The sequence below is a fragment of the Scatophagus argus genome, chromosome 14 (assembly GCF_020382885.2).
Source record: "Scatophagus argus isolate fScaArg1 chromosome 14, fScaArg1.pri, whole genome shotgun sequence".
In the NCBI taxonomy this organism is placed as follows: domain Eukaryota; kingdom Metazoa; phylum Chordata; class Actinopteri; family Scatophagidae; genus Scatophagus; species Scatophagus argus.
This window is the reverse complement of record NC_058506.1, coordinates 15,281,321-15,415,469: the sequence shown is the minus strand read 5'-3', so window position 1 is coordinate 15,415,469 and position 134,149 is coordinate 15,281,321. Positions and strand designations below refer to the sequence as shown.

Sequence of the window (134,149 nt, the reverse complement as noted above, 5' to 3'; positions counted from 1 at the left end):
TTATTTACATACAGTTTGGATTATAATAAAGACCGTTTATTGGATCCAAATATAATCTACAAAGCATGACTATAAACTGAGTGGGTAATTTGGCATTTACAATCATAAACTTGTGGTGACAACTCAAAATAAAAGTACAGACGGAGACATTAAAAGTTACTAATAGAACTCCATGATGAGGTATGAAATCCGCACAGACAGAGCCCTTTTCAAGAAATTGCAGCTTTAAGTATAATGTACTTAAATGTGAGGATTTCTTTTTCTTTTTACAAATAGGCATGGGGCAAAACTAAATGCACATATGTACGAGCTATATCTCTACAGAGACAGTTTATTTAACATGGTCAGGTTGCCTTAACTGTTTAGCCTCTTGAATCATAGATTTTTACTGCAACAATACAAACGCATACAGTACAAGCAGAAAATAGCTTTACATAATTAAATTGTTGCTATTGTATCTTCAACTTCAAACGAGTATCTTTCCTCATTTATATAAGTGCAGGGCAATACTACTAAAGTTTGGAAAAGTCAGGTCTGCCAACTCTGCAGTGACTTTGTCAGGTAGCCGACATCTCATCTATCAGTCGTCTCTATTCTATCAAAACTTTCTTTCAGCCTCGAGCTCTGCCAGCTACTACAACAGGCGAGTGCAACTTTAATTTCACGCCTTAAGGACAGATACTGGAGACTGACTTCAACAGACAGGCTATAATTGTATATTTTGTAGTATTCCTGTCCTCCTGAATGAGAGATGTTGCAAGAAAGATTAGAGGGGCTGCAGAAGAAGCAAAGAGGCAGCTACAAGTCTTAGCCCCCATGCCGTGGTTCACCCACCTTCTAGCAGTGGCGGCTCATCATCGAAGCTGCTACTATACATGGATTGTGATGAAGATGGAGTGTAGGTCTGTGTGGGCTGGAAGATTTGTCCTGTGTATGGCTGCTGGGGCTGCATCATCCCGGGGGAAGAGTAGCCCATGGGCTGGGAGTAATCATACTGACCGTATTGCCTAGTAAATACAAAATGATAAAGCTCAACAGCATGCTTTAAATGAAGGGAAGTTAAATAATTTCTCAAACTGCCTATTTCTTCACTTACTTGTTGTAGGGGTTGTCAGTATTGCTGTAGCCATAGCCACCCTGGCTTTGGTCATCTACACTGTAGCTGGACTGGTAAAAGTCTGTGTTGAAATTGTCAAACCCTGACATCTCTAACTCTGTTAGAAACACAGGGGCACAACTTATCAGCCAGAAAGATTATTTTGGTGTACAGTAGTAGTCAGTTTTAAAAAGCACAAATTTAAAACGTACATAAGGGCTGTTATATGATATTGAAAACAGTGCAGCAGGCAATCAAGGGGTGAAATCGGGTTAGACGTTGTTAGTCATTCACAAAATATATTTCATGTTACATTTCGAAAACTTATAGGCCATGGTCAAGATGACATTTTGACTAGCGTTGACTAACATTACGTTACCTTTTATATTTAAAAACTAGCTAAGTTAACGTTGACTGAACGCCGAAGAGAGCGGTAGTATTTACTGCACTAATTCGCTACCATTTGTTAGGATAACGGTAAGGTTACCTCCGTGTGATTTCAATACAGCCGCAGGCTAAAGCAGCTAGCTAACGTAGCTTCACAAACAAAAGCCAAGATTAAATTTATATGTCATTAGTTTATAATGCGTCTATCACTACTTACTAACTGTAAGTCATCTTTCAAATGACTGGGCACGACACAGCCACCCAAGAGGAAAAGCTAACCAATTCTTCAAAATTGAGCAGAAGCTAACGCTAACAGTTAATAGTCTTTGGGTGGCTACCGTGCAGTTAACTCTGCAGCTAGTTGGTTTGCTGATGCTAGCTATAACAGCTGTGGAGAGCAGGCATGTAATGCTTCCGTACATACTGCTTCAATATTCCATTTATCTGTTCTTACATATTTTGTTAATAGCATCACAAATGCTAAAACTTACCTGTGTTGTTTGACAAATCTACCCAAAGTCTTGCCAACTCGGTTGCTACGTGTCAGGAGAAAGGTAAATCTTCCGGGATGGTACGTAGCTGACGGGAAGCCGTTAGGGACACTTGCAAAATTGGCCTTTACAGAAAATATGCCGCCCTCTACAGACGACTGGTGGTATTACATCTAAGTTTACGCTAGAACCTAAAAGCTGGGCTAGTGAACGAACGCAAAAAAGGGTAAAAATCATGAATTGTATTTGTAGTACAGTTTCTGGTCGAAATAAATGAAGTGCGAAATGTTTCTGTAATGTCCTGATGCAGAGATCTGAGAAACATCATGAAATCATAAATACTATCATTTTAAAGTTCAAAAGACTCGAAGTTCTTTGACATTCCAGCGCTATGGATTAAACTTATAAAACTTAACAGTTTTATAGTAATGCATATATAATGGAATTAGTACCAATGTAGTACCAATGAAGAACTAAAAGGTCACTTACTACTTTGTAAAGACATATCATAAATCCTTATTAGAAAAATTCAGAAAGAGATATGATTTGATATCTAAAAATTACTGACTTTCTCCCCCACAACAGGTATGCATGAAACCCTAATGGATTCTGACCCAAAGTTGAGTGAGAAAACCAGGGTCTAATTCTGATAAATAGAGACATAAGTTAGAAAATGAATTAAGCACTGTTTCTTTCATTAGAAAGCAGAGATGCAGATCATCCACTACAAGCAAATCTTGCAGGTATTTGCATACTCCTCCATGACGGCAGATAATGTAGAGTAACGGGCTGATGACCTCAAAAACAAAGCAAAACAAAACAAAACACCTCTGTCATACAGAGCAACAGAAAGTTTGTATTTTAACCTTAGATTAACTGGTGCAGCAGTGTGAAAAGGAACTAAATTATGTAGACTTGGCACTGCTCCCAGCCTGGAGTTACAGAATTCTTAAGAGAATGACAAATGGGAAAAATAATGCAAAGGGAAAAGGCACTGAGGAAAACATTGTCATTATTCAGAGGAGACTTATTCAGCCTGTTCTGTCTTTGACAGAGAAACTCTGATTGAGTTGTGGGTCTCCAGGCGAAAATACATAGAGAAACCTTTGGGCCAGTTCTGCACAGAGCAGTTGCCTCGGCAAGGTTGCACGAGTTAGGAGGAAAATTTCCTGCCAGGAAACTATGTGACCATCTGTCACATTTTGTTTCCTGGTGAAGGCAACGTTGGTAACTAGATTCCAGAATTCACGTTAAATCATTAGCATAGTTTCAAGACAGTTCCTATCACAGTTGTCTTTTTACTCAGACAGACATATGCAACTATCAAATCTCAAGTGAAAAACAGGGTGGATGAGGAAAAAATAAAAGAAAGAAAGGAAAGAAAAACCCCAATAAACAAAAAAAGTCATTAACAAACCCGTCAGCTGTGCAGACCCGCCCGACATGGATCATTTCTCTGCCTCATGAGGAGCAAAATCAATTTGATGTAGGCCTACGCAACATGAATTCCTACAGCGCACACTCATGACTAATCATAAGCAAAAATCGGTTGTCTCCCCCTGCATTGTCTCACATCTTTCTTCAGACTTTTAATCATTTCTAAACTTGGAGAACATGTCTTTCTTCTTAATCCACTTAATGAAAGAAAACTGAAAAGTGCTAGAGAGGGTAATTGAATTTAGAGCAGTGTATCGCCACATAGTTTCATAATTGCCCTCTTTTCTAAAGTCTCACCTGTAATCCTGCTGTCACTGCATGGGTGGATGAGTGGATTAAAACTACTGAATTTCTTTGACTGCAGCAGCTCCTTCTCTCCAACCACCTACTGTACCTTTAATTAAGATCTCTCTCTCCACCTCTTCTGCATTAAGGACATAGGAGAAAGCAAGGTTTCAAGCTCTTATGTTCTTCTTGTCTACGAATATGCAGATGGGACAGAACTTCTCTCCATTGGCACATAACATACTGAACATGTGAATGAGCACAAAACAGAGATGCATCTCCATTTTTAGCAGGAACTGATGCACACACTTCCTTCAAAAGATTAAACAAATGTCTTTAATTCATCTAATTCAATTTCCAGCCACCCTGTTGGTAAGGCTGCTGCACAGATCATAAATTAAGCAGGCATCTGGTGTTTGCAGGCTCCTCTCTCCAAGGCATCTTTCTTCACTCTGTGAGCGAGCTACATGAGCACTAAAATAACAATCAGCAGCTGAAGAGTTTGTGGAGTTTGTTTGTTCTAAAATGAGATTTCCACCCACTTGATATTTAGCAGCTTTAGACAAAATGATAGTCAACATGAAAATACATTTTTCTCTGCAGTATAGTGATGATTCTTGTAATACCAAAGCATTTAATTAGACAGGACATGAATATGATATTAGGGTACAATTACTCTTATGTAAATACACTTGGGACTGAAATTTTGCAACATTTGTTCTTCAAAATGCTGGTTTTGTTTCTTTATTATTATTATGATTCTGAGAATTCCACACGGGAATGGAGGCATTAGTTAACAGAGACAAAAAGTGTGTGCAAATATATGATAACGTGCATAAAATAAATGACAAAATATTTTTGACTGAGACGTTCATGTTTAATTTCTTTGTCTATCAAAAATGCACACATGCACCTTTAAATAAGTGTGATTTAACTGAAACCTTTGGTACTGAAATAGTAGGTGAGTCCTGATACAGGACCGTGCTTTATGACAGAGTGCACTGGGGAGTTTTGCCATCCTTGTCTTATCTGCCTCTGGTTGGCATCAGGGACAGTACCAGTCAACCCACGAGTGTTCTACCTGTCAAAACAGATTTCGAGGATTTCGAGGCTTCGAAAATAAATCTCAAATTATAAACAGTAGCATGGCCTTGGCTCTTCTTCCATCCCACCCTTACAGTCAATCTGCCAAGTTTCATTTCCCAGCTCCCTTAACTTCTGTTACAGTACTGGTTCGATTCGCTGCAAGATATGTCAAGATGGACATAAATTAGTTTTGGCCTAGAGGGCTAATGCTGCAGTATTTTGTTACTGCAGATCAAATGAACAAAAAAAAGTCAATATTTTTTTCCACGTGACGGCATCTTGATGTTTATGGCATTTCCAGAATGCAGAATCTTACACTTAAAATCCTCGTTCAAGCTCATAAGTTGTTGATGCAAGGACCAATTGGTATTGATTTCAACACCAAGGCTGATGACCAGATCGATTCTTTTAGATAGAGAAGTGCTAATAAGCAACAATTTATGGGATTATAAATCTATTCCTTTAAATTAGCAGTTTTCACAAGGTTTCAGTATTCTCATAATGATGGAAAAGAATCTGAAATCCATAACAGTACTGTTTTACTATTAATGATAATAGGAACATCAGTATCACATTTTTGTGCACATGTATGATGTTCAATTCAACAGTCAACTGGGACAAATCAGGCACTGCGGATAAAACACCAGTATTGCTATTCACTTTGAGTGTGGGCAGTATAGGCTGTGATGATGCAGGCCGCAAGGCTTTCTGAAAACAAAAATGCATTGGCCCTGCAGTGGAAATAGTTAAAATGGACTCGGTGTTTGAAGGAGCACAACCAGAGTGTATTCAGTGGAAGAATAAACATTTCTCTTAATGATGGATTTCTCTCTGACTGAATGTTGAACAGAAGCCCTTGTTCTGACCAAGTGGGACTAACACAAAATCTGAAGTTTAACATTTTTGTTTTAGGTACCTGGAAGATTTTCTGCTTATAAACACAGCTGTGCAGGTAGTATTTTAGGCTGATTTCACACCATTGAGGAACAAGAAAATAAACCCACAAATGCAAAAACCTTGAAGAACGAAAAAAATGTGATTATCACATATTTTGAGGCAGTCTGTTCTTTAACTGTGGATATAGAAGATTATGAATTTACAAGACATTTCTGCTGTTCACAGGTGTGGTTCAATCTGCAAATGAAGCTGCAAACATGAAAAAGAGTTGTAATTCCTTTTGACTCTGAGGGTGATGCGTCACTGGAACTTTTCCTTTCCTGATGAAATCACTGATGGCAGGAGTGAACAGAGACCCACTGCACACTCAGTCATACATCTTCTACTCACTATCTGTCGCATTCACTTTCTCATACTGAGAGAAATCATTTATTTTCACTTTCTGTGTGCAGAAAATGTCATACAATTCTTGATTGGTTTTACTCCATCTTTCTTCACACTGCATTATATCTGCATTATATGTACACGATATGGACAAAGGTATTGGGCCATCTGACCATCACACCAACAGGAACTTTAATGACATCGTATTCTAAATACACAGACAGCTTTGCAGCTACAACAGCTTCCACTTTTCTGTGATAGTCAGTGAAGTTCTTCCACACCAAACTCATCCAGATATGTCTTTATGGACTTCGCTTTGTGCACTGGGACACAGTCATGTTGGAATAGAAAAGGGCCTTCACCAAACTGTTGTCACAAAGTCAGAAGCACAGCATTGTCCAAAAAGTCTGAAGCATTAAGATTTCCCTTCAAGTAAGGGGCCGAGTCCAACACCTGAAAAACAACCCCCTAAAGAGATTTGTCTGGATACTTTTGTCTATGTAATGTATTAGAGCTGTAGAGCATAGAAGGATCAAAAGCTTCTGATCTGGGAATCTAGTGCATATAAATCCGATGAGTATATATTAGATGAGGAGACAAATTACTAAATTAAGTTTTCCTGCTATTCAGCAGCACATTTGCAGAATTAATCATAATATACTTCATAACATCCTTTAAAATAGTCACAGAAAATTGCTGATAGCATTAGCTGAACAGTAAAATTGGATACTAGACCTTTAAAGGGTTTTACAGTCCTAAGGACTTTTGGAGATTTGGCCCCCATCAAGAGATTTGTCACACGTTGAGGACCTGTAGAAACCACCCTTTAATCCCAAGAGAGGGAGTAAAGCACGGAAAATACTGGAGTGACGGAGAGAGAGCGTGAGAGAGATGTGGAGCAGTAACTAACACACACACACACACACACACTCCTACATGCTCGCAGAGACAGAAACACACACCGCAGGAGAGCTGACTATGGCAGTAAACTAGCACAGCTATCTAGCCCTCCACAGTGTTCCCACATGGCCTTGACGCTGGCAGAGGGAGAGCGGGTGCTTAGCAACATCTCATCTGCATGGTTTGCCAAATCAACAGGGTCAAGATCCCTTTAGGGCTCAGAGAACTAGACTGCGCCGTGCACCACTGAGGAGTGGCCTCAGAGATGGAGAGAAAGGCGCGGATATGAGCCCGATTCTTAGCCTCAGCCTGTGTCAGGGCCAATTTAATTCAAACTGATACTTGTGTTCAAAAAAATGGTTTTAAACAAAGTGAAACGTAACTGAAGCAGCCTGAATTGTAGATTTTTCAAAATTGAAAATAAGACAGGAGGACACAATAAGAGGCCAAAGACTGGTTAACCAAATGTTCCAGATTGCTTAAATTCACAAATGCAGACTGAATGGGAGACAGTGGAAATGAGTCATCATCATCATCATCATCATCATATATGCACAATCAAACATACTTTGTCATCCTCCCAGCTGATATGATGGTCTACTGAAAAACTTGCAGCACCTGGAGAATGTCATTTCCAGTGAAACACAAGCAAAACAACATGATTACATGACAAGATTTCCTTTAAACGCAACTAATGAAGCAGCAAATGCAAGACTAAAGTGTTATCACATCGTGAAACGAAACCTAACGCACAACATTAAACACTGAAACATATACACTATTATTCTTAAATATGTAACATGTTATTGAACTGCTAGAGTGTCATTATTCAGTCAGAATGTATGACTCGATCAGGATCTGACTGAATGGTTACTCGGCACATGCTCATCACGGCTCATCTGTGTCTGATGCAATCCAAATACAAAGATGAGTCAGTATACACTTACAAACTGACTCAATGGATTTTTTTTTCCCCTGTGGAGCTGTCAGTTCCTCCACCCCCTCCTATCCTTTCACTACACCCACAACTTGATCTTGGCCAACTGCTTGAGTGAGTCCCACATGGTGCAAATTGAATCAAACTCCAGCCACTGTAACACACACACACACATACTCTCTCTCTCTCTCTCTCACACACACACACACAAAACCTCCTGGTGTAACACTGCAACTGGGCTACAGGTGGAACAGAACATAAAGAGGGACATCTGGCTGTAATCACTTCTCAGACACACTAAATATAAAGATTTATTTTAATGGTTAATCAATTCTGTTTTCTTTCCAAAAGCCACAATTATCTCTTTGTTTAAACACACAAGCTGCGGAGAGGAAGAGTTTATCTTAAAAACTTATTCATCTGTTATTGTAGGCATTTCCTGTTAACTGATAAATTAATCCCTTGGAAGCCAAATCTCAGGGCCATAAAGGCAAAAATCATTTCACACAATCACATTCCTGTTATGCCTACCAATAACCATAAATACCAATAAATAACAACAAATACCAATAACAGCCGCAGTTAGTTTTTTAACACCACAGGTGCAAATTTTAACTGTGAACCCAGACATACATTCTGGCTGTCTTGAAAGTGAAAGAAAAGATTATGTTTTCACTTGTTTCTTCCTCATCTTGACTTAAGCATCATGTGCCCACTCAAGACTGACATCACAACTGTGTGCCTGAACAATAAAAAGCATCTTGTAAAGGGACTTTCACTGGTAATTTTCCTCTGCTTTATCAGTTGTGCCTGTGGTGGAGTGGAGAGCTGAAGGTACTCTGTGTCTGACCCAGTGCATGCTGGGACACCACCCATGCATGACAAGAGAAAAAGGTTTAGAAAATTGGTGGATGAATGAATTTTTAGTTCTTTTTTTTCTGGCCTCTAGATTGTTTACAAAGGAAAGTAATGCTAGTACATCACCCTTGTTAAGAACTGCAGGAAAATGTAAACATGTTCTAATAAGTGGATAAGCTCCACAAATTAGAGGTAAAATATAAACACAGCTGCTTGCCTCCAAAATAAATGGATCCATATTTCCCTTCTCTGTTTAGATTTGGCTCCAAGGATACAGCCTCTTTCTTGATGCCTACACCAGTACACAGTACAATACACACACACACACACACACACACACACACAGAATCAGTGTCCTGCAGAGTCAGTGTTAGTGAGTGGGATGACAGCTCTGCTGCTGTGTTGCTGGCCAGAAGACAAGCTGAGACGTTCAACTTCCCGGCTCTCTGTGGTGTCTTGCAGGGCTGTACTTATCCTGGCTCCGGGAGTCGCTCGTCTGTCCCTCACCACCCTTTTTTCCTCCTGCTGCCAAAGCCCTTAATGTTTAGTGGGCTTCCTGTTAAATAGCCTTGTCACCAGGGGAAAGCTGCCTCGGCCTGCGCAGAGAGTGGATGAGGGGTGGAGCAGCATAGCTACTCGACGCAGGAAGGAACTCGTATTTTTCACCTGCTGTAACTTTTTCATTAATTTTTATTTTATTTTTATTAATTTAATTTTATTGCTCAGTAGCCTAACGAATATTGCACTGTAACATTTACAGGAAATATGCCCCTGGTTTGTCAGTCTGTTGGCATTTAGTCCTCGTTTTGAGTCACTGAGTAAATTACTTTCTAGCCGAAACTGTTTATTAATCATATTATTGATACCATCACTTCAGATGTGATGATTACAGTGAAGAGACTCCTGTAACACATCTGAATGAAAGTGGCAAGAGGCTCTATGCTTGATCAGCTAAAAATATCTTGTTTTCATACCAGATCTGGGGCATTTGAACTTGTTGCTGAGTCCCATAAGGACTTCATCAAGTTAATGTTTGAAGATCAATATTGCAGAGACATGAAATTTCCTAATGATTATGAGTGCATTGGCAGTCTTCTTTAATAAGCTAAAAAAAAAAAAACCTTGCTGAGTGGCATTAGAAAACACACTTGAGACTGATGACTCATTGTATTGCGGCCGGAGGTGTTGCAGTGTATCTGCTCAGCAGGACCTTAGGAGTTCAGTTCGGTCACCATGGCTGCTAATATGATCTCATGAGACATGACCATCAACAAGCTATTTCTGTAGCTAATCATGCAAAACCTAAATAAATAACTAAATGATCCCAAAAACACATTTAGTTTGTCCGTGTCCACAAATGAACTCATCTTCCTTGAAAATACATCTGCTTCACAAAACACTGACTTACTGTGAGTTTTTGTAGCACATGGATGTTCAACATTAATGAACATATGCATTTATGTTTTCATTGTTTATGTTATTGTAGTTTTACTCATTTTGCTGCTTTCACACACATTCACATTCACAGAAGCTGCCCGGGCTCCACTGCAGTGGGAGGAGTTAAGGGCCTCGCTCAAGTGTAACTGCTGTTCTCCCCTGTAGATATTCTGCACCAACAACCTTCCAGCTTCAAGCCTCAAGCTTCATTAATCTGGGAAATATCAATTTTTTTTTCATACTTACCTTTTCCCTTGACTGTGTTCGGTCACACACCACACACATAAAAAGTGGAGCTAAAAAACTAAAAGAGTTTTGAGCAAGTCAACAGTTTGGCTTATTCTAAAGTAATAAAGTACAAGTGGCTGAAATGCACAACAAAGGGATGGTGTTCACTGTAATACACACTGCAGCACTAAGTACACTAGAGCAAAAGCAAAACTGCTATTGCATGCGTTTGGTTTGATTTTTTAGATAAATATGAACTCCAGGGCTGAATGAGTATGAATAAACGACACACCGATATAACTGATGACTGCTGCATGTTGTCATGGTTCTCATTATAGCCTGGTACTTTCTCTCTCTCTCTCTCTCTCTTTGCCCTGCTTCTCAAAGCTCTTATGTAAACCAGACACACACACATACACACACACACACACACACATAACCCTTCCAGCTTGCCTTCAGAGCTTCTAATCACACAGTGACTCACTGTACTTGATGGCTCCCAATTGGCAGCACTGATGCATTTAAAACAAATAGGCATAATGCCATCAGCAGTGTGTTTCCATGTCACCTGTAATCACTCTGGCCAAATACTGTACTCCACCTGACAAACACAACTTATTCTGCCTTAAATCACTTGTTTTCTGACTGGCTTTGTGTTGCATGATTTCTCTTATCTCCAACAAAACTCTTTCCTGTCTGCTTTTATTTCTTAAGAGAAATCAAAACAGAGACTGAGAATTTCTGCCACTTTTGCAAATTATAAATAGCTGACCAAAAACTCAAACTCATTGATAAACACTCTCCAAATTGACTGAATTTATGCATTGAATGTCTGGCTGCTGTACTTGCAGATTTCCCATCTAAGGTCTGGCATCATTCAGTGTGGCTGTAATGAGAGATGGAAGCGGAACTCGTATGCTGTTTATTTCAACCATCTGTGACTGGCCTGAAAATTCCCTTTAATAGTTTTCCCTGCACTGCACAGGAAGATCATTGTGGGAGCCGTGTGTCCTAGAGGTTGGAGAAGAGACTTGTGATCAGAGGGTCGCTGGTTTGATTCCCCCACCGGACGAGCAGAAAGAATTTGGGTGTGGTGGAGTGATTAATGCGACAAATGCTTCCCTCCCCTCCATAAGCCCTTGAGCAAGGCACTTAACCCCCAATTTGCTCCCCGGGCGCTTGATGCTGCCCACTGCTCCTGTGTGTGTTTCACTGCATGTAATTTGCTGGGTGTTGCATGTGTGTTGAACTAAGGATGGGTCAAATGCAGAAGACAAATTCAGTGTGAGTATGTATAAACATATAAACTAGAATAAAGTGATTCTTAAGGCAGTGAAGTGCTCACGATGTTTCCTGAAGGCTAAGAAGTGGATTTCTTTTGCAAGTGAAAAATTACAAATCTCTCTAACATTTTTCTTGCTCAGAAAGAAGAAAAAAAAACAAATGTTAAATTATGAATGTTGCTGAATGTACTTGTGAAGTAAATCTTTCCTCATGTATTTTGAATTGATTAATTTAAAACGGAAACGAGTCATCAAAGATATAAAACAGCAAAGAAGAGCCTATATGTCAAAACATTTTTGATGTAAAAATATATCTTCCCTTTTAGCTGTGGGATAAACTTTCACCGAAGTCAGAAAGCTGAACTTCCAAAACGTAGCTTCTCTGTTGAATAATCGCTAACTAAATGTGTTTCAGCCTATGTTGATATATTTTGAAATGCACACAGAGAACAAGTCACGGAGGAATGTGTTGTCTGCTCTGGTGAAGGGTCCTGCTGTGTGTTTTGCAAGCTTTCATGCCATTAAACCAAGTGTTCCATGAAAACTCAAATAAATAAAATGAATTGTGTCAGCCCAAACTGCTTTAACTCCTTACAGGCGGTCAATCATCTGGTCTTTAAATAGCAGCGCAGCAGCGAGTGGTGTAGTGCCATGTATTTATGATGAAGTTACCATCGTGGCCTACTTCTGGGTGACTGCTCAGGTCAAGGTCTTTCTCTGTCTGTTATTCACTTTTTCTTTCTTAGATCGCTCGCTTTCTTTCATCACTCCTCTTCTGTAGTGTCGGCTCTGGCTGAATGGAACGCAGGACTTCAAGTGAACAGTCGGGGATAATTTAGAGCTAAAACATCTCAAATTGCACTGACATTTTAATTTGAGGAATCCTGTCGTAATGGCGTACTGATTTCCTGTTTGTGTGCAAGACAAGTAACTTTGAAATAAAGCTTCAAAGCTGAAAATGTCTAAAAAAGCAAATGAAAATGTCTGCCTGCCTTTTTATATGTCTTTGAAACACCACATCACAGACAACGGCATTAATAGCCCTGTTTAATAAGCACTGTGTTTGTCGAGTTGAGATTTTTTTTGATATATCCAGTGTGGCCATATACATACTTAAAATTAATATTTCAGTAAGTACAATGTGGTGGACTACGGGAAAGAAGAGTTGCCTATAATTTGGGCTTCATACAGGCAGGTCTAGAGGCAACACAGGGGTTGAGGTTTACGCTCTGATTTAAAACTACAAGCGATGTTCAATATTGCTGAAGTGCCTTTGAGCAAGAACAACAAATTCCTACCGATCCCTGTGCCTCTAAAATGTGACAGCCTCTGTGGCTCTGTCTCTCCAACTCTAATTTTAAAATTTAAAGAGAGACACAGTGGAATCATGTCCTCAGAGGTAAAGCACATGGAGTGAGGAAATGCCAAAAAAAAAAAAAGCAGTTTTGCTCGAGGCAAGGTTGGTTAAAAGTGGACGGATGAAAGCCAAAGAAAAATAAAAGCAGCATACAGGCGGAAGGCTGTAACAAGAATGCTACTCAGTATGATCCAGATTTTGGAATTTATAGCAGACTGTGTATTTTATCCTTTTTCCCCCCACAATATTTTTAAGAAATACCAGTCCTGATTTTGGTCGTGTGGCATTTGCAAACCAACTGTCTTGTCTTTTTATCAACCACAAGCTGAATTCTTTTGCACATGGTATCCTGTACCCAACAAGTCACGATCATTTGGTCACTTTTGACTGATCACCTCAATGAATGTTGTTATTTTTTCTTGTGGGTGTGCTGCACAATACAACAAGAAAGAAAGTCTAGAAAAATTAAACCCCAACCCAAAAATACTTTTTAATTGATCCTTGTTCCATCTGAAATGTAAATGTAACCACCAACAGTAACATTTGCTGCACATACACGCACGCACGTGTGTTCATACACACCAACTGACAAGTAAATTAGGCAAACAAAGCCCAAACACTTTACTGTATGAGCATCTGAACACAGTTTTAAAATAAGAACAAGAATAAGAAGTCTGGGCATGTCACACTATCAACAGGGGGAGGCGCTGTTGCTCATTTAACAAGCGCAACAACACCAGCAAAAAAAAAAAAAAGCCTCAATAATGTAACAGCTCACTGGCAGTTAGAGCCATTCATCTGGGACTTGGAGATAACATTGTCGTTAAGAGATTTTAATTTGTAAAAGGGCTCCGATATGAAAATTTACAAACATGTTCCAGTCAAAATGTAAAACTGGGAATAATCCACAGTTTTGGGAGCACGCAAACCGCAGCACATCCTGTGTTTTTGTATTCAAATTAAATGTCATGCAAATTGATTCAAGCTGGGGGTCAAATCGCAGCAATGTGAGCGTTTAGCTTATTATAATGATGGCACAAAGATGAATGATTCCAGCTGCCCGACTTCCACGTGTGCGCACTGAATCTGCTGTGAAAACTTTTAATTTTTAAACAGGAGCATGCAGCTCTTTAACCTTTGACAGCACCAAATTTCCACATTTGCATGAAGTGGTGAGTGACTCCATACATCGCATACATTCATAACAGTGTGTGATGTAAAGGCCTATATGAACATTTCCTGACAAAAGGCTGCTTATTCCTTCGCTCTTCTTCTTTTTCTTTCTTGCAGCCTGGGATCGCCCCATAAGCTTTTAGTAGCCTGGGTGTGTGTGTGTGTGTGTGTGTGTGTGTGTGTGTGTGTGTGTGTATAAGACAGAGGAGCCGCCATGAAGACACCACCCTGCTCTGAAGGGGAGGGGAGGCGGTACGAGAGTGTGGGAGGGAGGGTGAGGAGAAGAGGGGGTGAGCTGCTCGTTTCAGCACCGCGGACAGCTCCCGGTAAGAGCAGCCAGCAGCGGCAGCAGCAGCGGGTCGGTCCTCGCCGCTGCTCTGAAATAAATAAATAATAATAAAAATAAAAACAGAGAGAGCTATTTAAGATGAAATTTCTTTTTGCACTTCTGGAAGCAAATAAGATATGTTTTTTTTTTCGAGGAAGTGATTTAGTTTTATTCAGTCCGGAGCGGTCGACAGATTTGTAGTGACAGGCTACAGACAAAACCATTACGGGACTCCCGAGGTTTGCGTGTGCAATCTCTGCGAAGTTTCTCACCACTGAGAAGGCATTGAGCCTCCTCCTCCTCCTCCTCCTCCTCTTCCCGCTGGTCAGCACAGCCCAGAAAATCTGCTGGTGTTGAGGGGAAGAGGAAACTAAAGTGACAAGATCGCATCAGCACCTCCTTCTGCTCGGACTGCATCCTGAAAAGAAGTTGTTGGACTTTTTTTTTCGCCCCAGTTCTGCTGCGTAATTTTCTGGCTGTGCGCAGAAGGATTTTAATCTGTTGGATAATACCCCTCGTAGCAAAAAAAAAAAAAAAAGCCAACCAAGACAAGTTTTTTTAAAAATCTTTTTATCATTTGGTGCTATAGGCTTCTTCTTGCAGCCTCGAACCACCCCCCACCCCCACCCTTCACCATGTAATATTCTTACATTATCCACTGATGCAAGCCTTTCATGCGCCCGGATACATTTCTCCTCTCTTGCAGCGCCGACTCCTTTCTCCTTTCAATTTAACATTCACAGAGGGACGCCCTCGGACTGCCACCCCCCACCATCACCACCATCACCACCACCACTACCACCCCACCCGTCCGACAACTGCTAAAAAGACTGGTAGGTGACAATAGTCATGGATCGGTGAAAAACGCTTATTCAGACGGTTCTCAGATGAAGTTGGAGGCCCTGTGTCAGCACAGAATAATCGATCATATAGTTTGCCAACTTTTGACTCTGATCCATCGTTGTAGATTTTTTTTTTCCTTTCCTTTCTTTTCTGAGACTCGCTGTAGAAAGAGGTGTGTGTAGCCCGTGTTGTAGCTGTTCATGACGGAAACAATGGCGCTGAGTGGAAACTGTAGGACTAACCCCAAAGAGCAAGCTTCAGTTCAGAACAGTTTCCCAGATGTTGTCGAGTTAAACGTGGGTGGGCAGGTTTATTACACCCGTCACTCAACTTTGGTGAGCACCCCGAGTTCGTTACTCGGTAAGCTTTTCTCTTCCAAAAAAGACGCATCTAATGACTTGGCGAGAGACCCCAAAGGCCGATACTTCATCGACAGGGACGGGTTTTTATTCCGCTATGTGTTGGACTACCTCCGAGACAAGCAAGTCGTCCTCCCAGACCACTTCCCCGAGAAAGGGAGGCTCAGGAAAGAGGCGGAGTACTTCCAGCTGCCCGACTTAGTGAAGCTCCTGACCCCTGACGATCTCAAGCACAGCCCTGACGACTTCTTTCACAGCGACTATGAAGACGGTTCCCAGGGCAGCGACCACCGTCAGTGTCCGCCGCCCTCCCTGGTCCCCGCGGACAGGAAGAGCGGCTTCATCACGGTGGGGTACCGGGGGTCGTGCACCATGGGCCGGGAGAGTCAGACAGATGCCAAGTTCAGGAGGGTACCTCGGATACTGATATGCGGACGGGTAGCCCTCGCCAAAGAAGTTTTTGGGGAGACCCTGAACGAGAGCCGGGATCCAGACCGAACCCCGGATCGGTACACCTCTCGGTTTTACCTCAAGTTCAAGCACCTGGAGAGGGCTTTTGACATGCTGTCGGAGTGTGGTTTCCAAATGGTGGCCTGCAATTCGTCGGTTACAGCCTCGTTTGTCAACCAGCACACAGAGGACAAGATCTGGTCCAGCTACACAGAATACGTCTTCTACCGTAAGTGACACAATCAGTTTTTTGTCACATGCGCGCTCGTACACACACACACACACACACACACACACACACACACACACACACACACACACACACACACAGTCATCGCTAGGAGGCGCACTTAGTTTGCGCGTCTGGTATGCCAGAGACACGTCATTATTGGGCCTTTGGGCTCTCCAAAAGGACCACCACTCGTTTGAATGATACATTGAACACTCGGTGATCAGAGTTGCTTCCAACTGTTTCTACATACTACACTTCCTGAAATGTTGTCACTTTTTACTTTAAATGACTTTTACAAACAGCATAGTACATTTCCATGCAACTATAAAGGTTCCCTGCATGCGTTCTCTAATCCTAGAGACCTTTAACCTGCATCAACCTTGGTTAAAATGCAAAGACAGAGTCAAACCTATGAGCTCTGTCAGCATCTGAACTTTTGTCTGAGCCCTGTGGAACAAAACCAATTAGAGTTCACTCCATGTAATTAGGGTTAAGCCAAGGTGTTGTTATCTCTCCCTGGAAGCGATGAAACCTTAGCAGCAAAACACACAACTGACAGGCGAGTTCCTCTTTTAATCTCAGCATGTTCACTTCCATTACAACAGGTTGCAGCACTCAGCACAGTCTTGCAGGCTAGTTGATATGTCACAAGATTTAACCAGATTATTCTAATTTCACTCCCGTCTGAGCCACAGCAATCGTCAGAGAAATGATTTGTCATTGCTTTGCCATTTCTCATCTTGGTTCAATTTTCTACTCCACCTCCTCTTCTGCTTTCATCCACCCCACCCTTTAAACCTCTTCCATTTCCTTTTGGCTTTCTTATTGCTTTCCTTCCGGTTTCTCCATCTTTGCTGGTCTGTGCCTGCTGGGAATCTGTCAGGAGTGGTAGCGAAGAAGAGATCATCAAGGCTTTTGGAAGATTTTATGGAGCCAAAAAATAATCCATATTCTCTGATCTGACAGTGGGTAATTTATGACAAACTCCTTCATAGCTGCCACAATGAAGCTGTCATAAAAGAGTATAAGTGATACATGAATGTGCTTGACTTCTCAGTACATGTACTTGAGTGTTATAAGACAAAGCATTCCCTGGGATAACCCCTGAATGAGTAGCAGTGGCCATTTTTTAAATGAAAGAAAATAAAACTTAAAACAGATGTCTAAAAATGAAACTTTCCTTTTTTGAATCTGTAACGATGCCCAGATTAGTACTGTCTGACCACACAGGACAACGAAGAAGTGTCAGACATATTATTATGGCAGAATAAACAGAATAAACTCTACTTTCATTGTGATTTCTAATCTATCTGACACTTGCAAACTGTGCAGATGTAATGTAATAAATCATACTGCTTTTGCCTCTCCAAAAAAATGTCCTTTTGCCCACAGAAACCCTTTGAATTTTTCTTTTTTTTTGCAGCAAACAGGTCATGGCTTTATGAATATTTGCAAATATCACTGGCACCCATGTTGTTCATGAACATAGTTCCCATAGTTACTGCAGTAACACATTTTAACACAGGTGGAAATCTGTTAGTCGTTTTCTATGTAAAAATATTAAATTGAGTCTTCTTACAGAAGTCTAAAATACTGAACAATGTACTGACTATTGCTGCAAATAAAACTGGAGAAACCTCTGACATTACTGAGATCAGTGTGTCAAGACAGCCAGGTTAATATTCACACAATAACATGGAGCAAAAGTCTCAGAGGCAAAGTGAAAAATGTGTGCATTTGCCCTTAAAAAGATTATATTTCAACAGAGGTATGACTTATCTCTCGGGTAACAATTCAAGTTTTTTCAGTGTTCAGTACTGAGTGGGTGTGGGTTTAACTGATATTTGAATTCTGTGTGTAGACTTTATATGCAACATACTTTGTGGTCCTGAGCCATATTTTCCTAATTTGCAAATACAGAACAGACAATTTTGGTACTTTTGTCAATTGTAATGAAGCGCTGGACACTGAACATTTTTCAGTTGCTGCTGACTTTGCCTCCTCAGTTCAATGCCCAACCTTCCAGATGTTTGGCAAGTAAAAACAATTATAAGCTCATATGCAAACATCCTTAAAAGGCTAAATCTGTAGTTTGGGGTTGTATTTTGTGACATTATAATATAATCAGTAAAGTTCTTTAAATCCCAAAATTCTCTTTTAGTCATCTCGTTCCAAGATTTCATTGTGACGACTAGGATTGGGTGGGGGTGGGGGGTGGGTGGCAGGTTCACTGGTTAGAAACCACTGAGCTGTGCATCTGCTGCCACTTTAGGGAAAAACCACCACCTGCCCCACAAATGTCATGGTTACAGAACCCCCCCCACTACACACACACACACACACACACAAAAGTGCTAGGCTGCTTCCAGGCTAAATGAGCTCTGCATTACTGGCCTGCATGAAGCAACTACAATGACTGGATGGCTCTTGGCTCTCCTAACCCCCAGAAGTAGCACTAATAAGCCGAATCAAGTGGTGGTGGGGGCTGCTGACACATACACATACACACACATGCACACACACACACCTTGTTTAGGCAATTTCTTGCAGTCTGTCTGTGGGTTGCCTCTGCAGGCCTCTCCTTGCTTACTGACAAACAACAACTGCTTCCTGGCTTTGTTGACAAATGTTCAGCTTGTTAGAGGGTGTACACTCAAAGGCAAGGGCACAAACGGTGGCAGATGTGTTGGGTCTATGTGTCAACACACACAGTCACATAAAAGGCCTACATGCAGCCGTGCAAACAAATACACACTCACACAGAGGCATAATCACTGAGGCAGCCACACAGGTAGGCATGCATACACACACAGAATCAGGCAGGGAGTTTGCTAAACGCTACAGTCACCCAGTGGATTAAATGTAGTCACTGACAGTCGCTTGTTTATCTGCCTGTCACATTTTTGGCACGCTCATTTTTCCCCTCTCCCCATCCTCCGTCTCCTCCTTTCATGTCTTCTCATTTGGCTCTAGTCAGTCACGCCCGGCTTTTCTCTCTCGACTTAGTTTCCGCCCTGTCTCTTTCCACCTTCATTTTGCTCTGTGCGCACCACAGGGGCAAGGAGCAGCGCGTCGGCACCAGTTGCCTTTACATGCCTCACTGCAACGTCACGCCTCCTGTCTCGCTTCCTATTCATATCTCTGTCTGTCTATCTCCATGATTGTTTATTTGCCTTCATCTTCTGACTCTTTCTGTTTGTGCCTCTTCTCATTATACATGTGCCAAGCAGGTGGAGAAAGCTGAAGCATGAAAGAAGAGAAAAACACTACTGTTCTTCCTCCTATTATTGGTTGGAGGAGGTCTGGACTACTGGCGACGCTATTACTTTGGCTACAACAAGTACTATTACTAGTTATTCTAGGGCTTTCACTATTGTATACTGCTCGATACAGCTGTAAGCAGTAGCACTTTGATAATCCAAGTACTTCTGTATTTAATACTGCTACAACGACTAGACTGATACAAGCGCTGCTACAGCACCAATAATGTTACTGCTACTACAACCTCTAGTTGTACTACTACTTTATATTTTTGTTGTAGTTTATAACACACCTTAAAAATACTTTTCAGAAAAGTACAGAAAACAAAGCCACTTAACAGCAACAACAAATGCAATAAAATCAAGGTAAAGAGTATAAAAACAAGGCCAGAACCAAAGTTGGATAAAGAAATTATTTTCCTGTGCACATTTTAGGAAGGCTTCATATAATGACAATTTGAGAAGATGGCACATATGTAGACTTTTTACCTGACCTTATTTTCAGCAGCCTCTTTCTGTTGCTGTATCTCCTTGTTAAATATGTGCCAGTGAGTCTGTCTGTTCCAAAGTCTTGAGCAACGGTAGCAACTCACTGTGCCCCTCACAATGTATTTGGATCTTATTGAAATCTTGACAAGCTAAATGCAGCATATTGCTGAGAATAAGACAGTATAATTTTGTGTACTTATGGCTGTTCATGTTCTGGGCATGTTTTAGACAATAGTGGGTTTCTAATATCATGTTGATAGTTTTGAGAAAGTCTTTTCCTGTTTCAACTTGACAGTGCTTCATTGTATAAAGAGAAGTCCAAGGAGAATATTTTCCTAGCTTACTGTAAACTAGCCTGCACAGGACCCTGACCTTAAGCTCTTTGACCATCTTTCGGATTGATTGGAAAGTCAGCTGTGAGTTAGGCCATGCTCACAGTTGACTGTCGGGCTATTTTGGCATCACATTAATGTTGATTATTACGAAATGAGATGTGTAGCGACCACTTATTGGTGTAATGTATATTGGTCAACATGCTTCTGGCCACAGCAGCATTTTTGGACACATCTGAAGCAAACAGTAGCAGCAAACCGAAGTAATTATTTTCTCCTCAAAAGGTAGCATTAATCAATCTTGGGTAAAGTGCTTTGCTTAAGGGAACTGCAACAGTAGTTCACCTTCATTTACCAATTTGACTGACATAACTTAGCCAACTTCCACTTGCAAGCTTCGTGTTTTTCTTGCCTGATCCTCCTTTATCTCTTTCAGTCGTCATTCTTCTTGTTATGTATTGCCCTAGCTTCTACACTACTCAGATTGTACCTATCAATCTATTTTATGCACATGACTATTCAAATTCTGGATGGTTTCTGAAACCCCAGAAGGCCAATGTATTTACCAATTTGTTGCTTGGCTGGAGTGACTGATAATTAATCATCGCTGTTGACAGTTGGTTCAGTGGTATTCACCACAGGGCCTGCAACAGAAACGCTGAACAACACAACATCCTCCGCATGGCAAAAAAGGAAACATGTATAAAGTCTGGTGAGAGGACAGCAAAAATCATATTTTGTGGCTCAGGATGTATTCCTGCCAGCAATATTTCCAACTCAACTCAACATGCCAGAGTGAAGTGCTTGTCATTACAAATGGCCATTTTCCTATGACCGTGTGTGCTAGTGTGTGACATGCTGTGCCATTAGCTTGTTACACACAGATGAGTAAATCCTGGTGTGGCAAATGTGTTTTGGCAGGTGGGAAGGAAAAGGATATGGTAATGGTTATGGTGTTAACTATGACCCATGTTGCACTACCTGAGGCATTGAGTTGCTGACTAAACACGCCTGGACTACACCAATCACACACACACACACACACACACAGGCATCCATTTATGGACACATACACTCATCACTGCATTACGCTCATCCTACAAGCTTCCACCAGTCAAATCAGTGACGACATTAGCAGCAACGGTCCCATGCTGCAGGCCTGTAGGAAGTGATTAGCCGAGGAGCAGACAGGCCGTGACAGCTCTGAGGAGAGTCTTGATAGGGACAGCTGCTACCCTGGCCTCAGCTCCACAGGGGAGTCCACCACCACCACACACCTCAACTCTGCATTATTCAGACTGAGACAAAGGGGAAGGAAGCAGGTGGAGAACACTGTTTGATGTATGACAGGAGAGAAAAACATTCCAGTCTTCTTCTTAATACTTTTTATTACAAGTTTGACTAGGACTGTTACTACTGTTGTTATACTGCTGGATGCAGCCATAACCAGAGGTACTTTGTTAAGTGATGCTATATATAATACTACTACAACCTCTAGATTGGTGCAAGTACTGTAACTGCACCATGAACATACCTACTGCTACTACAACTTATCGATATTTTTGTTGCAGTTTCAAAATACTCTTTAAAAAAAGACTTTGTAGAAGGGTGCAAAGTGAAGGCACAATCAACAGCAAGTGCAATAAAATCTACGTTCTGGCCAGAACCAGAAATGCAAATTCATTTTCATACGCACATTGAAGGATTCACAAAAATGACAATTAGAGAAGATGGCACGTATTTAGAGTTTTAAGTGTATGCTGACCTTGCAAGCAGCTTGATGGTTTGCTAATGAAGGTGCCGAGCTCCCAGCTACAGTTTTGTAGTCCATGTAGTCGTCTCAAGAAAAGAATTTCCATACAGTATACTCTTACAAATATATTGCTTCTTGTTGCTGCCTTTCATAGTCAAATATTGTTTTGGAAAATTAACACTGCAAGATAAAACTGGCATGTGCCCGCCTGCTCTTCCAGCATGAAGAAAAGGCAGCTGCTGCATTTTGTGCAAGCTGTAGGCGAGGAAGAGACTTTTGACCAAGTCAAGAATACAAAGAGTTGTAAAGAAATGAAAGCACAGATGACCCTTTCCCTTCCTCACTGAATTGCTAAGAAAACTGCAGCTAAAAAAAAACCAAAACAACAACAACAAAATTTTAATAACGGGATCGTTGAATCCTGTTTGTCAAAAACGGCCACGCAATTTAAAGCTGCTATGCACAGTGGAAAGGGAGAGGGTGAAAAGAGACTTGATCTGAAAGCAATGTTAGGTGCAAGTGATTGAAAGTTGAATGTAGTTGAACTGAATGTAACGAACTCCATTTTCACTTTTGAAATCGAGTTTACTCACCTTCTCAAAATGAGAGAAAATAATTGACAGTATATGTTGAAGCAAGTGAGTAGATGATGATGATGATGATGAGTCTTTTCAAGGAAATAAATATAGAGCCTCTCAGTCCAGAAACAGTGCATTTGTTGGCATTTATTTTTCTGGCTTTCTGATCGATTTTGCACAGGGGCTTGCAGTGAGAGTCATATGTGGTTTTGCCTGAAAGTAAGGAGAGGACAGTATAGACAAAATGGTGGATAAAAAGGCAAGTAGGTCATATTGAAAGAAGATAGACTTTATAATTTGTTTAGCTTCCCCTTGACCATCTCCCCTGGAAGCTGGGTGTAGTTACGTAGCATACATTCCCATAATCCCACGCCTCTGGTGGATATGGGAAACTACATAGCTGTGGGGAGAAAGAGAGAAAGAGAAGAGAGTGAACACCGGAGCGTCATCAACAAGCTTCCTTAAGCCCTCTGTGGCTCCCTCCTCTTTTCTCCGTCTATCAGCCCATTTTCTCCTCCTCTGTGACTCTTGACACTCTATTCTCTCTGCGGTGGTAGGCACAGTTGATATAATGCTGATGCTCTTCCCCTGTCGTGTTGGAATAAGTGCTCTGCGGTGCGACGAGGTGTGGAGCGTTGCCATAATGACAGAAACTGCAGCTGGAGAGCCTCTTCACCCGCTCAACCCACCGGCTGGCTGCTGCAATGCATCAACGCTTTAATAGCCCCGCTATGTGCAAGTCCCGATTGGCTGGAAACACAATGAAAAGGATGCCCAGAATTCCTATCACATCAGTAATTGCATTGCCTAATCATACCAGCGGCTGCTTCCACTATGAGATTGCACGTTACCATTCAGATTAATGGTTGCCGTCAAACTTTTTCAAAACAAAGGTCTGATGCTAAGGATGACCTGCAGCCTGTTTGAAAAAATTGCATTTGCATATTCAATGTGAATATTGTGATATTTATTCTGTTACATTTGTCTGGCAACATTACTTACTTTTCATACCATTTTTGTCTGGTGAAAACCATATTCAATATATAGACAGAAGTATTGGGACACCCAACCATGACTCCAGTAGGACTTTGGCGATATTGCATTCTAATTTCATTGGTGGCGAAGAGTTGGTCCCCCCTTTGTAGCTGTGCCAGCTCAGGCACTGGTGTTGGATGGGGGGGGGGGGCTGCCTTGAAGTCTCTGTTCTGGTTTGTCCTGATGGTGTTTGATGAGGTTGGGGGTTTGTGTGGGCCAGTCAAGTTCATCTGCATTAAACTTATCTGGCCATGTCTTTGTGGACTTGTGCACACTAGGTGCACTGGGGCACAGTAGTGGAGGGGCGCCTTCCCCAGACTGTTCCTGTGGGGTTGGAAGCATAGCATTGTCCAAAATGTCTTGGTATGCTGAAGCATTAAGATGTCCCTTCACTGGAAGTGAGGGGCCCAAACCAACCCCTGAAAAACATCATACCACACCTGAATTCAATAAAAAGGATGTATGTCCCAATATTCATACATCTCCAAATTAATTTAGTCTGAATTTGAATTTGGCTGGGAAACCGAAGGATATTTTTTATGTGCTGAGAAAATGCTTCCGTTCTTAAGTCACAGAAACTACAGTATTTAAAACTTAGCTGGAGAATGTGTTGTCACAAAAGCCACAACATCCAAAAATGTATAATAATAAAACTCAGTCAGGAGACATGTTACTGCAGAAAGAGCAATGATACTTGCATATTCAGCTTAGCTAATCTTTTTATCTATAATTATAAAAATAATATTTTCAGAGTGTACTTTAACTGATATATTTGGATGCTTCTTCATCACTGTGTCAGTGTGGCGTCAGAGCCAACAAGACAACATAGTCATACATTTGAGTATTTTTTTATGCGGGCAATGTCTTTGCTTCACTAGTGTGTGTTTTTTCTTTTCTTTTCCCCTTCAGATCAGTCCCTTATTTAACTCTACTGGCCCCAAATTCATTCATCTTATTCCTCTCCAGATAGTCTGACTGTGCCAGACTATCTGGAGACAATGACTGATGAAACAGTTGGTCAATATTTGGACTATTAGTGCTTAAACTTTGTGATGAAACTTTGTAGTGTGATCATGTTTTAGATCATTCCTTATTTCTCTGTGCCTCATTAGAATCGCACACTGTCACTCACGCAGCAGTGGTCCACAGCTTGATCGAGCATATGGTCATATTGCTGTAATTTCATTCCACTGTGCTTTATGGCCTCCTAGGGCAGAGTGTCAGTGGCATTTCATTTGTAAGTGGCAATGAAGTCTTTATGTCCATTAAGAAAGCCAGAGGCACTAAACTCCGGAGGAAATTAACTCAAGAGGAAATGACTATTTTCTCTCATTTGTGGTAAAGGGGAGAGGTTAGTTTGCTTAAAATGTTGTTGTTTTCATTATTGACATAGGAAAGAATACAAATAAAAGTCATACAAGGACATTTTGTGTGATTTTAAACGCTTTTTAAAACTTATTTTTTAACATTTTTGCCTATATCTTGCCAACACAGAGGAAAAAAACAATGGAGACACTGTGGGGAGGATTTGTCAGATATCTCAGGCTGTTGCAGCTGAATTGCATACACCTGAACCGACTGAGACCTCAGATTGATTATAAGTCATTACAGGTTTACTTCCAGAGAACAGTTTCCAGGCACTCATTCTGCATATATTTTTGATAATCTTAAAGAGACAGAACACCATGTTAAAATAGTGTATAATAGTCTTTAGCATGATATCAGACGGTACCTCAAGTTATGCCGCTGCAGAGGATTATTCCAAACTATGCAATGCTGTGTCTCATTAGTAATCCCTCTGTGTCATTTCAGAATACTCAGCTGCTTGCTAGAGCATACTGTCATCACCATTTTATTCCTAAGTGGCTGTGAAGCTCCCTGTCCATTAAAACACACACACTCATATACTGTTGGCAAAAGGCATAAGCATGCCATGCAGGCACACAAATGCACCCCCTTGCCCCACACAACCCACCCACACTTGAAGGTGAACTTAAACAAATGGCTCACCGATGAAAAAGGACTCTCATTACATTGATGATTACGGATCAGCCTCTGCTCACATAAAGACACCTGTTGTGTCTGTAGATATCTGCAACATCTCTCACTGTTGTATAGTTTCCCTTATATCTGTTATATAATGTAAAGCAGGGGGAGGAGGGAATGTGAGAGCACACGGTTCATTTTAAGTCGGTGGAGAAAATGTATTATGTTGAATTCTTCTGGTTTTGTGGCAAAGTGATCCACACCAAGCGTTCAGAATATGAGAAACACCATGCTATTACTCAGCTACACCTCGAGCCACTTTAATCTGTTTCTTTTGCTTTCATCTGTAGCTCCCTTTTAAGACTGAAGGGGATTTACTGGGCAAATATTTCAGAGAGAGATCAGAGTTCTCACCTGAGCCCATGCATTTAGCCTCCCCCTAGAAAGCGCAGACACTGTTTGTAGCCTATTTTATAACATGACACCTAAGAGAGTCTTCACTACATCGATCATGGGTACAACTTAGACACTACACCGCTTTAAAAGAAAGGATCAGAAGTGATGCAACAAACTATTTCATGTGTTCTTCCTGTCGGTCAAAACCTGGTGCTGCGTGTCATACCCAGAAAGCAAATGGAGATCCAGGTGTGCCGCATGAGCAATGCGTTTTGGAACTTCTTCCACACACTTTAAATTAGACAGATTGAATTTTTTTCTTCACATTTGAAGAGTAGTTTGAATTCACTTGAAAGGCAATGCAAAGAATGGATGCTTTGCAATGATATACAAGCTATGCCAACACTCACAGGGAGTTATATGACTATAACTTGAATAGTTATAAAAGAAACTATTGTCATCATTCATGCCTGGAAACATTGCATAACAGCCTTTCACACCCTGACAATATAAAACAAAGGCATTGCAAAGTTACTATTTTTAATCCACACTGAATAGATCCATGTAAAAGAAGGGCTTGCACGCATTAAGAGTAAAAAACAGGAGAATGTTACATTGGTTAAGATACAAGTTCTGATTATTAAAGAAGAGGGAAGAAACATCAGCATCCGATCGGTCGCTCTCACCTGGCTTTGCTTCATCAAACATCCAGTGGATTTAAAGAGTTTAATGACTCTGGTACATCCCACTTCCCTTCAGTTGCATCCATATTTCACTTGCATCTTAGTCCCTCCCACTGAGAATGCATTGAGAGAAGAAACAAGGCAATATGTTTTACGGGAAATGAGATGTTTGTTTCTGATGAGGGCGGCAGATGATCACAGCTGGATCAGCTGTGAACAGCTGCAGGGGCTTTTGTTGGAGTTCGTGTCTGTACACATGTGAACCAAGGCACACAGTTATCACTACAGAGCCGCAGCGTTTTCTCTGTGGCCTGTTACCTGTTTAACAAGCACCTGCACATGAACAACAAGCTGAATTCTTGAACACAGTACTGTATTCTGCTCATAGGCACAGGAAATTTGGATTTACTGGATTTACTGATATCCTGATTGTCAATTCTTAATCGGCATCTTTTGAATGCTGAAAATTATTTAAAAGGCTAAATGTTTTGGGGAAAATGTAAGCTTTCAAACATCATGCTTAGGAATTATAAGCTTCATGTGACTGAATGAAAATTATGTGAAAAGTGTTTTTTTGCTGACAGGCAGGACCTCCCACTCTCTCAGACTTTAATTGTAACCAAAGTAAAAGTTAATAAGGGAAATGACAGATCTGGAAAAGAAAAATCTTTCTCATAAATGAAGAAAGTTGTTTGTGGTCTTTTTGTTTTTCATACTTGCAGTGAACAGATTTTCAACTCAATGGTCAATCAGGAAACAAATATAATATAAAACAATTTAAATTGTTATCAGATTTCACTGTGGTATGAGACTCCAGTGATGCTGTAACCGATCAGATCAGTCCGATCAACTGGAGTGCCTGATCAATGACTGGTATCCAATTAGGGGGCCTGTCGGTCTGTTAAAGACTTTTGTGAAGGCTGCTCTCATGTATCCTCCCTCACGGCTCCTCAGAGATCCCTCCTCGCTCTTAGATCCTCGGAGCAGAATAAGAGCCTCGGGATGGTGTGCAAGATGGTCAACCAAAACAACTTCCGGTTCAAGAGGGATCAAGGAGCGGTGAAATATGAGATATGGGAACTGAAATGTACTCTCTGTGTTTTCAGTCTGATAGTGATGATGATTTATAGAAAAGCAAAGTGTCTGCTATCTTCCCTCTTCCGCACTTGTGTTTACTATTCATGGTGCAATAAATTATTGAGTGTTGTTCACAGAGGATTGTGCAGTCTGTGTCAGCCACACAGAGGGCTCGACTGTTTGTTTGCAAAAGTAATGGGTTGCTACCTGGGGTCCTATGTACACAATACCTGTATAATGGTCTCCTAACCAAACAAGGCAGTATTAACTGTGTGTAGATAATGATGTGCTGCTTGTGAACCTGTGTGATTGCGGTCTGCAGACAGGAACACTTTTTGGTAAATTGGTTTTGCTGGACAACAGTGAACGCATCAGGCCGTGAGCACTCGACAGTACATATACACAAATGCACATTATGCAGATAAGATCAGACAGCACAGCCTAGAGACACGCTGTTTACCACAAGATTGACCTGGCTGAGGCTTTGGAGGGATCAGCAAGCAGTGCATGTTTCTCTACAGCAACACAGCCAATGTGCCAACACAAACCCAACAGTTTCCCAGTCTTCAGACTTATGTTTGTGTCTGCATACACGCTCCGGCCACTCCGTACAAAAGCAAAGCCGATATCAGATCCGTGGAGCGTGGTATGCCTCATTTGTACATGAACATGCTCATGTGTTGGGATGAGAAACAAGCAAATGGAGCAAGACGATTATCAACATCCATCACCTCAGAAACCCATTTAGCCAATTAAAGCCATTACAGGCTGACATTTAGGCACGACGATCCCCTTTAATCATTAACGTTCTCCCTTTCACACACACATACACACACACACACACACACATATATACAATTGAGCGCGCACATGCACACACACACACACACTACCCTTCAAGCTGTTAAAACGGTGGTATCAGAGCAATAATGTAGTTGTCACATAATGTCCTCGTTAAAGAGCAAATCTCATTCATCTTGATTAAGAGTTTGTGTGCGTTGCATGTGTATGGTGTGTGAGGTGGAATAGAGGACACTGGCCCTTTCAGATCTCACTTTCCTGTTTTCACACAACACCCAATAACAAATATCACTTTTCCCTCCTCCCGCAGACTTCACTCACCCTTTGGAGGAGCACTTCTCTCCTCTTCCTCTCTACTTCCCTAAGCTTCTCTTTTATGCATGTCCTTCCAGTTTATATTTCTCCCATGCATGCACTAAGGAGCATATAAATGTACTTTTTCAGAGAAAAAGGAGAGTGAAGGTCTGGAGAGATGTGTCAGATTGTGCAATCAAACAAACCAAAAACAGGTTCAAAAGCAGACAAAGTCAAAGAAAAATCTGCATATTGAGTTTGTCAACCAATGAGCCAAAGCTAAAGATTCCAAATAATTATTCAGGGCATGTTTGTTGAAGAGAGTTTGCTTTGGAGCTCAAAGTGTTTTCAAAGTTTTTTTTTTGGCTCATCTGTTAATACCTTAACTCCTCAAGGGTATTAGAGGGCTTTGCCTTGTTTATTTTTTTGATTTCCAGCTTGTTTTACTGATCAGGTGGTTCACATTCTCGCTGTAACACTCACAGCATCACAATCCTTGTGGTGTTTGATACACCAAATGGGCCTTCTGGGTAGGCGTTAATAAAGAGTCCGACATACAACATGTAATATATTAAATCACACCAAATGGCACGCTATCTTTTATGACAGAGAACACATTTAAAAGAGGAGAAAGGAGATGAGAAAATGGTGATGAAAAGAAAAATAGAGGATGGGAGCAAGGAGAGCAGAGGAGACGAGAGCGTTTCACTCACACACACATGCACAGTATCTAGTATGAGCCACAGCTTAATCTCTAGTGATGATATCAGTGCCTGCTGGCGTTGCAAAGTTATCAGTTCTTACCATTTTAAAAGCTATGGGTAGTGGTAGACAGCTGAGTGTGAGCAAATCCATCGTGGAGATCAGGTTTGCACAAATACAAATAGCTGCCTAGATTTGACATAAAAATATGTTTTTGGACTGAAATCTACAAGTGGGCGTTCAGTATGTATGCCACAAGCATATTTTATTTTATTTTTTTAGATTTTTTGTTTATCTTCACGGGTCTCACCTTCCTATTCCGCATCTGATGCTGCTTTGGGCATTTGATTCTGTGCCAGTTGTGCAGATCAGATGTTTTTTGGTTCTCTCTTGAGCATTTAAAGCATCAAGGTGTTGTGCCGAGAGCTCAGCCTTCTGTCTTCCGTAAACAGTCTCTGGCTAGTGTTTTGCTGATTTCAAACATCTCTCCTGGAGTGCACAGAGTGGTGTAGCTGCCAGTGTTGAGGCTGCTGGCAGAGGTTTTTGATTGCCTTTGCTTTTGCTGCTCTAACTGCTCTAAGCTTCTGTTTCACTCTATAGCCCTTTCTCCTATTAACCCTCCTCCACCCTTTTCATTCTTCCCTGTATGTCCCCATCTAACAGCTGGAGTGCAGTGTTTGGTCAGTGTTGATTTCACTGCTCCAGGCCTTTGTCTCATTTTGTCTGTCCCTCTCTCTGTATCTGCCTCTTCTCTGTTGTTTTTTTTCTTCCTGGCTGTGATTTTGCTCTCATTTTCTGTTATGCTTTCAATGTTTTCAAAGCTTTGTCTTGATTTTCTTGTTTCTCTTTATTTGGTTGGTGTCTGTATTGCTTTTTTCCTCTCCAAGTCCTCCAGGACTAAAATCAACAGCAGCCAAAACAACAGTTCTGCTGGTTCTTTTCATTTTGTTGCATTTTATTATGGCTTCATTTGTTTCTTGACTAGAACCTCATATCTTCTCCAGTGTTCACTACTGCCACTTAGAGAGAGAGAAAAAGACTCAAAGCCAATAAGAGCAATGGAAATAGAATTACCCTCAGAGCAGGAGAGGCACTCCTTGGCCGTTTGCTTCTCCTATATTAAGCCTATAACATAAATACTTGGCCTAACTGACCATACATTGCCGGGTCTCCACAAGAGCGTAAAATAAACCTCTAAAGGTCAGCACAAGAAGGATGAGTGGGAGTGCGAGTCATTTGTAAGTGAGAGTGGGTGCCTTGTTAGGTGTATTCTGTACTCAATTAGGAGGCACCACTGCTCAAGTGTGAAAAGAGAAAAGTTTAGGGGAAAAAAAGGTCACATTTTGAACAATTTTTCTCAGGTCCCTGTGAGGCTGTTAAAGTTTATCTTATTGTATTTTAGCTTATTTGCACCCTAAGGAACTTTCCACTGCAAGGAGACTGCATCAGCTTTGGTTTATGCTTCATTAATCTGTTGTTTTGGCAGAGAGATATCTGACCTTATAATCGAGTGACCCCAGTGTGATCTCTGAGCCTCCTTCATGTCATAGCTGCCCTGCATACCTGAAAACACAGGAGATAAGTAATTATATATATATATATATATATATATATATATATATATATATATATATATATATATATATATATATATATATATATATATATGTATATATATATATATATATAAAAATCAAGAGGTTGTGTGCCTCTACCACATCCTCCAGTGAAGTTCTTTGTACAGAAAGCAATTCATCACTGGCCATTTAACCCTGTAAGGAAATGACCTCTGCCTGGCTTTGACCTTCAGCCTTTTACATGGCAAAGGTAATGATGACATAAGACATTGTGGGTCTCTGGTGCCTTTCCTCTCCACATGCAAGCAGCAATGCACATTTACTCTCTCTCTCTCTGTCTATACAGCACAACAATGCCTCTCATGCATTACAATTGATCCATCCTTGCAATTATTCACTGCAGCTGAAGCAAACCATGCGTATAGTGCAGATGCCCTTTTCCCCACCCACAACCTCTTCCAGGGGGGATCATGAGGAGTTTCCTGGCCAGATGCGATACATAATCCCTCCAGCATGTTCTGGGTCTGCCCTGGGGTCTCCTATCAGTTGGACGTTGCCAGGATATCTCCACGGGGAGGCGTCTTACTGGCATAGCAATCAGATGCTGAACCCTTTTAACTAGCACCTTTCAATTCAAAGGAGTAGCAGCTCTACTCTGAGCTCCTTTCAGATATTCCAGTTTCACACCCTGTTCTGAAGGGTAAGCACTGTCAGATAGTGATGTGAAGTAAACTGAATTATACTTATGTGTCACAGTCTGCAGTAGTCCCACTATACGTGCCTTCGATGAAGGAACTGATTTATACATGTGACTGTTGGATTTCATCCACTGATAGCACTGCAACATTCAAAGGATATTTTGTTCAACATCAAGATTCCCAAGGTGACGAGTAACGATTTTTGCCTTCTCCTTAAAGGGGAAGTGTAAATGTAAATGATACAAAACAAACAAACTTGTTCAAAGTTGTTTTTGTGGCTACAGAATGAGGTGTGGAAAATCTGATAAGTTGCCTCAAGTGACTGAGGAGGCAAACTCAGTTGGGGCTGATGACTACAAGCTTGAAAATCAAAATCTGAGGGGTGGGAAGTTAGAAAGAGGAAAGCTTCCCAGACCCCTGTAGACCACTACTCATCTCCGCCTGAGGCTGGCTTGAGGCTACATTAGCCACTACTGGCATAACATGCTCGAAACGCAGTCTGACTGCCGGGTGGTTGAATTGCACTGTGGGTAATGTCAGTGAAAAAATATATAAATATGAAAAAAACAAACAAACAAACCCCATAATGCCAGTTAACATAATGGTTATGCTGCACTGATTTTCATCCTCCATCTGTTTATACTGTTCACCGCAGGTCAGATAACGTTATAGGAGTGCAATGAGAAATCAATGTATTCGAGTACTCCTTTAATGCACCAAAATTTGATTTAGTTTTGACTGTTGGATCTTCAACTCATTCTTTTATTCACTAAAAGAACCTTTTTTTTATTCCTAGTGAAGATGTGGATTTTTATTGGCCTTCTTTGATTGTCTCTAGATTTTGTCCCGTTATTACTCCTTTGATTTCTTTTTAAAGTCTACGATTTTAGATCGTTTCACTTTGTGTCACTGCTTCATCCATATTGTCTCTGTGGCAGTGATTTATTTCTGTCTTCCGTAAAAATAGGTAGAAATGTCTCCTAATGTAACCTTCACTCTCATGATGAAATTGTCAGCTTGTGTATTTGCGTGCATCCGTCTATAGCAAACACTAAATAACTGACCAGAGATAGTGTCAGTCATGTTTCAGGGCGGCCTGTTTGTATTTGCTGTTTACGTTTCTGTTTGCATCTGTGCTTGCTTGCAATCATATGTGTTCATCTGAGTCAGACACTGGATGACCACAGGAGGAGTCAAAGTGACATCCAGATACAGAAATCAAAACATTTTACACTGCTATCCAAACATGCAGGAAATGAGGCAGGACATTTGGGAACAGATTGCTTTAGTGGACACACACACACACACCCTGATGCTTACGGTAAGACAGGAATCCATTATCAATATAAAGTAGCCCAGTGAGATTGTGAGTGATGTGGTAAGAGCGGGTGGGGTGCTAATGTGAATGGATGCCTCTCATAATGCATGCAGCTAGCAGCCAACTGAAGTGATGATTCTGTGCATTCACGCTGAGCGGAGGACTTCCTGTGATAAACTTGGTTACGGTGTGATGAATGCGAGTCACTTCAACTTCATTTTGGGGAAGCAAGGTACTGAAAGCCTGTATGCCAAGATATATTGACTTTATTTTAAAATTTAGTTCAGAACAACTTTGAAACTGAGAGGCTGGATAAAGGCTCTCATTTTACTTAAATGGTCACACAGTTTATCTAATAATATCTTTTAATAATATCTTTCATTGGTTCCTCAGTTTGGGCTGACTTCTTTATTTTTATGTGTTTATTTATCGTTTTAAAATTTGTTAAGTTAACAAGGCAAACAATGGGATTCAGTCATACGGGAGTGTTTTTTTTTTTTTTTCTAAATTCAACAGAACGTGTACAAGATCTTGTGTGTTTCAGCATGTTTACAAAAAAATGAAAAAAATATAATCAATCATTCTCTTCCGCTTCTTATTTTTTTTCCCAATTCATGCAAACATCTGTCCAAGCCAAGCTATAAATTTGCAGAGTGGCCAAGGTCCCATCGGGCCCTGTCTTTCTGTTCGCTGATTGTAGACTTCGTGTCCCCTCCCCCGCATTGTTGTTGTTGTTGTTGCTGTGGCCACACATATATCATTTTACTGGCTGGATATTTTTTTGATCTCTTCTTCTCATGGAATTGTCAGATATGCAATAGATGTGTATACAAAATAGACCATGTAGAAAAAAGAAAAAGAATTTGTTTAACCTGTGTGAGTGTCACTGTGTGCACTGATCTTAGCAGTTATCTTGGCTAGAATGTTATAACTGATAGAACCACTGGCTGCATCTACAAAAATTGGATCTAAGTTCCAACAAATCACAGTAATACTCTCCTGAAAGTGGAAAAAGTTTTGTTCAAACTACTCCCAACACTCCCTCTCATCCATCTCCTCCATGATCTATAACTCAGAGACATGGGGCATTTTAACAGAGTGTCCTTGATGAGGCCCGGTGCAAATTACCCAAAGTGCCATCTTTGTCATCGCTTACTATTTGACAGCAGGAGAGAGAGGGCTGCTCCTGACGTGAACTGAACCAAACACCCGCCACTTCTGTCAGGGGTCGGCAGCCAACACAGACGATTGTGGAGGAGAGATTGAGGAGAGAGAGTGAACCTGCCTCGTAGGCCTGTACACGTATGAGGTGTGGCCATTTAGTGACAGCTTCACCTGAGCCGATACAGAGCTATGAATTCTACACATGGGTATGTCCAGACAAAGCAGATAGGTAATAAGTGTCATGATATGGATACATACAAACCAAACAATCCAAGTGATGAGCAACAGCAAGTAATGGTACAACAAAACCTCACAGCAGCAGACCACTGGTTACTCACACATATCAAGCTGCAATGTAGTGTTGATAAGCAGCAAATGATTATCAGTACAAGACATTTGGCATAAAGTGGGAATGAGTGCAACCCACAGAACTGATGCAGTCATGTTAAATGGAATAGTAAGGGATATTTACTAAAGTCCACAGCTGTTGAGTTCAAGTACATTAACATAAATCAAACAATGGCAACAACAGCAGGGAAATATGTACAAAAACTAGGCCAGGCCAGGCCAAACCAAGACCTAACCAGGCCTCAACTCAAGGCCTCTAAGACTCAAACATTAATATTTATATTTCAACACCATGCAGCAGTATTAAAGCAGTACAACGCACCGAACAACAAGTGACAACAAAGTTCAGCCACTTAAAGAAATGATTGTAACCACACATACCAATGCAAATGTAGCAGTAGCAGCAGCAGCAGCAGCAGCATAAGAGCATATCAGCCAGCAAACAGCATGTTCATAGCTTCATAGAGCACAATCTGACCTAACAGAGAAATCAACTCAAGACAAGGACATCAGCAAAAACAAAAAGCAAGCACTTACCTGAACGAGGTAAAGCAGTGATGTCCTGCATCTGGAACCTTTCCGATAGGGTCTCTGTGGTCCCAAACAAATGGGAAATCTTCAAGCTTAGAGAGTGTGTTTGAGGCCTACACCTAATATGACCAGCAGATAAGCAACAGGGTTGTTAAATCTAGCCAGTGTGCAGCACAAACATCTAACAAGCCACCCCACAGCAACAGTACTGTTGTGTGTAGCATTTGTCAAAACTATAGACGACACATTTCAGTAGCAGCAAAGGAGCCTTCAGTGGGCAGGGCATCGGTTTAAAAAGCCCACCTTGAAACAAAGGGTGTGTTTGATACATGCACCTGCATGAAGAGTATGCTGTGTTATCTTAGCTAACAGTTGAGTTGCCTGAACTAGCTTGCCTGCTAAGCCAATTTGCTGGTTTCACCTCATTTGTGTTTAACCTTGTTATTCTTTTGTTACCTTAAAATTGTGGGTTGTCTACACCTATATTAGAAAATTATGGTCTAGCCATTTAACTAACTTTAATGACCCTGCCATTTGTTTTTTTTAGCCATGCCAGCAGAACATGGCTCTGTAGGTATGGTGCTTTGGTTTAAACTTAAATATCTCAACAGCTATTTGATGCATTGACATGAGATATCTGTACAAAAAGTACAGATATCTAATATGCCCAGAGAATCCTATAGCACCTGAGATTTTGTGTGAAAGGGCTCAACAACCAGGCATAGTGGATGGATATTTTTTCCCTTTGGTGACCCCTTAACTTTTCATTAGTGAGTGTGGGAAATGTTTTTCAAATACTTTGTTAAATGCCTGGAGGAGGTTGGAGGGCTGTCTTGATCACACAACGTAAACACCCATGGCCAGACAGAACATTTCAATTACACCATCATCATCCCAAACCAGAAAGCCATGAATATTTCCCACACAAATGTATCAGCAGAGGGCCGGAGTGCAAGGCAAAAAAGCAGAAAAAACATTGCAAGTGATATTTGTTAATGTATTGATATCAAATTATCATCCTTTGCCAAGAAACTTCTCTCATCACCCTACTAAAAGCCTGCTGTCAGTCAGCTGATATTTCCAACACATACACCAAAATTCTGCTTGGTCATTTAAGAGCCATCATGGAGAGGCAACATCTCTCCTCTTTCACAAAAGTATTACTTATATTTGATATATTTGATAGACTGAACTGTGACAAAAGGCAATATGGCTCATGTACAACCACTGTGACAAGTGACAATAACATGATAATCATGAAAAATCATGCTAAAACATAACAAAAAAGTATTCTAGCTCAAAAACAAATGAGTCATAAAGTCAGTGAACATTCTCAGTGATGTCAGTTACTCAACAATATTGACCTGCAAATTTAGTTATATTGCACAAGAAACAAGAAAGGTTGTATGTTACTGACTAAATGAGATAATTGAGCAGCTGAGAGTGAACATGTATATATCACGGTTCCACATTCCAAGTATAAAGGAAGAAATTGCAGGTCTAAGAATTAGGGAGCTGAGAAGGTCAGTTCGTAGTCTGCAGTGACAAGCTGAATGGTTATGCATTGGTAACCTGTAAATTAAGGTTTAAATCTCAAACATAAAACCTCGATTGAGTTAGACATTGGCATTATGAAAGAGAAATGGTTTGTGGCTACAGTTTGTTGCCTGTTATGTGGCTATGAAGATAAATCTGCACCACTGAGAGCAGTGAGCTGTGGATTCTGGTCCCGAAAATCCACTGCTGCATGCTGGTCATATGACCCACTGAAGAGACCATCAAAAAGCTGTAAAACCCTCCTCTTTTAAGGTAAAATCAAATGGACACTGTTTTTCAGTTGAATGAAGATAACAATTGAGTTCAGAAATCATTCCTAATTATGGCAAAAAATAATCAGTGTGCTTATGTTCTTTGCACATCAGGCCCACAGAATGAGCATAATTTGACAGAATTTTTGTCCTTTTTTGTATATGTGCAACATCTGAGCAAAAACATGCAGACAGACACACTTTTGTACAGGCTGAATTTGAATATGTGGCCTTACAATTATGAAACATCTGTGTAGGCATGTGAACCAATAGAGCCAAAAGAAACTTGTCAGTATAGAACCTCTCAAGGAGACGCGACCTTGAGGTTTACCTCAAAATGAATTTGCTTTCAGGGTCGGGGCCTTTGAAGTTGTGATTGTTCTGGCTAGGATATACTGGGTATCTTTTGTACATTTTGATACCAGTGTTGATGGCTCCAGGAAACGTCTGGTCCCAAATGGAATTCTCTACTGAATTCATTTTAAGTGTGTATCAGCGTGCTGTGGAGACCTCTCACTCCATAGCATACAGTGAAAGAGATACATAGTATGGATATTTCACTCAGATATTGCAGTCCCCAGCTCGGGGCCCAGAATCAAAGTGAACAGAAAGGAGATTGCCTGGTGTGTAATAAGCACACTGTGAGAACTGTATGAAAGATTTAAATTTTTTGCATATTCTTAATCTCCTGAATGTTAATTGCTTTTACATATATGCGCCATTAAAGGGGAAACATGTAACATATGACCAAAATTTGAAAATAGCTCCAAAAATATGGACCACCATGCACCATGTCAGCTTATTGCAAAATACATCTTCTGAAATAAAACTATGTGAGTATCTATGTGAGTATCAGCAGCCATTCTATAACTGCCAACCTAATTGTATCAGATCCTTCATTATTTATTTGAATAGGAAAGCCTGTTCTGCTTTCATTAAGCCAGTGAACCGTTTTGACCTGCGGTTTTGTATAATCGATTGCAACGTGCTCTGCAAGGAAAGAGAGACGGATATTGGATTGGGAGTGGATTTGATTGGATAGTCCTGTAGAAGTACGGCAATAATTTGTCCTAAAACATGCAGCTGTAATCAGCAATTGGTTAAAGTAAAATGAATAGTTATTATGCCCTGCTCTCATATATTTCAGTTTTTTTGGACATATTTCTTTGCACAGATTTTTAATTAAGTAGGCCATTAAATTCACTGCTTGTCTCATGAATTAAAGAGTTGGCCCCTCAGTGAACTTAATATACTGTATACTACTGCTTCTGTCATTCTATCTGAAAGCTGAAATAACTGTATGTGTCCCCATCTGTATTTGGTGATTGTACAATATCTGTTGAAGTTTGGTTCAACTTATGAATTTCATGTGCAAATAATTACACAAACGACCACCAACAATGGACAAACTTATTTGCACATGATTGAGACATTTTGTTTAATTACCTGACCTTGTTACACAGAGAGCTGTCTTAAGACATGAGACTGTTACCAATACTTGATGAAGGGTAGTTAGACAGAACATGAGGCTGTCTCAAAGGGCACCCTAACCATGCTGTCACCCTGTCGCAGTGATTTAAGGGAAAAAGTGAAAATGCCTCACACCATCTCAAGCTGTGTCAGAGGCACATTCTGTCAGGCCTTGCATGGAATTCACATGTTTGTGTCTCTTTTCCATTTCTTATTCTGCATTTCACTTTGACCTTGTTGCATGGTGTTTATCGCAGCTCAATGCAAATATCTGACTGAGGAGCTCACTTTAAGCGCAAACCCTTAACTTTCCTTTCCTTTCCTTTCCTTCCCTTTCCTTTTCTATGTATCTTTTACAAAATCATGGAAGGCTATAGCAGATTACCATGCATAGTCAGATTGAAAAAGATGACAGACTTTAGGCTGTCAGACCTGTTACATAAGTCAATGATCATACAAGTATCGATTTGACATTATTCAATTTTGAGCACTCAAAAGGGATGTAATCATTGCAATCTCATCACAGAGATGCAGTTAGGGGCTAATTTTGCCTGGGCAAAGGCTAATATAACTTTTCCCAGAATTGGCTCCTGCTTTTGCGAAAGAGATCTAGTGTTCTGCTCTTTGAGTGGGGACTGTACAGACAAAAATAGTCAGGAGATGGGAAGATGTGCAACACTACAAACCAAACCTCAAAACAGTATATTAACTCTGCACTTCCCCTGAGCGCTACAGAGCTTTTAAATGTCTTTCTGCTAATTGATTACGTTTAACGGCTCACAACTTTAGTGTTTTGATTCACCATTTAGGCTCTCATTGCTGCTGTCTCTCAGCAGACATTAGCAGATCATCAGCAGAAAAGCTCAGATAAACCCGCTGTAAGCTACCTGCTCAGCATTAAACACCAAACTGTTAGCGACTTGTTGGTGAATGCAGTGCAACATTTAGCAGCTAACAAGCTGGATTATTTCCTTAAGGGAAATAAAACTGAGCTAAAAGGACAACGAATATTGGAACATTCATCAGATGGACAAAAGCTCCTCTCCAAATGAATGCTAATGTCACTCTGTGTCTGCTGAAACCGGCGACGTGTTACTGGACGATTAATTCTACCTGCACAAACTAAAATTCACCTATACATGTGTGCACACACAAACAAGCACTGAGTTCAAAACACAATATGAGAGCTCTGAAGATGAATTTGAATCAACAACTGAAATGAGTTAATATAATTGACCATGTAGCTAATTTGTAATAATTTTTCTGACAATACCACCAAAATATAACTGCTACAGAGACTTGGCATTACGCACAACAGAGAACTCTGGGTGGAAGCAATTTTACTATCACATGGTATTAATTAATTAGAGACTGCTCTCATCAAGAAGAAGAGAGAAACACACAAAGACAGAAAGAAAAAAATTATTTTAAGCAAAATGTCACTGATAGCCTTTGTGACTGGAGGGTGAATCCTCTGTCTATAACAGAAAAGAGTGAGCAAAGTTATTGTGCCTTTATAATTTGCAGCCTTCATTTATTCAGGAAATTTATCTTAATTTTCCCCTCTGAGCATGCACTTTAACGCAATACACTTAATATTCAAATCATCACCTCAGGGAGTTTTACAGAAAAACAGCTCATTTCTGAATAGTTTCACTGGAACAATGTGCCTTGCTCAAAGGCACTTTGAGTGTAACCACCCATCTAATCTTTAGGCTACACCTCTAGGTAAAATAAACAATAAATGAACAGAACTGAGTGAGTGTTATTATGATCAAGGAAAAAATTAAGCGGAACAATGACATACTGAAAAAAAAAGACCAAATCAACTATATTAAATCAAATAAGTCACTGTGTTTCTTATGCTGTACCTTGATATGTCGACCTACATAAATAAAACTTTTAAGTCCAGGACCAGTCACCCCGAATTCCCTCAGACAACAGTAAAGCACTTTCAGTTCTTACTTGTAAAATTATGAAACTTCAAAGACTTGGACTTGAAAGCCATTTGAAAGCTTTGGGGCTTAATTTGATATACTGGATGTATTGGAATTTGTTTGCTTCACCCTTAATGCACAAAGGGAACTTTTGTAATTCAATGTTTGCCATATTGATAAATGAGCTCATACAGCCAATCCTCACTGTGCTTTGCAAGAACTGAGCCGTGTTCTGAAAAAACTACATCTATAAAACAGTGGAGCTCCCTGTACTGACCGCAGCTAATATTTATGGAGGTTTCTGTTCTGTTCTGCAAATCAGGCGGCGTTAGCTAAGTGATCATTTGAAGCATAACTGATAATAAAGTATTACAATAAAATAAGAAAATGGATTATGTAAGTAGATTCAAGCACTTTATGTGTATTTGGTTAAAATGCCAGCTTTATGTTGCTTTTACCTCTTTTAAAACTACTTTTGTCAGATAAATTTAGTTTAAAGTAAAATATAAACCTTCTGAAATGTTACAATGTAGATGTTGAAAGCCTTACACAGAAAACTAGCAGTATCTCAAAATTTATTTTTAGGATCTTAACAAATGAATGAAATTATACTTGTGGTTTTTAATGGAGTGAAGAAGATGATGGCAAAGTTGGGCTCCCGGAGTCTCATCTGGATTTCCAAAGCTACTGGTGAAAATTATTTCAATTGTTGGAGCCTTTTTCTTTACGTGTACCATAGGTTTTTAATGTGTTTCATGCCACAAAATCAAAACCAAAAATCGTATTAGATGAGTTTTGAAGCAAATAAATAGAAAAAAGTCCCCTCAGAAGTCCCTTTAATGCTCTTAATGCTCTTTGTGGATCATAGCTCACTGTGATGGCAACTGATTTCAACCTTTTTTAGGCCACAGTTATAGTTTCTGGGTTAGGTTTGTATGGTGAATTGCCAAGCTGAGTTACCAGGGTGGGCTGCAAGAGCCCAGAGTCCCATTTTTATCGACAGGGAAGCAGATTATGCAGAGCATTATTCAGTGACAGCTCTCTGGGATGCTTTCTCCAGGCAGAAATCCAGTACGGCAAAAGGAACAGGATGATGACATATAACACTAAGCTGACCCCAACAAGAGGGGAGTGCCTCCTTCCCCAGAGGGACAAGCACCTTAAGTTGTTGCTTGCGCAGGATGAAGACATAATAAACTTAGACATATGCAACCCGGCAAAACATTAAAGTTTAAGTTACGACTGGCTCATTCAGCAGGACAGATCTGAAGGCTGCTTTAATTTACTGGAACGGAACAAAAAATAACGACCAGTCAAGCGGAGAGGAGGCATAGAGAGAGTGATCCTTACTATATTCCTTCTTTATTTATTTCTGAGTCATCGTAGAAAACAATGAGGCACAAAACTCCCATAAAGAGCACAATGCTTCATAGCTTGATTAGATGAATGAATACAATACAGATGGCCATTGTTAATAATAACCCACTAGTGGGAGTGCAGACGTTTCCGGTGCTATTTTCGTAGTCCATGATATTTCCTGAAAGATTATGTTGTTGTTTGGATGGTGATATATTCATCATTGTGTTGGCTTTGTACTCCAGACCATTTGATTCGAAATGAGAATATACAGTACAGTCCAAATTCCAACCAAATGTGCTTGTTTAGATAAAGACTGAAATTTCTTTCGCTTTTGTTGGAGGTTCTGATGCTTTAACTTTTGTGCTTCAAGTTATTGAACTGTATAACTATTTTTCCTTCTTTTCGATTCCTGCGAGATTCCTTTGTTTTCAAGCGCACATTGAGGACATCTGCGATATGACTTTTGGTAGCAATTTGCTGCATGATGTTAAAATGATTTGGAAAAACATTAGAATAATGCAAATAATGTTAAAATCCACCTCTTTTTTAAAATCCTAAAATATTGTCATACTGTACGCAAGAAAATATTCAAACTATACGCATGGAACTTTATTTCTTAAAAATGTTGCCACCTTTTGAGGAATGAGTTTTTATTGCAACTCTGATGGGAGTCTGTAGGAAAGTGGGTTATGTCATCAATTACATCACATCATTTTGTTTACCAGTGTGAAAGCGCAACATTTGTGCATACACAAAACCCCATTTGAAATCATTTCATAGTTTGGAAGTGGGGCACAGCTCCTTTAACTCTCCGTCTCTCGCAGCTGTGCTGAAATATTTAAACGCTGTCTTTCTCTGCAGTGTCTAAACATTCAAACTCGATCTTCCTCTGTGTGTCACAACGTGTGTGAGGGGAAATGTGTGAGCATACATACACATATATATATATATTATGAGGCATTTACATTTAGTCATTCATTCAGCGTCGAGCATAATGTTAACTAATATCTCAGATGATCAGCACAATTATATCATGGATTTCACCAGATTTATTATTACAGAATAAAAATAATTTTGCTTTTATAGCCAGAGTCTGTGCTGCTTCCCACTCACCCACACACCATTAGGCAAGTTTGCCTTCGCTCTTCAAACGTTGCTTCCCCGGTTTGGGGCCTTTGGAAGAAGTCGAATTTTTTTTTTTCCCCTCTGAGTCTCATGCACATCAAAGCAGTCAGGTTACACAAAGACAGAAGAAGAAAAAGAGAGACAGAGAGGAAGAGAGAGAATGTGCTGCAGATCTCATCATTTGGATGTATTTCTGTTTCCACATTCACTCATGCTGAGGGACGGTACACCGCCTCTTCATTCCACACCATCCACTCCTCCACTGTTAGACACACACACAAAGTAGCACAGTAGCATAAAAGAATGTCACTTCATCACTGGAATGAAAAGCGGCATATAGCTGAGAGAAAACATGTCTAAGTATCTTCATTGATGTGGGGCTTAGTTGATGCTAACAAGAATCAACAGAGCTGCAAACTCACTTGTGGTTATTTGTCATTTGTTTTTATCCTTACGCTAACTTCTCTCTTTTTGCTGCCCATCTAGTCATTTCCCTCTCTCCTCCTGTCCACTGCCACTTGAAACTTCTGTACCAGTTTTCTCCTCATGTCTGTTTGTTTCGGTTCTTCTCTAACCCAGTGGTGCCACCCCTTTTCCAGCTTTGCACTACCCCGTCATCCTCCCTGTCTGTCTTTCTTTGCCTGTCTTTCCCACCGCGTCTGTCTCCTCATTATCCTTTTCCTCCTCCATCACCCGTGATGCTCAAGTTCAGGCCGCTGCACCAATTTGCCCTGACAGTGAATTGTGTCGAAAATAATTCCCGTTGTTGAGCAGCCCATCCTGGGCTGGGGTTCAGACAGATAGGACATGATGGGCAGGGCCGTCAGCCTAGAGAGTGTGCTGCTAGAGAAGACAGAGCCAGTGCAGGACAAAGCAAAAATAATAACACCACTTGCTACTGGTACAGTACATAAAGAAGTGTACAAAAAAATCAACTAACTCTGTTTACTGTACAGCCAGCTTTGAAACAACATATCTCCTTATTAAAAATAACTACAGACTGCAGAATGAATTGATGTCTGCTTTGTGTTCATTGCTATTACTTACAATGAGGTTTTTTTTCACAGGAATGCATACTGTACAGGACTCCTCTTTGTAATATTAATAAAAACTGAACAATGAATAAATTGAATTCAGTGTCATTGTAGTTTTCCTGCACATTTAAGAACTGCAGCACAAGCAGCATCTTATCTCTTTTTCAAAGCATTATAAATGCGTTAAACTAATTTATATAATCCATTAATCTCGCCAGCAGCGTTCTCATCACAGAACATACCCTCACACAACTACAAAAGTCACAGGCTTACAGGCATGTACACACACGAACATACACAACATTGGTTTGCAAGGTAAATACCTTACAGTCCCACATATATTCTTCCAAATTCACATATTTGCACACACACAAATGCTCAAGGCTGTGGTGTTCTTAGCCACCATGTTGTCTGGTTGAGACAGATCCAACTGTACTTGGGTGTTGGATGCTGATGTGTCTGGTCGTACTGTAGCCAAAACGGCTTCGGGGGCCAAAGTCTAATTCCTGCACATTCAATAGCAATCTGATTAGAGCTCTAAATGGCTTTTCCGCTCAACCTCTTTCACAGTTACACCCTATCTCAGTCCCTTTCACCGTCTCTCTTTTTCCCTCAGCTGCCGTCTATCTTTATAATTACTGTTCGCCTTTCTATCTCTCTCCCTTTCTTTCCTTCGCCTTCTCACTCTCTTACTACTACTATATGGTGTCTAATACTGCTGCGCATCTCACTTCCTTTTCTCCTGCAAATCTTTCAATTTCTTGCCCATGTCGCTTCATCTCGTTCACTTTGTCTTTCTCTCTCACTCCATCTCTTGCTTTCTTTTGGCAGTTTTCTCTCCAGTCTCTTTCATCGTTTTTTTTCTCACCACCACAGCCAACTCTTTCTCTGGGTTTTTCTTATCCATATCAGTCAGAGTGGAGACTCTAGTTCTCCATTCTTTTTCACACTCACCCCATTAGCCCATTAGAAGCTGCAGCAAGATGTACATTATTCTGGTGTCAGGGGACAGCCTATCACTTTCACTATAGCCAGAGAGCCAAAGAGAATGGCGTGTGCTCAAGGCAAGGGTTACGGCACGCCTTGTTAGGTGTGTCTCAAGCCTGAACGATTAGCAATTACACTGTCTGGCTAAACTTCTTGGGACTTGATGGAGTCAGCACTCCTGCCCAATCAGATATCAGAATGAAGCTGTCGCCCCCCACATTCCCCCACCCTCCCAAGAGTGACTAAGCATTTGTTGGTGGGTGTTCCTGTGTTTTAAAGTTAAAGTGTAGGCCAACATCCAAGATTGGATAATACAGCCTGTTTTCAACAAAATGCGTGGTTCTTTGTCTGCACAAATGTAGAACTTGGCCTTGCCTTACATTACTGTGAATAAACTGTATCCTATAAATATTGCATCGGAATAATCCAATGAGCTTCAGTGTGACTAAAGTCACAGCTCAGCTTCCCAGAGTTATACATAGCTGGCATGGAAACATTGTTAAAGTTTGAACCAGATTTCATTAGAAATACCTTCTTCCTCTTTCTCTTTCTCTTGCTGTCACTCTTCCACTCTCAGTGTTCTCAGTGCTGCTCCATTTTCCCCCAACTCAGTAGAAGACACGTGAAGCTTTTAGGCTTCACGCTAGAGGTGAAGTGACAAGTGTTTTGCAAATCTACTTTAAACAGGTGAGAAGTGGGTGAGACCAATTTGCAATTAGAGTGTGAAATTTTTGAAGGTTGTGTTTTTTAGTTGAATAAAATGTGCTAAATGATGTGATTAGTGTTTAGAGTTTTGCAAAATGTGATTTTGAATTTGTATTTGAGTGAAACGACGTCTTCGGCTTAGAGTTTAGCAGCCTTGAATTTGGTTTGTGAGACATGAGCCTTGAGTTTTCAGAATTGTGTGCATAGTTCTAGTTATTGTGTGTATACAAGGCAGGAAACTGCAATCTAATTGCCGTTCGTACTGGTGTGAAGTGAATCACACAAAGGTGAGGTGAGAAGCATGTGCAGTGTTTTTATCTGCCTGTTGGCAGAATCGAATCTGCATTATCTTCCTTTATGTGCCTCCTGTATGCACTGCACAGCACTCATTTCAGGATTATGATGTGTGAACAATTTCTTGTTCGTCTAGAAATACGCAGAGAGCAATAAGAGGAGTTGTACAATGCAACTTAAAAAAGATCTTTGGCTGAGGCATTAAGCATAAACGTGTAAAAGGGATGTTTGTGTGAATTTGTGCCGTACTCTCTGATCTCCGACAGAAATGTACTTTTTCTACGCAACTCTGACAACGTGTGTTTGAATAGTGTTATGAATAGTATTTTTAGAAATGTTTTTCTCTTCTCATTGAAAATTGTGGATGACAGAGAACTCTGATCACAGACACAAGAGGGAGGACTGGCTGTGATAATCTCCGTCCAGCCTCACAACTTGCTTTCATCCTCATCCATCCCTCGTTCGGCCTCCGTACCCTAAAGCTCTTTTGCACCTCTGTAGCTCTTCAGCTCTCTGCTCTGTTATCCGGGCAGCAAAGTGATGGATTTGTTTTCACCAGACCTTCTGACCTCCCCTCTGGCCATGCACTGGCTACACTATCCAGACTGTGGATGACATTTAGCCCTCAACCCTCCACCCCCACCCTGACTCAGGAAAGACTGTATCTGACCTTTAAACTCTCAATCACCACCAGCATATTTGCTCTGCTGATACAACACACACCGTCAGAGACACGGAGGAGGGTAGAACTGAAGAGAAGAGAACATGGTAACTTTGGAGGCAAAGGTTTATATGTCGGGGCAAGTTCATGATGTACCCCATTGATCAATGTCAGCAGTTTGCTGAGTTGAAAGAATCAGACAGCTTTGCATCAACTGAAATAAAATCAAGCAAATGTGCATCAGCATAAATGTTGCATTTATGAGGTCTTCAGAATTGGCTTTATATCTAGCTTAGCTTGCTGTTAGCTGATGCATCTTAAGAGCTTTGTTGTGTGTTCATGAGCTTGGTTTCGACAATTATTCAAATTCGACTGTAAGCTGAACCCATGGGGACTGTGATCATATGTACAACACAAGGCGCCCACTGATTGTGTTCTTCTAGCATGTATGTCCAGGTGTGATAAATGGTATTTGGTAGGCATAAAAGCTGTTGTTTGAGCTTCTCCTTTCTAACCACCACCTGCAGATACAGATACAGCAACATGCGCTTGTAGAGTTACTAATGAATGGGCAATGACGCAAGGAGACCGTGGCCACAATTGATTATATTTTTTTCCCAACGTCTGAGAGGATATCACCAGTTTTGTCTGGGTTTGGGTGTGGAATCTACAACTTAATGACATAATGTCCATAATACAAACTGGGGGCGTGTAGTTTGAAAGATGTGACTTTTAACAATCGAGCGAAAATGCTTTTAGGTTGCATTATTGGACATGTGTTGATGTTGAAATGGTACTAACATAGACCACACAATTTCAGTTAGATGCACACACAGACACACACACACACACACACACACACACACACACACACTATGTAGGTCCACCAATCGCAGACATGCAGATTTTACAGCCCTGGTACTGCCCCCTGCAGCGACACATGATGTGTACTTTACCATGACAAGCCCTTAGACCCTTGCAATTGTTCTGCCATCACTTGTGCTGTCTCTTTGTTCCATTCCGTCTCTCACTCTCTCTCCTCTCTGTCTCGCTGCCTGGCTTACTTGCTCCGTATTTCTGAGCAACTCCATGACAAGTCGTCACACACCCCTGCGTGCTTTATCGGTCCAGGCAAGTCACATGAAGATGCCCCAAACAAATGTTAGAAGGATGCATGGGTGGTGGTGGTGGTGGTTGGGTGGGCATCTTCGATTCCACTCCCTCTAGGTCTCCTCATATAGCAAAATACCAACACTAGAAACGTCAGACACACTCACTGCTCTCACTGTGTTTGTCTCTCTGCTGAGGCACATTCCCCACTCGTGTTTTTTTTTTTTCCCAGCTCCCGGCCTCCTGCTGTCCATGATTTTGACATGCACCTCGCTTGTTTAGGCCATTGATAAGGAGGCTTGTCATTGATGTCTGGTCAAAGTGCTTCTCTGTGGAAGTTAGAGGTGGCTGTTTTGACAGCAGATAAGGTGGAAGGTGGGTGTCTGAATGCTAATGCATGCCAAAGGAGTCAGCAGCTCCTTTCATCTATGGAGAGCAGGGATGAAGCGCAGAAGGTGAGCTGGGGTGTCTGGTATAACACAGGGTGCTGTTGTTTATTTATAAACATATTTCAGCTGTTCGTTGACGAATTCATGGCTGCTGGTGCACTGTAAGTAGTATCTAAGCCTTACAATTGTATGGTTATAATCTGTGAGCACTTTGTTTGTTTCCTTATGCGTATAAACATGCTGAAGCATTTAATGCATCCTGTTGCCACATTGCGTTAAGCCCAAATATAATTACTATGAACAGTCCTATTACGTTCACGTTGTATTTTAGTCAGTTTACCCATTTCACTGTAATATTCTGAGAAAGGCAAGCCAATTACAGAAGCGGCACTGTTCTAATTACGTAAACACTGATATCTAGCTTTGCCCTGGCAGCTGGTTGGATGGTGTTCTTGTTATACTTTGCTGTTGTTTCATTCCTCTCCTCACTAATTGCATCCCCAGAAAACAGGAAATTAAGAAGGTCAAGTGCCTCCTGAAATAACCCCTAACGTTCTGCCTCTCCGTTGGTAAGAAGTAATAACCATCAAGGCCAGGATAAAGACGGATCAAAGCGATAGTGAAAGAAACAAATGAAGGAATATGAGGGAAGGGCGATTAGAAGGAAAGAAGAATAAAAGAAGACAAATAGACAGTGAGCTAAGACTGGCTAAAAAAGTGAGAAAAAAAGAAAGACAGAGGGAGACACAAATGGGCTCACCAAGTCGCCCACACCAAACCTGCAGGTGTGACATCTGAATAGTCACCATTATCACTGCGACCTCACTTCCCAAGGTCCGCTGATAGCTTCTTGAAGGTGGCATATTGGGGTCAAAGAAGATGCTGTAGCCAGCAGTGTAGGCTGTGTCTGTGGCTGTACCCCAGGTGTGCAGATGAGCTCAGGGCCTGGCTCTCAGCAGGGCTGTGGAGAGCATGACGATAACTCAAGGGAGACAGGATCAAAGTGGCAGGTTTACTCAGTCTTATGCAGCCAGTCGATGGCCTCGGTCACACAGATTTATCCAGACATAAACACACATGCACATAACCTGTGCTTCTTTACTGCAGTGAAAACATCAATATAACCAGCAGCAGTTTGCCTCACAGAACTCAATTTTCATGTTTAGCCCAATGAAGGCACAAGCTCATTCCATTTCTTAAATGTTCTCATCATTGACCTGGGTCTTGACTACTTTCTGATAAATGACACACACACACACACACACACACACACACACACACACACACACACACACACACATAATAAATGGAGGTCCTGTTTTCCTTGTATTTATGACAAGGTATTGGAATTTAATCAATTCTAAAAAGAAACATTTTCCATTTTTTTTATTTTTTTCAATACATGAAATAGTTGGGTCTGGTGGTACATATTTCCTGGAATTAATCCTGTTTCCCATTCAACCTGCATTAGGTTTTAACACATTCCACTATTGTGAAAACTCAAAAAATGTTGCACAGACATTTGAATTTGAGTGGCGCTGTAAAAATGCAGTGTGGAGGCTACTGGCATAATAATTCTACTGATAAAATGATTTAGCGATGCTTGAAAGAGCTAACTGCTGGTATGTGACAGCAAGTGCAGTTCAGTCAAAAAAAAAAATTAAAAACTATGCTGGAAAGTATCCCTGTGCTGCAAAGAGATGTGAAGTATTTTAAACACCATTTAACTAGATTGGTTGGTGATACCCAGTGAGTTCACTAAATAGTAGTCGAGAGAGCAGTGTGATGAGAAAATCCGAATGGTAATTCCCTTCCTGCCTGAACTTGCAAATTAGTGCTGGTACATCCAGTTTTGGAGAATTTAAGCACCATCCATTCCCTCACCTGTGGTAGGAAAAATGATGCTAAAAGAAAATTCAGAGGCGTGAGAAGGCAGCAGATGAACAACAGTGTTGCTGAAACTGACACATACATTTAACTGTTTGAAGAATAGCTTTCACTGTGCTTTTTAATCAGCAGCTGATATGTGTCTACGTGCCAATCCGTCCAGTCCATGAAAAAGCCTTCAGTTCAATGCCTTCTTTTACTTGGCTTTTCCTCATGTTGTCATTTTGTTTCAAATGTTTAAAAAACAAACTAATAAGCAAAAACCCTCCTATTCATGTTGATTAACTCATTTCCTAATATTTTTTTCCACATTGTTAAAGGCCACTCACTGTACAAATCTTGATTTTTACAGGTTCAACCTTCTGTTTTACCTATTCAGTCCTATTTTCCTTTGAGATTCCTCATAAAGTTGACTTATAGTTAACTTTGAGTGGTGTCCGACAGTGGCAGGCACTCACTATCAGAAAATCTGAATTTTCATTTACCTGTATTATTATCAGAAATAGGTTACCTGCTCAGGGTCTAACCTCCCATTTATGCAGTCCTAGACTCCGGTTCTCTGTCTCACTGAAGTGGATAAATGGGTAGAGAAAATGCATGAAAAGAAGGAAATAAGTACAACATGTCAAGAGCGACAAGAGTTGCCATTTTAAGAGATGGAGGCCAGTTGATTATGATGACATTTTTGACAGACCTCTTAGAAATCACATGGGCATTAAGGATTTATTAGTTTGCAGAGGGACTTTAATTACAAAGTGCAGTAAAAAGGTAAAATAGCTTACATCAAACATACTGCTGATAAACATGTTAGGGTGACCAGACACTGACTAATGCTTGTGTGGGGGAAGAAGGTGTGTGAAAGTCTGAGGGCTGAGGATTTGCAGCAACACCAAGCGACACACTATAATCATCATAACTGTGTGTGTATGTGTGTGCATGTGTTTTTATGTGTGTGTGCAAGACTGCAAGAAGGAATGCATGAGTTCTTGTGCTGTACCGGCTCCTGAAGTGAAAATATACTGTACCACAGAGTAGAGTGAACTGTGGCTTGAATCACAGAACTGACAGCAGGGTGAAGCACATGAATACACAGTACATATATATATATATAAAAAAAACTTTTAGCAATTTAAGCTACTGCCACCGTGTCTCCACAAACATAATATCTGGCCTCTGCCTCCAAGCCACTTCCTCTAGAAATGAACAATTTCAATGGTGTGTTAAAGCCTGTGTGGGAAGCTATGCTGCACTCTCTTTTCCCCCATTTTCCCTTTTTCGTTTTTTTCCATCTCATTTGCCAGATGCTTTTTTTTCTTTGTTTCTCTATTTTCTCCTGTCTACTCCTTTTCTCCCTGTCTCTCTGCCTCAGACATCGGTTTTGAATGAAAACATCTTCTCCCCTCCCTTCCTCCCTCTTGCTTTCAAGACTCTGTGTAGCTGCTGAAGTGAACCTAACATTATTTGCATTCTTAATGAGCACTCTTTGAAAGGTACTCTGCTGTAACAGCACAAGCTGATTCAAAATAAAAAATACAATATAAACAAAAACAAACATGGCCTGCTCTTTTAGAAAAGTCCTCGGTAATGAGTCACTGGGGGGAGGGGCAGCGCCAAGATGCTCTTTTGCAATTAATAATTTCAATCATTTTTTTAAATAAACGCAAATCTTGGTCCTTTGTGCTGCCTAACATGCCTGAATTACAGACTTGAAACACATACTTTGTGACAAACAGAGCAGCAGAGGCCTGCAGACCACTAGCTTACAGGATACAAGATGCAAAATGTTCACACTGTCCCAGGGGAAACGCAGTTTTCAAGTCAAGCAGCGTGAGTCATATGCAACAACATAAACCACGCCGAGTGGTAAACAACATTCTGAGATTTCAGTTTAGAAATGCCAGCTTCCTACTTGGCTTATTTCACAGGATTATTCAGGACATGGTAAATGTTAAGCCCCGTCTCCCTCATGAAATTCCTGTATATTTTCTGGTAAACTCTAGCTTGAATGATTTTATAGATGTCCTATGCATTTTATTTGAATTATTTTCAAAGAAAATGGGGATATTGCATGCTTAACTGCAAAATATTAATAAAACAAGATCCAGCTGAGGACTGGTGTTGTTTTGTTAAGTGGATGTCACCACCGTCACAAAGACAGCAAGATTGCTTTTTGTTTTCCTCAGAGTCTCTATTTTCCTGGGAGATTTTATACCCGGTGGCAGACAGAATTCCATAGTGAAATAAAGGTTCATAGGGAACCAGTTAATGTGCTGATGGTGTCATTATTCTTATAGTTGTTACACTGTGCAATCACCTTTTACTTCATAATGATAGGGGGTGAGGGGTCGAAAACATGAATATTAGTTTACTACAAAGCCTTTCACTCAAAATGAGAAAAAAATAAACCCTCTCTGATTAATATTTCATGTTAAAAATGGCTCAGATGATTCTGTGTACTGGAACGTGTCCCTTGTGTGATGAACTCATTGAGAGTCGTATCATATAGCGCATAATATGATTATATACTGCTGTGCTGCGTGTAACTTTAGGTCAATATGTTGGCTTATGGTTCAGAGGTTCGCACTCAGGGCTCTCATCAGTGTTTCTGTAGGCGTAGCAGCGTTGCAGCTCCATTACAATTTGTTTCCGCCATCCCCAAGTGAAATTCAGTGAAAAATCTGTTAATGCAGGCTTGAGTCGTCGTAGGAAAGGCTTTTCAAAATCCTGTGTTGTTCTGGTGACGCAGCAATTCTGACTTACTGTGTGCTGAAGGATTCTGATTGTGAACATCCAGTTGAACTTGTTGTGCAAACCCTTTTCATAAAACACTGTGTTTTTGAGCTTTAGTCCTTAAAGACATGTCAAACACGCAAATAATACTGGCCATATACTGTATATGAAACAGTCCTACATACTATCAGCTGGACAAATTAAATAACTCTCCATGCACAAATTCATTTTTCACTCCATTTCCCAGGGTCCATCCAACCAAGAAGGAAGCCTTGACCTCTTCTACTTGTAATAAATCAAAAGTACTAAAATAAAGAGTATCTGCCCAAACATTTTGTGCACCCTAATGAGAGCCTTGTAACGGCCCAAAATGTGAAATGTTTTTGAAAGTTCCTGAGAAAAAGAGTTAATTGTAATTGTTTTCCAACTTTCTAAAGCAGTAATTTGCCAGTGAGAGAGAAGGGAATTGTCCTGCTGCAATTTGTCTATTTCTATCACCATGCATAATTTAAAACATGGGGCTATTTTAGGGGCATTGTGCAGGCTGGCAAGAGTCCGGGCACACTGTGAGCCAAGTGAATCTGAGAACAAGACTAATGATGGTAATGGCTGCAATTATATATATGGCCATGTTCTCAATTGGCTCACAAAGTCACTCCCTTTTCCATCTCTCTCCCCTGCCTATCTCCTTTTAACTCACTTTGAAAGACAGCCACCAGATCTGCCTTTACACTCTCTCTTCCATTTTTCACTTTCTCTACATCTCTCTTTTTTCCTCTTAGTCTGTTTTACCATCTGTGTCTGTGCAGACAGGCGATGAGAGGTGTATCTGTCTATACTCCCATTACAGTGACAAAAATCTAAACGTGTGTGACACCAATCAGATGGCGCTGCTCAGTCATCAACCATCACCAGGCTCACATTTTGATAGTTGCGTGCTTGTTCCAAAGTTTAAAAAAAAAAAAAAAAAGAATCCCTCTGCATTTACTTTTTGTCACAGCCATTTTGATAAAAGCTTGATAATATTTTACAGGAGCTGACCTTTAGATACACTCGACGTGATTTGTATGGAAATCATGTGACTTTAATCGGAAAACTTTACCATTCACTGTAAGTGAAATGCCAAACATTCACCTCATCTGTTTGAACAGAATTAAGCTGTTGGATATAATATCAGGTCAGAGGAAGACCTTTGTTGTTTTATGTTTTTAATTCTTTCTTTTGTTTCTTTCCCCTTATTCCCTTTCTACCCTTTACAGTAATTATTTAGCTGTAGTTTAAATATTTTAAACTGTTACATACATCGCAACACACCTCTGCACTTATTACCTTGTTATAATACTGCACGAGCCTGTGTACACCAACCTAGTTTTACAAGTGCGCAGTGCAAGCTATGAAACTTTCATGTTTGGCCTTCATTCGCTTTTCAGCATTCAGGTTTTTTCTCTTGAGGAAGATGTTAACTCAATGCTGAAGCTAACAGCCCGGTCTCATAATGTTCTCGAGGGTGCAAATTCTCTCTGCGCGTGAACACACTCACACACACAAACACACACACACACACACACACACACACACAGCTTCATACCGCCCTCTTCCCCTTCAGAAAGCATCACATGCTGGTCAGGTTGACATGATTTATAGAGTTCTCTCTGAATAAATAATCCATTGCAGTACGGGAGAGTCGGTTTTAGGTGATGCATAGGCTTACTAGAGTGATAGAGAGGAGTGAGAATGGGACAGTATGGAAGATGGGATGGAGAGATGGAATGGGTGGATGAAGGTTACGATAAGGAGAGACGAGGGAGGCTCAGCGAGGTTATTTGTTCACTTTGTCATCTAGTTATTTATGCATTCAATTCTAGTGAATCAGCAGTACAATCTTACATGTTACTTGATTGCTTTCAGTGTCATTGGATGGGTTTTCAATCACAACCCATTAAATATTAGATTTAAGCTTACAATTGAAATAAAACAGTGTTAGCAACTGTTTATTACTGCCCAAGCTTCTGTCAAATGATATTTAATGGCAAGCTAGCCGGAAATAATTAAATCAAGAGAAATAATATGTTCCTGTTTGTACATTTTTAAAGTTAAAGAGGACCGATGGAAGTAACCACACAAACCTCTATTCTATCATCTTCACTGCAACAAAAAACTTTTCACACAGATATGGAGCTTAATAAAAGGGATCGGGATATCTGATCCTCTGGAAATTTTGCACAATCTCCAACGGTTTTTTTTGCATATCCTTCATGACTGTAGCAGATGAAATATGCTGATAACAGGGAAACAAACGGCTGCTGCACAAACGTATGTGATATGAAACAGTGGACAATATGGTGTGGGGAACAGCAAGGCAAGTAGGGGGACAATGTGCACAAAGAGTGTTGGACAGTGATGAGAATTCTGGCTTTTCAGTAAGCCCGATCAGTTGGCTCCGCCCAGCAGTGACTCTTTCGGCTCCCAAATTGCTTTTCGTTGGTGCCACTTCTGCTTAATTTAGCCAAATCTAGCAAAGTTTTAGCTTATAATTGGTATGTCTGCACATATATTGTTTAAATTATTATATATTTAATGATACAAAATCCTGCAATTTCATTGAAAACATCACTTACTGTTGAGGGCAATATGAGAAGCAGAAACAAAGAAGTGTGGTAGTGAAGGAAAGTGATATCAGCTGCCAACCTGAGAGAAATCTATTTTTAGAAAACATGATTTATTCACATGGCTGCAACGAAATCAGCTGAAGATGAATGTTACACGCAACTAGTACACAGAATTAAAATCGTACATGGTGAGTGAAAGGTAATAAGAGTAATTCAGTTCACATAAATATAAGTATTTCTGCTGTTTGCATGCACCTTACTTTTGTTCACTTCCATTGGGAAGCTGTATTCATTTGAGCTTCAGGCACTGATTACACATTATAAGGATATTTGCAAGATTTTATGCAAATGCTCCTCATGTGAGAAGGTGGGTAGTTCAAAGGTAGCTAAGGTGAAGGCGATGTTAGTAGAGGCTACGGCAGTCAATAGAAGATAATATGAGCGTAAGCCACTTTAGTTGATGCCAAGTGACTAATGAAAAGGTGGTGATTATGAGAGGAAAAACATGCAAGGGAGCTGCCGCACGAACCTTCATCTTACTCTGAAGTGAATGTTTTACCCTTTACACAGAGTAATTTGCATTGCTAATAGAATTCAACACAATCCCAGATAGGGCACATAAAACATATAGCCTTGACCAATTATGTATTGAAGGCATAGATTACTTTAAGTTTGAGTGGTGTTTACACTCAATATTATTTTAGCTAATATGATGTTTCTCTCATTTAAATGGACATAGAGATATGATTTACATCATTTACATGCATTCATTCTTGACTATTTCCAAAAGTAGTTCATGGTGAATTTCAGTGAAAGTGGAACTGGAAATTTGTAATAGGCAATTAATAAAATTTCAAAAGAGTATCAGTGAGTATATTGAGTATATTGTCATACAGAGTTTTACCAGGTGAGATTGAAATTTCTGGTTGTAGACAAGGAAAGTTTGGGGCACGACGTTGCCTTGAAATTGCCAAGTTTACATTCTGCTACTGGATTATAGAAATAAGATTTACTGGTCAGACATTATGGTAGCATCAGTGTTCGTATCCAAGTGTCTCCACCAGAAAGTGCAAGAGCATATTTCCGAAAACTATTCCTTTTACCTGATCCCAATTATAACCCAACCCCAACCGGTTGTGTGTGCAGCACCAAACCTAATGGCATGATATTCAATGTTAAGAAGACAGCATAAGCGACCAGTGTAGGCAGTGTATTTATAGAAATATACAGAAGAGTACTTTAAAAATTACCAAAGAGGGTGCAGAGTTTTTAAATCCCCTCTAGATTGTTTTAGCCACCACTTTCCTGTCAAAAGGGCACTTATCTGTTCTTTTAGTGTGGAGAAGAAGGTTTATTGGCAAATGAGAGATGATGTGATTTTGCAATCATTCCAACTTAATTTGGCTAATTTTCAGCTATCCAGCACACCTACATCTATATATGGTCATCTGAATAACGTTTGAGGTTAGAGGCTGGATTTGTATCCCCGTGGATCCAGCTGTTTGATGTGAGAGCCCTTTTGCTTACCGAATGTGCCAAAGTTATGTAAGGACTTCTCATCTAATGCTGGGCCCTCCATTTTCTGTCTCTGCTGGGATCTTAAACATCTCTGTTATAGCCAGTAAGAGAAATTGTGTAACATTTGCTGCCAGTTCTTCAGGGAGCCCGATCAGAGTGTTTTGGGTGCCTCGTAGTCTCTCATTATGGTGATGGAAGACTGGATCAATCTCTGCATCCCCAAGATCATTATCCAGTCATTCTGATTCTGGTGCTGCTTCCAGACAGGCTATTGCTAACAGATGGGTGCAACTCATCTCACCTCTGAAACTTTGGTTGCATCATTACGCTTCACAAAGTCATTTGGTCAGATCGGTGCAATTCAGTCTGGTCACATAGATATCTAAAGCTACCCTTTGAAGAAAGAGTTGTGTAATATCCAAATTAATATGCAGCCCTTTTAACTGGACTTTTTGGCAGCAGTTGCTGCAGAAATGTGAGAGGCGCATATGACTTGTGAATTTTTTTTATTCAGAAAGCTTTCTGAAGTGTACATCAGCCATTCATTTATTCATGCTTTCTCCTGAAAACACACACACACATTATAGAGCAAAAGAGCTCACAACCATTACCCACCAATGCTGGGTGTGATTTCAATTTCCGAATGGTTTACCTGACCTGTGTTCTACATTCGAGCTGTTGCTGGAGTGGGGCAGGAATGAATCACTGGGAATCAACGAAACGTCTACAGAGAGCACTGGCGCATGTTAACGTCAAACCAAAACCACCCACACCGCCCGACCCTCAACGTTGCAGAACAGAAATCCAGGCAAACAAACTGTGGTCCTGCAGGGACATAATATGTTGTTCTTTTTATCTCCCCCTCACAAGAATCCGGTGATCTCTTTGATATTCGTCCCACATGTTCTTCAGATGAGCACAAGAGTGGAGTGGAGTGTGTTTGAGAGCCCTCTGTGATTGTCTGTTCTGCTTTGTCTGACCCACGAGTACACGTGGACTCACACACTCTCTCTCCTCTTTCTTTCTCTCGCTCGATTGATTGCTGTAATCAAACAGAGAGCTGTAGCCCAGTCGTATGAGAGTGCAGTGCTATTTTCCACTTCTCTGACCCATGCTAGGTGGAATCCTCCCATTTTCTGCACAACCAGGCCACAGAATGAATAAGGTCAAAAAAAATGCTTTTTCTTCTTTAAAAAGAGACAAAAAATTCTATCCTGGCATGAGAAGAGACATGTGAAAGTAAGTGCATGCAAGTTAATTGACTGGTGGAGAGATGAGCTGGCAGACAGGTAATAGACAGGAAGTCAGAGTGCTCAGGTGCTTCATAGCAGAGGCAGACAAAGACTACATCCAACCTGTAGTGCTTATGGCTCAAGTGGATGCCTGATTTTTGATGCAACCCATATCTAACACAAAGAGAAGGGGAAGACATCAAAAAATCAAAGGAGCTTTCTATCCAACTGCTCTTATGCGTTACATTCATTTGTCCAGAAAACCAAATGTAAAATCTAAAGAAAATTCTTTACAAAGAAATGTTTTTTTTTTTTGGCTGCAGATGTGAACGTTGTTGCATCAATAAAAGGAAGCTTAAAGAAAAAAATTGCAGCAGAAAGAAACCCCATGTTACACACACCCAAACTCTACCAACAAATTACACGTATTATAATATTGCAGTTTCATCTTGGGCAAATACATTGAGTTGCATTGTTTCTGTGTCTATTATCCCTGTAAATTTTGTCAAATGGATTTTGTTTTGGGCACCAGTCCACGGTGTACCCTGTCTCTCGCCCATAGCTGGGATAGGCTCCAGCTCCCCCGCGACCCTGACGGATAAGCGGTATAGAAAATGGATGGATGGATGGATAAATTTTGTTTTGGGGCCGAAATGCTCCCATAATGGCACATTCACAAAGAGAAAAATAAAAATAAAAAGGATCTGACAGTATTTACCTTTTTTTCCCCGATGGGGCCACAAAAAGGATGAAAACACTTCCCTTTAGTTCTGTTTTCTTACAAACTGAGAGAAAGCTCTTTATCTCTTTTGCCTTTAACGTGTTTTTCAGGTCTTTAGCATTGTCTCGCTGTGTTTTTTGGTGCAGGTCAGGCAGCGTAATGTCACAGTGGGCTCATGAGCTTAGTTTTTCTAAACTTTTAGCAGGAGGAAACTGGTTTGATGAGGATGAAAACAAGCAGAATGAAAACAATGAGCGAAAGGAGGCCAAAAATCATTAGTGAGTGAGAGTTAGGTGTTAATGAGGTGGATTCGTCTCAACAAGCAACAATTTTCACATCCTGTGTAGCCATTTGACCCAACTGGTAAATTAATACCCAGTTACTGAAGGACAATTTGTTGACTTGTGCAGCTTATGACCAATAATACTTATTTAAGTGTTCGAATATGACATCTATGAATGTTTTATCTCTGTACATTACAGAGATCCTGTATGTGCTTGATCTTGTGAAATGACTGTAGGAATGTGTTTGCTTGTGAGCTTCTTGGTGCCTGCAAACAAGGCCAAAGAGCACAGTAGCACAGTTGAGGGGAGAGGCAGAGGAAGGGAGCGTGATCGAGGTCCAAACAATAAGAAAACAAAGAAATGAGACAACACAGGACCCCATAAGGAGATGACGAGAGATGAGCAAGTGAGAGATAATAACGGAAGAAAAGAGAAATGAAAGAGAGCAGAGATGAAATGTGTGAGTCAGAGCAGAACTGAGAACGCAAGAAAGAGGGAGATGGAGGAGTGAGAGGGAATGTGTGTGTGTGTGTGTGTGTGTGTGTGACTGAGTGGAGGCAAGATTAGGGAGGCAATATCAGACTGTCCATCAATGTCACAGCGCTTGTGTCCTCTGTAAGCCATTTCATCCATCAGCCTGGAAGGCCCGGCTGTGTGCAGACGGCAGTTCTCGCCTGTTTACCTATTCTACATAATGACGCTGAAATCCTTTTCTCTAATACCTGGTCTAGATTAGGGGATTTCTGGAATCATGCAACTGATGCTATTACTGATAAAGTATTGAAAACACTTTCCAAATCCAAAACGAGAATATCTTGGAATATGTGTGGCTAAACGTGTAGTGTTACGTTTTGTAGGAGGAGACCACAAACTATTTCTTATACGAGTAACAGTCTATCCATCAGTCCAGTACTTCAAACTATAACCTAGGTCCAGATAGGGCTGGTCAGCACAGGTTCTGGTTTTGGTCCCTGTGCACTCACAATGATACCAAACCTGGCAACCTCACACTGATTGCAAGACTTTCCAGAAAGTGTGCAGTGTACACAGTGGTTATGACATTCGTTTTTCTGGACAAATTGGAGAACAACGATACAACATTTCGACAGACACTTTAATGTTGGTAAATTGTTTCCCCTTTACTTTCAGTCTTTATGCTGAGCTAGACCAAATATGTCCCAAAAAGCTCCTAAACATGCAGACATAAGAGTCTCATCTCGTTCTCAGAGAAACAGCAAAGCAACATGTTTGCCAAAAGGTTGAACTTGAAGTAAAATGTGGAATGTTTAAATTATTCATGACACACGTCTTTACACCTATCATCTAATTTTTCTTGTGGGCATCCTAAGCAGAATTAATGTCAGAGAAGATATAACTTAGAAAATTAAATGCAAAATCTTGATGGATACAAAGAAAATACAATGTAATTTATATATTTCATGCAAAATGTATGGTATACATGCCAACTGAGCTCAGCATTCACCCCCTGTTAAGTTTTGACAGGGTGATCAGAGCTCAATTAACACAAGCTTTAATGACATAATGAACATCACATTCTGTCAGCATGTTCTTAACACTGATGCTAATAAAAAATCTGAAGTGCTTCTGCCTACAAAAATCCCCTGTGTACCACTGTCTAAAAGTGACATTGCTTTGAAAATAGAGTAAGGGCTTTTGTAGGTTATAAGTGCTTCACAGTGAGTCTGGGCTGCTCCAGCTTGCTGTGATTAACCCCCTCATCCTCCCTCCTTAATACAGAAGTACTGGCTCAGTATCAGTAAAATGATATCCGTTTCCATGTTCAGTATGTAAATATCCTCCGCCCTGCCAGACAAGTTTTGAGAGCCTGTCGAGCACCAGACGAGACTACCTAAGGTGCCCTTTTAGGCCGTTTTGTACACTGTATTTTAATTGGTCTGGAGTACAGTAAGAGCTTTTCAGGAATATTCACGGATTACCAGGCTGAAATGCAGGAAATATCCTAATTAAAAGACAACACACGAGCAAGAGTTTCAGCAGCCTGCTCCAAATGAGGGAGTTGCTATTCTTAGCTTGCAGAGATATTACACAAGGTTAAACACTGGATGAATCTGCTTATTTTTAGCATCCTCGGTGTAGATCTCTCTGTCTGTTTATTTTGCTGTTTTGAGAATGAGGAACCATGTATATTTTTCACCTCTGGCTGTTTGTTTTCTCTGCATATGGAGTACAATCTGTAATGAAGGGCTGGTGCTGCTAATGCCAGGAGGCTGATTGACAAAATCTCGTGTTGAATAAATAGGGAGTGGAAAAACTAATTTGTGTTTCATATTGCACGGAGCAGCTGCTTCAGTTTGTCCACCTCTTTTTATTTTCATGTTACCTCAGATATATAACGTATGTTTTAGAATGTAAATCAAAATGTAAGCCAAAGCGTGTATGATAATGCATATTAGGTTTTATCCCGACAATTATAGACCACAAACTGTTGAGACTGACAGATACTGACCACAGGATAAAACCATTTTTCTAGACTTTATGAATTTCTTCTTCAACCTCATCCATCATCAGTTTTATTTTTGGATTTTTTTTTATTTATTTATTTGTTTACTGGTATTTCTTCAACCATGACAGAGCTGTATGAAGTTCTGCCCTGAGCTAGAAATCACTGATTGTCACCATTTTCTGGCTCCGCTTAGGAGAATAATCTAGTGGGACTGCTCACTGCAGGCTTCAAATAAGATTTTCAACCCTACATAATTCTCCCAGGGGAATTTATTCATTTTCTGCTCTGTATGCATGCACAATATTCGAGAAGCTCAGATGTGACAATGGTCCAAAAAGTGCAGTCTATTCACACAGCTTAGAACGGACGTGCCTTTACTCGAATGGGGTTGTGTAAAGTGCCACACTGCAAAGAAAGACAGACAAATGTTTACCCACAGCGTGGTGCTGCTCCAAGTGCGATTTTATTCGCCTCTAAATGAATGCCACTAAACTATCTGATGCCAGTGGTGATGATGATGATGCTGATGATACTCATTTGCTTATTATACACTGGAAAGAAGGCTGAGCAGAAAGTGGAAATGATGTGCAACTCTGTCTTGCTCTTTCTGTATCAGTTTGTCTCTCGCTCCATCTCGGATGGCTATTAAAATTAATAGAACCATCATCATTTAGCTAAGTAAGCATATAAAATCTGACCCCCCTCTCTCTTCTATCTCGCTTTTCCAGTGGCCTCTTGTTTCTGCTTCTCCTGCACGATGTTCCTTACATTTACATCTGTCACCAGTCTATTAAAGGACTGTTCATCAGACATGCTGCACTATGTCATGCCGTGACACACAGTGAATAATTTGGGACCGATGGGGTCCAGTGGGGGTAAATTAGTGGCATTGATTGAGAACCAAGTTTGCATTGTTAAGCTACCTCTAAGCCGATGGAGAGACATTTTGCAGACCTTTGCCTGCTATTTTGTATGGAATGCATATGAAATGTGGAAAGAAGATGAAGAATAGAACAGGGCAGTGATAAAGACAAATTAAAGCAGTGCTCATTTCACTGTTGTGTTGAGATTGAATGGCTGCTGCCTTGGATACAATGAATTTAAACAGAGGGGTTGAAAGAGAGAGGAAAACGGGCAGAGAGTGAGAAATAGGCAGAGAGGAATAGGGGAGAAGAGGGAAACAGCGGGACACGTTGTTTAGCATTGTGCCTCTTATCGATTCCACCCTGTCATTGCTCAGGTAATGGCCGAGGCTACCTACCAATTAGAAGATTAAGGATGTGGGGTATCTCACACAGACAGCTGGATGGCTTGAGAGTGGAGTAGTGGCATAGATGAAGAGTTGCATTTGGAATTGAGGCAAGTAAATGTCCTCAAAACCCTATCCAATGAGAAGAGAAACATATGGCCAATGGAGCATGACAGTAAAATAGAAAGACAGGAGTAATGCAGAAAGATTTTCATTCCCTTTGTTGTCCTGCTGAGTCACAAGTATTGCTTAAGGGAGCTGACATCTGGCACATGAAATCCTTCATGCACGCATGCGAACGCAGCTACCAGCACCTGCTTCTCGTCATCAAACGTTCAGGCTGGAATTTGTTTTTGATAAGCCCCTGTAAGCTTCAACTTTCTCGTTAGATATATAGAAAAACTTATAGACACATACAGAAACAGTTGTAGGGATAGCTTTTGATCAATACAGTCACCAGTTAAGCGGAAAAAGTTAAACAGAGTGCTATTCAATAAAGATAAAAACTCTAGCAGGCCATGTATTTAGAAAGATGCTGGGACTGGCACAGTACAAAGAAAATTTGATTCCAGCAAAATTACAGCAAATCTACAGACGAAAACGCAAATGAATACGCATTTCCATCCAATACAAATATTAGAAGTTTGGCGCAGTGAGATAAACAGTTTGTGGCTTCCATTAAACCATTGCAGAAGCAGGACCAACAAAATGAAGTAATTTAAAGAAAGCCAATCATATCTCTTTTGAAAACCATGTTGAAAATGTGATGGAATTATGACATTTCTGTTTGTTTATTTGGTCATTTCAATACTGTAACAGTCTCCTTATTGTTTCATACCAGAGAGGAAAGCAGGTTTGATATGGCCAGGCTTTCATTGTGAGAGCTGGCTCGACAAAACCTAAAACCCCAATTAGAGATAATGAGTATCATGCATTTTTCAGTCAAGAAACAGGTTGCTACATTGGAGTGCTATAATAATAATAATAATAATAATAAAAATAGGAAGGAAGGAAAGGAAAGCTGGCAGAAAATTGCTGACTGTGTAAATACATAAGCCATTATACACTATATAGACAAAAATATTACAGCATCTGACCATTACACTGAAAGGGACTTTAATGACAATACATTTTAAATACATTGACAGCTTTGCAGTTATAACAGCCTCCACTCTTCTGAGAAGGCTTTCCACAAGATTTTGGAGTGTTTCTGTGGGAATTTTTGCCCATTCATGCAGCAGAACATTTGCGAGGTCAGGCACTGATGTCGGATGAAAAGGTCTGGCTCGCCATCTCCGTTCCAGTTCATCCCAAAGGTATTGGATGGGATTGAGGTCAGGATTCTGTGCAGGCCAGTCAAATTCTGCCAGGGAGGGAACATCTGATCGAAAACTTGATATGCTGTGAGTGGTTTTACCCCTGGTGTGGAGGAGAGGCATAAAGATCCTCCGACTGTGCCATATGGGCTCATTCCAGGACAGTAGCTCTATGTTATTGAACAGTAGTAGTTTACCTGAGGGAAGCTGACAGACTGTGAGCATACCGTGTCAGTATGCCATAAATATCTGGCTGTAAATATAGTATATATGAATTAGCATGCATTTGCATATACAGTACAGTAACCACGTGTCTTTTTAAGCTGCAGATCTGATTGGATACCACATGACTGGAGCCTACATGAGTAGCTTTGAGGCATAAAATACCATACCTCTGTGCCACTTTGTATTCAGTCGCAGATGCTTTGAAGATTCTCAACATTCCCCACATGGAGCGTGGATCAATAAATAGACTGAAAATAAACACTACAAGACTCACCAAATAGCAACTGTTTCTGTTGCTATCATATTATTTTTAATTGACATATTTAGCCACTGTGGAGCAATAACCTTTGAGACATGTATGTTGGTAATTTATATAACAACAATGGGTTAGTTGATAGTATGTCATACTATGTTTGACTGAGTCTTCTTATTCACAAACAGTATCTCTGACAATTCCATATAACCATGTTAAAATAAACCAGTAAGTGACATTCAAAGCCCTCATTGTATTCAAACAGAATACAATGAATACAAATATCTGAAAACACATTTCAAACATGAGAAGTGGACAGAAGTGAAGAATTACATGTTACATTTCCACAGTATTTGTCTTTGAGCCAGAAAGTTAGAAAATGAAGAGTTACAGGGACTTTGTGTGAGGGAGAGCAGATGATTATGTGGGCTGGATTTAATCTTTGACACGGTGAGCAAATGGTACTGTACACTCATGCTTCAGCTTGATGAGCCAAAACAACTTCATGTCATATATTAAAACTATGAGAACTTCTTTCAGAGTGTAAAGGAATGCAGGTATTTGCTTATATAGCTGATGGTCTTGGACATACATGAGGCTGTTTGTCTCTTTTCCCAGCTATCAACACTATCATCTCCCAAGGAAAATTGTTACTTTAAGGGGGAAATTTCTTTTTGCTCTTCGCTGCATCCCATCTGTGCGTGTTTGCATGGGTTCCTGCCTATTAAAAAAGCATAAATCACACATTGTGATAGGTGTATGGGGTAAAAACTGAGAGATACCATATGGAGTGTCGTCAGTGAGCTGTAGAAGAGCTAAATGTAGGGTGTCTGAACACATCCTGCTACTAGTATACGGACACACACACACACACACACACTCAGACATTCACTTTGAGACGTACACACTCACCAGCTGTGTGAAAAGACTAGTGGCTTAATGACACTTCGTGTGAGATCAACTCTGAAGACGCTCTAACAATCACAATGAGCCAAAGCTGTTGCAGCTAATGACCCAACACAGACTCACTCAGACACGCAGACATATGTTTGCATGCACACCCAGGAACAATCACATGAAATTAATTAACTAAACTGAGAAAATAACACCACCACAACAAAGACACACTGAGGTTTCAGTTATCGCTTTTGGCTTTTGCAGAGAAGAAATTTCAGTTGACACTTCATCTGTTTAAACCTGTTTCTTGCATTTGCATGGTGCTTGGTGTACACAGCAGCCCTGACACATCACTTTGCTGCCAATTACTTTTGCACTCTGTCATGCTCTAAGGTTCTCTCTTACCCCTTTCTATGGGGGGCATGTATGAGTGTGTGTGTGTTCACATACATTTGTGAGAACGTGTGATTTTGTGTTTGTGTTTTTGCCTGCTGTGCCCCAGTTCCCCCATCTACCCATCACAGATAGTCCCTAATGAGGCCCCTGGGAAGCTGTCCAGAGCTTGTGGTTCTCCAAAACTGCCCTTGTTCCAACTCTTTTTCAAAGCTGTTGTCTTCAAGGCTGCGCCCTTTGAACTGCCGTTGTCTGGAACTGGCAGTCCAACTTTGTCATTGTCCTCTCTGACATTTGGCCTATAGACAATTACAATGTTTAAAATTATGTTGTATCCCAATTTGTTCACAAGTGGGACAAACCGAGAGGCTGCCCAGACAGGCGAGCTGATACACACACAGCTTATGGCCCCTTGCATGATTGCATGATGTGGATCTTGTTTGCCCAAGCTGTTTTTGGTTCTTTTGTCCTTCATTTCTTTCTCATTTGGCTGTCATCATGAGCGGCACTGTGGGAGAGTCAGTGATGACTTAAAACAGAGTGACCGCACAAAGAGAAAAACAATGTCGCTAGCGTTAACAAAATGAATGCAAATGGGCAACACAATGGATGACTGGCAGGGAAGCAGAAAGAAAAAAAAAGCTGAAAAGTAAATGAGGACATGAGAACTGGGCTGCAAAATCCGCTAGCTGCAGGCTACAACGACAGAAGGAGCATCAACATGTAGAGATTTACGATAGGTTATGTTAAAGAATGTCACGCCTCCTCAGGGAATAGCTGTTTCCTTTTGGTTCACCAACCATGCTTTTTTTCCTGCACATCCTGTCCTCTGCTGTTTTCTTTAACTCCTCCCTACTGGGAATACTTCAGGTAAAATGGGACAACTGCGATGAGCCATTTACAGATGATACTCCAGACTGAGGTACTTATCATAGAGTAGATGCTTGAAGTGGAGTGAAAAGAGGGAAAAGCAGTTCTCAAGTTCACATAGTGTTTTGTTTTCGCAGGGTTCATGGGGATGAGATGTTAAACTCTCATAAGTATGCACTCTCACAGCCACCTGCACAGAGAGGAAGCATTAAAGTGAGAGATTCATGTCAGCAAAAGATGGTGTAATGTGGTAAAACCCTGCCTAAATGCCCAAATTGAAAATTATCCTTGCTGGCCTCAGACCAAATCTCTCCAGAGCTCACCACATCTATTTCCCTTCTCAGCTTTCCCTCTCAAGAAAGAAAGACAATTCTGGACCACGTGGCCTCCCACTTAGGAAAAGTAAAACAGATCAAGTAAAAAAGAAAGAACGATTGAATCAGAGATAAAGAGGCCAAGTACAGAAAGTCCTGCCAGGACGTGAGAGGATTTAACACCATGATAAGGTTGTATTGATCAGACGCCTTTCAGTCTGTATACCTTTCAGAGCCAACAACAGCCTTTCTTAATCTTTTGATTCCTCTACTCCTCAGTCAATCCTTTCATCACTCCTACCGTCCATCTTGGACATCTGAATTGATTCTGTCTGAATCCACAAGTGATCACTGACGTTTGCTTTGAACTCCTGTTTGGTCCTTAAATTTTGTGATTCAGTGGTGTGGTGCAAGTGTCTTTGGAGTTTGTTCCCTGAACGTATTATTTTCTGTATCTGTAATATTCCAGATGTCAGCCTAGATTGTTCCTGACAGTCCACCACTCCTCACAGTTGCCTCAGTTATGCACATGCGGCCATTCAGACCACAAAATGGACAGCACATTTGCTGCGCAAGTGCTTGAGATGTCTGGCTGCGTACTCCTCATGGGAAATCAAAGCAGGGCCCCCTGAATTGTTGAATTGAAATGGTCGCATGGGGCAGTGCCTGTTTATGCATCCACCAAAAGGCAGCAAATTTGTCATATTCTTACACAGCATGCCTTTCAGTGATTGATGCGACAAGGATCCCATTTGCACAGAAAAATACATCTTTGACCATTTGGATTCCTTGAAGGAAACTAAGTATCAACAAACTATTACACTCAAATAACAGTATTTATTATTCTGTATCAATACCAGTGAGTCCATAAAAAGTACTACACACTTTCTCAGGTTTGTTATTTATGCTTTATTCCACCTCCTTGTGGCTGCAACAGCCCATGCAATCACCTGCAGTAGTCACAGTTTCAGTTACATTACAACAAAAAACAAATTGTGGCTTAATTAGGTGAACATGGTATTATCATTACCACTCAGACACAGCCAGCCTCCTGGGATTTACCTGCACAACAGTGTCTTTAGCCTGCTGAGAATGACAGTAAACAAAAACATCAGCAGTCAGTGGCAGTCTTGAGAGGAACGGGAAATGTGAGACATGGAAATTGTGAGATTTCCTGCACACTGTTGATTCCAAGCCTCAAAAAATTATACTGCTCGCAGGGCAAAAGAGGGTCCTATCTGCTGCTAAGTAGGTGTAACTGATAACATGTGCCGAAGAGCACAGAAGGAGACATGAATGTTTTATAAGTTGAGGTGAGTTAATGCTGCAAGTAGTGGCAGTCTTGCATCACATGCACAGACTATATTGGATACTGCCTCATGGATCTAGGGGGCAGGCCAAAGCTGACACTTTTTATTATAGACATCCAAAAAAGGCCGTCGTATTTCTCACTGCTGCATCCAGCATCACAGGAAAAAAATACTATTGAAGCGCCATCATCAGCACCCACTGAGGATAGAGCAAGAAAAGACAGAGTGGGCATAAAAAAAGAACGAAGAGGGAGAAATGTTGAGAAAAATAGCTAAAAAGTAAGATTGAGACCAAAGGAGGAAAAAGAGACAGAGAGGAAGAGACGAGTCTGTAAAGGCACTCCATTATGTTGGCAGAAAGGGATAAGAGGGGTCAGATGACAGATTGGGGAGACAAAGAGTGGAGTGATTGAGAATGGATGAAACAAGTGGGCAAAAAAAAAAAAGAGACAGAAAGGCTCAATGTTGCTCATGATTGAAAAAAAAAAATAATGAAGTCATCTTTTAAAAGATGAAAAATGGATGATCGTTCTTGCAAATTATGATAATGGTGGAATTAAAATGAAACCAAGTGCCATTTAACCTCAGATTCCAGAGTTATCCAGATATAATTGTTACCAGCACAGAGTCAGCATAGTGTCAGGATTACTACAGTCATGAGGAAACACTGAGTAATCTGTAAGCAATTACATTTTGAAAGTAACCTTCCCAACCTCGTGTGCATGCGTGTGTGTAGCAGATGGATAATGAGTGAACATGTGTGACAGAGGCACAGAGATAGCGGCTGGTGAGCGCTCTGCCGGACAGTGATAATGCTTGTGCAATTGTTTGCCGATTACAGCCTGTTTGTTCCTGCTGCCATCAGAGATAATTCAACACTGGACGCTTTGCCAGAGTGTTTCTGTCAGGAGCAATATGCAGTGCGCACTTTCATTTCCACAAACTTAAATGTAAACGTACTGTATACATAATTGTTGTGTGTACACATGTCTCCACACATTATACAAATGTTCACAGTGTGTGAACTCTTAAAATTCATTTGAGGTTAAACACCCAACCACAGAAATCAGCTTTGATCTGATTTTATTTTGTTTTATAGATGGTGTTTTGTCATTTTTAAAATCATATCAATAGTAATGAGGCCTTTCAGAAGTTGTAACTTTTTTCTCTCTGTGCAGACTGTGGAGTTTAGCTCTCTTATTTATTGTTAACGCAGCGCTCTACTGTACGTGTGGTCTGCAGTTCCTTCTCCTGATGGCTGCATGGTGCCAAATTTTTCTGCTGCTTCAGGCTGCCCGCTCAGTTGCTTTCAGATTAAAAACCACTCTATTTTTCTCTCTGTAAAGAATCACCTGGTCATAGGTTCCCATTAATCACCCATGTCAGCCCACAGGGGACACACATGAATATTTGAAATCAGTACACAGAAAATGGCCAGACCGAACTGTACAAATAAAATATCCATCTGCAGGTAAACTGCTGCTGTAAGTTTTGCTATTTTATTTATTATTTGTAGCATGACATGAGTGTATTATGCTATTATGTACAATTTTAATTAGTAATTAGATTAAGGCTACTATGTTTTGTTTAAATAACACTGATGCTTGCTGTCCTGATTTATAAACATACAGGTGCACTGTATGTAGCCTATAGGAGGATCTGGATGAAAGAAGAGATGGATAAAGGATAATTAATCAATGAATGGGTCAAAGGTGAAGTAGAAAAGGAGAAATAGTAGATGTAGGATTGATCAGCAGATCTGTGAATTGATGGATGGTTCTGAATAGACCTGAGGATAACATAACAGATCCCCAGATGGCCAAAAATATAACTTCTAACATACACATATTTTAAGTATGGCTGGTTGATGTAATTATAGCATGTGATTCATGCCATAATTACACTCTGAGTGATATTTGCATATTCTGAATTACTGAAATACTGATATCTTTACACAACATTTGGAAGAAATGCTGCAGTTTGTACTTATGAATTTCTCATTTATTGATATAAGTAGGTCAATTAGAAGAAAAGCACAAAAATAAACAGTAACAGTGTGAGCAGTGATGGCCCGACATTTTCCTTGAGCTGTGAGAGATGGAGCAGAGTTGGTGGTTTCTCAGAGAAGGATCATTCATTTACGCAGGATGAATGCTTAAGAGAGCAGTCTGGATAAGGTATTTTGAACGGGATGATTTGCACAAGTAGTATTAATAAATATTAATGAAAAGAGGATGGTTCCCGCTATAAAATGGGACCTTTTTTGAACATTTAGAGGAGGCTTGATTAGTAATCAGTAGGACTGGTTTTCAAGAGGGAGGTTTAAAATAAGATAGGCCTTTATTAGTCCCACGGTCACTGCATGCATGAGCAGAGCTTCTCTGAAGTGTTTCAAGCTGAGCAAGTTGCCATTGTTACAACTGGTTTTAGTGCATGTGAGGACAGGGTGCTGATGGTCTGCGTCAGACGCTCATTTCCCTTCATGTTCAAACTATCTACAACTTCCACCATATTTAAAAAAATCAGCTACTTTTCTCTATTTTTGCTTAAGTTTCTTTGTTGTTCTCCACCTACCAAACTACTACTAATAGTTTCTTCAACACGTTCAACTTGAAATTAGAATTAAAGCGAGTGCCAGTGGTATCACATTTGTTCTCGGATGTCGTGCCAGTTTGCCAAAGTGCCTCTTGTAATCTGCGCCTGCCAGTGTGCTTCTGTAACATATGGTGAATTATACATACGTTGGATGCGTTATATACATTTTTAGACATACTGTTTTAGATAACCATGATTTTATAATAGACACTCTAACAACACATTTCCAGCAGAGACTCTAGGGGGCAGGGAGAGTGGAGGCAATCAATAGACAGAAAGAAGGAGGGATAGAAAGAGGGTGAAAGGGAAATAACTGTGGTGTTGGGGATGGAAACTCCTGCCACCTCGTAGTGTCACTCTCCAAAGCAAAATGTAACACCTGCTTGTAGGCAAGAGAGACATTTTCAGCAAACACACAAAACAAAAATAAGCGTGGAAGCAGAAGCACACTCATCGATGCGTACAGTCCATAAATACAGGGATAAGAAAATGCTGTCGTAAAAGAAGTGGCTGGTTTAAGAAGCTGAGCAGTCAAACACATCATTTCATGCTGCCTTGCTAGGGACTAATTATGCTGCATCAAGAGAAAGGCAGGGAGAAGAAGAGAGAGGGACAGGGAGAGGGATAAGAAGTGCTTCATTTTTTTGTTATCTCTTATGCCAACCTTGCGAATATAACTTGAACCAAAACAATCTGCTTAGGAATGCACGCCTCTTGCATTCTGAATATGCTGAATTTTCATTTGACAGCTGACATCTTTGTCCAGAACTCATTCCCAAGGCCAGGGACAGTTTAATCAATATGTGAACAACCAAGCGTCTTTCCACAGCTGAAAAAAACCAGACAGCCGAGCTGTAAAGCAGGCGCCATCAGGTTGAGACTTCTGCTTTGACCGGCGTCTGTCATGCTGAAGTTTCCCTGGGCAAGATGCTGAATTACGGCCAACTTCAGATGCTGTTCTTTTGACCTCCTTATAGGAATAAACACATTATCACATTTTTATTGCATTTAACCTGCAATGACCTGAGGTTGTGCCTTAGCGCTGGGAACTGCTCCACTAACAGTGAAAAGAAGACTGACTTTATGGACCCAAAGAGCATTTGTCTGAGCTTTTGAACTAAAATAAAATCCGTTTTATTGCAGTTATATCAGCCCTGAACCAGAAAATGGACTCATGTGCCCAGAAAATCACACAGAGTACAGCCAGCGTCTCATTCTCCCTCTTTTTTGATTGATTCTCTATGGTGCTACACATCGGTCTGATGCTCAAGGGAGGAACAAACTCTCTCTTTCTGTCTCTCACTTTGTTTTTGTTAGGGCAGACTGAGCACTCAGTCATATAATCTCAGCTTTCCTCGGCATTGTAGTGACAGCACAGCATCCATTATTAATTCAACTTTAAAACAAAATATGGTAATCGATCAAAGCCACTAGTCTCCTGATTGTGAAATACAGTGGAAACTGTACGTACCATTTGAGGCTGATGCAGTAGACACCGAGGCTTATTCAGAAAGGCTTAAATTTTATCCCTGTGGTATTATGTTGTTATGATATCCTGTTGCAAAGACCTTATGTACTATAGTCTGAACCATTCTATTCAAAATGTGGAATGTGTCTGTGAGAGGAGAAAAACAGGGACATGTTGTGCATCATTACTGAGATGAAGAATCCAGAGCAGTCAGTATCACAAATGCAGTAAATATGTGTTGTGTATTGACAGAATAGATCTGGACAGGTCACCATTTGTGCAGACAATTAACGTTTATGCACAAACACAGACATTTACAGAGCTGCACATGCTGAAGTGACATATCAGCATCTGCCGGCTGAAATACAGGGATTATTATTTGCGGAAAAACTGGTTGCAAAGTTTATAGTTATCTCAATCGGGTTGAGGAGTCACCCCCTTAAACTCATGCTGCTTTCCTTTTGCACCAGTGTTCAACTGTCATACAGGGAGACGAAATCACAGTAGAGTAATGGATGCTGCCAGAGGACATGTTGAGAGTGACTCACTACTTCTTCTCAAGCGAAATGTACTTGTATGCAACACGTTCAGGCTCAGTCTCTGGAGGTTTTATACAAAATGTTGGTGTTAAGAAACTGAATAGAAGTAGATGACGAAGAGGCAGGTTGGGGGGAGATGGATGAATGGCAATAAGTTCCTTGGTTATTTTGCTCAAGTTGCTCAAAATTGTGGTGTAAGAGGGGAGGAGAAGCCATGGACAGTGAAGGAAACCCGATGGAGCTTGGACACTGTTGATGGTGGAGATGGGATGAAGACATGGCTGAAGACATGGATGTGATGAGGAGTGGACTCTGACGAGTGCAGCTTGGGCACTGGATATGATGGACTGGAGGTGAATGGGGTGAAGAAGAGTTGGAGCAATTTCACACTGAAATGACAGCTGACAGGAGCAAAAGGGAGAGCAGTTTGAAAGTTTGACTGCCACAACATGACTGGCTGATTAAAATCATGCAAAATGAGGTTGGTTCAACTGAAAGAGTAAATGCACACAGTCAGCTAATTAAGAAGATAGAGAGAGTGAGAGAACTGTGAATAAAAGAAGGAACTTGCACTAAGCTTTATTTGAAAATCACTGTCAAAATGACTGATAAAATAGCTTAAATTATTTCCTATTGATGAGCATTTTGATTTAGTGCTTGCCAAATTGTTAGATTGCCAATCTAATTTGCATTATTTCATGAATTTTTTAATGATCTCATCTGTGTTCAGTAATTCAACTATAACACTTGACTGACCTGCTGGATTAGAAAGGTTAAAGAGCAGTGCAGGAATTTGACATAAAGAGCCTTCTACCAGATTCGCTGACTTACCAAAATTAAGCGAATAAGAACAGAAAGTGATTAGTATAAATTGAAAAAAGGCACAAAAAAAAAAGAGCAAGTGACCGATGAGATGATGAGCAGAAAAACTGAGAGAGAGGAGGGCAGGAAGGGAAGGACTCGGGAGTGGGACATCATGGCAGAAAGACGCAGACAGTAGAGTTGAGGAGGAACTCAGGAAAAAAAACTGACAGAGAAGGAGTGATAGATAGAAGAGGTTTATTTGCTTTTGTTGAGCCAACATCATTTATCTCCGGCGAACAGCCTCCCAGTGCTGAGAGGCTGCATGACAGAAATCAATCAGAGGGCAATCGTCCATACTCTTCCACTGAGGCGCCAAACCCATCGATACAGGCATTAGGAAAGGAATGGTAAGGGAGAGGTGGAAGAGAAGAGAAGAGAGGAGAGAAAGAAGTGAATGCTGTGCATGTGTTTATCATCCAAGTCTCAGTCAGTCAGTTTTTAAGTGAGTGTGACCACCGAATACTCCAACAGCTTCAGTCTTTCCCTTATTTTGAAACTGTACTCAACTGTATTTGCCAGAATAACCCAACATAACGAGGTAAAGATCTGACTCTGTTTGGACTCACCGTGCAAAATTTTGGGAAGTCAATATTTTGGCAAGTCAGATTGTGTACTGATGTCGACAAGCTTCACAAATCAAATGATTCAGTCAACAGGTAAGGTAAGAGTTAAGTCAGTGATTGGCACTAAGTTTTGCAGAATTTGTACTCTGCCTGAGAAGCCAAAATCCAGGTGGTAAAGCTCACTGTCAACATGGTGACAGTCATCAGAATAACAGGAAATTGGTTGATTTTGAGGCATGTTGTGTTAGCGTTTTGTTTTGGAATACATTAGTCTGTATAAAAGCTGAATGGCCATTGTAAATAATCACACAGTGTGAAACTACATGATTACGTTACAACATGTTTGTGTAAGAACTGCTTGAAAATGGATTAACCTCTGAGTAGCAGCTGAAATGATAGGTGACAGATGGATGATAGATGTGGATCGAAAATTAGCTTTGTGTGTGTGTGTGTGTGTGTATGTTTATTCAATTTCATTGTGAGTATATTGTGAGTCAGCCAGGTCTTTTTACTAGCCAGAGCTAACACAAGTTGTGGAGGTCCCTGCTGAGATCAATACACCAGAGCCCCGAGCACCTGTCACGAACACTGTGTGCCTGTGTGTGTGTGTGTGCGCACGCGCATGTGTGTGTCTGCACGGAAATGTGTGTGTAAAAGCATGTGACAGTCATTAGACTTCAGTCAGACCTCCTGCCCAGCTCCCAACATGAGATCACATGAATCAACTGCAGCACATTGTCACGCAACACACAAATACACACACACACAAAGTGAGGGTGTGTGTGTGTGCTGAGTGATGCTGGCCAGGAGCACAGCCGATAGTCTGACACCTCTGATGACATGAATGGGAACCCCACCTGACATCAGCCTCCCTTTCTCTGCCCAACGGCATACAGATAATAGTTCCAAGGCCAATGTCACTTACACACGGAGGGATGACCACAGGCATGCACACGCACGCGCCTCTCGCCTCACGCCTCTCACACACACACACACACACACACACACACACACAGGTCAAACCACAACATGTGTGTTGTATCTGGAGGAAAAGACACTCCACTGAAGCACACAAACTGTGACATCATCTCACATGTTACATGCATGTGCGGGCACACACATGTATTCCCATGTACACTTCCACACACACACATCCGCACAAATATGCGCTCAGCCCTGAAGAAAGGCATGACCTTATTCTCCCATGAGAGCACCGGATTCCACATGTACTTGACATACACATATATGATGTATGTTGTATGTGAAGAAACACATGTAAACTAAGGAGCACATAAATACACAAATTAACTTTTTTAATTTATTTTTTGTTTTTACATTTTGTGTATGAAGCGATTTTTCTCCTTACCACTTTTTTCTTTTTTTTTCTTTTTTTTTTTTACCTCATTTGAATGTGGGAATAGAAGAAACGCAAGTTAAAAGCACAAGTGCATAGTCTACATGCTACAAGTCAGGGAGTACGTGTTTTAAAGAAAAAAATATTTTATCTCCGTATGTGAGACTAACTCATTTGTTCAAACTGAATCTTTGTTCAAACAAAGAAAGTAAAGGTTAGCTGAGTAAAAATACAATTTTATTCCATGAATGTAATTTACACAGTTAAGCAAAAATTCACCCAGGAGCAACTCAGTACAATCAAAGTCTTTGCTGTCGGTCCCCCGAGGAGTTTGTCTTGTTCAGATTTCAAGGCACGTGCTTCTGATTTACTCTGTTGCCCAGTTTTTTTCCTGAGGTTTCTGGGTTTGAACTGGCTGCCTTCCAGCCACAAGCCCACTTAGTTAACTTTAGTCTGTTGCTTTTGCAGTAAACAATGCAAGAGATCTATTAGACTCTGCTCCGAAGTGTATCGATATGTAGTCTGAATAGACAAACTTACTTATTCAGTTAAGAAGTTGCTTGACAATGCAGGTCGTATTTGTCTTGTTACTGTACGTCAAAATATGTTGTGTTCTAGAAAGTTTACATTTTAATTCATTTGACTGAGTTTATAAATATATTTTTCTTTGAGGTTATATGAGGAAGAGACACATAGACATAAAAACGCTACCTTTAGAAGTATACAGTGCCATGAATCTGGCCTGGAATCATCCCTGTCTCTATTGTGTTGTTCAAATAAAGCAGTGGCATCCCTGAAATAATGCAAACACGAGTGAGAGTGATGACATGCACTACAGATATGAATAAAAACATTCTTTGGAGAACCTCACCAGCAAACCTCATCTGGTGGTTTCAGTGTTCAGGGCAATAAGAACATTCTAAAAAAAAAAAACTGTACATTTCTGATTTTAGCCTCATGAAGACTGAACAAGCAATGAGTAGACAACTGCACTGAGTTAAGTAACAGGATTTTATAATTTAAATGTTAAAAAAGGGCTGTAAGTTACATAAAATAACAGTATTCAGTTAAATTGAGTCACATTCTTGCCACAGTAAGTCACAGTACCCCTCACCTACAGTGATTTATTCGACATCTTTCTAAAAATGCTGACATGCACGTGGGTGTAATTGACAGGAAGTGGGGACGCCATTCTCCCCAAGACATCTCCTGTCTGGTATGAACAATGAACCTCAGGTTATTTTTGAGTGAATGGATCATTCAGGAGAGTGGCCTACCTGTCACAGGGAAAGTGTCAAATTCTTGGCATTTAGACAGCTAAAATACCTTGTCTATGACAATGACTAGACAGGAAATTGGTCCTTTTTGTTCAATAAACATGAATGCTTTTTTTCACAAAAGGAAATGCGGCTTTGTTTGAACACATACAAGATCTATACATACATGCTAACTCTTTCTGTTAGTGGTCATATAACAGGGACCAAATGTATCGTATCAAACCACTGACTAAAGTTCCTTTCACAATGGATAAAACCCCCCGACTAACATCCAGCTTCTGTCTTCAGTTTTCAGCATGCAACCGGCATTTGTTTGTGGTTAAAATGAGAGAGCGACTGAAGTAAAAGATATTTTATAAAAAGTAACGACTGTACCATTGTCACTGGTCTTGAAGCTGTTTTCTTTGTATTCGGACACACTTGTGACATCGAATGTGAGACGCCAGAAAAAACAAACAAACTTTTTAAACATTTTTTCAAACATGTAAGTGGTGTCCTCAATTGAATTATCTGAGGGACAATTGGTCATGAAACTAAAGGTTTGACAGGAAACCCAACTGGTAAAAATGGTCAGATAACTCCCTGGTAGTCTTTAGTGATAGCAGGGCTAATAGCCATTCACAATACCTTTAAATTAAAACAGCATGTCACTGTCACGACTTTTACTATTACTACTACTACCAATTTAAAAGCAATGTCATATCAAATGCACAGATGCCAGGCTGCTCGTGAACAACACACACACAAACAGAAAGGCTCTTCAAGACATTTGTTATAGCAGTTTTACCCATGACATCATGTTCACTTTATTTGGACAGGCTGATTGGCTACTGGCAGATTTAACAATTTACCACTGTCTGGGGCCATTTTTCAGCACACCAATTACAAATCTGCATCTCATCCATCAGGGGGCTACCTGTTGACTCAGCGACATAAATTAACTCACGTGTCCCTAAACAAAGGTTGGGAAGACATAATCTCGCCTAGCATGGGATTATGTTCTGTATCATGCAACTGTTTAATGGATACATGTTTTTATCCGAGCTCAGTACATTTCTGATGCAGCAGTGTATTCTCATTCTTTGTCTGAGCCAAGGGTATTGCGCATGAGAAATGTGTAAATACCCATGGTAATTATAGAGATTCAGAGCTACAATGGGTGATGAGGGTGTGGTGCTCCATTTCTGTCACTGCATTTGATGGGTGATGTTTACCTCACATACATTAGGCAGCTGTGTCTGTGTTTGTGTGTGAATGCATTTATGTACATTTAGCTCTGCACTGAATGTTAGTCTACCTGCAGTTTAGACTAACAGAGTCAAGGTAATATTTATTATCTATTTAGACAATATAGTGCGGTTTATGAGCGATACTTGGAAGAACACATCTCGATCAGATGAATTGATTTCTGTTCTTCTGTTTCTCTTTAAATGAGCCTAACATGCCATTGAGGAGGACAAAGGGAAGTAAAAGCAGGAGGGGCATTTATTTTAAGCAGCATTATTTATAGTCTTGTGTCTTGTTTGAAGCAAAACGCTCAGCAGCACATGAAAAGAAACTGTGGCACCACTGAACTTGATGCAGAAGCCTGTGATTGTGTGTGTGTGAGTGTATGTACCGATGGTGGTGGTGGGGGGCACGCTCGAAATCGGCAGCGGGGGATGGTGCCATGTGTGCTTGCCTCAAGGGTTTTGATCTCTCTCCTGACTAAACAGAGAGGAGTCCATCAGCAACAGATACCCCTTTAATTATTCAGGAGGTGAGGATGAAAAATAAATGGCTGCTTCCTGCAGTGAGAGGTGTGGTGCTGCTCTGGTTCCTCTGAGTCTTCCAGTCTACTGTATGTTCACACAGGGGTTAGGCTGGGCAATAGATTCCTTTCGGTGATGATTAAGGATCACCGCTTTTGTCTCGTTATTGGTCAAGACCACGGCTACTGGGTAGCTGCCTCAACCTCATTCTCACTGAGATGCTTTGCTATTCTCGATGCCGGCTGAAAACAGCTGTGAGGCTTAAAACTACAGATTGTATGCCTTAGAGGAAAGGTAAAAACCCCCCTCTGACTTGTACCCCTTTGATATCAAGCATTGCAAAGAATTTCAAAACATTTTAGATTGGTGATGTAAAATAAGAGATTTACAATGTTACAATGATTGTTTCAGTGTTTAAATTACTACATGTATTGCGGTCGTGGTCAGTCAGACCTGCAAGTGCTTATTGAGTAGTTTTCATTTTACAGTTTTACAGTTTGCTTGTTTTTTTTTTTTCAAATTTCAATTGAATAACAACAATTTTTTTTCCAGTCATTTTGATTTAAAAGTCCTGGGTTTCATAGCCTTCACTAAGATTTACAGTTAGAGATGAATAAGTTGGACTGGTGAACAGAAAAGCAGACTTCAAAGAAACACAGAGATGTACAGTATAGTAAACAAAGCATTTGCACAGTTTGACCTCCATTAGTCTCAAAATAGACAGACTCCAATTTGCTCCCGTTTTTCCTGTACCAGTATTGCTACACTTGCTTGATGTACACTTAAAAATCCTGCAAAAGTCATACATTTTTCCAATTGTTCTGCTGCGACTGCTTTTCATGAAGTTCAAATACAGCTGCCTTCAGTGTTTCACTGTAAATACATTTACCACATGTACATCCAGACATCATTATGTGCTTGCCAAGCTCTTCCACTTATTTCATGTGACAGCATGGATCTACAAGGGTAGTTCTCTGAACAATACTGGCTTGTCACTCAGCCAGCTCACTTCTGTGATTAGACTGGAAACTAGCCAGTCGTGCCTGATGTCATGTCACTTTGTTCTAGGTGATAGCCATTTGGCATTTGCTGACTCTCTTCTTTGTCTGTCTTCTGAGCTTTTTACTTTTCCTTTCTTTTCCCATCTGACTAATTTGTGGCTCTCTTTGTGTCATTGTCTCGTTTTTCTCTTCATGATGATTGGGCCTGGAAGAAAGAAAAGGTGGAAAAAATAGCTCTGCATGGACTCTAATGTTAGCTCCCTCTCTGGTTCTATCACTTTCCAGGTGGTCCGTCACGTTGGTCCTCCCCTCCATGTGACTGCTGCTGCAAGAACCACAAAGGCGACGGTGAGGGTGAGAGCGGCACCTCCTTCAACGAGCTTTCCACCTCCAGCTCTGAGAGCCAATCAGAAGCTAGCTCTCCCCAAGGAACGGTCATCTGTGGGCCGGTCAGCCGCCAGTCACACCCCCATGCAAACGTCCAAACCCTGGACAGGTCTATGAAAAAGGGCCCCATCGCTATGCTCCAGCAGTCCGAACAACGGCGGAAGAGCGACTTGCTGCGTACGCTTACAGCAAGTTCCCGTGACACCAGCTGTAAGAAGAGGCCAGTGAAAGAGAAGATGACAGTCGAAGAAGAGCTGGAAAAGTGCATTCAAGACTTCCGAAAGATCAAGATCCCAGAGAGGTTTCCAGAGAGGAAGTACATGTGGCAGAGTGACCTGCTGAGAAAGTATCGCCTCTGAGCCAGGAAACAGTACTGAGGGAGCAGATACATGAGGCCAAGGATCAGTTTACATGTTTTTTGATCTTGACTTCTGCAACAAAAGGGAGATAACACTAAACTCATTTGAATCCAATTTCTGGGGGAAACTTCATCTTTATGCCAGAAGGTTGAAAGTCTACACAAGAGCTAGTGAAAAGCATAAAATCAGACTGTTCTCTTGTTGACATATGTAGTATGTATGTGTGTATGTAGTTTAGGCCTACTGTATGTACTGTAAGTATGTGCTGTACCTTGCTGAATGCTTTGGAGCTTTGAATAATTTATCCCTGAGGACCAATCCAGGTGGATGAAAGACATCCTCTCTGAACCCATCAACCAACCCAAGACTGGCTAATGGCTTCACTGGGGGGTTACTGAGGGTTACTGGACTGCACACACTGTCATCATTTCACTGAAAAACCACAAAGACGAACACTGATTTAGTATGTGAATGTGTGTGTTTGTGTGTGTGTATTCACTCCCAGGTGGCCTAGAGGTCACAGATAAATCTGCATCAGGACCCATTAATAATTCATGCTGTCCCGACAGTGCTCTCACTATAAATACACCCAGAGCTCTCTGCTGCCAGGACGGCACAAACAGCTCGATTGATTACTTAACTTTTAGGGAATATTTGGAGACTTGTAGGGCAGGAGGAGGTACAGTTTCATCAACACCACAATTAATTTTCTTCCTGTAATATCAGTTATATTGCAAACCTACCCAAGTGAGTCTAACTGCCCTGCATTGCATTGATTTTTGCAGAGCAATACCCAGGTTACGGTGTGAAGGATATTTGATTTGGTGGTCAAACCATGGGGAAATACAGAATTTCAATAAAGAAAAGTCCTGATTTAACAAACCTGTGCACAAACACTTATAATAGGCATTTTTCCCAATTACTCTACAAAATTAACAGAACACCTGGTACACGTGCAAACACACAGAGCAATCAATTGTGAGGTCACTTAAACTGTGCTCAATAAGATACCTACAGTAAATACAGACAGAATGGGACAGGATGGCTACACAGGCTAATCCCGTCAACACATAGACAAATGTTTCTACCCAGACTGTTGACACGGTAGTCAATAATTATTGATGATAGAGTGTGGTGATAGAGCTGATAGATGTGGTTCTTGTTTACAGTTATTAATGAAGCCCCTGGCTTACTGACAAAGACAAGCTGTTTGTGTATTTAGTGAAAATGAGCCATTATTCACATGTTCATTTATGTACGCCTGGACCTGTCAAAGTCGATGGTATGTACTGTGGTGTGGTTACAGAAGCAAAGATGGCAGAAAGCTATTTTTTAAAAAAGCAGAATTCACGAGGAATTTAAATTCCCCAGAAGGTTGATTGTTATTTATTCAAGGCTCTTGCTGATTGAAATGTTGCTGAGAGAACAGTTTATTATTTCACAGCGCAAGAATTAAATTATTGACCTACAGCAAATGGAAAAATAGTACATTCAGACATTCAGTGATGTTGTAAACGTAAAACATTCCTTTAACGTTATGATGGTAAACATTTAAAGATGATTAATGCCATTCGACACAATCATAGTCAGATTAGTTAATTGTTACTGACATTCCAATCTCTCTTATAGGAGAGACATACATGAGAGAAGGAACATATAGAGTGGGGAAAATAAAAAGCATGCTCTGGAATAAAACCTCCAATCCCTCATCATGTCAAAAGCATAAAACAAATTTGATCAAATGTGTCCAGAAGGTGAAGTCACTGACAAGACAGGTAAACAACCACTGGAAGAAATATTTGTTGATCAAACATTCAGGTAAAAATCAAGGTATTCATGAATAGTGTGATAGAAAGAAAGAAAGATAGATAGAGGTTGAGGTTATAAATATTGATGAATTGACTTGTAATAAATGAAAGTTCAGAATGACCTTCTTGGTAGAAGAAGGACAATAAAAACAGAGTGCGGAAAGCAATTTCATAGAGGAACTTGATTAAACCTCATCATTTGCTATTGCAGCTTATGAAAGTGCAGAGGAGTGGGCTTTATAAACAATCATAGCTTTTGCAAAGCACAGAGTATGAATGAATTAAAAGCACACATACACACATAAAAAAAATGAAATATGCATATAAAGTTATTGAAAGGTCAGTTTATTTAAAATTATCCCTGATGTGTTAATAGAGAAGGACCATTAAAATATGTTCTATTATACTTATTTTTCTATCTAAAGACCTTTAAATTAATAGATTATCAAATGTCCTTATGTTGCCCATAAAATGTATTTCCTGTTAAAGAAGGGGTTCATGGGTAGTAAGAAATTTCTAGTTATATTCAGTGGCGCCCATGTGTCTACTGTGGTTTATTATAGTATAAAGTAATATGGTTGCAATAGGTGCTAGATACAAACCAACCATTTCCTCATGTCAATACAATGAATACAACTTATTTTTCTACATCGCTGGAATATTACATTTTCCTTTAAAGTCATTTATCTTATCAGTTGGAGTTTTATGTTCATCCAGACTACATATCATATGTAAATAAACACCATAAATCATACATAACCAGAATAATGTATTATATTCTCTGTATATAACATGCAAATCCATGAGATGTGGCTGCTCTGCTGCTTTTAGTTATGCAGTAGACTGACGCTAATGTAATACAGCCGTTTTTGTTTTATCGTTTCGCTATGAGAGAAGAGGGGAAATATAATACACACCTATAACATATAGATTTACCAATATAACAAATGATAAGCTACTTGCTTTTCAAGACAACAGTGTCATAAAAGGACTGTCAGCACATTTGTCACACAGTGCCACAGAGGAAGTCACTGGTGACTAAGACCTTTCATCGAGGCTGAATTTTAATCAAGAGATCTGAAAATGTATGTGTGGGTCTAAAAGAAACAACTAAGAAAACAAACAGAAAAGTTTGCTGAAAACTCTTAAAACTGTTCAAATAATCATGGAGCCTTTTTTTCTTACCATATTGTGCAGTCAGAAAACAGAAAAGGAGTGGGTTTTTTTTTTTGTTTGTTTTGCTTTGTTTTTTATTTGGCTTTGTATTCCAGAACATTGGCTTTAAAATGGAACAATGACTACGAGTGCAAGTGCTGGTTTCATCCTCTAACAACGTTTCATGGTGTTCACATCCATATTGGGTGAACAGTGTAAGATTCAAAGCCATTTTGCCCCCAGTTACAGTAAAGTGCAACAACAAAGTGTTGTTGACTACTCAAGTCAGTACCTTCACCTCAGTCCAACCAGTCATGTGGTTTGCTCCTCAACACCGCAATGAGTGGAAAAAGTGCCTGAAATCAGCAAGAAGTGACAGGTGCTGTACAGGCCTGGCCAAGTGGGCGGCAATGGCTGGATTTGCAATCAAATACAGAGTAAGACAGCTTTATTTGGAGGCTACATTTCGCAACATTAGCTCGTATGGATTTAAACACCGACAAGATAAAGCTGAGAATCAGACTTTTAACACCAGTCTCATGCATTTCAAATCTCTCGTGCTGGAGTACAGAGCCAGCACACGACAAAACTGACTGCACAAATCTCTGTACAGGTATTGTGTTCTCTGTTAGTTTTCCTGGTCTGAACTCAAGGAAAAGTTCACTTTTCCATGTTTTTATTGTTGGATTACATACAGTACAAAGGTTCATAATAACCAACTATAATCAATGTAGCCATGTGCTAACATGACATTTTATGCTGGCCTTCCAGCTCATACACTGGATTTGAGCATTAGGCCAGACAATAGTTTGCCTCTGGTTGATTTTTGCTTTGTTAAGCTTTCTGAGAACAGCATGGTGATTTAAGATACTGTAGGATTTTTCCCCTTTGCCCATAAAACATGCATTTTCAGTTTCTGGCATAATTATTATCCGGCCAAGCGATCCAAACAGTTGAATAAACTGGTGCAAACATGATTCATGTGAAAGTCTACAGTTGTCAAGAGAGAACTGTTGCATAGCTTTTTGCATATTTTTGTGAACTTGTTTTTAACAAGCAGCAGTTAGAATTGCACTGTTCATATTCAGCCCACTTAAAGCAAGTTGACATTATGATCATGTGTGCTGGACAATGCCTGCAGATGCCAGTTTGGTTTGTTTACTATGAGATAACTCAGCAAGGTTGATCAGTCGCTGAAGTCGCTTACAGCATTTCCAAACACAATTTTTTCATCAGACATGAATGGAAATGTTGTTGAAACAAAGACAGAGTGAAATGAAAACCACAACACATGGTGGCCTTCTAGAGTAGACTACAGCTGTTTTTGCACAATGTATAAAGTTGAAGAAAACACAAACAAGAAAGTATTTGAAAAAGATGATAAATATCTTAATAATCACCTTAACCTGCACAAACACAGTCACAAATGATGTGTCTGTCACAAGAGAGAAAAACTGTGGATCATGACCAGTTTTTAGCCTTCAGAGCACACGATATTCAGTTCTTTGGGCCTGAAAAGAACAAAAGACTATGTAAATGTTATTGATAAAGTGAAATTTTGTATTTAAGACAAATGTGATGTATGAAAAGGAAGAGAAACTTTGAAATGATGTTCAGTTTGTCAGTTTATGTTGTTTTGGAGTGCCCGACTACAGTCTGTGATTTTCTTTCCTGAAGTTATAGTCACGTCCTGCTAGTGAAACCTGTGCACATGACTGCAGGCCCTCTTATTTTCCTCCTGCCTTTGATGAGCCTGCAAACCACAGAGAAAATCCCATTATTCTGATGTCACTATGGTGCATCTGGAACATACAGTTCAAAACAAAAAGGGCGTCTGTTTTGATTATTGTTGTTCTCACACTAAAAAGAAAAAAAAATGGTTCAGAAACATTGTGAGCATGTTGGTATAACAAAACTTATAACAGATTTAACCTAGTCTGTTCTTGTGAAAAAGATTATGTCAAAAACTGATATTTAACAGAAAAAAGAAAACTTGAAAAAAAAGAAAAAAAAAGATAAGATAAGATAAGTACAAATGTGTTGATAGTGTCTGCTGTTCCTCCACAGGTGTATAACATTATCAAATAAAAAGTCAGCTCTGCAGTGTGACTGAGCTCCTGCAAAACAGAGTGATTCTCACCAGGGGCATGTGATTGTAGTTCATGGAAATACTTGTTTCACCATGAATCATTTGGGGAAAACAAATAATTAAGTATTATTTTGGCAAAATTACCAAAATTATTTAAAAACCAGTCTATCAAATTTTTTTCTGATCTTGAAATTACATGTAGTTTTACTTCCAGAAAATTAAACAGGGAATGAACATCCGTGGTGAGAGCCACCCTGTATTTCAGGTGTTACAATGTCTGCCTTTAGAGACAGTATGATTCATCTGAGCTCTTTAGATACAAAGCATATAGTAATTTTGAAAATGTATGACAACAACCAATAAACAAGACATTCTGTACAGCGACTAAGACTTGGATTTATTCTATTGTTTATGTTTAATAGGATCAATAAGATGGTCTTTGTGGTTATATCCTACAGTCTAAGAACATGGTATTCTACAACCAGGGTTTAACTTGAAACAAGACATCCTCACATCATAAAATTACCCCCAAAAACTTGTTTAAGCCCAAAATGCATTAAAATATTTTTTAATGATTTCAGTTACTTTTCCACCAACATCAAACTGGTTACGCTCTGACCACACACCTAACTTGAAACCAATAAAAGGGAACTTGGAAAGTTTGACTCCAGCTGGAACCTTGTCCTGCCATCAGTGAGCGAATCATATTCTACATGTTGGAAAGAGATGGAGAGCCCAGTTTTGCACTTCTATGTGTTATTGTCATTAATTATGCTTGTATTTTGGATATAAACTAATATCTGTACCTAGATAAGCTCACAGGTAATCAGCATGATTTGCCGTCCTGCCACTACTGTTTACCTCTGGGGTGCATTACTCCATTGATGATGCATCCTTGATTGCAATGGATCAAATCTGGTTGCTGGTTTGCTACATAAAACCAGGTTGACTTTGTGTGAACAGCCCCACACCAGAAGCACTGGGCTGTTGTCCGCAATGGGGATGGTGTGATCAGGAAGGCCATATGAGAAATTCCTCTGTGACTGTACAAGTGCTTTGACCAAGCCTACAGGCTGGTGGGTAGAGACCATCCGTTGTGAAATATACTCCACCATAAAAATTCGCCAAATGGCATGAAAAAGTAGCGTCCGTCACACATGCGCTACTTTATATTCCACAATGCAACTCCTTTTATACATTAATCAATGATGATTACAAAACAACACTGACTGAAAAAGTCTAAATCTGTTTACTATAGGGAGCAACAAGTTTCAAAAATAGAAAAAAATTTAAGATCCTATACTTAAGAGAAAGTCCAGCATGACGTGTTCTATATATATATGTATACATCATTGACTGAGCTTGGTGTTTTTCTTTCACAGATCAGAACTTCATCCCATAAGCAAACTGACCTGATGAAACAGAATCAGCTAAGAACCCACAATAAAAGGTCAAGCAGGCAACACAGTGAGAAGAAACAAACAAACAGGAGTCTGGCAGACTAAAAATAAAAGCCAGAGGATAAGGCAGAAACCAGCGGCTGAAGTGCTAAAACAAGTCTGACAATATGACAAACAAATGGAAGCTGCCCACTATATACAGAGAGGCTAATGAGGAAATGAGAGGCAGCTGTGCAGGCAAGTGATTGAATCAAGTGATCTGCAGGAAGGTGAGAACTTGACAATGCTGGCTGCTGGGCAGGGAAGCGAGTGGAGGATTGGAAATGACAGGTGTCTTACACCCACTCCGTCACACTACACAATCACATTCTACCTTTATTATGTTTGTATATGTTTTCAATAAGGAATTTGTACTCAATCATTTTGCACTAACAAATAAATCAGTCAAAGTATGTCTATGGGTATGTCTGTTATTACCTTTATAATTTCCATTGAAGGACAGTGGTGTCCACCAGCCCAGTTGTCCACCAAGACTGGACGCTGAAATATCATGTGAAGTTAGTCCACACATGGGCGTAGGAAAATGTGGGTGTCAAACTATCATGAGTGGGGTAGATGTCACTTCCTGTATTCTGGTGCCTTTTGATAGGCTATTTTTAGCTGACTATACCAACAGGAGAAAAATAATGGGTACATTTTGTGATTTCATCCAAATCACATCTTTGATGTAGTAAAAAATTAAAAAGTATTAAAACCGATTTCATGACTAATTCAGAGCCAATTTTAATAACAACCACTCATTGTTTATTCAAATTTGCAGATCTCTATGTTTGGATGCGATTGCAGTTTCTGTTAAGTTCATTTTTTAATGTTATCAAATCATTGAGTTAAGTGGAACAGACAACTGTGGTCTAAGTGCTCCTATGCATCCTCAAATAAACTACATTCATCTTCCAAATGATCAGGAACTGAGGCCTGCGTCTCAAAGTTATATTATGTGGTCAGACAGTTAGGTCTTTGTGGATTTTCACACATACACACACATATTGCTGCTTCAGAGGAAAAAACTCCATCTAAATACTTAGGGGAATACATTAAAATCTGTCATTGACTAATAATGCGAAGGCAATTATTACTTTCATTCAATTATTACTTGGTCAGAAGAAGGCCACTGGAATATGACTCAATCACTTTCCCGGCCAGGGAGGGGCATCGGGATTCACACGTTTTTCTCAGAGAATGATGCAGACACACACTGTTAAAAAAAAAACATACTAAGCATAGAATACTCCAGTTCTGCCGACAAAACTTCTAGACAATTAAATCATCTATTTAGCAACGGCATATGGAGATAAATCTGCTATTTCTGTCAAACTGGCTCATCCCCTGACAATACAGTTAATTATACTGATTTCAAAGTCACAATCAGGAGAGAAAGTCTGGTGGTGAGGAAAGAATGCATGTTTCATGTCTCTCTTTGTGGCTGCCAACTCTCCATGGAGGGGAAGAGGAGGGAGAGTTTGCATGATAGGCTAAAAATAGCCTCAGTTGGATCAGCTATCTTCCCAAGATGAGGCGATGGGGGCTACATGTGGCACTTCGAGCTGGCCTGACCAAGCGATGAAGAGCCCGATAAGGCAAGAAATGTGTAGACGATGGGTGCAGAGTGTTGAAAGAGCGAGAGGTATCGAATTAGGCTGGAAGGTGAGAAAGGGGAGAGAAATGAGGCAGAGGTGAAGATGGAGAGAGGTAAAGGTGAGATAGTGGAAAAGATAGATGCGAAGAGTGCTGAGTAGATGGAAAGAACAATGACAGGGAGGCTGAGAAGGTTTAGAGACAAGTGGAAGAGTAAGGGTGGAAAACAAGGAGCAAAAAAACAACAGTAATGCAAGAGAGGTTCAGAAGAGGAAATGAAAGATTAAGAACCAGGGGGGGAAAACAGGCAGAAGTACAGGGAGCCTGTGTTGGCTGTCAGCATTCATCTCCAAGATAAGAGCTCCAGCTACATGATCTGTTCTCCAGCATTACAGATGAAAGCGAGCGCGCCTGCACCACAATCAGATCAGCCGTGTGTATCGCCATTGTTGCCACTAGCCGGGATGATTTTCTCAGCATCACAGCTGAATGATGCGCACTGCCAGGCATTGTGGAGTAAACAATGGTACAAGCCTTTGCACACAATGGACTGATCCAGCTTCAGCTGTGTCCTAGAGCCCCTATCGCATTGACAAGCTTAGTAAAAGGACATTTAATGCGCTCTCTCTTTTTCTCTGTGAACTGAACCAAGACAAACATTACTAGAGGTCCTGCCGTGCAATGAAAGTCACACAATACAGCAAGGTTGACTGTCAGTGCAGCGCTAACAACAGCAATGACATGAAGCTTTGCTAGATTCAGGAGCTGCTCAGCTATCTTTTCAGTGGTGAACATCAGAAACAACTTAACCTGGCATTTTGTCATTTTGTTTGTATCTTTTGAATGTCCCGTCTTAATTATAAATATCATTCACGTCATTTAAACTCCTTGTGTGGGCCTTTTCCTTCAATGGCAATGCTAAAAAAAGACACCCTCTTTCCATTTTTCATTGACTTTAAAACTAGAGTTTCTAGCACAACTGCCGACACACACAACTACCAACACATTCCTTCAGTGGCCAAGGGAACAAAGAAGGAGAGATCAGTTTTCTTTCCTTAAATGATGAAAACTAACAAATCATTTAAAAATCCCCTTGATATATTTATATATATCTACACCGTCAACAACAGCAAGGAGATAAAGAGAGAGAGACTTAATGAACCATTCAATAAATATGTCCTATCTGCCAACATTTAGTAGTCTGAAAACACTGTTTCAGTTGATTTCATCATTTAGACTAAATTTATGAATGAACACAACATTTTATTGATGATAAACATGTCAATTTTTTTTACAAATACAGTGAATACTGTCCAATATAGGCTACTTCTTTGTCCTCCATGAGAAATTCCCCAGACTCCTTAACAAAACTGTTCAATTTTGTAAGCTGTGAGAGGCGATCAGCTTATGTGACTCCGGTCTGCAGGATAGTTCAGATACTTGACCAAAAACTACAAAATTGCAGAGTAATGTCAATTGTACAGGCAGGTTAAAAGGCACAAATGTACACATATATAAATGCACAAGCAGGCTGGTGATGGCATACACATTTCTGATATGCAAGGGCATAATGCATATGATATCTGCTGGGTTCATCTTATCCTAGTGGTGGCAGCACCAGCGAAAGAAGGGAAGAACATCATGGACAGTTTTCCAAATATTTATAATACTAGCATTTCAAATGTTTATTAAGGAAGGAAATCCATTAACTCTTTCTGGGCTTATAACGCATTTTGGATAGACAATCTGAATGTAAATAATGCAGTGAAAACTCCACAGGGAACCTTTAATACGCCTGTGGGATTAATTATTTTAGGTTTCATTATCTCTGGTACACCCACATTGCCCTAACATTGGTGACATTGTTATTTATTTATGACATATGATAAACAAATACAACTGGAGAAGAATTTATTGTGTAAATATTCATGAGTCATATTTGTATTTTGGATTAACTCCCTGTTGCTGCTGTGTAGGTTGTAGAAGCTGCACGCATCAAATTACAGACTGCAGAATATACATTAAACCAATGCTGAAATGGAAACTGTAAATCTTCAGAGAGGCAAATAAATAAAAAAGGAAAACAGCATAAAATTTCAATTTTAAACAAAAAAAAAGTAAAAACAAAAGCAAAAAAAAAGTCTTGAAACTGTTTTTGATACTCCATTTTGTAAAATTTAGATATAATTTATTATTTAATTACTTCAGTTGAACTTTTTATACTAATGTAATTTAACATGTAGTAATGAATCCATCCGATGTAGATTAATGGGCAATTTAGATATGGAAAGAATATTCAAAGCTTTAATGTAATGATGAGATGAACACTGGGATCCTACTTTTTCATCCTTCTGATCATTTTCATGGACTTAAATTATTTGAATTAATAATACTATAATAATGTTCTTCATAACTGATTTTCAAACCATCAGGATCTTTTTTCACTCGAGTGCCTGTTTGTACAGTTTGTTGCCACAATGGAAGAGAACACCATTTCCAGTTAGAGGAGTCACGACCCCAGTCCATTAGCCCTGGGCTGTTAAGACCAATGTGCAAATTATAGGGTGAGATGTGTTAATGCATCTGAAGTGTTGCTGTTGGGCAAATGAAAGATTAATTTTTGTCCTTGGGGTATTGAGATAAAGATGGAGTTTTTCTGGACTGAGATTTTATTTATGTTGTTTGCCATTATTTTTTGTATATCAGTTATATATGCATATGCAGTCCCGTCTATTTTATTTCTTCAGGTTTGTTGTCTTTGCTCTTCACTGTTGTGTCCCTTCTTGAGAGAAGAGAAAAATGACTAATCCCTTGCATATGTATACATAATTTCATTTTACTCTGTCTTCACTGTCTACATAGTGATGTGGAATTGAATTAGACAAAATCAATAGATTTTCACACCTATAACTCAGTTTGACCGAAATTAAATTAGAATTAGAAATCAATAAAGAGGAGAGACTCTGAGGAATGTTATTTAACTAAGATGAACAAATCTTAGAGCTTGTGAAAAGCTAGTTTCAAACTGTACATTTTAAGATCCTCTTTGTTAGGTATTTATAATACTGGCATGCAGGCTTTATTTTAAAGTTGAACGAATGCTTTCTCGAAAGCTGAGAATATGAAGATCAAGAAGTTATAATTTATCAGTTTACAGGGCAAAAGTGTATCACCTTAAGCTGAGAGTCAGGTTGAAGGTGAACATAATAAGTCACTGTAAAAGTAAGCATTTCTCCAGTCACACTCCAATCTACTGTCTATTTTTATCTCATTGTTGACCTGGTTTATTTTTAGATATGTTGACTCACAATATTTGGCAGCGCCTGCTGTCAACAGCTTGTGTATCTTTGCTGTTGATGCTAGATCAAGATCGTCTCAATCAGGAAGATGGGTTATTAGCGCTGTCTGAAGGCCTTCAATAGTAGACTGTATTGTTAATCCACAGCATGTTCTCCAGAAGTGGCTATTATTCCGGCCCAAGACAGAATGGCAATTTTATAAGAGCCGACATTAAAAAAGAACAACAAAAACTCATTCACCATTTCTGCAGTACTTTTGGCAGTTGGCTGTAACTGCAGCAGGCTTGTTTCCAGCACCTCATTAGTTCGATCAACAAAAGAAATCCCCAAAAGTAGTTCATGTACAAACAGTCACATACAAACATGTTCGTACATGCATCTAAACACACATACATGCACATTAACACACACACGGTTTGCATTTATGCATATGTGATAGCGTGTGGAAAGTGGGGTGGCACAATGTGTGAGACATTAATATTGTACCATGTTGTAATATTTAATGTGTTAATTAAAGTGTCCTGTGGGAATAGAATCTAACATGCTTCATCGACTTGGTGCAAAATCACCTTTAAATCTCTTCAGTCAGCAAGGTCTGTGCTAACTGCTTGTGTGTGTCTTACCATTACTGTGTATGTGCATTACTGTATGATAAATTTAGTGTTAGTTTTACACATTGTGATCAGGCCCTGTTAGCTACGCTAAAAGGCTGACTATTTATGTAACACCCTGCCGGATTAATAGGGGATGCTCATTAATACAAACACTTTAAGTAATTGCGCTATGCATGGCATGTCTACAAAACAAATACAGTATCACGATGATAAGTTTAGTGTTGTCTTGTGCAGTAAAACATGTTTTGGTCTGGACTGTTGAAGCACCTTAATTTTGTTTAATTTGCTACAATCTGTGCTTCTGAATACTTCAGAATCTACTCCTTTAGTACCAACTGTTTTGCTTTAGTTTATCTGCGTAACAGGGTAGTGTATATGATCCTGTTAAGCCTTGTCTGTTGATCACATGTTAAATATTTTCTTCCTCTGTGTTGTTGGTGCCAGTCTGTTTCACTGCAAAGTGTGTAGGAAAAAGAATATTCTGCATAGCGGTGAAAACCATCCTGTTTACAAAATGGTTTCCGCCAGCTGTGAGTTTTTTAATGACCTTTGTCGTCATCACACCTAAAAATATAAAATACCAGCTCATATCCTGTTGACTCCATAGCTGATGGTTAAAGATTTTCCCCGGCATCAAAGTAGAAGAAGGAAGGATTTAGGGGAAGCTTTGTAACTTTGTAACTAGCTTTGTAAAGGCAGCTGTTTCCATGTCCTCTTTTACAGCCTGCTGAGACAAATCACTCATTCTTGCCAAGCAGTAAAGAATTATGTCATCTGCATACACAAGGATTGTGCACTTAGTCAGTTGTGTTGGAAGGTTATTCATTTATACAGAAAAATAAAGTACATATGCCCTATTGAAATGCAAAAGGTTGGACAGCTTATTTCGAGAATGGAGATACCAATTCCTTTCTTAAAGAATATTTAAATGTGATGTGAGGTAAATGTTTAGAGGCCAAATCCCATGTCATCCAGTTCAGTAGTTGTCAAGGCAACTAGTCCTGCACCAGGGAGTTGGACAGACCAGCACACTGACTAAATAACACTGTCAATCTTACTAGTAGGTAGGTCAGGTTGCTATCAGGGCAAATACACAGTTGTAGTGTGTAAATGTCCATGTCTGCACAGTATTTAAAAATACTTACACCAATTGCCTGATTCATTGTTTGCATTGCCCAATCCATTAGTAGGTGTGCACAGTCACATTGTCACCAATTCCCAGCTCCCAGTCAACAGGTCCAAAAATAAACAATTTTACACTTCCTGTTGCAGAATGGTAACAACATCAAAATTTAACTCTGGTTACAAAGTGTGAAGCCTTAAAGCCAACATGTTATAGCAACAAAGACGCAGAGAGTCTGGCTAGTCAGAAGTGGAAATAGAAACTGTTTATTTACCTGTTAACCGCTGCCAGGGAGGGCCACTACTAATTTTAATAGTGGAGAACGTCAGATCTTGCCAGCATGGCAGACCAGTTATTATCGTGTGTGAAGTCTGAAATCTGAGTGTGGCTCTGTGGAGAGCATGAGCAGACTTTGTTAGGTTGGCAAGGTGAGTGCTGTTGAGATTAAGAGACCCTCAACTCCCCAAGCATCAAACCAGGGTCAGCAGCTCGGGGCAGACAGGTGCAAGTAGACAAATGAGTTACTTCTTCATGCGTAGAGCTCATTACTCAAGTTGGTTCCCTAATTTGTAATACAGTGGTATCAAATCCAAAATTAATGTCAGCTCAAATCCTTACAAATTGTATTCACAGCACGAGAGCGTGTTTTTATGCATTATGATTTAAATCCAAGCATTAAGATTTTGAGGGGCCAGACAGAAATTGATGTTGAAATAGTTATAGTCTGGATTCAGTATTAGTCATTTGATGGTGAATACAAATGAGGTATAATGTTTTTACTAATATTCAAGAGCTGTACTTTTGCACTTTTGTAGTATTCAGCACACACAAATGTAGCTGCCTCTTAAATCATGTTAAAGTACAAAATGGCCTTTTCATCTGTGAACACCAGCTTTTTGCATGTCAGACAGTCATTTAGCTGACAGGTCTTTGTTGCGCTTGTCAGTCATCTGTGGATTCTGACATTTCAGCCAGGAAGTCCCACAGAAACACAGGAGATGTCACATCTGCACATCCAAAATCGACTGCAAGACAGTGAATGAAATAAAATGTATTTTTGTATCCTCGATGCCAACTCCAGCCCCACCTGCCTGCTGTTCATCCAGTACCATTCATCCATCCATCCATCTGCAAGCTGTCAGTGGGTCCTTTGCATGAGAAGATACAATACAATAGAAATGGGAATTGGTTTTGATTCAGTGATGATTTCTGTTTGATTAAAAGTCAATATTAACCCAGTGAATGGAATACAAAGTTTTGCAGTGTTCCAAGCCCCCATAATGAGATAAGCTAAGCCCTTATTGATCCCCAAAGGGGAAATTTACGTGTTGCAGCACAAGGACGGAAGTGAGACCAGATGTATTGAAAAAGTAAAAATAAAGCAAAGCATACAAAGTAAAAAGAAAAACAGATAAAACAAAAATATAAAAACAGAACTGCAGCTGGAAGAAATAAGCGCTATGTTGCAGCCACATTAAAAAAAAAAATACTAAGGAATATTTGTAAATGTTGACCCTGCTGTGTTTTTTTAATATGGACAGGAGATCGAGGACAGGTGTGGCAGGATTACTTCAAGATGGCAGTCAAATCCTTTCAGCACCAAGATGGCTTAATCATACAACAGAGAAAGAGCAGACCAGAAAAAAGGCACTTTCCATGACAACAATATGACTGTAAATTGTATTTCATAAAATTTCAAGGCCATCCAGCTGTGATACACAACACCTGTAACTAAAAATAGAAAACATTTGTAATGAAATAAAACAAACTGCTAATTTTATACTCGACTGAATCTCAGTTCTTTTGACTACACGGAAAAGATAAGACAGGGCTGTCACAGCTTACTCCTCACATTCACCATTTGCATTAATTCCATTTGGTGATTACAGTGAGGAAGCTTGCAGAAAAAGAAGGAAGCTTTTTATTTTTGCAAAGCAACCCCAGGCTCCTCCAATGTGTGATGCTTTCTTGCTGCCACTGAGTGACAAATCAGACATAATAACTCTCCAGGATACTGCGGGAGAGCTCTTGCTTTCATCTGTCCAATTAAATTGGCTCAGTCATTACAGGAATGAGATGTATTAGAGGTTAGATGCATCTGCACAAAATCCAGCCAAATCCAGCCAATCACGTTTAATGTATTCACTGATTAGGTCTGTACCCTAAAGAGACAGGAACGGATGGGACAGGCATTTCTGTTGACAGGGCTTAATTTTTACAGGAGAAATTTTCTAACAAGGCCCAGCCCGATGATCTCCATCTGAATGCCTGGGTCGCAGCCATGACATCATTGTCACAGCTCTGCCTCCATTTCAAGCCACCACAGAGGAAGTTCCAATCTTTCTGCTCCAGCAAATCTACTCCTTTCAACTATTGTTGGAGACTAACGCACCATGCCACATACAGAACAGCCCCCTCTAACACAGCCCTCTATAAATAGCCTTCTGCTTAGTCTATCCAAGATTTCATAGATTTATTTCAGATAGAGCTTCCAACCAGCTGAGGTACCTCTTTGAAAGGCAGTGCGCACATACACTTAAAGTGACTGTATACAACGCATGCTGGAGTCCTGTTACCAGTTGTATTTAGCCAAAACCTGCCTAAAAATTAGGTATATATGGTTTATGTGAAATAATTTTTAGATTCTTCAAAGAAGAATCTTTTTTCATGATGACGGAAAATTTGCCTTCATCTGATAACACAGTTACATGGCAAGTGGCACAGTGGCAAGTCCAAGGAAACAAGACAAGCAAGAAGTCTAATCACAATATTTATACTCAAAACAGTTAATGACAGTTAGTGCCTCAATAATGTACAAAAATTAGAAGAGTCAAGAAGTCAGTAAACTGTGATGGATATTTTAAAGTGATCTTTGTGTAGGGGCAACAGTCAGAACTGCAGGTCATGTGATCGGCCAGGAAAGTTTTGTTTCTTTTTTCTCCACAAAGGTGGTGCAACCTTGTTAGGTGCAACTTTGTGCTTTCAATTCTCTCCCACAATTTACAATGAATAGCTTTGGTAATGATTTCTACCATTTTCATTTGTTCTCCCATCCACATAAGATGGGTTTGAGATTAAAAACTCTGTTTGTCTGGCTGCATGTGTTTCTTGCCCCATTCCTAAATTTTAACATTTTTACAGAAGGAATGACATGAAATGAAAACCAATTTGGAATAAATGACAATTATCCTTAAACTTTGTTTTTTTTTTTAATGGTGAAATATGAAAATAAATAAGAGCAGTGGACTTGACTACTTACAAAGTACATAATCACATTTTTCACTGTACCTCATGCAATACTGAAACTTTAATACTCATCTTGCCTCTGATGTGACATTTGTTTGATTTGTCTTACGTTTCGGTAACATTATTGCATTGCTAGTTTAAATACACAGCCTGGTCATGCATGACTGAAAACACTGAGCCATTTTTTTTCTGTAGTAATGTCTTGAAGCTTTACCAAAGATTTTCGATTTCAGATCCCCATGTATTCCCATACCTGCCATGGGAAAGTAGGACATATTTTTGCTTTGTTGTACAGAAAATGGAACACAAAAAGATGAACGGTGGACTGTATGACATTTGGCAGTGGGTGACAAATACATTATTGCTTTGCGCACCACAGCAAACAATCCAAGTGCCGCTTTGGAGAGTGAGCTGTCACAGTCCCTGCATCCAGACAGCGTCACACCATAAATATCAATAAAAGAGAGAAAGTGAGATGTCCTCAGGGAGACTGTGGAGAGCTACATGAATTAGAAATGTCACCAATGAGTTTGGGAAAAGGGGAGGAAGTCTACAGCATGACTCTGACTTCATTCCTGCACAAAACAAATTTTACCTTGAGGGAGATAACATCAAATGATAGCAGGCTGTGAACTTCACACTGTCAGGTGTAATGAGAACAACTGGATAACCATCTATCAGTAGCCAAGACATAAAAAAATGTTTATATATTCTTATATATATATATATATATATATATATATATAAAATTAATAATAATAGATTTTTTTTTTTTTTTAAATAAGAGATACTGTACTGTACTGTTACTAGCGGTGCTCACAGTGCATTTATACATAACTCCATTTCAAAGGCTCTAGACTACAAAGTTATAATTATATGGTCAGGCTTAATATCATCTTTACATTCAGTGACTCAAGCTTTATTTAATAACATGTTTACTGTGTTTCTTCACATCTGAAATGAGTAAAAGCACATCTGTACTCACAGATCAAATCCTATTGAGACATACAAACTCAAAGGTAGCCATGTTATTTCCTCTGGGGCAAGAATTAAAAGCCATTATGAGCCACACTTGACATGACAGATGTCTAGATGAGGGCTACCTGGAAGCCTTTTGTCCCATTCTGGTGACTTTACCTCAGAAATGCACTAATAACTCAGATACAGCTGCGAACTGGAAACTAAACTTTAACCTGCTGAGCTGCTGAGCTGAAGACTGATGTGTTCTTTTCTCCTTTCCTTCCTGCTGCACTCCCTGTGCTACTGTTGTAAAGAACAGGTAGTGATAAAAGCTGTCTGGTTGTTTGGAAATATATTTGCAAGTTGGGAGAATGTGTAAAAGCAACACTGGGCTCATTTGTAATAAATCTTCTGTAGTTCTGAATGATTTTTCTGTCTGTTTTATATATATAATAACTTTTTTCATTTTTCTACTCCAGCGTACAGCATCTGGTATACTAGCTTTAAAGAAAATGCCAAAATACTGGGGGCCTATATAATACAATATATTATATAATATTCTGTCCGATGAGCTTTGCCTCTTTATTTTCTAAGCAGTTGCTTATTTATCAGCTGTAGGAAGGTTAGCGACAGACCTCTTGACCTTTGCACATCATTTTGGCAAACTTTTTTTTCCCAAGCTCTCTTTCCTTTTCCTTTTCTGATTAACAAGTCATTTATTAATCTCTGCATTGTCACCCACTGGGAAAGTACGCCACACACCTTCTGATCTGCAGCTCATTCTGGCCCAATGAGCTCTGTTCTTAAATAAAACCTGGGATGAGTAGAGTCACAACAAAGACGCATATCCAGACAGCCATCTATTAGGTGCCATTGTTTCACACCTGGGGAGACTTGGAGAAACATCTTTCTGACCTACAGCTTGATTTTACTTTGCGGTGCCTACGCATAAACAGCACTGTAGTTGAAAAAAATTCGAGCTCAAGTGAACAATGCTTAATATGAAAAATAGCCAATGCTCTTTGATGTACTACAGGGAGAAAAAAAACAGGGGGGACCAGTGTTTTCCTCTAATAGGAATGTTTTTCATTTGAAGATTATTCCTGCAGTGGTGTAATGTGCTGTATGACAGCTCAATCCTTTTTTTCTTCACCCTAAGGCAATGCAATGTAAATGTTTTTCCCTATATTTCTGTTGAAGATATCGCTGGTAGGTTCACATATTGAAAAAATCACATAAGAGGTTATACGAGTTTATATGTTTGGGTGCTGTGAATTTTGACCCTGAAATACTAGTCACCTCCAATATTGGAGAGAACTGGCAAGAAGAAACTTCTTTTCAATCTTATTTCCATTGTATGTAGCCAGTGGTAAACATGATTGAATTAAATTAAACGCGTGGATGTTTTTATTTTTGCAAACTATGCTTTGACCTCATTTGACATTTATGTTATTTGAAGTATCACTGATTATAAGAAACATAATTTTGTGATGATATTTCGTAGACATCACACATGAAATGTTGACTTGAAAACACTTTGCTTCGTGTAGCTAACCACATTGATTAGCTTTCCTGTCTAGTTTTGTACTGATGTGAGGCAGCCACACTCACCCACTTCAGCTGATGTCTAGCAGCCAGTTTCTGGCACAAAGGTGTGTAATTATCTATTTTAGCTGCCCTGGATAGACGAATCAAGACAGCACCAGGACCAGCCATCTGGCTGTGTAAGAACTCCAGTCTCTGCTGGCAGAAACACAAATGCGTTTTCACCCTCCTTGTTCAGACACCCACCCTATAAACCTCTGCTGTTCTTGTTTTACAGATTTTGTATTTGTCACGGTCACTTGGATGCTGTCTCAGTGATATTTTGTGCTTCTTTATTCCAGCTGCCAGTCAAAAGGCCAGCCTGGCTTCTTTTACTCCCCCCTGGCCTGAAAAGAATTTATAGAGCGTCACTGTAATTTTCAGATAAAAGGAGACTTCTTTCAAATCTCTGTAATGCTCAAAGTGAAAGCTCTTTGTTAAACATGAGGCAAAGAGAATATAAATGCAGGAGCAATGTGGTGCATTGGGTAAAAGTCCTCTGTCTGGAATTATACAGTCATCTATGCATATGGGTAGGTTGCTGTGTCTCTTTATCAGCTCTTAGATAAAGAGCAGATAAACATTTAGGGTTTCTGTGTTGATCTGAGAAACAAAAGCTTTTAACTTTTCTTTCACAAGCTCATTCTTGAAACAGTCTTAACGTATGTCGTTGTGTTCGTTTGAGCACAGTCATGGGAGGAAAACCAATTACCCTCACAGCCACACTGACTTTAAGTGACCTTGTAACAAAGCTCACTGCACAGCATTTGCACATGTAATCAATACATCACCAACTACAGCAATTTTGTAGTGTGTGATGAAAAAAAGGTTTGATCTTAGGGACATACAGATAGGTCATAGCTATCTTTAGATGAGACTGAAGGCCTATTGCAGCTGTTATCTGTGTGAAACAGGGCCAGATGGGGCCTAACCTTGGTTCATTCCCCACTGGGCATTCATCTTAGCTCTAATTAGCTCCTTTTAGAAGCTTGCTAGACTAGTTATATCACTCTGGACACAGACACCTCTGCCTCTCACACCTTGGCTCAAAGTGGAGTCCAGGTGGTGTTCACTTTTTTGGAGGTGATGACATTTTCTGATGAAACAGAGTGTTGATGGAAGTCATCTGCATTCATTACACTGTTTAAATGGTATGTAAATGCATTACTTATTATTTAAGTTACTGAAACCCAAGAATACATTCTACTTCATACTTTTTATTGTTCATGTTGAGCACAAAAACACTGAGCTAACAGTTTAGGGAGTTGTGTGAATCTGTAGTGTAATGCAATCTAATAAACTCCCCTACTAATAGATAAGAACATCAACAATATGTTTAATGATGTTCTTAAAATTCACTCTTTCTATGACATCTGCAAATGGCAACTTGGGAATGATGGGATGAGGTGACTTTAGGGAAAGTATTGTAGATAAACCATAGTTAGGAGAAGACTGTAGGTCTATGACTATGGTTTATATAAATAAAAAGCAGTAATTTCAGGTATTTCACAAAACAGTATTGCTTTTGGCATTGGACATAAATCACAAGGTGTGGAATCATACAATATTAACGTAATTCCTAGGGACACTGGGCAGCAGTACAACAAACGTGCAATAACTCCTATAAAGCTTATATTGCTCAGTTTTCGCTGCCAATAATGTCAGTGAGATGCTGCGTCAACTTTCTTTATTTTTGTAACTTCTTCAGTGGACAGTAGTCTGTAGGGAATGATGTATTGATTCTATAGTGTCTTAAATGTGAGAGAAGTTTGCAGGGATCCTCTCCGACACACCTGAATGGGGAACACTGAATCTGAAAGTCTTGTTGAGATTATAAATTGTTACATGAAAAACATCTCTCAGCATCATCCAGTCCAGTTCACAGGACTTATTGCTGGCCATCTGTACTGAAAACAGTGCAATGTTGATTAGCTGAGATGTTCAAATTGATCAGGTGCACCTACTAAGGTAACTTTGAGTTACCTGAAAAGCATTTTACAAATAAAGACGCACAGAGGGATTTACAATTGTTCCAATAAAGGCAGCAATTTCTTAAAAAGAATATGTATATACTTATACACAATTTTGCTTAGTCGTCATTTATGACCCACCAGAAGTGTGTGTTGGTGTCTGTATTCGCAGAGACTCTGTCCTCAGACCCTGCTCTCGCACTGTGTAGTCCCCAGCCAATAACAGCATGAGTTTGGGACATCTGGCTCACTCAACCACTGCTGTTCTCTCTCTCTGCTGTTCAGCTGTTTGTGCTTTTACAAGCAGTGATCAAAATATTCAGCATATTACGGCGGTAATGATGATGCCGTTTGAACACACACATGCTGTTTCTAAAAAGTAATGAAAAGGGCAGACTAGAAATAAAAAAGAGGAAAATTTTACTACTGACTCACTTGATTTGAAAATAATAACACAAGGACAGTATTGCTTTCTTTAGAGTAAAACATTACTCCCCTACTGACTCAGTTGTGTGACTCATTCTGGAAAAGCAGCTTTGCATTTTCATGTCATTAAGGTAAAAGCATTCTGGGTGCAAATATTCAATCATGCATAAAGAGACTCATTCATATTTTTTTCAGCATCGTTTTCAGACTTAGTGTACTCTTACCAGTCACTCACAAATGCACAAACTGTTTTAATTAGGCCACAGCCACCAGCTGCAGCTGTATTGATCGCCATTTCTGCAGCTCATGATGGATTATAGATCTGATAGATTTTAGCCCTCGGACAGGCAAGACATGACAAGGTATTCTGTTAACACAGAGAAATCCATACTAACATTGAATTGGACACATTCCTCCCTCTCTATCTTACTCCTTCCATCCATCATCCCTCCCTCTATTTCTATCAATTGTTCTCCATCGCAACCCTCATTCATACCCCCGTCTATCTGTTTTTTCTTATTCCTGCCATCTGTCTTTTCTTTTTCCTAATTTCTCTGCATGTCCTTCTCTGCTTTCCTTCATTCTGTCTTCTACCCCATTCTCTGCTGTTTTTCCTTTTATTCCAAATCTTATCCCTTTTGCATGAAACCTATGTCACCTTATAAATTTGAAATCTGGTATGAAGTTAATGAAGCTGACATCTGACCAAATGTCTTTTGTTTAGAGACAAAATTTTAGTCACAGTGACATTTACAGTGCTGTTCTTCAAATGATAAAAACATTTGTAAGATCACATCTTACTTTCTCTGTATGATGATGGTCTAATAAGAAGGAAAAGGAAAATGATCACGTGGATATGTTTCGATTTTGATGTTTTGATGTACACAATATGTGCATGAGTGTCGAAATGAATATAACTCAGTGGTAGGTAAAGGAAACCACAATGCATAATGCGAATGTCCTGGTGATAGAAATATGCAGAAAACACATGTGAGAAGGAGAAAAACAGACCAGCTGCCATTTCATCTCCCCAGGATTCAGGTGAGAACAACACAGTGCTCATATCTAACACTGATGCAAAGGAGGAACCTGTAATTTTCTATCATTTTGAACGCAGCTGGATTCATCATTGATCCATAACCTATAATAAAGGGTAAAATACATCACTGAGATTTCATCTGGGTCAAAGATACAGTGTGGTGCATTTGTGATTGCTGTGCAACTATAAAATGTGAATGTGTGTATGTGCGTTTAGTCTACAAAGGGCTTTGATTCAGAATTAGATATGATATTACACTGATATTACAATTCAAGATTACTTTAAAAAAATAAAATAACCAAGGTCAGTCAGATGACCTGTCAAAGGCTGAGCTGAAGCGAGTTTAGTGTTTTTATTAATTAATTAATTATTTAACAACTAAGGATAGAAAAACAGAATCTTACAGGAATCTCAACAAATCTTATCTAGATTATCTTCAATTCCTTTCGATGGTGTGGGATGATGGTGTCTCCCATAAAATGGCAATACAGCTAGAAGAAAACATACAGGGGGAAAGCCCAAGTGTCATGTTAAGCGACAAGCCTGTATTCAGACCCGGGAACTGGATGGGAGGTTTCAGCAGTCCTTTCAGCTTCAGTGTGAGAACCAGACCAGAGAAGACAAGGTCACTGCCAACCCTTTCACGGCCTTTCACTGTAAATGCCTCTACTGAACCCACTTACACAATTTTACGCGATTCTGGCCAAAATTGAAAGGAGCGCTCGATCAAGCATGCAAGAGAAATAAAGATAATATCTACATATTATTAGGCCCCCTACATTTTTACATCCTCGCATACTTCTTATCACCTTAATAAGATGTTCAGGACGGCTGGGAAGTTTCTTTGATTATTTTCCTCCCCAGGCAGTTTCCGTGGAGTGTCTGCATTCGTTATGTATAACGCGGGCATGTAACCAAAGACAAATTTATCAAGATGATTCAGGCTCAAAAGATACAAAGAGCATTTCAGTTCCTTAAAACTTTGATATCAAAAGCAGCACTGCCGCCAGAAATTTTTCATAGGGATGGCTAGATTGGGCCACTGAAAATCTTGGGGTGGCACACAGCAAGGTGTGATGATTGGCCAGCAACTCAGAAGCTTTTAAACATATGCAAAGGGTAAGGGGAAGCAGGGAGTGGTCTGTGGTTCTGAGCGCTGGTTGACCAGTGGTTGTATTCTCATTAGGGTACCACTGATCAAAACTATTACAGGTGAAGTGTAAAAATAATAGTAGTCTGTAGAGCCTGATCTCATTTCCATTGTTTTATCACTTCCCTTGGCATCTCATGCATCGCAAAAGGTAATCTTTAGCATCACCTTTCATGTACCTCTAATACAAACAAATATGCAACAAATCAGATAAATAGCCCACTGCAACTTAACAGAAAGAGAGTTCCATGATGGGTACCTGTTCAGGATAAATTTAGGGTCACACTCAAGACCTTCACCCAGTGGACTGGAGCTCACGCCCCATGTAAAGCCAAACGTCACTGAGCTTTTCTTAAAGCTAACAAAGTAGTTTGGGGCCTAAACTTAACCAAAGTGCTGTTTCAAAAGCATCATACACCTACTTCATGTGTTTGGATGAGACGCGATGGGTGCTGACAAACCTGTCGACCTGGGATAAGAAAGTGTTGGTCAGTAAACCAAAACAAAAAAAAAAAAAAAAAAAAAGAGATTTAAATTTGATATTCACATATTTAGTGAGTTTACGTTTCAGCAGTTTTTCACCGGTTTGGTTGTGTAGTTAAGGTAAAGCTTGTCTGATGTTCCAAGGGTGTTATTTTCACCTCGTGGCCCAGGGACTGTAATAAAAGTGTATTGAAAATTGGGCAGTTTAAACAGTTTCCAGCAACTTTCAATTCAGGTTCTACCACCTATACATTTAAATATGAATAGATATATTTTTTGTGAAATAAACAGATACAGGTACTAGCTTTATATATTTAGTGCTGCCCTGCTGTAGAAATAACCATTTACTGCATATAAGAATTTGATTGTATCTGTGTAGGATTTGACTGTTACCCCGTGAACTTCTCACTAATGTCTCTTAACCAAAAATGTACTGATGTAGAAGTACTAAGCTCACTTGTTGTAAGGGTAAAAATAGGTATTAGATAGACGTAGCCTACTGTACAGTTTGTGAAAAAGGAGGCATCACACTCTGTATACTGAATGATCTTCTTAAATCAATTGACATACGTGTTTTGTTGCACAATCCTCAGCACTACAGCAGCATGACTGAGTTTATGTTTTTTATCCTCACACACAATCAAGCATTGATATGCATACTCAAAAAATCGACATTGACAGTACCTTGAACTGTAGCAGTACCCATGATCCCTCTCTCCAACCTCCTGACCTGGCTTAAACTCCTAATCCACAAAACCATGGTGATTTACATAATTACAGGAACTCATCTGACCTGCTGAAAATGGTGTGTCATCACACTGTCAGGAAATGATTTCCATCTGTAAGAACAATAACAGAGGAAGGCAAGACGAATAATAGCAAATAATTCCAACCCCTTGTAACTAATTGGACAGAAGTCATGCTGAAGCAACCAGCTGTACAGATTTATTCTAGATGAGAAAACTGTAGGGGAAGGAACACCACCACGACGGCTACTTACCATGAAGGTCATAGATTGCTACTTTTTAGAGAAATGTACATTTATCAGAAAATGGAACGCTTCAAACAACCTACATTTACATTTTCCTCAAATGTTGTTGTAGTGCTGACAAGGATTATCCTCCACTGTAAAGGTAGAAAACTGAAAAATTACAAATTTCTGTGAAGGCAATAAATCCCAAGCTTTATACACTAGTGGTGAAAAGTAAATCACATCTTCCTCAATGTCTAATCCTTAGAAAAGGAGGCCTTTCGGGGGGGAAATGACAAACAGTCATAAAAAAAATCTTGCCACATTGAATGAGTTCCGTTTTATGTTAGAAACAAGTAAAGGTAAAAGGAGCCGAGTCAAATGGTGTCTGCACTCCCACTATTAGACTTACTAACATCAATGTTCAAACTTTTTTTAAATATTTATATCTGGCAGTTTCATGTGTGAATTAAAAATTACATTACATTACTCCTCAAATGTTGTCAAACAAACATTATAGACAGTGAATTAACTGTGCTATGAGTCAGTGTTTAATTTGACGTGAATCTGATCCAAGAAACATCACTTAGTTTAGTAAGCATTTTTTGAGATTTTTTGAGCCGCTTACTGCCCTGGTCCTTTCTTTTTGAAATAATTCAAAATAAAAAGTTTATACATAAATACATCTATTTTTACGAATTACATTGATACTAAATTGAGAAGAACACTATGATGTTTACATGTGACACTCTTTCTCCTGTGTTTCTAGAGATAAATGTTTTTACAGAAATGTAAAAAAAAATTATGAATATGTCAAAAAAGGGAGTCTGGTGTAACATTCTCCCTGGAAGCACAGGACGAACTAAAAATGCTTATTTTTTTGTATTTTGTCACCACTGCAGAAACAATAGATAACTGCTAAAGTGTAATTAGATCGTCAATTGCTATTAGTTATTGGTTTGATTATTGTTTAATAGTGCATATAGTAATGATTGATGATGGCTGGTCAGTGATCAGGCTAATTCTCAGCTAATTGTGCTCATCTTCTAACAGCATAAGCAATTTCCTTTGTATGTGTGTTTTGAAAATACTTTCCTAACATGATGTGCTTGATGGTGTTATTATTGAACCTGATGAAACTTGAAAGCACAGCATTCTCATCACCCATTAGCTTCCCTATTTATAAAGTCACATTAACACATCTTTCTATCTGAACCCCTCTTTCTGTCTGCTGTTGTGTGTCTGCAGTGAGTTTTCTGGTTTTTCACACATGATTTCACTTCAGTTCAGTGTATTCACAAGTGTGTTGTTCTCCTAATTTAGAATGGAGTGACAATGCAGACTCGGGGAGGACATAAAGAGACCAGACAGTTACAAAATGCTCTCAGCTGCAGCTTATTCATTATGATGATGCTTGAGACCCAACAAAGACCAAGAGGGTTGATTTGATGTATATACCATTTACTAAATGTTGAGTCTCATTTCCAGTTTGTCAAAGACCAGCACTTTGGATTGGAGCACAACCCAAAGTGTCAGTTATTGACAACCAGGGGACAAGACTCGACTATTTTCCCTCAGAATTGCAAAGAGTTGCAAAATGCTTCTTTATTCTGTAAAATGAAGTTATAGAACAGGACCATGCCACCTTCTCTCACCTGTGCCTCCCTAGATCAATCATCCACACACACACACCCACCTATAAAAGTGAGCCTAATCTCTCTTTGTCCTATCTGTCTCAAGTTCTCACAGTACTCAACCCTGAAGGTTACAGTCTTTACAGTGTGGATGGAGGGGTGCAAAGCAGAGTTTTAAAAAAAAAAACAAAAAAAAATCATCGCAGTTTTGTTAAATATAAGGCTCAGATCCTAAACAGACATCCAACTTGAAACATCAGTAAGCCAAACTGGAGCTGTGCACAAAACAACCACAAGACTTGTGTACATTCTGGTCAAGTCTAGCTGATATCCTTGTTAATAGGCAGAACATTATTTGCAATGGCACTGGGCCCCTGAGGTTGCCGCTGCTAATGACTCTGGTTCAAAAGAAGCGACACTTTCATGTCTCTTTTGATTAGGCAGGTTAGCTGTGACTCAGAACTAGAAAAAAACTTTGGAAACAGAGTGAAAGTGCAATGGCGTTGTGACCTGGATTGTAATGTCCTTTTGGTTTGGCCTGAAAAAAGTGTCTGCAAAGATTCTTCAAAGTCACAGTGGATTGCTGAAGAGATATGTGGCCATCCCAGCATGAATAAGCATTTTGCCTCTTGTGATACTGATCACATCTATTTTCTCATCCTTTCTTCCTGCATCATTTTTGAAACTTCAAACCCCAAGGATCACATTTTGATCAGTCTGAATCTTAATAAGCTTCCAACATGAATTATTAGATCATTTCACTTTTTGGGCCACCTGCTCATTTTGCCTCTCTCTTACTGCTTCATCTTCCCTCTCTGTTTTAGACCCTCCAGTACTCTGCAGTATCAATTACAATATCAGACTCTGTTGAGGGGAAAAAATGTATTCACTGTTTATTTGTATCTCTTCAAATAAATCCATAATTTCTCTTCCAGAGAAGGTGATCTGCCAAAATCAATGCTCACACCCTTGGGAAAGAGGCACAGATGAACAGAATAGTAAGAATGCCCAGGTTTGTTCTGTCTTGTGTTGAACAAAGCCTGCACAGTGCCATCGCAGCGCACAGTAGGTGTTGTTTGTGTAGTGGTTGTGTGAGCTTGGCAGTTTAGCTGGATGTATTTGTTGAAAAGTTAAAGTTGAGAAAAAGGAGCTTTAATCCAAGTGGGTAGGGAGTTTATTGCTCCAAAACATGGAAATCAGACTGGGAAAAGCAGGTTTTAAAGCCAAAATTCTCAGCTGCTCAGGAAGTACTTAACAAATTGATGCCACAGGAGTGATGACTTGGTTAGGGCATTATAAACTGTTATGATTCCCCTCGTTTTGTCCTGCTCAAGAGCATCATGACTGATGTATTTAAGGGGAAAATAGCATTATTTGTTCTGTTTTTGGTTCATACATGTTGGCCTGTCTATATTCCCATCAGGGTCAAAGGTCTATACAGTAGAGAGAATCGTAGAATATGCTCAAAACACAGAGCAGCAGTCCTGTTCTTTGCGTGAGCTACATACTGCGGCTTGCACTGTAAAGCATTAATGCAATTAGTTTTTAAATTATTTAGTCATGAAGCAGTGGATAACATACATACATACATACATTTTTGGTCTCAGGAAGAGGTCAACATTGTGATGGCTCTAGAGAATGTGTGCCTGCATGAGCAAAGTCATTAGGACTTATTGTCTGGGAACTGTGAAGGTAGAAATTTCACAGGATTTGTGGAAAGTTGGTGGTTTAGATAAAGTCAAGGGACAGGCACAGTCAGTATGATTCTTCATCTGGGAATCCTGAATGTTAATACAAAAATTTGGGTGATAAACCATCCATACTGAAATATTTCTGAAATATTTCAGTTTGAACCAGAAGTCATGTTGACCGAATTGCCCGTTGCAAACTGAATTTTTTAAACGAAGGTGGAAAAATCAGAAAGTCATCCATTATTTTTACAGACTAGAAAAGTTATGGCAATGTATTACAAAGCAATTCACAATAACCCCATATATACCACGAAAGGAATGGTCTGACTCTCTCCTTTAAGTAAAAACAACAGGAGATTAGATGAAAAGCACTGTTGCTATGAATAAATTTAAACATTTCTGAGTTTGGACATTGTGGGAAAATATATAAAAGTATAAAATATAAATCCAAAGTCTACCTGTTTAAGACATTTTGGTGCAGGAATGTTACATAGATTCGATAATGATTGTTCCACTGTCCTTTAAAATCTCATAAGTGAAATGAATATTGCTTGTTCATGTTACACCCCAGTCTACAGGAGTCTGATTTCTACACATGCAGCTCACACAATGGTTTTCTTTTCTGTCAAAGTTCCCTCATGCGCAGAAAATGTGTCATTCTAAGTCATTTTAGGATGGAGAAGTTCATGAATTATTTTCACACAAGATAACTCCATTTTAGAATTAGTGCCACCTTGATAACGACACAGTAGGTACTATAATAGCCGCAGGCCTTACATAGTCTTTAATTTCTTTATAAGGACGTGACGGCATATTAATTCAGTACTACTGGAGAATGGAATTTCATGGACAGAATAAATAGAGATTGAATTATTCGTTATTACATTTTATCTTGAGATTAGATGAACTAGCAGAACAAATATAATATTTAATAGTGTCCGGTTCATTCTCCTCTGGGCGGTGACAGTGCACTGATATTGGAGCACAATAATATGATAGATTCAGGCCTGAGAGCCATAATTTATTCCTCTTGCAATGAAAATGCCAAAGGAAGAAAACGGTAAAAGAAATATGTGAGAGTTTACTTTAACATTAATGTATCTGTGCCATTGTTGTGTGTGGCGAGATTTATACTGCTGTAACTCCTAATTGCCATTTGGAGATGTATGACGCCCAAATGCTGTTTATTTTGACCTCCTGGCTGAAGTTGCATTCGTCATGCAGCTCACTTTGGCCGTTAACTTGACCGCTGGACTGTTGGTCATGACCTTCTCATTTTGTTTTATATCTCCTGTGTTGATTCCTTTCCCCTGCCAGGTTTTTCTCCAGCTTATATTCTGCTCTTTCCTGTGTGGATTTTTATCTAGTGACCCTGTTAAGGACTTGGGCAACTGTCTTGAGTCCAGACGTCTATACAAGTGTAGCACCTCAGTGTTGACTTATGTCCGGAGTGAGATGAGGTGCTCATACACTCAATTCTCTGTGCTGTACTGTAAGTGTCATATCCCAACTGTATAGAATTTGAGACATACAAATACGAAAATCTTATTTAAATGCAGAAGGTATATATATATATATATATAGCCCCACTGCAAAACTAAATTGATATATCGTATGTGATATAAAAACTTTCATTTTTGTTGTGATCCCCAATCATCTGAGTGTCTTTAAAGAAAAGACAGACTTCATAGAAATCCAATGACTCATAGACTGTTAATTGTGCTGTATAATAAGTTGATGATATGATGTTTTCTAAGAGCAGAAACTAGCGGTTCCTCATTTAACTGTGTTAAATGATGATGTATTGCAGAAGTGGCCACAGCAGCCCACATTCTGCAAATAACTGCAAATAAATCTGGTTAAACTGAAGCACAAGTTAAAACCTATAATAAAACTGATGGCTGTGTTCCATTTAGCTGCCACAGTTTCAGCACACTGGGGTTGTTCATGCTGGCTCACTGTCACACCGTCATGGCTTACTGGAATACACAGGAACACCTGTTCTTTTCCTCAGAAGTGAAACTACCTACTATAATATCTTCTTTTTTTCCCTTCGGAAACCTTCACGTTTTTGTAAGTTTTTAATGGCATATTTAGAATTGCTGATTGTTTTTTTTTTTCCTCAGCGCTTGCACACAGGGTGCACTATGGTTAAGGAACAGTTCCGGTAATTGTGGCCCCCTGGTCACAACATGGTATATAAGATCAAAGTGTGTTTTAATAGAGTCATAAGGCTGAGTCTGAAAAAAAGTTCTGCAGCAAGATAAACAGATTGTGTGTGTTGTTGTTGGTGTGTGTGTCTGTGTGTGTGCAAGTCCAACTGAACACCACAAAGTGTATGTGCTATAATATTTCAGACACAGGGGATTTAATTTGGATAAAAACAGCTGGGTAGAAACTAAAGAGAATCCAAAGAAAACCTACAAAGCAAAACATTTTTCAGCTAAGATGTGTCCTTTTTTTTTTGCATCTTACATGCAGTTTTCAGATGTTTCTGGAACATGTGACTCTGGAAACTCATCTGTTCTTTTCCCACCTTAAATCTCCCTCCTCTCTCTCTTCACTCCTCTTACCCTTTTCCTCCCTTTATCTTTCCTAAACCCCATCGAACCCTTCATAAGCTTTGATCAAAGCCTTCACCCCATTTATTTGACAGCTTGCATACATAGTGAATTACCATCAGCTCGCAAAAGCGGTCATTTCCCTAAGTTATTACCAAGCTATACTCCCCAGGAGGCAATTGAATGGGGATTGATGTCTTAGTAATGGTCATTCTGGAATCAGTCTGCATTAATGATTGCTAATCAAACCCAATCTGATAAGGGTCACACTGGTGAGGGGTTTAAATTGATCCTGTCTGAGAGGAGCACCTGGCTCGAGGACAGAGTCAGATGGCTGATTGCATTGGAGGTAACTTTGTTCCACGTCCACCATCACTTTAAACAGTATCTCAGGTCAGGTCGAGGTGGTAGCAGGCTGAATGGGATATCTCAAGCGTCCCTCTTGCTGGCGATATTTTCTAGCTCTGTTGGGTCCACCCTGGGGTCTCCTCCCAGCTGGATGCACCCAAACAGTCAAACAAATAATAATTCGTCCAGACGTTATTAATGAAGAGGGTAATTAACCTGTACTGAAAATATATAGCTATGCATATCTTAATCATCCATGTCCCAGTACCTTCTTTGGTAAATCAGCTGCTCTGAGCTGTGGCCAGAGGTTGCTTGTGCCTTTTGTGACAGTAACCCACGGAGGCACCTATAAAGAAAGCCATCAGTTGAATGCAAGGAACTTGGGACGTCTTGCTGTCGCTGACATGTACCAACAGACCAGAAGGGTAGCAGCTTTTGTAATTGCAGAAGCGAAAACTTGTGTGTCCATGGATTTTGCAGGGCCATGGAGAGAGACTGTCAGACGAAACAAGAAGGAACAGCAACACTTTGCTTGAGTCTGCTATCACAAAGAGTTACCAGTCAGACTTAATTACTTTGGTGATTTTCATACAGAACAAGGCAAGGCCCGTAACTCAGTTTTGGTGGAGTTACATTTGTCATGTGCTCCTTGCTGGTGCCATAGTCTGCTTGGTATGTGCACAAATAGTGTAAAATAATAATGGCAAATAGAGTCCCTGTCAGTGTCCTAGTTTTCATGACTTGAGAATGTCATATCAGTAGGTAAAATATTCATCGATATCTACATATGAGGAAACCGCAGACAGTTCTCGACACTTCAGCACATCAGTCCTAGATTAATTTGTGTAACTTGACAAAAGCATCTGGGTAATCAGCAAGTGAAAAAGGCACAGCAGTTCAGTCATTGCTGCAGTCACAAAACACTTTGGTTATTGGAGAGAGCTTAAAGCTGAAAAGACCGATTATCTGCCAGAGAACACTTGACTGCCTCTGCCTAGTTATTCTCATGGGCGAAAAAGTGTGAGCTGCCAAGATTTGCACAAAAGCTGCTCTCTATTCTGAGACGCCACATGGCTTACTTCAAATTATTCTCAAATTTAATAATCCCTTTTCTAATTGACCTTAACAATTAATGCAACTAAAAAAAAAAAATACTAAAAATAATTCACAAGTAGGAACATTTTTTTGCAAAAATATTTGAGGAAATGTGTAATTGAAAATATAAATCTGTTTGTGACAAATTTAACAAATTAATGAAACAAGCTAAGCCACCATGGCACCTGGACTACAAATATTCACGTGGCTGAGACACATTGGCTAAGATTGACACATACACACCCGTGCGTAGGATGGAGTGTGAGGTTCTCGGGGGGAGCGATAAGCACAGAGTGATGGGGGGTGTTTTGCTAATGCATAGTTTACAGGGAAAAAGGCACTACACAAGCACAGCAGAAAAAATTATGAGGGAAGAACAAGATGGTGGCAGGCATGAGGAGAGAAAAGAAAGGGCATCAAACAAAATGGTCTAATCTGTCTTTCATTCATTCCAGGAGTTATTAGAATGTGAATGTGTTTTGGGGTGGATTAAGGGACAAATACATGTTGGATTAACAGAGACTCACACAGTCCAGCCAGTCAGTGAGGTGCACCCACACGTTATTAATCTCTGCCTTAAAAAGTGTGATTTGAGAGTCCCTGTGGGAGGAACCTTGTCGATCTTTTCTGCCTGAAGAAGTGGGATGTGTGTCAGCATAGAAAGGCTCTCTCTGTTTCTGCAGTCTCTCAAACAAACTGTTGCACATACGTACTGTGCTTCTCAGAGGGAACTATTGATTTCTGCTGGGTGTATTCCCAAAAGGGGAGCCACGAGTGCAGCTGCTTTATTTATATTGCATGGATGACAATAAACAGATTGATCCTTGTTTCTTGTTAGGAAAATGTTGTTACAAAGTCTCAAGGGTCAGTAGGTGCAGGGGTGAATTTTCCTTTAAAGAGTCTGAACAAAATACACACTGTTGCCTCATATTTAAGTAACATTTAAATCCTCAGTTTGACATCCATTAAGGAGGACATGAACAGAATGTTAGGATGAAGGCTACATTGGAGCTTTTCATGACAGCTGTAAAGTCTACTTAAGTAAGGCATAATTTAATTCTAATTTTGTACATTTATTCTGAAACAAGTCTGCCTTTCACACAGCAACAGCGCATTGTTAAATATTATTACTTGTGCTGGTTTACTTTAGTTACCTTCGCAAAGAAGGTTGTGTTCACAGCTTGTTTGTCAGCAGGGTTACGGAAAAACTATTGGCCTGGTTTTAATGAAACTTGGTTGAAAGGCCAAGGGAAACCAATTAAATTTTGAAGGAGGTCTGTATTTCTGGACTTATACACAAATGATTTTTTTAACTTTCATTAACACTGTGAAAAGTTTTTCACCTGCATATCTCAAGCAACAGATTCGCTCTCATCTTAATCTATGCAGGCTCGTGCCTCAGCTGCATCATACGGGTGTAACTGCAACTTAAAGCATTTATGTTTGACAATACACTCGGAAATGCCAGGATGGTGCTCAATTAATAAAATACACTGAATAACTATACTTGTCTAAATCTTGCAAGCTGGAGGAGTTTATTCCCTTCAGTTTTGCCCAATAGCTAGGAAGCAAGACACGTCTTGATTCTGCCCTGTTAATTCATACACATAACTGTAACCTATACCATACAATAAACATTAGACAACGTCACTGCTGACGTCACCCTCTGTTCCAATCGCCAACTGTTTAACCTGAGCGTAGCCAACGGCACTCCCTCTCTTTCACTCACGACACACTCACTATCTTCCAAGACATTCATATCCATCAGTGCTGAAGGACAAAATAACTCAGGAATACGGACACATGTCAAATGAAAAATGCACACTGCACAGAAACTTTAGTCTTTTGGTCTGACTCTGAGTTAATTTTCAATTCTGGCAGCCCGACTGAAGACTCAAAGGCTCCCACAAGAAGCTCCCAGAGCCAAGGGGACTTGATAGTTGAGCTGTGTCGCTTGAGACTCGTGAATAGGGTCAGTGATTTTGTGTTCCTGTTTAATCTTTGTCCTTTGCCAGTACTGTGTCCCTCAGATCTTTCAGAGAGAGACAGAAGCAGGGATCATGGGACACAGAACAACAGATGGCCGCCTCTCTAAAGAGCAAAGATAAATCAAGTTTTTGAGGTAGTGAAAATTATATCAAGGTGGTTTTACTACTGGAGGGACTCCTTGGTCCTGAAGGTGAACAGCAGCCGTCAGGACCACAGTAAGTTTGAAAACATCTGCGTCTTCATGAAATCTGTGCTTTTTAATTTACATTGTGGCAATACATGCAACACAGGTGATACAAAAAAATAGGAGCAGTTATTAAGGAACCCATGAGGAACAACCTGAATATTTTATGAGGGGTTCCTGAATCGGCCTGATCTGAGGATAAGATAATAATTTGGATGCATTGCTACAGAATATACTGTAATGTTATGTAATGACTAATTCATAATTACACTACATGGACAAAAGTATTTGGACATGTGGCCATTACACCAACAGGGCCTTTAAAGACGTCACAGTCTAAATACATAGACATCAATATGGAGTTGGTCCCTGCCAATTTGTATAACAACCACTTTCTTCACAAGTCGTTCCTGTTTAAGTTGTAACTGAGGTTTACTTGAAGAGGCACGAAAATAGTTGGATAGTCATAAAGTATTGAGGAACTACTTTATAACTACTAAGTGGGATGTGTCATTTTGCTTGAGGGCGCACAAAAATAGTAACTAATGATTAAGTAATTAGTAATGAATGAGTCATTAATATTTTTGGCTGCTTCAGAGTTAATCAGGGATGACTCACAGTAAATTACCATTGCTGGATGTGAAAAGACTGAAAGACTGAAAATAGAGAACCCAGGGAATAGCTTTTTTCCTTTTTTAAAAAATAAAAGATTAGAACAACAACAAGTCTACAGTATGTCTGGAAATGTGGGCTGAAAATATTCAGAATTTGTATTTTCCAAAACCTGAAGAAGAGGTGCGACACTGACTGTTAAATGTGCTCATGTTTGATGCACAGCAGGTGTTAGCATGGCAGCCTTTTACCATCTGGATAACACATTCAAAATCATGATGTTCTGTATTAGCTGGACAGCACCAGCCAAGATAACACATTGGCATGGTCCCTAACCATGTTCATGTAATTCTCATTTAATTACTTTAGCATTAAAGATTTGGAAGTGAGAAGATTTAGAAGCTCTATTTCTCATTTTCTACATGGTAATTGGCATATCTATTCTGAATGCAAGCACACTGGTTGGATGTTCATGCGCTCAGCAGAGCTGTTCGGTGTGTGCATTGACATAAAGCAAAGAAATATCTTAGAAACTTTCATAATTGGGAAAAAATACATTGATATACAATCATCCAACTGCCAATTTCCGTAAAAAATCACTGATTCAGGTTACTATATCTGCTCTGCCTGTGTGCTTGTGTTAATCCTTGCAAATCTGACATATACAACCAGAAACATATACAACCAGTTTGAGACTGAGTGCCTACAAAGTTGTATGTAATGTAAACTAGAGGAATATCCTTGGCAGAAAGAAAAAAGATATAGTGAGATCGTAGAAGAGAAAAGTGGAAGATGTGTTGCAGCTTTCATTTCATTTAGTTGTTCAGTCTTCAAAGAACTGATTCCCCAAAAGAGAATTTGCAGGGAACTAATAGCTGTGGGCTTCTTTGAAAATTAGGATTCTGCCAGTGTTTTGATGACATACAGTACACAACAGCACATTATGAGAGAAGAAAAAAAGTGAAAAATTACACAACTACTACTGCCATTAATATGAAAGGACAAATACATTTGTTGGATTTACTGCAGCTTGTGTGCACGTACAGTATAACCCAACATGTGCAGTGCATCTGTATGCATGACCTCTGTGTGATCATACTGTAGAAAAATGTAGAAGGAACAGTAGAATAATTTTTTGACAAAAAGGTACAAGGTAGTATGAAAACGGGGGTTAATCACTCTGGCTCAAAGTGCGAGTTTGGTTGAGAAGAAAACACAGTGAATGTTCCCCCTCCATTAATTAAGCTTCTGAGCAGTCTTTGTATATTAATATAATAACATCCTCCTACCAATTCTGTACGCCTCCACAAAGTGAGAGATATGTCAAGATACAGTAACAGACAATACTGGTGGTAAGAGTGCATTTTATGCCAAGCAAATGAGACTAATTTCCAAGCACATTAATGCAATTAGGGATGCAAATTTCTCTCCTGATGATATTTATGAACAGCGAGGCTACATGAAATGCTGCAACCGAAGTCTGCTACCGTTGCCGTTTGACAAATTTAGGGCATTGTTGATATTGCATTTGACAACTGAAGGTTGGAGAGTCAATGATTTTACAGCATGTTGTCAGGCTGCCACTGTCCATCCACATGGAGAGGGAGATGGAGCTACTGAGAGCCAACAGGTAGGGCAGGCTGGTTACATTTTTGCTTCAGTTGCCCAATGTGTAAGAGTCAGCATCTTTCACTTGCAACTGACAACTGAGGAGGTGGTTTTATGTCCTGACTATAGATAGCCTATGCTAAAGTATAACCACAAATAAAATATCATTATGACCAATAATGTAGTTTGCAGTATGCAATTAACCCCCCCACCCCCCTTAATAAAACATTCTATTAAATGTAAAGCTTGCTGTGTTTACTTTCAATAGGTGGGTATGATGAAAAGCTAAGCCACAAAACTGAGACCCACTGCAGTCAGTCTGTGAGGGTTTGGCACACAATGCATGCTGCTACTGTTGCACGAGCTCTCTGTCAGTTAATTAGTTATGTACTTTAATTAACTTTATGTCAAAATGTGCTTCAAAAAATGTTTTCTGCACTCCTTTGTTTGTAAAAACAATATAAATATGTGGTAATAAACATGACTGAGCTGATGACAGTGGTGACATTGCTGCACTCACATCCACCTTTCTGAAAATGCTCGTCTTTGTCTGAAACCTGACAAAGTATGCAAAGTCAGTAATGATACAGCTCTGGACCCCAAAGTCACCTCAAATTATGTTTTTTGTGAATTTATCTTCACTCTGGCATCTTCGTGTTCACTGAACTATTTACGAGTACATTTGGTCCGTAGGCTGATCAAAGGCCTCAGACTTGAGATGGTTTTAATGAGAGCTTCCAGCAGCCAATTATTCAGAATGACCTAATTGCATGGGCATACCACACACACACACACACACATACACACATAAACACACACTTCCCATATTCCTTTTCCCTCTGTTGCTTTATCTTTGCTTGCCTATCAATAATTATATGCCTGTCTCTCTCCTCTCTCCTTTCTCAGTCAGATTTCCCGCCTGCTTTATCTTTGCTACATGCTTCAATGTGTATGTATGTGTGTGTCCAAGAGGGAGAGAGAAAAAATGTTGATGGATCTGATCGAAAAAGCACAGATGCCTGTCAAAGAATAACAAGCATATCGATCCCAAGCCAATTTACGTGCTCCTCGGAAATCCCACTTCAGCTATTTATGTAGATTTGCTGCACCTGATTAAACTAGAGGTTAGAAAAATACATTGGCGCAACATGGCGGTAATGAAACTAACTTATACAGTATTAGAAGCTTATGTGATTCCTTGCTTCTTAGTTTAATACATTTCTGAATTATGCAGTATGATAGGGCAGTATGGCCAGAAAGTAGTTTTCAAAGAGAGTGCTGGACTGTAACAGTGACTCAGTGCTTTTGTACTGTAAATAATACAGAAGTGGAGATCTGATTTAGCCCCTGCAACAATGTGATGAAAAGAAACTTTAAGTCAGCTGTAATGAAAAAGTCCCTGCCAACAACTACTCTCAACCAAATAATAATTTCTTCACTTGTTTTATTTTCCATTACAGTCTCTTGCTACAGTGTGCTCGGTTTGTTTCTCTGAATTTTAGATTAAACTGAAAATGATCTCCTTTTTCACTATGTTTCTTATATGGTACAGCGGCTGAGAGAGCTCATTGCGCAGCAATTAAAGAAAACAAATGGACAAACCACAAGAAAATTCCAGAAACATTAATATGACAGCACATGTGCAGTATTTAGTAAACTGCAAATACACACCCCATGGAGTGCCCTATGGTGGCTGCCCCCTAAACTCAGAGAACAAATTTCACAGTGATGTACTCAGCGTGATTTTATGTGACAAATAAAGCTTTTTTTCCATAAAATGAAGTGCACTGAGCTCTCTTGTGCCCCACGTGAGAGCATATAGTCTAGTCTCCAGAAAGCCATGAAGACTGTTGAGATGATGGACAATACAAACAAAAGATATTTGACATTAACTGCACTTTTTTGTGCAATGAAGCCATCCTTCAGTGGATGTAGTATTATAGTTTACCTCTACTAAGTGCCAGTAGTTTAGCTAATAAAACCACATGAAGCAAAGTCTGCTTTGCTTTCCAAACCTTGTAAAATTCTCAAACTTTGCCCACTACCTATTAAAGTTTTAGTGCTGTTGATGAAAAACTTGCTGAGCTCACAGCGTTTCTGGCTGTGAAGTCACACGTCATTGTCTTTTACCACAGATAATTACTCCCATTGCTGCCCTTTTATTCTGACCTCAGAGTGATGGATGCCTCTCTCCTTCCACACATAACAGCTCTGTTTGGTTGCTCATTCTGAAGAATCACCGCTATAATTCTTAAATCATGTGAGTGCAGCTCTGCAATAAAGACACATGTGCCCATAAGAGTGGCTTGGGAAATTGATTTGTGAGCATCAGGACAAAAAGCAAGGAATGTATCAACAACAGAGCAAAGAAGGTATGTGTTAGCGAGCTGCTATCTCCATCTCACTGTATAAATATACATGCTAGATATGTAAATGATCCTGATATGTATGCAAAGCTCAGTCCAACCATTTGTTTTCACTGCTTTCGCTGTCAGGATAGCAGCAAAAAGGCAAGTGCTTGCCATCTACATCTGTGCTAGCTGATGCTTCAGTGTCAGCGTATGTGTGAACGAGTACATGCATGTGCGAAAGTATGCTTTTCTGTGTGGGCATGTGAAAATGTGTAGATGTGTGTGTGTGCCTGGCAGCTGCGTAGATGGTGGATCAGGGTTTTGTGTAAAATGACGTGATATGTTATAAACACAAATCTGTCAAGTTCAAACCACCTGTCCCATGTCCTGTTTTCCCCCTTCTCAACCATGTTTTACAAGACCAAGAGCAGTTTACTTGTGATATTTTGCAATTATTTACTCAATAGTGAGCCAAGCTATGACTATCAGTGTGAGGCCAGTGGCCACAGGAGAAAGTTACTGCAACAGCAACAAGTGCAGAAAGCTGACCTTAACATAAAAGATAAGGCTGGATGTGCGGTAGATGAGACCCCCTCAATAAAAAAGTGAACATTGTTTTTTTGTTTATCAGCAGATTTGGATATGTTCTTCATCTGCTGTTTCAGCATATCTTTTAGCTTTGTCAGATGCCAGCCAACTCTGCCTCAGGCCTGACAGTGCTCCAACACGCACAGCTCATCCAGATGATGTACAGGATGTGTTGAGAGAACCATCCGAGTTGGACAGTTGGACTTTTTTTTCCTGAGTTAAAAAGTTGTATAATGAGAAAGAAACTGTATGTCAATGTGGAGGACTTTCATCGATGATGTAATCTCAACTGTATTGTGGCTGGGGCCTCTGCATTGCATAATAATTCTACATTCTACACTGAATTACCTCAGCCTCCGCTGCTCCTCATCTCCCTCATTACTCTCCAGACATTTTTTTGTTGCTCCAGAGTTTTTAAGACATCCTCTCCAGCCACTGTTTGATAACTTTCTCTTATGGCCAAACCATATGTTTTTGCAGCCAAAGTTAAGATTTCCCTGCAGGTTATACCGACTCACTGTCTGTCGGCCTTCTCCTTTTGCTGTTGTCCAGTCAGCCTCTATCACCTTCTGCAGCAGGACACTACAGTCTGCATTAGGACATCACACTTAGTGCTCCAAGTGTGGTTTCCTAATGGCTTGTGATCTTCTCTTATGCTCGCTGCTATTCTGACCCTTCAGTGTAGTATTATATTGTTAATATTGTGGTCAAGTTCCTTTTCTGATACAATAAACAAAATTGTAAGCATCTTCTGTACCTTTCACATCATGTTGGTAACCATGAACAGGTTTAAACAAAAACTTTATAGTATTGTGATTAAAGATTAAAATTAACCTTTGCCCTCATAAGAAGTGTTCTTATCTATAACCGTACTCTAATGGTGCTCAGCAGCTAATTTGCAGCCAAATTAGTACTGGACAAATTACCCGTGGACCTTGTGTGATGTGTAATAACTGCAGCAGTTGCGTTCTTAATCCCATTTTAATCTGTCATCTGCAATCTGTAGTGCAGCTACATTCTCCTGCTGTCACTCATTCTTCTGCAGTCCACATGTATTACTGTTATTATTGCTATTACTCCAGTATGTCTTTACATAACAAGTAGCTGTTAGAGGCTTTATTAATATTTAAAATCTCATATGTAGAATCTGTAAGACTGCCTGAACTTTGGTTGTTTTATTTGATCAAGGTCTGTGTTTTGATTATGTAAAGAAGATTGTTCTGTCATGTTTGTTTAAACTTAAATTAATTTCAAAAATTGGATCTTTCTTATCCTTTGAGGATTTACACAGGCATGTCCATGCCCCCCCGACCCCCCATCTGGATTTCTGTATTGGACTCCACACAGGTATTACTCAGGATTCTCGCAATTGCTTTCATTTAGTTCAACATGCTGCTCATAGGATTATCTCTGGTTCGAGAAAACAAGATCATTTAACACTAAATCTGGCCTCCCTGCATTGCTTTTCCGTTCATCTTTACACTGATTTTAGCATTGCATTGTTGAGCTTCAAAGATTTACATGACCGTGTTGAGATATACTAAAGCCTTTTGAGCTTGGGCGCCTTCAGAGATCGACTGATAGTGGTTTTCTGATCGTTCCCACAGCCTAACTGTTGACAAAGGGCTATTGGGCTTTAGCAGTCTGTGCCCCCAAAAACTGGAATCACTTTGTTTCTAAGATTAGGTTTGCTGAAAAATTCTTAAAAGCATGTAGATGGAGAAGATAAATGATAGCATGGCAGCCTTTTTAAACATTTGACTTTTCACAGACTGAATACTAAAATCTCGCTGGATAGTGCAATATTATGTTATGATTGCATCACATAATGTTTGAGATTGGAATGTGTCTATAAATGTAACATAGACAAGACATACATGTGAAACTTAGCAGCAAATTTCTAAATCTCTCTCTCTCTCTCTCTCTCTCTCACACACACACACACACACATTAGTTCCTCAAATAATTTCCAGTTCAGTGAGAAAATAATTTAATTCAAACAAACAGGAGATGGCTTGAACTCTCAAAAACACATTTTGGTCCGAATAGCAGGCGTTCTATGAATACTAAAATAACTATGGAAATTCTTTACTCTGAAAAAGTGGGTTCTGTGTAATCCATTCTGCATTACTGTATAATATATTTCTACAGGCCTTATTGTATGTGTCTGAGAAGTAAGATCTACATTCCAGTACATGAGATTTTAGGTCCTTCTGGATAGTCCATTCAACCAAAAGATTAATTACAGTGGAGAAAAAAAAAGGCAGTGTTACCATCCAGATTCTAATTATTTGATCCATTATTGGACTCAAATGAGCAGCCTACATGACAATCCCATTAATTATCATTCTCTTTAAATGGACTAATTACATGATGACTTTTCCACTTTTCTCCTCACTGAGGTCCTGCAGAGCAAAGTTCTTTAATTTGTTCTTCGCATATTGATGCAGCTGATGCTATTACTTTAATTGACTGGCAGAATGATTGATTCCATTGTGCATTAGAAACTTGATTTGTGTGAGTTATGTCGTTGCAGATAGTAAATGTAGCCAATAGCCATTAATCCTGCCAAAAATCTATTTCTCATTCAAGGATCATATGCATGCAATGGGTAGCAGTTAAAAGGCTTTAAACCACCAGCTATGACCTATTAATACTTTTATTCTACATTCAGATGGGGTATAAAACTAGTATGAAATGTTGAAAGGTCCCATAGATACAATATAGTGCTTGTTGGTTGGGCTACATTTTACATGGCGGTCGATCATTTAAAACTGTTGTGCAGGAGGAGCAGATTTTTCAAAATAAAATGTTCCTTTTGTTCTGCTTTTAAAAACAAACGCATGCCATAGCATTTAAATGCCATCTGGATTTATGACTCCTGCTCTGTAATTCAGTTCCCGTGTCCAATCTATAACCTCCTATCAGTCATGATGGAAATTACTTGCTAATTTTCTCTCATTGCAGCAACCAGAGGAATTCAACATCTCGATGTGACAGACAGACCCTATTCTCTCCCTCTTCTACATCTTGCATTTTCATATTCTCATATATTTATTTTCTCAAATGAATTGTCTGCCAGGGCTGCTATGAAGCAGAAAATATGTATGAATTTGACTTGAAAGCTAATAAACATCCTCAAAAGTATGAACAGTATGCACACAAACACAAAAATAAAGGAGAGAGGGAGGGGAACAGGAGAAGAAGGAGAGGGAAAAAAAGAGTGTGACTGAGAAACAGATCAGTGAAGAAGAGAAATTCCATTATCCACTCTTCTGGCAGAAAACATCATATCATTTTTGCAGAAAAAGGAATAGCACTTGCATGCACTATGCTGTTCATTAGCATTTACTTCCCACAGCTAAAGAGCGTTGAAATGGACCAGTAAGTCACAGAGTCCCCCCATCAGCGTGCAACTCTGCAGTACACCTACAGGGAGAGGCTAGACTACACTGGATCATTTAGTTTCCCAAGATGAAAAACTGCAATACATTTACAGAGACAGAAATAAACCATATGCGACATGCATTAAAACGCACATTAACCGATCATAATTTCATATACTGACATTAATACTGGAGGTGTAGCCTATGAGACTTAAATGGACTGATCAGAGTACTTAATATAACAAGCATAACTATGTAGTTTTTTCTTTTAGGCCTGTCTCATAGCCTTCTTTTGTTTGAATATTCCTTCCCCATTTTTGGCATCATTTTCAAATATCATTTTTAATGCTCTGGGCAGAAATCTGTTCAGCTCCACTGTAGTAGGGTGGTGGCAGAAGTCTGATGACAGCATTTCTTGCATTTAGGATTAAAGTGAAGTCCCCAAATGTGATTCAGCAGTTTTAATTAGGCGCACAGACAGACACTCAGCTGGAGCCCCAAAACACTGGCAGATCTCTCTCCCCCTCTGTGACCACTTCTGCTGCTACTAATACTAATTAAGTGATTCTTCAGTTGCTTCTGTACTCATTCTGTTTGCTCAGCAGCAATGGTGCTCAGCATTCAGACAGTTTGTCCGTGTCTCTCTCTGTCAAATCATACTGTATGAGCTTTACTGCCATGAATGTTAAGGTTGGAGAACTGAAGAAGCAAAACTTCTCATCACTGAATACTAAGAAGATTTAAATAAATAAAAATGGAAGAAACGGCTGCTCCCAGATGTCTGGCCCTACCTCTGCTATCAGACTGTGGCATTTCTAGACAGAGTCAAACGCAAAGATAGAAACAGGACTAGAGGTGAAGTTCAGAAAACAAAATCTTTTGTTGTCAGGGTTACAGGAGGACTCAGCAGCTGCACCTTCTACTCTGGTGGACTGCTCACTATTGAGACTTACATTTATACAGCCTTTTTTCACAATAATGTGTGCAAAATTCATAGAACTGTGGATGAGATGATAAACTACCTTTGGGATTTAAGATTTGATGATAACTATGATCATCATCATAAGCAATAATGATAAAAAAAAAAAAGTTGTCAGCTGTTAACCCATCTTATCAGTAATCCAAATATTAGCCCACATTTACCTGCCTGAGTTCTCTCTTAATTTTGTGTTTGGAGGAGACGCTCGCTCAGCTTCTTCTTCCCCTTTGTCCACTTTTTTCACTCGCTGCTCCTCCTGCCATTTTGGTGCTGCACCTAGAAAACCACATCAACAATGTAGAGAAGCTATAGGATGCTTACCAAACACAGAGAAAGTACTTAATAACATCCTAACAGTCACGTAGAAGCCACTTCACAATCGCCTTAAAAGCATGAAACCGCTTGCCAGCAAAGAAAAGTAAAATCCTACTCAGCTCATACAGAGTGAACTTCGGATTGTGTATGTTGCCTTTCTAGCTGTAGTTTGTGTGAAAGAGAAACAACCTTTGAATCAGAGTGGATATACTTAAAGTGAGATGGCACAAAAATGCAGAGTGAGATGGATTTATTCCATTGATCTTCTTTTATTGGATCATTTGTTTGAGACAGAGTCCAGGGTGTACCCCGCCTCTCGCCCGTAGTCAGCTGGGATAGGCTCCAGCTCCCCCGCGACCCTGACGGATAAACGGTATAGAAAATGGATGGTTGGATGGATGTTTGAGACAGAGTGAGGAATGGAGGTAAAGGAGGAGGTGGAGCATTACAGAGAAACCTACAAAAATTTACCAAGAGATAGATGAAAGAGAGCTGAGGAGTGTGAGCTGTAGGGAAAGAAAGAAAGAAAGAAAGAAAGAAAGAAAGAAAGAAAGAAAGAAAGAAAGAAAGAGGCCAGCATCTTCAGAGCAGTCGAGCAGCAGGTTAAGACAGAGGCAACCTTCTGAGACTAAATGTGTTCTCCAGCTTTGGCGCCCCCACTGCCCACCATGTCAGCCCACACAATGTCTGCCTGGTCAACCATAACATTCGTCTCTGGACACACACACACACAAGCACGTACACGTTCACGCACAAGGTGCACACACTCTCACAGAAAGACTTCATTGCTCCTCTGACTTGCTTCGTGTTAGCTCCAGCTTCCATCATGATGAAAACGAGTGTAGGCTTTTGTTCCCACCCAGGGGAATTGACGCTCTTCTCCTTCACCCTACTTTCTTTTTTCTTTTCCTCCTTTTCCCTCATTAAATAAATCCATATAAGTGGTTGCAGTCAGATCTCTTCTGATTCTTTCCCATTGATTTCTCCCTCTGTCTCGGTGTCTCTTACCATTGTGTGTTTCTTCTTCCTCGGTGCCAATCACTACTTCATTAATTGAACCTTAAGGACACAACGTGCAACCACAGTCATAATTTCGACCAGCATACTGAACAAAGGGACGTTAACATATAATTACACATGGCTTGGACCCGGAGGCGTGATTTTTTTGAACATTTTCAACAAAACCCACGTGAACCCCGGAGAGCTAAATCGTGACTGAACCCAGGACCCTCTTGATGTGAGGCAACAGTGCTAGTCGCCAGAACAGAAATAAAAAGGTATTTAATAATAGTACCCTGTTAGTGTCATTACACATACTGCTTGTACTGGACTTTTTAAGAAAGAATCCCCTCGGGGATAAATAAAGGAATTCTGATTCTGATTTCTTTTTAATCTTTGATTATTGTGTTTTTATTAGAATTTATTGCATGGCTTTTTATCTTAAGCCTGTGGATACTGCTGCAATTTGTGAATTTCCCTTGGGGATGAATAGAGTATCTATCTATCTATCTATCTATCTATCTATCTATCTATCCATCGTGTTCCTGACAAAACTAATTGTCTAAGATTAGCTCTTTAAATAACCTGGGCCAGAGAATTTAACAAGGTTTTAATACATTTCATTCCTGAGTGAGTGATTGACACGTAAAAAGCTGTGTTGTTAAGAATGAGGGGTTTTTTTTCTTTCCAAAATTAGATCATTATGTGCTGTGAAGCTGCATTTGTGACCACATTCAGCACCTCAGGAATGGATGAAACGCTAGAAATTTCAGGTTTGTGTCTCACTTTAAGGGGAACCACGGCCACATTTTTCAAAGAGATCAGCAACTACTGAATGTGTGATGCTGCCTGATGTAGCTGCCTGCTTCTCGCTGGAGCTGAGATTATGCAGTCTGTATCCCCATATGGGTCGGCCCTGCCCCAGAAAAACAATGTGAAAAGGCCGGTGTATATCAGCAGTTTGGTAAACAACCTCCTAATTAGACTCATTGATTACATACACCTGGCTCAGTCAGCCATGAGATAACTTTGTCTGAGAGGCCAGCCAACATTCTGTCAGTCCAGAAATGTTCATACTGTAGCCCTGGGTATGACGCAAAGCCTGAATGAGTGCGACTAGAGTGATAGCTGCATCGTGTTGCTGTGGGGGATAAATATGTTTTACCCAAATCTCTCTTTGATCACAAAAACATTTATTCTCTGAAGGCAACCAAAGGGGAACAGCAACAGTTATTAGTTGTCCAACTACATAACCTCCAGTTCTGTTTCCCACAGGAAAATTAAAATAAATAAATAAATAAATAAAAATGGAGCATAACTATGATAAACATAATCATTCGACATTTTGGGCATTCATGCTTAACAAAGGGTTGAGACTTTGCATAGACAGAGATGAATTTCTTGACTTATGCTAGCCATGGTACAAGGTTAGCAAGTCCTCCAAATTAAATAAGAGGACAGGTCATTTGTCATTGCCTTCCAAAACAACACAACAAGTGCTTTGCTTTTTTTGGCAGGATTACATAATTTGTCACTGCTTTCCAAAGCTACAAAGTAATATACCCTCAGTCCCTGACTTTGTCAGGCAGACTGGGCTCAAACTAATGCAGTCCAATGCAACAGTCAGTTTATAATCAGTGTTTTGTTGGAACTGTTTTAGAGAGGAATTGATTCAGCTGTGGTCATTATGGAGGGTACAGTTTGTGCTGTTAAAGTGTATTGTATCATACTGGCAGGTGTTTCTAGTATTTTGACCACCTAATCTGTATCAGTGGGGATAGGCTTAATGACAGAAACACCTCTCTCCATGTAACTGAACTGGCAACCAAGTGAAAGATTGTTTCATATAAGATTTCTGTTTCTGTTTTGTATTTCTTTGCAATGTAAAATGTATGTATGTAAAATTGTTTAAAAGAAAACAGCACTGTTTGTCAAACTGTGATCTGCTATGTCCTCCGAAGGTTTGTTATAATAATGTCACGCCACTTCCATCTTTGTTCCTTGTGGACTTTAGCCGGACTTTTAGCTCTTCTATATGTACGTGAGAAAAACAGAAATCCTTGAATCTCTGGCCCTCACACTGATATCCAGTAATAGCAGGAAAGGCCATACCAGTATATTTGGATATTCTTGGAGACATGTCAGTAATAACATAAGATCTGGAGGCCTCTAAACCTGTGTATCTGAGTGTATGTAAATGTGTGCGTATTTGTTAGTCTATGTGTGTGTCTGTGTGCATTACTTGTGTTGTGGGGACATAAATCTGTTTACACAGTCTCACTGTAGGATTCGTCTTCCTTTTGGGAACAAAATGTAAGTCCCCATAGCGTAAATCATGAAAGTTTAGACTTTAAGACTTAGGGTCATGATTGGGGTAAGTCTCCAGGAACTTAACATAATGTCCTCTGAAGTGATTCAAACATGACTGTGTGTGTCAGAGACTCAGGTAACTGGGCCATTGTTGCTACATAGATAGGCAGCTAGCCTGCTGCCCTGAAGCCAGCAGCAGCATAAAAAGTGTCACAGCAGGAGAAAATTACCCATATGAAACAAGTCATTGTTTTATTCAGACTGATGAGTGCTATCGGGAACAACAAGACTTCGTTTCTCTGTCTCAGAGACGACAGGCCTCGTTTTGGCAGAGAAAATATGGCTGGTCTCCAAATCTTGTGTGACATTCAGAGGAGTTCTGCGGTGCCTGTGGACACTCTACTGGCCTATCCTCCCGCTTTCTGGCCAGTTGTAATGTTATGGGTATTTAGCCTAGCCATAGCTGCCAGGTAAAGTACACAGTGTCAGTAATATGTGTACATTTTTCTGAATATTGCATAAAAAATGTTGCTTAAAAGATCTTAAAAATATTCAGCTGACCATGAGGTTATTATGTAAGGACTTTGGCAGCACAGTAAATTCAATTTCAACCATGTCCATTTATGTTAATAGTTATCGTAACAAAACATTTTTTTAGACAACGAGCAAAGAGTGAATTAAGAGGTAAATATCCAGTATAATGGGCTTCCCTCCTGCTGCAGAAACCAATGACAGCCAACAGCACACACCTAATTACCAGAGTGAGTAGGAATGCTTTATTGCGATCAATAGTGCTACTTCACAGGTTGTGTGTATTTTACAAATAGCTTAACTCCATAGGGACTGATCTGTTCCTCCCTTCCTCTAACAGAAGGCCATAAGAGCAGCACTCCCAGCCTTTTCTTCACATCTATCAAAACCTGACCTCACCCTCACCTCTTTTCTCCAGTTGTCTCCTCTCCTTTGCATAGTTTTTGTCTTATTTTCTAATTCCGTGCAGTTACATTTTTGCCTCCTCAAACAAGTTCAGTCCTCCAGACATGTTAACATTAACTATACTATGCAAAGCACTTTCCTCTGTATTACTGCACTGTCCACATGTTTAAGTCACATCTGCAACATTACACAGCTTCATCCCTCTATATTGTACTGCCCCCACATTCTCCTCCTCCTCTCGGCCATCTCATTATGAAAGCTAAATTAACCATGGCACGTACCTTCGGAGCATGCAGCAGTTTTACAGTGCCATTGGTCTCGCCTCACAAATACTCCATCATGTAATTGAATATCAAGTCTGCTGGGGCCCTTCATAATTGACTGACCCTCTGCACACACGTAATTGCCCACACAGATGCATTCGTGCAAACAGAAACATGCAGATGCGTTTTAGTCGGCTGTCTGATGCTTTTATCTACTGCGGCTTACAGATAGTGCGCAGCTTCTTGCTTAAGGGAATCACATATGGGTGCTGCTGAGTCTGATGCCAAATATGGGCGGTGAGGATGGTGTTTCTGGCTGCAAACACTACACTACACTATACACTGCTGCTTGCTCATACTACATATACACAAGACCCCTGGCAGTAGGTGAGACAGAAAGTCTTTCGATTGAGTTGAGTTGAGTTTATTTGATCTTATCAGAAGGAGGACATCACATTTCACACAACTTCAAAGAAGGATAACGCAGTAAAGCCCAGGAGTTATTTCCATTGTGGTCTTTGATGTAAAGTTATAAAAGACAGGGGAGTCCGGGCTATATTATACCACAAAACCAACACAATTAATACCAATATCACCGTCATAAAATCACTCAAAGAGCACTGTAAACAACCAAACAATTACATACAGTTATTAACCCTACATTGTCTTCATTAACTCTTAGATAACAAACAAAGTACCTGTCCATTCATTCAAATTTGAAATAACATAGGAGATATAGAAAAACTGAAATGTCAAACTCACAGCTGAATCTGCTTGGCTAATAACAACAAATATTGGCAGTTTGTACTCGCTCTCTAGACATATCTACAATTCCAGAATGTGCATACGCTTTGAATGTCGGACATGCACATCTGTATGCATTACTGCACTTTAGCCTGGCTGTAATAACAAAAGGGCAGCCATTATTCTAATCAGGTTTGTCCACTTTACATATTGGGGTTTCCTGAGGTTTGTCTTTGATTTCACACTGACTTTTAAAAGGCTTTATAGTATCACAAACCCTAGTCTATTTTGCCATTAGTTGATTCTTTTCCGCAGCTACTGAATTTGGTTCATCCTGTTTGCCCAAAATCCACAAACACCTCTAAGCCTTCCTGATGCCACACGCTGCCCCCTACGTTCAGCCTCCAGTAATACAGTCTGCACAGCCAGCTGTGGTGTAATTAATTTCTCATTAGTGTTGGCAATAATGATTATCTCACAATCTTGCTTGCCCTTTCCTTCTCTCTCTCTCTCTCTCTCTGTCTCACTGCTTGTGTGATTGTGTACCTTTTTTTGGCCCCACCCCCACCACCCCTCCATCTCACCCTCGCTGCTATGCCCTGCTGGAGGGAAGTATTCATAAAAAATAAAGCAAACAAACAACAATTAGCTTCCTGTTGACATGGAGAATGGTAGACTCATCTCCTGCAAATTACCCCTCGCTGAGGAATGGGCAGCTGAGACGTTCACTTTAGGTGTTCTTTAATGAACCGTCTACATCGAAGTTAATCATTTACTGGCACGTAAGCAGAGCCCCCAATGAAACCGCAGCTATAAACACACACACACATAGACACAGACAGTAAACATGCAGGACAAAGCAGCATCAACAGCAATTCAGCTAGACATAATAAGGAGAGAGATTAGTGTATGCAATCATCAGAATTGAACATTTTAAACTAAATGCCAAATCAGCTTGTCTTGACCAAAAAGTCTTTCACAACAACTCAATGTGCTAAAGATTTATCCTATGTCTGTGTACGCCCATAATTCCGTAAAGATATAGTAATATCTTGTATCTTTCAAGTATCCATGATGTGATTTTTATTATGATTAGAAAAACAGGATTTGGCATAAACGAGACACCATGTCCTCATGTCTGGGTCCAAATGTGCAGTCATAAGCTTTGATTGAGTTTTTACTCACAAATGTCTGAAGATTTTCTAATTGTATGAGTTAATATGATCTCCTTACTTGATACTATTAAGACACTGTGGGAAATACAAAGTTTTAATATCATCACATTTGATGCATAAGAGCATGAGACTCTGTTAATCTTGTGTTTATGAGTTAATGTGCTTCTCGCTCTCTCACTGCACGACATTCATCTACTGCATATTTTATTGCTATTTCTCTTCCCTCACTTTGCTTTGCTTCTTCCCCTCATCCATACTATAAGCAGTACTCTCCATCGCTCACATTGCAGAAATGTTCCAGATAAAAGTTAGACTTTGATCGCTCTTTGACTTAGAGCACAGCTCTGCTCCTCACTTCTCATCTAACAGATTTACGATTTCACCAGGCTGAACCACAGTCTAATTTCAGATCAGCTCAGAGCTTCTTTTCCACTTGCATTATGCATCACTGAAAGCTGATGAGCACTTTATGCTTCTTCTTCTTGGATACCAAGTGCCATGACAATGAAGTAGCTCACCATACACAAGTTAGACCTTGTATAATCAACATTTGTGCAATGGCACATTTTGTTTAAAATATTGTTGGTAAATGGGAATTTTTGTTGTGAATTGTATTAGATATTAGGATTTAATCAGCAGCATTGTCTTTGACTTGCCTAAAATGTTCAAAAGAAATGGAATAAATAGAGGGCCCGATTTCTTCAAACTGAACCACTCCAAAAGGTGAAATACTATTGATTTGGTTTGAGTTGTGTTTTTTTTTTCCAAGTCTCATCAATAATAGTCAAATCAAGGCCATAAAAGTATTTATTTACCATTTCAGTTCCCACTGTGGTTTAACCTTTCTTCATTTGGTTCAGTTTGGACAAGAAATGAATTGCTTACATTATCTGATTCACATCAGCTGCTTCATCAATCCTCCATAATCAGCAGTTCATTCATCAGGTTCTTGGCTACCAGCTAACAGCATCATTCAAATGTGCGTTTGTGCGTGTTTATAAAGCAGCCTTCATACCCTGATACTCACATGAAAATAGGATTAGACTTGTTGAGGGTCAGTATCATCTTCTGCATTTCTAGAAAAAAAAAAAAACTTGTTAAAGTCTCACTTTTATTATTACTTATAGAGGACTGAATATTTCTTAAGATTTTTGAAAATCCTAACAATTTCCTTTTGTTTTCAAAGAAATAGAAGAAATGCAGTCCAAAGCATTCCAATCACATCTAAACTACATATAATCCAATTAAAGGTTAAAACTCCCAGCATCAAGCCATCTTAATATTTTAACACCTGTCTCAAGATGAATCATAATATCAATTAAATGCAATCCCATCCCTTCTTGCGTAATGATGCCTTTGAAATTAGAGAGACACACTTTCAGTCACTGAGTGCTCACTCCCTAATCGGGTAAACAATGGTGGGCCCTATTACAAGAAAGATCAACCTATTAGAGGGCCTGAGAGGCTGAGACCTTTACTGTTTTTTTTTCTCCCTCTGCTTCTGAAGTCAGAGCAAACACATTAAAATAATGAAATAAAAAAAATGTAATAAAATCCTGCATGGATTTGAGGAGGTGTTAATTTTGGAAACACATGGGCATTCAAGGATATAATGTCAAAGTGCACACAAAGACTGAAAAACAATTACAATGAAAAGGCGTGTTGGGTCTGTTACTGCACATTGTGTTCATGTTTCAGGGGAGAAGAGCTGAATTAATTTGAATGAACACTGTAAATGAGAGTATTCCACAAATGGTCAATGCTTGCACATACACTCCATCCTCTCTGCTGATTTGTTGGATGTGTCCACAAATTTTTGGGTGCATTTTCAAATGGTATGGGTTTGTGTGACGAAATGCATTTGTGTGTGTGTGTGTGTGTTTGTGTGCACATATGCAAATCAAGAGTCAGGAATGATTGCTTTTACTATAAATTATGATATATCTTAAATGTACAGAAAGATCCTTCCAATTATTTAGCTGCTATTGTGAAGAGCAGCTATGGTGAAAATCATCATTTGGATTCTGTTCTCCTCAGCTTTTCATTATAACAAGTGAAATTATTACATATTATAGAGGAAGACAGCCACATATGGCATATCATTATCATTACTGTATAGAAATTGCTCAACTGCGGAGTGGTGTAAAGAAATTAAAGCTGATTAAGGTTTGAGGCTGTGTCAGACCTTTAGAAAAAATAATTATGCACTCTTTCAGCTCAAGTGGCGAAAAATTAGGTATGCATGAAGGGCCATTATCCCCAGAGAGTGAATCAATTCTGCCCATAACACTCAAAATACTCAAATATGAGATTCCACATTTTACAGCATTTTACAGCAAATCAGGAGTCATGTATATAATGCAAATAATAAACAACCAAAAGAAAAGTGAAGTTAGAAGAAATGGATTCAGAATCAATATCAATGCAAATAATGAACAGAGCTAGTTTCAACACTTAGCTCTCTTACAATATATAAATCAATTAAAAAATCGTATGTCTTGTAATGATGTCGTGCTTTGTTGTCGAAGCTTTGGTTTTAACCAATCTTTGACTAAGATTTCCCCCAGGAACGGTGGCCCCAGGTAGACATATATTCATTTTCAAGCAGCATTCAATTTGTTAGCAACGGA

The 134,149-nt window shown here is 39.8% G+C and overlaps 2 protein-coding genes and 2 long non-coding RNA genes across 4 annotated transcripts in view; 1 reads left to right on the top strand and 3 right to left on the bottom strand.

Annotated features, from left to right (window-relative positions):
- yipf5 (Yip1 domain family, member 5) overlaps window positions 1-2,126 on the bottom strand; it is a 4,860-nt gene extending 2,734 nt beyond the window's left edge. The window contains exons 1-3 of the mRNA XM_046411407.1: window positions 1,975-2,126; window positions 1,097-1,214; window positions 835-1,007 (exon numbers count right to left, since the gene is read on the bottom strand). Of these exons, the coding sequence (XP_046267363.1) occupies window positions 835-1,007; window positions 1,097-1,206 (283 nt within the window). The 5' untranslated portion in view covers window positions 1,207-1,214; window positions 1,975-2,126. The remainder of the gene's footprint in view (window positions 1-834; window positions 1,008-1,096; window positions 1,215-1,974) is intronic.
- Window positions 2,127-15,158: 13,032 nt separating this feature from the next.
- kctd16b (potassium channel tetramerization domain containing 16b) lies at window positions 15,159-82,000 on the top strand. Its single transcript, XM_046411607.1, has 2 exons — window positions 15,159-16,445; window positions 80,340-82,000. The coding sequence occupies exons 1-2, from the start codon at window positions 15,608-15,610 to the stop codon at window positions 80,798-80,800; spliced, it is 1,299 nt and encodes a 432-aa protein (XP_046267563.1). The 5' UTR covers window positions 15,159-15,607; the 3' UTR covers window positions 80,801-82,000.
- On the bottom strand, window positions 17,008-35,845 carry LOC124071139. The gene is made up of 3 exons (XR_006845292.1): window positions 35,477-35,845; window positions 31,334-31,397; window positions 17,008-17,324 (listed from the first exon to the last, which is right to left on the bottom strand). It is a non-coding gene; the product is annotated as an uncharacterized LOC124071139 (long non-coding RNA).
- A 3,302-nt stretch (window positions 82,001-85,302) lies between the features above and the next one.
- Window positions 85,303-87,112, bottom strand: LOC124071141. The gene is made up of 2 exons (XR_006845293.1): window positions 86,714-87,112; window positions 85,303-85,516 (listed from the first exon to the last, which is right to left on the bottom strand). It is a non-coding gene; the product is annotated as an uncharacterized LOC124071141 (long non-coding RNA).
- Window positions 87,113-134,149: the final 47,037 nt, after the last annotated feature.

Excerpts from the sequence above, each read along its gene's own strand:
- kctd16b (XM_046411607.1), top strand. The coding sequence starts at position 15,608 with ATGACGGAAACAATGGCGCTGAGTGGAAACTGTAGGACTAACCCCAAA. Across the intron at positions 16,446-80,339 it reads CACAGAATACGTCTTCTACC|GTGGTCCGTCACGTTGGTCC; the intron begins GTAAGTGACACA and ends ATCACTTTCCAG.